Here is a 121896-nt window from a genome sequence, read left to right on the forward strand (position 1 = left end):
GGCTCCTCACTGGGCAGGTGAGTCAGTAGGATACAACAACACTGACAACACAGAAATGTGTGTGGGGAGGAATTAATTGGCATAATGACTAAATTGGGGAGGAAAAAAAAGGGGTAAAAAGAAAGAAAAGAAGAAAAAATATCGGCTATTGTCGACACAGGACACATAAATTAGGCTATACATTTCTGAAGCATTAAAAAAAAACAAGAAAAAGATTGCCTACTAATCTTTGGATTTGCTGTACAAGAGAATTTTTTTCCATAGATAAAAAAAAAGAAATGCATTCGTTTTGCGATGAAAAGTGTCATTAGTGTTTATCTCAGAGAAAAAAACAAATACAGTAAAAGTCTTGGCTAGTACATTTTACAGTGTATTCAAGGAAGGAACATCAGCAAAACAGCTATTCAAATTCAGGCAATAATCACATACAGTGTTATATATAAATAATATACTGTATTATAAACGTGCCGCTGTACATCGCGGCACATGTCAAATGAACGTAAAATCCCGTCCTCAATTGGACAGTCATCCAACTGTTTACATATTAAAATGTACAGTATTGCACATTGTTAATTTAAAAAACTGACATTTCAGAACTCAGGTTGTCCAGTACCTGCTTACATCCACCATCAAAATAAAGGCCTCATTCATCTGCACTGTAAAACCCGCAGTGTCAATGTAACTCTGAGAGCGTACAGACGGAACCTTGGTTCCATTTGTATGCTTTACGTTACAGACCTGTTAAGGGGTCCATTAGGCGGACCCCCTTGACCCCTCACGTTGAGAACCAGTGCGTTAACAGTACACTGGGACGGGGAGAGAGCGACAACCTGGACAGAGTAAGTAGACAACCACAGTATTATTCAATAACTTAACGTCAACGATAGTCAATATCGACCGAGTCTCGTGTAGCCAGATAACTTATTCCGCAATCTCCGAATGCTACATATACACACCTGTATAGAGTGTGGAACTACACATCCCGAAATCCGGCGAAGGAAGTTAGTTATCTGTTTTTAATTTTCCGTTCATGAAAATATATTCTAAATAATCTTTAACACATATTTTTTTAATTCCCATTTCTGCTTAGCATCAAGCTCAAATTTACGCAACTGCAAAGACGACGTGGAAGTGGGGGGACTGAGGCGGGACATCCGCTTTACCCCCGGAATTGTTTTTGCTCCAGACTGTATGACGGAAGCATTTGGAAATTGTGGAGAGGCAAGAGTTTGGCTCGCGAGACTAATAATCGACCAAATAATGAATGAACATCGGTATTAAAAGATAATACAAATCTTGACGATAATGATTGGCCACAAAACTGAATTATTACTTCTGAATTATTATTCCTTTGAATTGGACAGACAACATTCATGAAATATGTAATCGTTAACAATTACATTCTTAATAATCTCATATTCTAACAATGTTAATGGTTTCTAGAAGTCCTGTTTGATAGCACCACTTTTCTCAAATAGGACTCCTGAAAAAAGAAAGTAAAAAAAGAATGAATTGGCCATGGCTTTTGGCTCTTTTTCAACAATGAAGGGTAAAGCGCAATACAGACTCCTTCCTACGCCCTAAAGTTTCTTCGGAAAGGGAGGTGATACAAATTTACATCCATTTCGAGCTTCGGAAGAGCGGCCCCAGAACTTTCTCTCGGAACCTCCTTTCCGAACCATCAGATGGTATTGGCCTTAACTCAGAACCATGACATGAAACTTTCCAGAACCAGTGAAGTTCTGTGATAGTTTGTTTTGTTTACCACCCCTGAAGGGGAAGGTATAATAAGTCATAAAGAAACATTTGTATGTCCACAATCAGTTCTACAGAGTATTTTAAGTTTGATTCCTCTGTTTAGTATTTCCCAAAATTGTGAAAATAGCCAATCTACATAATTACCTATTTTCACTTTTTTAGTACTACGTACCAGAGTAGGTTCAGAAACCAAGACGTAGCGTATGGAAACAAATCCAGAACCTGTGAAACGCATTACACGCCATCTCGCTTTAGTCCTTGCAGTCGAAAATAGCCATTTGACCATAGATAATAAACAAAGTGACCTTTGTGCATCCGTTTTATCTCACCCCCTTGGCCTCCACTGTTGACCTCTGTTGGCAAAGGTCAGGGATAGGCATCTATCTATCCAGGAAAGGTAGAATCTAAATAAACGCTCCTGATCCCATGGCAAGGAGCCTTGTCTATGAGCTTTGGGAGGCTAATGTTGACAGCGTCTAGAGAGAGTCCATTGCCACCAGTAGAGATGCATTACAAGTAACAAGCCTGGGACGAATGGGATCAGGATAATTCCATCATGACCTACTGGAATAGGACAGGCTGCAGGATAAGCTGCAACCTGGGCGCTCTGGTCTGCACTGGAGCTGACCCAGCACTGGAAAACAGCCTTCCTGTTCATCTCTAGTATCTGGGGTGCAGGAGTTTATCGAACTAATCAATTTAATCGATAATTAAAGATAATCGTTTTTTATAAAAAAAATAAAGTGGGGGGGGGTAAAAAAAGGTGAAATGTAGCTTTTTTTTCTCACAAAATGTTTTGAATATAGCAGAATTAACAGATAAACAAGCTCACAACGCATCACAATGCAACGCATTGTGAGGCATTTTCGCTCACGAGACTGTTGTGCAACAAAGTCATTGAATTAGTCCATTACAATAGAAATTGGATTCATTGATGTATAAAAACATATATTCGTTCTCGATTATTCAAATCGCTAAGATGATAATCAATAGTTGGAGCCCGACTCTCTAGACAAGGGTGTCAGATCTGATGGCAAAACAGAAGCATCCTATTGCATATCTTCAGTAATAATCTCATACTGGACCTAAAGAATATATCAGTGCCAACACTTGGTGCTTCCACACTAAACTGTAACAGAATACCACTTCACAAGACTGTTCTTTATGGCTAAATATCACGGTATAGTTAGCTGGAATGACTCCGATGCGAGCTAACACTCAACAACAAATATAATCATCACAGTACAATTAGTCCAGGGGCCAACACTGATATTTTCACAAATTGGTACCACCTAAGGTGACCGTAAAGTTTTTGTATTTTTGTCTTCCTACATGTCTCTAGTTTATATTTTGGTATGATAACCCTTCCAATCTTGTAGCTTAATGGCAGTTATCACTACCTACCGGCTAATGTATCCGGTAGGAGACACAAAGTAGAATCTTTGTGTCTCCTACCCAGGGCATCAAATTATTGCGACAAAAAACAAATATATCCATGTATTCAAGGCTTCATGGGGTGTGCAATTGATAGAAAATAAATATTTTTTTGGGTGAACTCCTCCTTTAAGTTTTTCAGGGGGACTCTCTACCCATTCAGCTATGACCACCCTAGACCGAAGGAGGGTCAACTTTTACAAGCTTATGGAAAGCAGTCTTTTTGCAAACACCAAAAATCTGAGAAGTTATCAATTGCACACCTCATGAAGCCTTGAATACATGGATATATTTTGTTTTTTTGTCGCAATAATTTGATGCCCGGGGTAGGAGACACAAAGATTCTACTTTGTGTCTCCTACCGGATACATTAGCCGGTAGGTAGTGATAACTGCCATTAAGCTACAAGATTGGAAGGGTTATCATACCAAAATATAAACTAGAGACATGTAGGAAGACAAAAATACAAAAACTTTACGGTCACCTTAGGTGGTACCAAAATATGGCTTGGCCCCTGGACTAAATATCGTTTATGTCGGGTGGAAACCTCATATGTCCAAAAACTGTTACTTTTCAGGATTCAAATTCAAAAGTAGCAGATCAACAAGTTGAAAATGCGGCGGATGTGCCGCTTTTGTGTACTTTTGATGCTTTTTTTGTGTGCTGTAGTATGATCAAGTAGGGCGATAATTTACGAAAAAGTGAAAATATGGAGACTATAGAGGTTTTCTGCCCGACAACAACGATATAGAACTTAACCACGTGAACCCTAGCATCCCATTTCTGGGGGCGACGAACATAGCAGAAATAGCAGATCTACAAGCTCACAACAAGTCCTATTGTGAGCATTGTGATCGGCTGTTTTTTTTTTGTTTTGTTTTTTGTACATTTTTTAAAAATCTTCCAAAAATAGGGACACCAGGGTTTAATGTTGATTTAAAAAAAATAAGTGTTTGGAGATCCCGTGCATACTACAGTATGCACAGCACCTAACATGTTGAACTGCACACGTGGACAGCATAGAAATGACTAGAAATCGAATGAAGAATCCAATCCAGCAGATGGCAAACAGATGTGAAAGGCACATACAAGTACACACACACACACACACAAAGATGTGCTTTGATAAGTGTACTCCAATGAGCAAAACATCAAAAGCTCTGCAGGCCTACAAACGAACGCAGATTGTGGTGTTGTGTATAAAAATAAAAACGGTTACTCATCTGAGCCATCTAATATCAGCGGAGCGGAGAAGTAGTTCTAAAAAAGGAAACCCGCTCGTTTGGTTTCCTCAGCACCGCTTCTGTTATGGATGGACAACACTTTACATTGTAAACAATTAGCAGAAGATGATTCATTAGGAATGTACTGCATTCATTTCTCCACACAAGCTCGAAGCTCTGCCATAAAACACACACACACACACATTTTCTATTACTATACTTGCAAGGACATTATGAATGGCACTTTTAAAATGTCTTTTTTCTTTTACCCTAAAGCCCCAAATCTACAAGCTCACAACGCATTGCGCTGCGACGCATTGTGAGCTTGTAGATTGGCTTTGTTCTGTACATTACAGCGGCAGGCAACTAAGTATAAATCTGGTATGACTCTAACTAGCCTGGGATCCAGACTGATTGCTACGCTCTGCGTTTGTTTTGCTTCACAGTCTGGAAAGCCTCCTATCTCCGTGCACAAACGGGAGAAAGCGCGGCTTCTGATTGGTCTGTGTGTGTGTGTGGTGGGGGAGGGGGGGGGGGCAGTGTTGTCCAATGTAAAACTCGAGTCACTTCCTGACTTGCCTACGTAATAGAAATACGAGTCAAATAGGACCCTGGCCAGACAGAGTAGTGGAGTGAGAAAAAGATGAACGTAAATCAGTCTGGACTCCAGGCCAGACTCTAACCCCTAAACCTAACCTCAAATGTCTGATCTTAACCCCAACCAGAATAATACAACCTGAATCATTTCCTGATTGTAAGCCCGACTCCCCTTCTCAAAGTCTACTATAGGCTACTTCTAGGGGCATTTGGCCCTCACAAGTATAGTAATACACACGCACGCACGCGCACACACACACCAAGGAAGAGTCATCACGATAACGCGTTTCAAGTGCTATTTCCTTGCTCCTGTTCGAACAGCAGCATGGCGAGCTGCGAGCGGGCGCCCAGGCCCTCCAGGTTGCTCTGCACACAGCGGTGGTAGAGCTCCTCGCTGAGGCGCGGGTTGCACGCCTGGTGGCGGTACTGCTGGTGCAGCGCCGGCTCCACCGCCCGGAACACGTGCAGCGCCGAATACTTGACGAACATGTCGTAGACGTCCAGCGACTCCAGCAGCTCCTCGTTCTCCTGCACGTCGGCCGTCATGCGCGTGCGCGTCGACATGTAGTCCGAGTTGTAGAAGCACGCCTCCTCGAAGGCGTGGCGGTCGAAGTGGCCGGCGTCCCGGAGCAGGTCGATGGCGGCCGGCGGCTGCTGGTTGTGGTAGGCCACGTCGGGGTTGTAGTCCTGCAAGCACAGTATAGGCCCCTCACAGTTAGTACATGACGTTGCTGTTGGGCATAAACCTCCTATAAAACATTTAGAGGTTAGGTTTAGGGGTTAGAGTCATGCTAGATTTATACTTAGTTGCCTGCCGGTGGCATGTACAGTTCGAGTCCCCATCCCGACAACCTTTCCTGTGTCTCACTCCTCATCTATCTCTGCCCATATCCTGTCAACCTACTGTTTTATCAATAATAAAAATACAAATGTTGCAAGTTTGCTAAAAATTAGAAAAATATCCAGTTAAAAAAAAGGAAAAAAAGAAAGGAATACATGGGCAACACATTCTCCCATACTGCACCCGAGACCAAGTTTAAAATAAGAATTTTATGCATTAAAAATCAATACAAGGCAATCAAAACATTTAATTGGTAGTGGATGGACCAAGAGAGGTAAAATGTCATGATGGTGACAACCCTACCTGGAAGTGAACAGGGAAGAACACCTGCCAGTTGTTGATGGAGTTCATTCTGCAACGGTTCAGGAACTCCGTGTTGACGTTGGTGTTGACGTTGGCCAGGAAGAACAGCGTGTCCACCGGGTGCTTCTTCGAGATGATGTCCATGAACTTGATCTGCGACGGCGTCTCCGTCTTCACGCTGATCCACGGGATCTTCACGGCGGGGTACTTGCGCTCGTACACGGTGATCTGCGCCTTGACGGCGGCGAAGATGTCGTTGTGGTTGACCTGCTGCGCCTCCACGGGGTCGTAGATGAACAGCAGCGTCAGCACGGCGTTCTCGCTCGTCTCGAAGGCGTTGGAGGCGAACACCTCCATGAAGCGGTCGGCGTAGCTCCGGTCCTGCAGCGTCAGGGGGATGATGACGTGGATGCGGGTGGCCTCCGTGACGTAGGGCATGGGGATGATCTCGATGCGGCTCAGCGGGCGCACCAGGTGGACGCGCTTGGTGACCGAGCGGCTGTGGCCCTTCTGGTTGACCACCTCCAGCTGCAGGTCCAGCGTGTATTCCATGCCGCGCGTGGGGTCGAAGCGCCGGTACCCGTTGATGAGCTGCTGCTTCTTCAGACGGAGCACGGGCTCGTACTTCCTGTTGAGCTCGCCCATGGCCACGTCGATGATGTCGGCCACGTCCAGTTTGTCGACCCCTTGCAGCTCACACTTGGGCGAGCTGTCGGCGCACGCGTAGATCTGCTCCTCCGTGAAGTACTCCCACCGCAGGACCTCGAAGCGGGACTTGGGCTCGAAGGGCGGGTTGACGCCCACGGGCCACTGGGAGGTCCGGTTGCCGTCGAAAGCCACCACGCTCACGTTCTTTATTTCCTCCTGTGGGAAATGTGAGAAGAATGTGTGAAAGGAGCACTTTAACACTATTTCAACCTATCTTTATATAATTGGTCCTCACCAAGATAGATAGATAGATATCTTTATTAAAGCTGTCACTCCGCAACACGCATATTAAAATCAAAGCACGTACCAGAATAAAAGTGGTGGACCACTCACAAGGAGTTGTGAGACACTTATCAAAAACAAATAAAACATAAATTATAGAACTATTAAAACAAAATACACCAATGCTCATTATAAGATTGCACCATTTCTGTCTACTCACTCTGCATCTCAGAGGAGTCAGTTAAAAATATGTCTACCAGTGACATCATCGATTGGCAGGTTAATTTCAAACAAGATTTTACCAATGCAAACTTTTATTAATGCAAGAACAATGGCTTCCGTTTCAACACGCAAACTTTCCAGGACGAGAAAGGCTGTAGTTTCTATTATCTTGGAATCCCCATCGATGATGCCATTGGTAGGCAGGTTTCTGAACTGTCCACAGCCCACTAATGAGACGCAGAGTGAGTAGACAGAAATTATGCCATCTTAGAATGAGGATTATTAGTGAGGACCAATTATATGAAGATAAGGATGACAATTTAAGTGAATACAATTACCTATTCAAGCATGTGACCTTCATACTAGGACGAATTAGTACATTTTGGACACGAGCAGAAGGGATCTAGAACAGTGATCCTCAACCTTAATTTCAAGGACCCTTATTTTGATATGCATTGGTTCGTACACTCTCAAGAGTTACAGACCTGTAAAAGGTCCACTTAGAACCCCCTCAAGGAACCCTGAGGGTCCCTGGACGATTGATTGAACAACTGCTTTTACGGGTCTGTAACGCAGAGTGGATAAATGGAACCGGGTCCATTTGGTAACCAGAACGATGGTAGCGGCAAGGAACTGATCTCAGGTTGTTGAACCCCTGTGGCTCTTGTGTCTGGTGGCTCTCGTCGGTTTAACATGAAAAAGCCATATGAGGACATGCATCCATTTGTGCACTCTCAGAGTTACAGACCCGTGAGGGGCCATTTGAGAACCCCCTCAAGGACACATGGAGGTCCCCAGACCCTCACGTTGAGAACCAGTGATCTAGAGTGTTTTTTCAGGAAAATGTATGACGCAGACCTATTTGTTTTTTTGTTACCTGCAGCTTAGCAATCTCTTCGTAGGTTCGCTGCAGTTCGACCTCACTGAAGTGTCTGTGCAGTCGATACATCTGCTCCGGGTCGACCACAGGGTGGACGGTCAGGGCGTTCTCAAACTGCACACTCTCCTCTTTGCTTGGATCAGCGTCCTTCTCCAGCTTGTGATGATAATACTGAAGCCCCTGGAACACAAAGAAGAGAGAAACATCTTATTCTCTTAAAAAGGAGCAATTGTTTGCCCATTTTCAACCTCATCTTGATACAATTAGAGTACACAATGTTAGTGTGTTCCACAATGATGTTAAATGTGGGAGTAGTTAGCTATGACTTTATAGCCCCGTTCAGATATAAAAAAACGAATTTTGAGTGACGGTCTCTTGTTACGGCATTTATGCCTGCTTGGGACCTATTTCCGCTATTAATGTGTTTATGAAAGTATACAATTATCAAATGTCAGTCATTTCTTCATATATATTCAGTTATTTGGCATGTCTGCCCTGTGCAATTTTTGTTTACGAAGCCTAAAGGGCAAACAGAAAAAATACATGTATTCATATGTTCCAATGTTCAATGGCAAAAACACAATTCAATCGTTAATCACAATTACTTGTCTGACAATTAATCGTCAACTTTATTTTTTTAATCGGAACAGACCGAGCCCTAGGTTGTGAATCACTGCCCTAAACAGAACAACGGCCCAAGAAGCTTGAGCAGAGAAAAAAAAGAGAAAATCCACTCTGATCAAGCTATTAAAAGTACAAAATCATCTAATGGATGATGGAGCCGGAAGGTCAGTCTGTCTTATTAACGTTTGCCAACAGCTTGTCATCTTTACTGTTAGCACTTTGTGAAGCTTAATTTATGACTTGTTGCATGTTTGTTTTTAGACCTTATTAATCACTCTCATTAATCACTCCTCTATTCTTAGTAAAAAACTAACCCGAGATAAAACTGTTGCTTTATTTCCATCTACAGCAGACTAACCCATTTAGATTTTTTTTTTATGTTGATTCGTTAAAAAATGATAATAATTTTAACCTGCTTCTCGATTATTCCATAAACCTACATGGGATTAAGGTTATTGGTTCTAAATGTCGGTTTCGATATATTTTATATATCGTCTCTGCTATTCAAAAATAGCAAAAGTATCAGATCTACAAGCTCAAATTGCGTCGCTTCGCGCCACATTTCGAGCTTGTACATCTGCTACTTTTGATACTTTAGTGTGACACTGTGGTATGATCAAGTAGGGCATACATGGGCAACTGGCGGGCCGGGGGCCACATGCGGCCCCCACCTTCACTTAATGCGGCCCGCAGGTTAATATCGGAATACTGACGTATTATTGATTTCAGCTGTTACAATTCCAAACATGCAAACATGACCCACTTTAATTACTTCAGTCTATATTAGTAGCTTAATGACTAGTATTAGTAGCTTAATGTATAGTATTTTCTGTATTTTTTATGTTAAATGTATTACTTTTCAGGATTCCGATTCAAAAAGCAAAACAAATATTCAGGACTCCAATTTAAAAAATTGCAAAAACAGCAGGTTCTACAAGCTCAAAACGCATCGCACTGCAACTGGTTTTGAGCTTGTAGATCGGCTATTTTTGCTACTTTTGTGTGACATAGAATGACGAAGTAGGCCATTAATTAGGAAAAAAAAGAATAAATAAAAATACGGAGACAAGAGGTTTTTGTACGGTATATGCAATGTGGCCCTCTGGAGTGAGTGTGGAAATATAGTGGCCCTCTCCATCACTAAAGTTGCCCACCCCTGAGCCACAGCCTCTCTACCCTCTCAGCTACAGCCTCTCTACCCTCTCAGCTACAGCCAGCCGGCCCCTTACGTTGGTGAGCAACATGTTGATGTTTTCTCACCGAAAATAACCGATCTTCAGGCTTCCAAATTGCAGCGCACACCGCGCATTTAAAAAAACAGCTATTTTCAGCGTGCGACGCTGTCGTGCGTCTAAATATAAACCGACGTTCCTCGAGTGAGTCGAGTCACATTATAATCAGTAGATACTGTACATGCCTGTCATTGCTGGGCTTTTGCAGCTAAATAGATGCTTCTGTGTTCTCTCTGCGAGCACAGCCAGGAGTGGAAGAAGTACTCAGATTCTTTTTTTACTTAACTTTACTTACTTACTTTTCTCTTCTACTTGAACCCGGTTTCCTGCAATAGTGCAGATTTATTTTCTTTTTTTTATATATACCATTGAGCTAATAGAGCCTGTCTGCTTGCTCAGGGGGTAAATTGAATCTTGACTATCGGGTCAACATTCGTGTCTAGGTAGAAGACACGAATGTTGCAATAGAAGAGCTGGGAGACAAAATACAATCAACCTAATCGTATTAACATACTCTACCACAGTGTTTCCCAAACATTGGGTCGGGACCCATTTGTGGGTTTCTTCATTTCCAAAAAAAATGTTTAAATCATTTCAAAACATTCAAAACTTGTAGATCTGCTATTTTCACTAGTTTGGGTCTCGGGAAGAGATCTGATTTCTCTTTTGGGTCTCGAGCTACAAAGTTTGGGAACCACTGCTCTACCATACAGATTGGACAACATTACAAGTTAAAAAATAAGTTACATAGTGCCGCTTTAAGGAAAATTTAACAATACCACATTATAAAAACAAATGTATTCAAAATGTGTTCAAACTTTTTTTGGGGGGGAAATCAAAATGATCGAAGTAACTTACTAGTAACTAAAGTTGTGAAATAATTGTAGCGGAGTTAAAATAGTATAATATTTGCCTCCGAGATGTAATGGAGTAGAAGTATAACAATGAACATACATACTCAAGTAAAGTAAAAGCACCTCTGAGTTTTTTAAGTACAGTACTTGAGTAAATGCACTTTCCACCACCACAGTGAAGTGGCAACTGTTTTCATCCGCTCTCCCAGGGTTTTTCTTTTGACTTTTCCCCTACTTTCTTTCTGAGTGTGAGTGTGAGTGTGAGTGTGAGTGTCTCTCTCTCTCTCTCTCTCTCTCTCTCTCTCTCTCTCTCTCTCTCTCTCTCTCTCTCTCTCTCTCTCTCTCTCTCTCTCTCTCTCTCTCTCTCTCTCTCTCTCTCTCTCTCTCTCTCTCTCTCTCTCTCTCTCTCTCTCTCTCTCTCTCTCTCTCTCTCTCTCTCTCTCTCTCTCTCTCTCTCTCTCTCTCTCTCTCTCTCTCTCTCTCTCTCTCTCTCTCTCTCTCTGCGGGAGTCTTCGTCGCCTGAGGCGCTCTGATGACCACCAAACTCTCTCCTCTCCTCTTTGTTTTCCCACTTTTTAACAAGATGGTTTCCAGCGGTCTAACGCAACTAGTACATTTACTCAAGTACTGTACTTAAGTAAAAGTTACAGCTATATTACAAAACATATCGTTAAAATCCAGGGTAGAAGAGGAAAGTTACATAGTGCAGCTTTTAGTAAAAAATAAATAAATACAAATATTTTTCCACCACTGATGGTTTCCTGCTGTGCCCGGTGCCCACAGGAGAGAAAATGGCAGCGTGGCACGTGCACTGCAGACATTGTGGGCACTCATACGCTGTATAATCATGGGTTACTTTTAATTTCACTCAAGAGTGTCCAAATGTAACCAAATGGAGTTAGAAATGGGTAAAAACTGAGCATTTTGATGGATACTTGTATGAATAACAAATGGACTTTTAACCCAAGACCTGAGGCGATTCTACAACAATTCTAAATTCTAAAAACAGTTTTCTGTTGCTATATCAGTGGTTCTCAGACTATTTAATATCAAGGACCACCTGAAATGATATGTATTTGTCCTGACTGACCCCCATCTCAAAATATGTTGCTAAATAATGGTTAAAGTGGTTACACACAGATGCCTTCCCAGTTTGAATGGGTTAAGATAGTCGTGTTTCTTTGAGCAGCTTGCCAAGCTCTTTAGATTTGCATGCATGTGTGCGTTTGCGTGTGCGCGTTGAGTGGGGAGCTCTAAAGTCAAGCGGATCCTAAATTGCTGTTTTTGTCACTGTATATTTGCACATAAGTGAAATTAGCCCTCTGCATTTACCCATTGTAATCATTAGGAGTAGCGGGCACAATTAGTACAGAGCTCGGGAGCAGTTAGGGGTTTTGCTCAGGGGCATTTCAACACATAGGTCCGGGGCGCGAACCAGCGACCTACTGTTTCCCACTCAGTCCATTGATAGATACAGGTATGGGTGCAGAATAATCATTAAAAAAACAATATAATAGACCGAACATGTGCTGGTTAGGTTTGCATAATGTATGAACCATTCATGGATATTAATAGAGGCACAAGTATCATGTGCATTCTATCACCAGTAAAAAAAAGGCCTATAAATCTATCTGCATGTGGACTGACAGGGTTAGCATAGGTTATGAACCTTTCATATAATATAGATAGAACCCCAGCTATATCTATACTATAGATCAGGGGTCTTCAATGTTTTCAGGCCAGGGACCCCCTAGCTGAGAGAGAGATGAAGCAGGGACCCCCTCTAAATTGTATACAATTGTGTTGCAGATTAAACTTTTTTTGTTTACTTGGTATGCTCTTTTTCCCCTCTACACCAAACACCTCTTAGCCAAAAATAGACGATCTACAAGCTCACAACGCCTCGCAGCGCGAGGCGTTGTGAGCTTGTAGATCTGCTATTTTTGGCTAAAGTTCTCCTCAGATAATGGATGCTAAGGTTCAAGTGGTTACGGTAAAAAAAAAATCATATCACACAAAGATTTGGCGGACCCCCTGTAGTAACTCTGAGGACCCCCTAGGGGTCCCGGACCCCCTGTTGAAGACCCCTGATCTATACTATAGATTATTGGTTTACTCATGTATTACTATTTTTATGCATTTCATGTATTATGATGTACTATCTTGTGTCCTTGCGAACTGTAAATCGCTCTGGATTAAGAGCGTCTGCTAAATGCCTAAATTGTAAACTGTAACTGGAGGATAAATCAAATGACACCGACTGAAGGCATCCTGCACCTTACTGCTTTTACCTAACAGTGGTAATAGTCTCTCCTCAGAGCTTCTTGACCCCCTACGTGCTAATGCCATTACAGCAGTAGGGCATGTTGAGTCCACAAGGGATTTATTTTCACACCCTGACCCTACCTGAACTCACCTGGACAGATTATCCATTTATAACAGCTGCTTTTACAGTGCGTGACAGGATGCACGTCTGCTCTATAATCACTGGTGGAAGTAGCTACTCAGATGTGTTACTTAAGTAAAAGTAGCACTACCACAATGTTTGTCTGCATTCCTGCATTAAAAAATGTGACTTGACTAAAAGTACAAAAGTATTGGCATCAAAACATACTTTAAGTACCAAAAGTAAAAGTACTCACTATGAAGAATGTCCCATTTATCTTTTTTTTTCTTTTTCTCCAAGATGTGTCAACTGTTTGAAAATAATCAAATCGGCTATTTTCGAAAAGTGGTTAATATATCGTCTCTGTCGGGTGGAAACCACATTATGTCCAAAACTGTTACTTTTCAGGATTAAAAAATATATATATAGCAAAAGTAGCAGATCTACAAGCTCAAAGGTTTCGAGCTTGCAGATCTGCTACTTTTGTGTGACACTGTAGTATGATAAAGTAGGGCATTAATTAACGAAAAAACACAAAAAGTTAGAGGTTTCTGCCTGACCGCGATGATTTTTTGTAATAATTCATATCTGCAAATCAACTAACTAAAGTTGTCAAATAATCGTACTAGAGTAAAAAAAAAAATACAACATTTGTGTCTGGAATAGAAACACTCAATTAAAGTAAAAGTATCTCAAAACTGTACAGTAAATGTACTTAGTTACTCATTTCCACCACTGTCTATAATACAGATGTCTTCGCTCTGTCACTACAGTGTTAACACAGATGTCTGTTTCATGTCAGTACATTCCCACAGGCAGGGAATCATTTCTGCTGTCATGCCACTGTACTGACTGATACTGGGCCAAGGGGCCAATCATTATATTTGTTTACAAAGCACTTAATAACTTGGCACCTTCATGTATCAAGGATTCTATAGAGTTTTATGTTCCAACCAGAACACTCAGCCAGGTCCTCCTCCACTCTCCTACTAGAGGTTTCCAATGCTTCTCATAAGAATACAGGTGAGGCTGCTTTCTGGGTCTATGGCCCTAAGTTGTGGAACACACTACCACTGGAACTTAAAAAGGCGAGCTCTCTAAGTGTTTTTAAGAGTAAACTGAAATCCTATTTTTTCAATATGACATTTATCTAAATTAATCTTGTGTTCACGTCTTATGCTTTTTACATATATATATATTTTTTTGGTTATTATTGCTATTTCTACTTTGATTAATTTGTATAATGTTGCCCTATGTTGACTTGCTCTGCACTACACTGTTTAGTTATGTTTCTGTTTGCCAATTCAGTTTTTTCTGGCATTCTACCATTTATTGTCTTAATGCAGGGGTCTTCAACAGGGGGTCCGGGACCCCTAGGGGGTCCTCAGAGGTACTACAGGGGGTCCGCCAAATCATTCTGTGATAGGAACTTAGCTTTTTACATTTGAACTTGAACCCTAGCATCCCTATTCTAAGGACAACTTTAGCCGAAAATAGCCGATCTACAAGCTCACAACGCCTCGCGCTGCGAGGCGTTGTGAACTTGTAGATCTGCTATTTTCAGCAAAGAGAGGGGGGAAAAGTGCAGACTAAGTACAGAGTGAAAGTTTACCAAGTATTGACGGTTTAAGTGGTTAAATGTCTGAAAATACACATTAACATGAATACAACATCCATGAAAAGCTTTAATCTGCAACACAGTTTTATGCAATATATAGTGGGGGTCCCTGCCTCATCTGTCTTTCGGACAGGGGGTCCTTGGGCTGAAAACGTTGAAGACCCCTGTCTTAATGTGAAGCACTTTTTTTGTATGAAAAGATGCTATACAAATAAAGTTATTATCATTATTATTATCTGCAGTGGTTGGAGGACAGGTGGTCTCCCTACTCTTTCATTGAGAAACACAGATCTCTGCGGGGTCCGCGTGCCAAACGCATCATCAATTCGGGGCTCCTTGACATGAAAACGTTTAGAGCAGGGTTCTTCAACAGGGGGTCCGGGACCCCTAGGGGGTCCTCAGAGCTACTATAGGGGGTCCGCCAAATCTTTGTGTGATAGGATTTCGTTTTTTTTTACATTGACCAGTGCCACTTGAACCCTAGAATTCCTTTTCTGAGGGGAACATTAGCCGAAAATAGCAGATCTACAAGCTCTCAACGCCTCGCGCTGCGAGGCGTTGAGAGCTTGTAGATCTGCTATTTTTGGCAAAGATGCTATAGGTGTAGAGGGGGAAAAGAGCAGACTAAGTAAAAAAAAACTTTAATCTGAAACACAATTTTATACAATATAGAGTAGGGGGTCCCTGCTTCATCTCTCTCTCAGCTAGGGGGTCCTTGGCCTGAAAACGTTGAAGACCCCTGGTTTAGAGAGAACCATCGCTTTTAAAAAAAACTCACCTCGTGCTCTTCGACGCAGTTGGTGTTGGCGTAGTCGATGATGCACCTCCCCAGCCACTCGTCCGGCCGGGCGCTCAGGATGTCGTTCCTGCAGTTCTCCAGGAAGGGCTGCAGGCGCAGCAGCAGCGCCCGCGACAGCAGGTAGCCAAACCCGCCGTGGCAGTACCTCCTCCCCTCCATCTCCCCGCCGATGAACTCCTCGGGGCTGCCCATGTACAGCTCGTTCTCCATGCTCAGGTGGCCCACCAGGGCCTTGATGCGGTCCGCCTCGGTGTACGTGTCGTCCTGGACGAAGTAGAACCAGTCGTACTCGTTGACGTAGTGCTCCAGCACGTATTTCACGGTCTGGAACATGTTCCAGATGAGCCTCTCGTCGCCGTGCGTGACCACGAACATGCCGTGGGGCACCTTGCGGTTGCGCGTCCCCGTGAAGAACACCACGGTGTCCAGGTGGTGGCTGATGGTGCGGTTGACGGCCACGCCCAGCGTGTTGATGGTGGCCTTGGACGTCAGGACGCCGGCGAAGAGGCGCTCTCGGATGCCCAGCTCCGTGCTGATGTACTTTGCCCTGTGGAAAACACGGTGGTGTAAAAATGATTAAGTACATGTACTCAAGGATAGTATTTAAGTACATTTTTTAGGTGTTTTTTATTTTACTTGAGTATTTCCAATTTTCAGTACTTTTACTTCTACTCCACTAACAGGCAAATATTGTACTTTTACAACTACACTACAATTATTTGAAAACTTTAGTTAATGGTCACTTTGTAGGTTTTGATTATTATTACAAAACATATATTAACCACTTCAGCCCTATATATATATATATATATATATATATATATATATATATATATATATATATACATATACATACACTTTGGCTATTTGAAAATAGCTGATCTACAAGCTCACAACACGTCGCATTGCGACACGCTGTGAGCTTGTAGATCTGATATTTTCAAATAGCCAAAGTGTATGTATAAGATTTTATACATCTGAAAACTAGGACGGTCTGCATAATGAGTACTTTTACTTTTGGTACTTTTTATTTTGATGCCAACACTTTCATACTCTTACTCAAGTAAAATTTGAATATAATACTTTTATGTAACGAGGCATTTCTATATTGCGGTATTGATACTTTTACTTAAGTAAAGTAACAGATGTGAGTACTTCACCTATCACAGGTTTAAAAACCACCAGACAGGTTTTTGGTGTGTCATCACTACCAGTAAAAAGTGGCACTTCCAACGGCATGCAACAGCTTGTGTTGATGCATCACCACAGGGCTGTCACCATCATGACATTTTTACGCCTTCCAAAGGCGTAATGGGTTTAATTGTCCCACAAATAATTGCGATTGATGATTTAATTGTGTGTTTGGCATTGAACATTGGATCAGCCCATTTAGGGCGGGAATCCCTATTTGTAACAATACCTTTCAGGACGGGAACCCCTTTTGGGGTTCTTGTTGCTATGTACAGTATATAGCAACATACATTTTTGGTAATTTCTGAATAAATATTTGAAGTTTTTCAAAGGTCAGGATTTAGAAGGCGTTTTTAGAATCGGCCTCAGGTCTAAATGGGTTCAAAATGACCTTTCTGTTTGCTTTTGTAAACAAATATTCCACAGGGCAGATATGACAAATAACTTGAATACTATTTAACACAAATGACTGACATATTTAATAATTGAATACTTTCAACATATTTGTTTAACCCATTAAGACCGGAAGAAGCATCTGTGTCAAACAACGTGAAAATGTGTGCAAATCTTTGAATATATATTGTTTAAAGCGAACATTTTTAACTCTATTCTTTGCTTCTGGGGGTCCCTGGAACAAAATATTTTGAGATGTGGGTTGGCGGCCAAATACATATAATTTTGGGGGTCCTTGACATGAAAAAGTTTGAGCACCACTGATATAGAAACATACGTTTTTTTCCAGAATACTGTTGGGATTTAGAAGACATTTTGTCGAATCAGCCTCAGGTCTTAATGGGTTAAAATAGCAATAGTCGATCTACAAAGCTAACAAGAGAGTATGCAATAATTGTGACAGGCCCAAGAACTACCGGTAAAAGTGACACTTCCAAAAGACATGCATTACGGCTTGCGTGATTCATCCCTGCCATCACAGATACGGTGGAGAAGCCAGACCTCAAAGTATATTTTTTGCTGCTGTGGCATGCATGGCATGGCTGTTCTGAAGCCTAGTAATATAGAAAGTATGTTAAGGGAAAAGGGGTAATGTTTGGAAGTCGGTTGTTGACGTTGGACAGACTCCAAACCTAACCATATAGAATGACCGTACTGGAGCACAAAGCTCCATCTTGTGTCAAAAGAGCAGCGTGGGCCTGGGTGGAAAAGTAAACACGCAAATATACGGTGGTGATCTAATAAAACCCTTAGAGGATTAATCACTCATGTAATATTGTTTTACTCGCCGTTAAAAGCTTATAATTAATGACATTACGTTGAGGGTTTTTAGGCCACATATCACTGATGTCCACAATGACAAAGAGGCTGGAACGACTACTAGCGTTGATGCAAGGCTGTCGCAAATAAGGACCAGGGTTCAATTCCTCAAATTATGAGTCAACTCACAACTGTTTTTAAACACTTGAACCCACTAGAGTCTAGACTTAGTCTAAACTGGAGCAGTTGTCGTTGTAGTTTGACTGCTTTTTTCCCCGTGTCTACACCAAATCTCATCGCTAAAGATTTCCGATCTACGAGCTCAAAACGTGTTGCGTTGCGCCACCTTTTTCAGCTTGCAGATCAGATATGTTTTGGCTAATGGTCCCCCCAGTATATACAGAGGCTGGTGTTCAAGTGGTTAAAGGGATAGTTCACGCAACAGATTACTTGAATTCATGGATATGAATGGAATTCATGGATATTTTTTTTGTTTTTGTCGCATTCCTAAGCCAACAATTTGATGACCAGCGGACCGGTAGGCAGCGGTCATCATCAAATTATTGCTGTAGGAATGCGACAAAAACAAAACAATATCCATGAATTTAAGTCTCCATGGGGTGACTAGATAAAACTCTACAATTGTTAATGGTCAAAATTGGTTGAAAAGTTCTCCAAAAAGGAAAATACTTGGCCATGGCCCAACGCACATTCCATGCTGTTCTGCATGTCTGAAACCTGGCTTCTGATTGTTGGTATAATCTGCATTGGCCCACCACGACCATTCAAGATTTCTCTGTAAGATCAGTGTTGACCCTAAACAGCAGTAATTTACCAGGCCATAAAAACAAAATAACCCATAAAAAAGACACTTTGAAAATGCTCGTTTGACCCCTGGTTTAGACATATAAATATGTGCTGAAAACACAGTGAAAATCACATTGTCTACTCTGTGTTGATGATAACATAAGATTGAGGATCACAAGTGTAGTCTTGTTACTACAATGTCATGGAGCCAAAACCAACACATTTTACTGTGCTTGATATGACATAACAAATTAAATCTCTTGAATCTTAAAGGAGTAGTTCACCCAAAACATGTCTTATTTTCTATCAATTACACACCTCGTGAAGCCTTGAATTCATGGAGATTTGTTTTTGACGCATTCCTGAGCCAATGATTTGATGACCGGGTGTATTTCTTCTTGTAGGAGCTCAAAGTGTCAACTTTGAGTCTCCTACCGGATACATTAGCATCTTTCCGCCAGTCATCAAATTATTGGCTTAGGAATGCGACACAAACAAAAAGATCTCCATGAAATCAAGGTTTAATGGGGTGTGTAATTGATAGAAAATAAGTCATTTTTTGGGTGAACTACTCCTTTCCTTTAAGCAGATGCTTTATTGAATACATGCTGAACAACAGAACACAGCAAAATCCTCACCGTTAATTTATCCAACGTGTTGTGTGCTTGTAGATCTACTATAAAATCTTGAAAAACTTGAAGATATTGGGGTCCCTGGCAGCCAAATACATGTTAATTTGGGGGTCCTTTGAGAACCAGTGGTTTAGTGTATAATATTAGGTAGAATTTTGATTCCAGGGGTAAACAGAACCTGTGGGGTTTCTAGACAGGAATGTGGAGTAATCGAGCTAATTGGTAGGCCGTCGTCATGGCAACACAATGCTCTCCAGTTATTTTCAACCAGCCAACCGACACATGAAGTGAAATCATCTGAACAGAACAGAGTGACGTTTAGTGATGTGTTCTGTGCAGTGGTTCTAAAAAACTTTTCATTCCAAGGACACAAGTCTGAAAGAGTAGAGCCTCGGATCAAGACGTATTTTATCGATTTTGACATTTGCATATCTATGATACAAAAGTAAAAGTCAGACTCGATGAAATACATCCATGATAGTCTTAATCCAAGGCTAGAGAATGGACCAACCAAATGGACCATGGATCCATTTGTACACTCTCAGAGGTACAGACCTGTAAAGGGTCCATTTAGAACCCCTGAGGGTCCCTGGAGGACCCCACTTTGAGAACCACTGCTAAAGTGGGATTTGTTGTCATTTTTTCAAGTTGCCATAACCACATTGTAGCCCACGAACCTTGGACGGATTGATATTCAACAACAAAACTAAGATTCATAACTATAAATAATAGCCCAATGTTTGACTTGGGATGAGATTGTTAAATTATGGGCTATTTTACCAATATAAAACCACATTAAGACTAAACACTAAAGTCCCCTTTACAAGTGTGAACTGGCCAAGAGGCACATATATAGATATTACACACCTTTTCCAGAATGACAAATACGGGCAATGCAAATCAAATGGTGCAGATCTACAAGCTCGCTACAAGGTCTGAGCTTGTAGATCTGCTATTTTATTTATAACACTTTATAACACTTGTGAAATAGGACATTCTGCATAATGAGTACTTTTACTTTTGGTACTTTAAGTACATTTTGATGCCAATACTTTTTTTTACTTTGACTTAAAAGTCATGTTTTTAATACCAGACTTTTACTTGTAACAGAGTATTTCTGCATTGCAGTATTGACACTTTTACTTGGGTAAAACATTTGAGTACTTTTTCCACCACTGCATATAGACTGTCTATTGTGACATGTTAACCAACCAGACATTATCACATATTGGGGCACAAATCGTGCCAAGATATACATATACATAGATATACATAGCTCATAGCGCGGCACCGAGTGCCGCGCTATGAGCTTGTAGATCTGCTATTTTTGAAAAATCCCTGGCACAAAAACATTTTTGAGATGGGGGGGTCCGCAGCCAAATACATGTCATTTTGGGGGTCCTTCACATGAAAAAGTTTGAGAACCACTGATATAAAATAGCAGATATACAAACTCATAGCGCGGCACTTATGAGCTTGTAGATCTGCTATTTCTGAAAAATCCCTGGCACAAAATATTTTTGAGATGGGGGGGGGGGGTCCGCAGCCAAATACATGTCATTGTGGGGGTCCTTGACATGGAAAGGTTTGCACTGATATAAGTGATGAAAGTATTGATCCATGTTGTCTTACCGGAAAAGTTTCTTGGGACTCTGCTGGACTTGCTTATAGGGGACGACCCTCGGCTGGAAGTCCTCCTGGGAGTCCGTGGTGGTGCTCGCTATGGAGTTGGGTCTTCTGGCCCCCTTCAGCCCAGCGCCCTCCTCCTCCTGCTGGGACAGAGGAGTCAGAGGAGTCTGGTGGTCGTCGTGGAGGAGGCACTGGGTCTCCTCCACCCAGTTCACACTGAGCAGGCTGAGGGTGAAGCCCAGGGAAATGCCGACGATCACCGGGCCGACGGGCCTCAGCAGAGAGATCAGCCATGAGAACCTCATTCTGAGAGGAGAAGGAGGAGAAGGAGAAGGAGAGGGAGGAGGTGGAGGAGGAGGAGAAGAAGAGGGAGGAGAAGGAGAAGGAGCCGTCGGTGTGAACAACAGCAGCCTTGTCTCTGCCTCAGTGAGCATCAAAGAGCATTAAAGCGCATCAAAGAGCAGCAGACTGAGCAGAACTGGATACAAAGTAACGATAATGTTGTAGCCGCTGCTTTCTTTCTTTCTGACTACATTAAAATGTAACCGATCGTTACGTGTCAGTAAGAGTCCCAGTCTGGCCCCTCCCCCTCGGCCGCCTCCTCGGGGTTGCCAGGTTTTGCGCGAGAAATAAGCAACCAGGTATATGAGAACAAGCACCAAAAGAAGCAACTATTAGGCCACATGAACACTTTAAAGGGATAGTTCAGTTTTCTATTGATTGGCCACCCCATGGAGACTTCATGGATATTTTTTTGTTTTTGTCGTATTCCTAAGCCAATAATTTGATGACCAGCGGACCGGTAGGCCGCGGTTCCGGTAGTACACACAAAGGAGACTGTGTTTGTGTCTCCTACCGGAACCACTGCCGGTCATCAAATTATTGCCTTATAGGAATGCGACAAAAACTAAAAAATATCCATGTATTCACCATGGGGTGACTAAGCGATAGAAGAAAGGCATTTTTTTTGGGTGAACTATCCCTTTAAGGGCCCTATCTTGGGCAAAGCCTTACCCGCTACCCATGAATTACTCACAAGGCACAAGGCACAAGGCAGCTGGCACTGTCCCTAAACGGCATCTTACGGCCGCACTACCCGCTATACATTATGCCCAGCAGCGCAGGGGTGCATTGGTCGCTTCGCGGCCGACACCACGGCATGGGGCCCCCCATCGATTCATGAGCCACAGCCACAGCCAAGTACCCAAATGGCTACTTTGCATAACAGGTTTACAAGTGAGTGTGCAAATGCATCCTCATCCGCAACAATGCCACAGCCACCGTCGAAGAGAAAGACACTCGTTCAAAGCAAACTTTTAGTTTCAGCTCCTATAATTCAAGGCATTCCTTGAATTATTTGTATTAGTTTAAAAAGACTTAAACTAAGCTACAAACTAAGCTACAAACAAAATTTCCTATACAAACATGTTTCCTACAGTACTTAGCAGTGGCGGAACAACTGAAAGCCGGGCCGGGAGGCAGAGCACAGTGATCAGGCCCCCCCCCCGTGCCACCACGCACGCGCGCGCAGCGCGCATGCGTGGGTGCACATCCCGCGCGCGAAGCGCGCGAAAAATTTTGCGGGTTTGGGTCGGGTCGGGTCACCTTTTGGGGGGCTTTTTGTCACTTTATTTCGGTTTTAGGGTTAGGATAGGGTTAGGTTAGGGTTATGTTGTTGCTTTAATTAAATGAGAGGCGGAGAGGCGCCGCGGAGAGGTCGCGGCCGCGGCCCGGTCGCGGCGACCGGGTCGGGGCCGCGACCCTGGAGGGCCCGGCGGCCGGGCCCTCCAGGGTCGCGGGCCGGGAGGCGGCCGCCTCCCTTGCCTCCCCGGACGCTCCGCCACTGGTACTTAGCGTGATGCGCGTGTGATGTCATTCAAATAGCGTTCGGCCAAAAAACACCATTACACTTGATTATGCGACTCGTTATATATACGTTATTTGCGCCTGGATCCATGCCTGTGGGCGTGTTGTTGCGCTTTCCCTAAAATTGCTATCTTGCCCACACACGTTTGGGAAAGCGCATAGCGGATTCTAAAACCACCCGCGATGCCAAATTTGTTTGGTAGAGCATGCCTGCAAGTGCAAAGGACATGTCAGGAGTCGGCCGGGCGCACAACGGCGCAACATTCAGAGGCTCCCTCTCTCAGCTCAGGTGTTTTAGGGATAAGGCTGGTGTCCGAAGATAACAACTTTTGCAAGGGAACGCCCCTTGAGCGGCAGTGCGGCAGTGGCAGCGGTGGCCTAGTGGTTAGAGGGGCGGCCTTGATACCGGAAGGTCCCTAGTTCGATTCCCCAATTCATCACATCAATCATGAATCACCGCTGAATAGCCCTTGAGCAAGGCTTCCATGCAGGGTCCGGCTGGAAACAAGCTTCGTGCTTAGTCCGACACCCTGGGTAAACAACAAACTTTGCTTTGCTTTAGCCATGCTAAATCCCCAAATAGTGGGTTTAGCTGCTCTTGGCCAAAATAGGGCCCTAAGCCAATATGCATCAGATATATGAAAATACCTGAGCTTGTAGATCTGCTATTTAAAGATGATTGGAAACATTTTAACAAAACAAATCTTGTATGAGGGGGTCCCCCTGGCACAAAATATCTGTAGATGGAGGGCCCGTGGACAAATAAGTATTAATTTGGGGGTCCATTTTTGAGAGCCACTGGTTTAAACAATATTCAGGAAGCAAGCCCAAATAAGCAACTACACTAGAAAGAAGCCCAAAGAAAAGAAAAGAAAGAAACTTCACAGGAAAAAAAGCCCAAAGACGCTTATAATAAGCGGACATGGCAACACTGTCTCCTCCTCCTCCAGAAACATGAGCGTCACACGCGCAACGCGGTGGGGGGTGTTCCAGGGCGAACCCTTTTTCTACCCCTTGTTTTTCAGTAGCGGGGGGCGGGGGGCGGGGAGCGGGGGGCGCCCTAGTCCCTACGTCACATCCTAGACGGATAGCTCCGCCCACACTGGGCGAGCGCTGTCAGTGCAGCGGAAGTCGATGCGCAGACGGCTTTGTTGTTGAAGCCCGACTGACGCACGCTCATGAGAAACAGCAGAAATGAAATCTGGCGAAAACAGTTGCGTGCATTAAACTTTAAAGGAAACATGCAGTCTAAATATATAATAAATATCCATTTGCCTAATTCACCACTACTTTTGCGACTGTGTCTCAACATGTTTTTACTGGTTAAATAAAGGTTAAGTAAAAAATAAAATTTGCGTTTGAAACTTAGTATTTCTCTAAATATTACACTTTCACGACAGCCTAAGTATAAACTGTTATATTAGATGAGTGAAACAGCTGTCTCACCACTACTTTTGCGACTGTGTCTCAACGTGGTTTTACTGGTTAAATTAAAAATAAAATTTGCGTTTGAAACTTAGAATTTCTCTAAATATTACACTTTCACGACAGCCTAAGTATAAACTGTTATATTAGATGAGTGAAACAGCTGTCGATACAGTCAATATAAGTAAATCATTATATGATGATAGCCTTATGAGTAACTTTTTTAGAATTTCGGGACATTTTGTTATTTTGCACAACACCTTTGTACAACGAAGTATAAAATAGGGTTGATTAAAGTGTTTAATCAATGTATTTGATAGTAAAAAATCTATAAACATTCTTTTTTAAAGAATGCGGTTCTATGAAACGCAAATTTTATCTTTTACTTAACCTTTATTTAACCAGTAAAAACACGTTGAGACACAGTCGCAAAAGTAGTGGTGAATTAGGCAAATGGATATTTATTATATATTTAGACTGCATGTTTCCTTTAAAGTTTAATGCACGCAACTGTTTTCGCCAGATTTCATTTCTGCTGTTTCTCATGAGCGTGCGTCAGTCGGGCTTCAACAACAAAGCCGTCTGCGCATCGACTTCCGCTGCACTGACAGCGCTCGCCCAGTGTGGGCGGAGCTATCCGTCTAGGATGTGACGTAGGGACTAGGGCGCCCCCCGCTCCCCGCCCCCCGCTACTGAAAAACAAGGGGTAGAAAAAGGGTTCGCTGTTCCAGGACGTCTGTTTTCAATTCGAGCTGCGCTTCAACTCGCTGGCGCTCTACGGGAGGCTGCACTCCCTGTTGAACAAGTGCACCGGAACGTGGCCAAAGAAGGAGAAGAAGCCCCGCCCCCACTGGGTTTGTTGTTTTACCAGCCAGGTGAGCTGCTGTCTGTCTGTTATTAAGAGGTTATTACAGGACACTATTAAATCACTATTATTGATCTGATAATAATAATTATGACGAAGGTTATGATTGCAACCATCTTTTTTTTTAAATGATAATAATAATAAGTTTATTATTATTATTATTATTATTATTATTATTATTATTATTATTATTATTATTATTACCCTTATTATTACTCTCCGCCAGGAGAGTATTGTTATCACTGCGTTTTCACTTTCTAAACATGACACACCGATTGGTCAAGCCTCACGTGACACGTGAAATACTGTGATCTGATTGGCTAGTGACGCCACCGGGCCTATATATACATGGCATCACTCTGACAGTGTCTCCGCCACTGTCAGAGTGAGGTAAGACGGGAACCATGAAATGGCTGATACATAATTGGCAGATAGGACAGATAGGACATTTATATAGACAGGAGGGATATGACATAGGACACTTATACAGACAGGAGGGATAGGACACTCACACAGACAGAACGGAAGAGGACACTTACCCAGACAGGTTGGATAGGACACTTACATATACAAGAGGGATAGCGACCTATAAATACATGTGTCACTGTGATAAGCCAGATTCCAATACCGAAAATCCGGCCACTAGCTCACTCCCAGACCTTCGAACCGGAAGTAGTCAAGTAGTCGCGGTCCAATTGTTCCTATCTGTCTTATTGGACAGATAGGACAGATAGGACACTTATATAGACAGGAGGGATATGACACTTACATAGACAGGACGGATAGGACAGGAGGGATAGGACACTTACACAGAATGAATGGAAGAGGACACTTACCCAGACAGGATGGATAGGACACTTACATATACAAGAGGGATAGCGACCTTCGCGACCTTCGAACCAACACAAGTCTTCTGGCGGAGAGTTGTGCTCCGAGGAGCACTTTTTCTAGTTATTATTATTACCCTTATTACTCTCCGCCAGGAGAGTATTGTTATCACTGCGTTTTCACTTTCTAAACATGACACACCGATTGGTCAAGCCTCACGTGACACGTGAAATACTGTGATCTGATTGGCTAGTGACGCCACCGGGCCTATATATACATGGCATCACTCTGACAGTGTCTCCGCCACTGTCAGAGTGAGGTAAGACGGGAACCATGAAATGGCTGCATGGCTGATACATAATTGGCAGATGGGACAGATAGGACATTTATATAGACAGGAGGGATATGACATAGGACACTTATACAGACAGGAGGGATAGGACACTCACACAGACAGAACGGAAGAGGACACTTACCCAGACAGGTTGGATAGGACACTTACATATACAAGAGGGATAGCGACCTATAAATACATGTGTCACTGTGATAAGCCAGATTCCAATACCGAAAATCCGGCCACTAGCTCACTCCCAGACCTTCGAACCGGAAGTAGTCAAGTAGTCGCGGTCCAATTGTTCCTATCTGTCTTATTGGACAGATAGGACAGATAGGACACTTATATAGACAGGAGGGATATGACACTTACATAGACAGGACGGATAGGACAGGAGGGATAGGACACTTACACAGAATGAACGGAAGAGGACACTTACCCAGACAGGATGGATAGGACACTTACATACAAGAGGGATAGCGACCTTCGCGACCTTCGAACCAACACAAGTCTTCTGGCGGAGAGTTGTGCTCCGAGGAGCACTTTTTCTAGTTATTATTATTATTATTATTATTATTACTCTCCGCAGGAGAGTTTTGTTTTCACTTTCTAAATATGACACACCGATTGGTCAAGCCTCACATGACACGTGACAATACGGTGAAATATTGTATAAATACATGGCGTCACTTTGGCAGTGTCTTTGCCACTGCCAAAGTGAGGTAAGACAGGAACCAGGAACCATCACGAAATGGCTGCATGGCTGATACATAATTGGCAAATAGGACAGATAGGACACTTATATAGACAGGAGGGATATGACACTTACACAGACGGATAGGACACTTATAGTACACAGACAGGACGGATAGGACACTTATACAGACAGGACGGATAGGACACTTATACAGACAGGACGGATAGGACACTTATACAGACAGGACGGATAGAACACTTACAGTATACAGACAGGACGGATAGGACACTTATACAGACAGGACGGATAGGACACTTACATAGACAGGAGGGATATGACACTTACACAGACAGGACGGATAGGACACTTACTGTATACAGACAGGACGGATAGGACACCACTATCTGTCTATCTGTCCTGTTTATACTGTAAGAGTCCTATCTGTCCTATCTGTCCAATTATGTATCCCGTCCTACAGACAGGACGGACTTATACAGACAGGACGGATACAGGACGGCATAAGAAGTAGAATATTCCTAGAAGTAGAACACTCCCAACATTCCCAACACAAGTCTGCCGGCGGAGAGTTGTGCTCCGAGGAGCACTTTTTCTAGTTATTATTATTATTATTATAGTGCTGACTGCCTTACAGGTATAGCTGTTTTCTGTATTTCATGTACAATGTGCTGATCTAATGTGTTGATTACGGTATATGTTATGGATATTCAATGTTCTTCTTATGTAGGCTATGTATGTTTTCTGGCAAACACAATTCCATTGAGGGACATCATTGTGGAATGCCCTACCAGCAGCCATCAGAAAGTGTGACTTCCAACCCTCCTTCCAAAGGTGGGTCATGGCCTGAGTATAGTAGTAGTCAGATCAGTCTGTTTTGGGAGGTCTGAAGCTTAGTTTTTAGCACTGGAGGGAAAAGTACTACATTTTTTTTACGTAAGTATCAATACTGCAATACTTTTTTACTAGTATAAGTCTGGAATTCTAAATGTAGGCCCTACTTAAGTATAGAAAGTATTCATTATGCAGAATGTCCCGTTTCACAAGTTATCAAAATGTATAAAAAATCTTTTGAAAATAGCAGATCTACAAGCTTACAACGCATCGCATCGCGATGCGTTGAGAGCTTGTAGATCTGCTATTTTCAAATAGCCAAAATGTAAATAGGGCTAAAGTGGTTGGTGTATGTTTTGTAATAATAATCTACAAAGTACTAAAGTTTTCAAATAATTGTAGTGGAGTAAAAGTACTATATTTGTCTCTGAGATGCACTGTAGAAGTATAAAGTATTGAAAATTGGACATACTTTAGTACTTAAAAATAAGGAAATTCTAGTTATTTCGTTATAACCCTTTTTACCACTCATGAGTAAGTACAGTAACATGTCAACATGTTTTCCCTCTGCCTCTTTCTGTAAAGAACAGGTTCCAACCTGTTGATGTTAAGTATTAACATAACAATTAAACTAACGCCCAACTTGATCACACAGCACAGCATCACACAAAAGCATCAAAATCAGCAGATCTGCCAGCTCGAAATGCGGTGCGAAGCGACGCGGTTTGAGCTTGTAGATCTGCTATTTTTTAATTTGAATCCTGAAAAGTAACAGTTTTGGACATAATTATGAGGTTTCCACCCGACAGAGACGATTTACTTGAACTGTAGTTAAGTAATTTTTTTGAGTATCTATACTTTACTTTTGTATTTGTATTTTTGATACCTGTGACTCACTCACGTCACTTACATTTCTAATTGTACGTTTCACTTTATAGATCTTCTATTTTCACTATTGATATTTTTTTTGACATTTCTGGAAAATCTTAGAATTTTGGGGGAAATGTCTCAAAAAGAGCAACATGGTGAATCTTGGCCACGCCCCCCAAATCACTCCCCCACACAAGCGAACTTTGCAAGCCCTATTACAAAAAAATAAAATGTACTCTTTAATTTGCAATATTTAAGTTTTTTTAAAAGCACATATTTTTGAATGCCTATACTTATTTTCAAAAGCAAGTATACTCCAGTAGTTTAACTAAATTTGACTGAGCAACTTGGAGTAACGTGGAGTAATATTTGACCAGAAGTATCCAGCTTTGACTCGAGTACTGTACTGGGGTTGAGAGTACTTTGTCCACCACTTTTACTGTAGTGGCATGGACTCCTGTGACCCTTAACACACTTTTAACCCTCACTTACACAAACCCTCCGCTAGGAGGCAGTAATGGTCCATTAAGAACGAGAGCACCCAACAGTATGACTGCCTTTGTCCAACTAAGTATTATTTATTGTTTCCCAGCACATTGTTTGCTGTACTCAGAAGTACTCAGATTTGTTTTACCTAAGTAAAAGTAGCAATACCAAAATATAAAAAGGGGGGGGGGGGGGAGCCAACATTCTACTTGAGTAAAAGTTTAAAATTACTGGCATGAAAATATATAAAATATATATATTTTTTCCAAAGTAAAAGTATTCATTATGAAAGGCCTTTTCAAAACGAGACGTATTGTGAGTTTGTAGATCGGCTATTTGTGGTGAAAAGATTTGGCGTAGAGCAGTAGAGGGAAAAGATTACCACACCTATAGAGCCATGGGGAACGCCGGTCAATTATAGGATTTAGGGTAAAATAGGGGTTACTTTAAACTTTAAGTGGTTATCCCTATCCCTCATGGTCTGGACACATAAAATACATGATATCATAACACATGAACCGCATTCCATTGGTAAACAACAACTTAATGACAATAAAACAATAACCAAAAAAACGTGTGTGTGTGTGTGTGTGTGTTCTAGTTGTTCTAGTTCTCCCCCGTGTCAGTAAGAGGCCAGTAATGTGTCAGCCCATCCCATTCGAGGACCACCTTGCGGCCCGCTTCCAGCTGCAACAGGTAGCTGCCCTATACTGTAGACTATGAGGTTCCCATACTTTTCATCTCAAGACTCCAATTTGGTGTCTCACCGCGACCGAAGCTTACAAAAATACATTAAGGATGAACCACTTAAGCCCTATAAATAAAGTGAAGATAGCCAATCTACAAGCTCATAACGTGTCTCGATGAGATGCGCTGAGAGCTTGTATATCTGCTATTTTCACCATTTCTTAAAAGTTTAAAAAATGTACAGAATTTAACATTTCTGAAAATGTTTCACTACTCTTTTGTTTTGTAGCTATGTTTTTTTAATTATCTTTTAAAATCATTTTCAAACATTTTGTATAGGAAACGTCAAAAAACAGATCATTACTCAAGTCACAACCAATAAAAATGGGTCCGTGACCCCAAGATAGCTCCACACCCATTTGTTTTGTAAACACTGCTGCAGAGTGCAGTAGACCACATCCAACAGCCCCCCCCCCCCTATTACAGTATGGTCCAGTCCAATTACTACAAGCTTCGGTGACACCCCTGCTTTCTCTAAGTAGTTTTTTACTTGAGTAAAAATGTGAGTACTTTTTCCACGACTATCTTCTGAGAGGGGTCAAACTAGCACCCACACCCAGGCCCCTAAGGCAAAGTCCACTCTCACACATCAGGAATAATAGCACCGGCCTCAAGTGCTTTCTGGGTCAAAGTGTGTGTGTGTGTGTGTGTGTGTGTGTTTCACGCAGCCTCTCTCACAGCTGCGTGAAGTAATCCAACCCCACCTCCACCCAGCTGCCCAACCATTACATGGATATCAACCATGGCCGGGGGCTATGGACGAGAGCATTGACACCATGATGGGGCTGACCCTTCTCTTCACGGTCAGGCCAACAGACCGCTTTAAATACCTCAAAGCGGATAATCATGCCCCGTAATTCTGGGGCTTCTCCATTGCTGCTTGTTGAAGTGTCCTTGAGCAAGACACTGAACCCTTCACTGCTCCCGGTGAGCCCATTGGTGCCTTACATTGGTTTTCTCTGCCGTCGGTGCATGAATGGATGAACGTTGTAAAGCGTTTTGGAGAAAGGCGCTATGCAGTATATATCGTCGCTGTCAGGCAAAAACCTCTTATCTCTCTTATCTCTATTTACCTTTTTGTGTTTTTTTTCCCGTAAATTAACACCCTACTTGATCATACTACAGTACAGCGTCACACAAAAGCATCAAAAATAGCATATCGACAAGCTGAAAAAGCTTGACGATCTGCTGTTTTTTTTGCTTTTGTTTGCTATTTGAATCCTGAAAAGTAACAGTTTTGGACATATGAGGTTTACACCTCACAGAGGCAATATCAATTGCAGACCATTTTACCATTCATCCTTACTTGTCAAACTACTACCAGATCAATCAATTACACACCCCATGAAACCTTGAATTCATGGAGATGTTTTTGTTTTTCTCGCATTCCTAAGCCAATCGTTTGATGACTGGCGGAGTCTCCATTCAAATAGTCTCCATCGAGTCTCTTACTGTGCAGCCACCCGGTCATCAAATTATTGGCTCAGGAATGCAACAAAAACATCTTCATGAATTCAAGGCTCCATGGCGTGTGTAATTGATAGAAAACAAGTAATTTTTTGGCTGAACTACTCCTTTAAGGGTAAAAAGAAAATGCCTTCTACTACGCAGCCACAACACAGTGGAACGCTCTACCAACAACCCTGGCATGTTTAACTTCCCCATTAAAGTTTAAAGCTGACTTAAAAAGCATGGCTCCATGAACATTCAAATTGGACTTCCGTGTAGCTAAATTTGTTCCCCGGTTGGCCTTCCCCCAGGGTTGTAAACGGCTCACTCCTTGAGAGCAGTGGTGGAAAAAGTACTCATATTCTTTACTTAAATAAAAGTATCAATACTGCAATGTAGAAATACTCTGTTACAAGTAAAGGTCCGTAATTCAAAATGTACTTGAAGTACAAAAGTATTAGTATAAAAATGGACTTAAAGTACCAAAGGTAAAAGTACTCATTATGCAGAATGTCCCCATTTCACAAGTTTTCAAATGTATAAAATGTATACAAATCTTTTGAAAATAGCAGATCTACAAGCTCACAATGCGACGCATTGCCCCCCACCTCCTTTTATGTTATTATCATGAATGTAAACAGCATATTTTGATTTACAATTTTTTTTGTGTAGTTGTTTGTGTTGCACTGTTGTTTTGTCCGGATGTTTGAGTGTTGCATGTTTAGTAGACCACAATGGAAACAATAGCTTTTGGCTTTTTTTGTGTCATCCATTTGACGTGTTTCTAACCCGCTGTGCTCCCTGTACTTTTAAAAGTCGTCAATAAAAATGTTCAAACAATCAATCAAAGTTCAGGCTCAGATGGTGGTCCAAACATGAGGTCCACTGGGGTCTATAGCTCTCCTCCGAACATAAAAGGCCCCCCGTGTCGACTTTGTGGCACCAACACAACATGTGTCTCCGAACTACTCACTCAAATGCTAAGCACACAATGGAAGGGGGTGCTCCCCACAATTAACCCTATCCCACAGGCTGACACATGTTAAATAAACAATAACACATCACAATGCAACACATAAATCCCCCTCCCGTCCCTACACATCACCATGGCAAACTTAATTAAATGGCAATAAAACAATAAGCTAACCAAAAAATGTGTGTGCCCCCCCCCCAGTCATGCTGGGAAGTCCCTCATCCCCCTGTCTAATGCACATGCTACACTACAATAAATAATTCAGATTCAGCCTCTGGAATTTTGTGCTCCATAATGCCTAGCACTTATGTCTGCACTCAAATGTTCATTCTTTAAACAAGAAAATTCGAATTCATTAATTGAAAATTAATCAATTACTTGGTTGAGCCATATGTCACTATAATGCTAAATGCTCTCTCTCTCTCTATCTCTCTCTCTCTCTCTCTCTCTCTCTCTCGCTCTCTCTTTCAAACGCAGTCACACAGCACGCACAAGCACACACACACGTTGGTGTGATTATAATTTCCATTCTACTATGAGTGTCCACATAGAGGTGCTGTTGTGACAGAGAAGACTGTGTAGCATGCTATGTGTGTGTGTGTGTGTGTGTGTGTGTGTGTGTGTGTGTGTGTGTGTGTGTGTGTGTGTGTGTGTGTGTGTGTGTGTGTGTGTGTGTGTGTGTGTGTGTGTGTGTGTGTGTGTGTGTGTGTGTGTGTGTGTGTGTGTGTGTGTGTGTGCGTGGTGTAGATGATGATTTAGTGTTGATTTGAGAGCAAACTGGGGATCAGGTTGAACATCCGGTCGGAAAACGGAAACAGCACGTCTCATGTATGTGTTTGTAGCCCCCACAGTCAAATTAGCCAGAACCGGTGTGCAACAGACCTGCCCATCGGGCTCAGCCCTATTGGCATGACTGGTAACATGTCGGACTGGCGAGTGGGAGCTCACTGAGTTCCACTACAATCTGGCGTAGTCGGCAGGACGAGGAGCGTAATATCCTCGTGTGAGGGACATGAGGGACGTCGTGTACGGTGGTCCGCAGCATGAAGCGCGAGGACGCGCTCCAAAGATCGGGTGGGGGGGGGGGGGGTGATTGTAGCCCCCACAGTCAAATTAGCCAGAACCGGCGTGCAACAGACCTGCCAATCGGGCCCAGCCCTATTGGCATGACTGGTAACACGTTGGACTGGCGAGTGGGAGCCTCGGGTTCAATCCCAGCTCACTGCGTTCCACTGCATGTTCATAAAGTGTTCAACAGATCGGATCGTCATTTCTGAGTAAAGCGTCAGTCCACATCACATTTGACCATACCACCAGTATGTGATGACGTGACAAATGACGTGAAATGATTATCGACATGACGCAAATCAAATGACGTGAAATGATAAGCGACATGACGAATCAAACGACGTGAAGTGATAAGAGACAACGCAAATCAAATGGCGCAACGTAAATGACATGAAATGATAAGCAAGACATACTGTAGATCACATAAATCCACATCACATATACTTGTCGTATGGTGGTATGTGATGTAGACTGACGTGAATGATGAAACTTTACCTACAACCGCTGTGAAATGATAAGAGACATAAATCACATAAATCCACATCACATACAGGGCAGGAGAGATGATAAAGCTGTAGTGTGACAAAAACAGACACTTGGTCTGAAGGATAGACTGATGTAACATTTAAGAATTGACATTTGGAAATACAGTATTGCAGTCATGTCCACTTTTGGGTGAAAAAAGAAAGATGAGTTTTGAATGAGTTTGTTTTGTGTCAAACTAGCAGGTACGCATTTATAAACATCATGTGCATGATAGAGGTGTTAGTAATGTCCTAAAAACACTTCCCACCTCTCACACCCAACCACATATTATGTCTCACAGACCCTGAGAATCTGCTGCTGTGTATTGTTAATAGTGTAAGTGTTACATACATACATACATACATACATAAGTCTGAATACTTTTGAGTGTTCACTTGTTTCTTGCTAAAACCAGACTTTATGATGATGATGATAATGATTATTATTATTAATAACAACACAACCGCATAATGCACACTCTTTTCCCAATAGAGAGGCAAATTCTATTATTATTTCTAAAACAAAAATAATAATAAAAATGTTTATGTATTTTTATTTGAATTTCCTTTTCACACATTTTGGAAAATAGAGAAAATAGCATATCTACAAGTTCACAACATGAGTGGCATGTCTCATGTGAGAAAAAACACTACATCTCTCATAATAACATCTTTGAGCTTTAATTGAATGTTATTCCTGTGATTATATCTAAGTGTCAAAAGGTCAAAAACAGTTAATTTGCAGGACAGCAGAGACACTTTTGCAGGACAGTACTGTGTACATTGACAGTATACTGTACACTGCACTTTAACCATACAATGCATTTACTGCACACTCTTTACTAGTTAATCTAACTTATAGTACTCAATATATACAATACTGTAACAATAACATTCTCTGTGTGGACCACCTAGTGTGCTAGCTTCCCTCCTAGGGGTCAGTCGTTTTAATTGTACCTATCCACCCTACAGTAAACTGTTCAGACTGCTACCATGCTTTCAAACACGTCCACTCTGGCTCTGGGCTTCTCCCCCTTCTCGCCTTCTATCCCCAACACCACCATAACAGAAAAGCTAATCGCGAAGCTTCGCGACCGGCTTTGGAATGACTCCAGGCTTTGGAATGACTCCAGGCACAATGTCCTAGAATCTGAAAGTGTTGCGTAAATTTGTACTTAATGGAATGATGATTAATGATTTATTTTCTGTGTGCTGTAGCAAAACTTGACGAAAAGCAGAAACGATAGTTGCATCTCCCCTCATGATCTAATTTCAATGTCCTGTAGCCTACGTGTCTTCTACACCGCAGCTATAGCCTACAAACAAATTAGTTTGCATAAAACATAGGGCATTTATAGGTATATATACTGTAGACCTAGCCGTGATAGACTGTCATCTTGATCCAAGGCTAATATTGTGTGTGTGTGTGTGTGTGTGTGTGTGTGTGTGTGTGTGTGTGTGTGTGTGTGTGTGTGTGTGTGTGTGTGTGTGTGTGTGTGTGTGTGTGTGTGTGTGCGCGCTCATACGTGCGTGCGTGTGTGTGTGTGTGTGTGTGTGTGTGTGTGTGTGTGTGTGTGTGTGTGTGTGTGTGTGTGTGTGTGTGTGTGTGTGTGTGTGTGTGTGTGTGTGTGTGTGTGTGTGTGTGTGTGTGTGTGTATGTGAGATGTTTGCACTTCCTCTTTCTCTCACACTACCATCTCTACTCTCTCGGGCCAGTATGGGTAACTGTGTTAACCTCTTTCAACACCGTTTTTTTCCTATTTGTTCTGCTATTTAGAAAACAAGCAAGCTGATCTTGCATTTCAGTGTCCACTGAACGCTGTACTGTTCTTTACACGTTGCTTTCCTCTTCTGCAACCCTGGTGTTGTGATCAGCAGAGGAGATGAAGCCTCGTCTACGACAGACACTCCCACTGATGTTCACATAATCTGGACTGTCCTCCTGAAAGTCATATTCACAATCATCAATACATCATAATGTATATAATTCATCATCAGTCTGAGATAAGTGCAATCAATTTAAAACAAATGTAGCTCTCCTCACTTCTTTGTCCATGTCAGAATCTTGTTTCCTTTAAAAGCAAGAAATATTATTTTAAAACAACTGTTTCCAGTTGTAATGTGTTGCAATACTTTCATTGTAGCGTCATGGTGACAGGAAACTCACCAGGCCCAGCACATAACCAAAGGAAGCAGCAGCACTGCCAACACCTTGATTCCAATACCAACACGAAGAATGACAAGATGAACTGCAGCAAAATTACACCATATTTAATGTTAATTACCACCAGAGAATGAAATCAATCAACATTATTTAAAGTGCTTTTTCTGGTTCTTTATATATTTTAAATCTAAAACTACATCTAAAACTCCATTATACACTTTAGATTTAGTTGTCAGGTTACAGACTGTAAAGTACACGTTATTACCAGTGGTGGAAAGTAACTAAGTACACGTACTTAAGTACAATTTTGTGGTATTTGTACTTTACTTGAGTGTTTACAATTTCCAATACTTTTACCTACTCCACTACATCTCGGATCCAAATATCGTACTTTTACTCCACTACATTTATTTGAAAACTTTTAGTTACTACTTACTTAGTAGATTTAGATTATTATTACAAAATATATATTAACCACTTCAGCCCTATATACATTTCAGCCATTTGAAAATAGCTAATCTACAAGCTCACAATGCGTCGCAATGTGACGCATTGTGAGCTTGTATCTGCTATTTTAAAAATATGTTATACATTTGAAAACTTGAAGTGGGACATTCTGCAAAATGAGTACTTTTACTTTTGGTTCTTTAAGTACATTTTGATGCCAATACCTTTGTACTTTTACTGAAGTACATTTTGAATTCTGGACTTTTACTTGTAACAGAGTATTTCTACATTGCAGTATTGGTACTTTTACTTAAGTAACACATTTGACTTTTTCCACTTTTTATTACAATCATTCCTTCCAACAGCTTCTTCTGTCTACTCACTGTCTATTGTGTCCACGTGCAGCAGAACCTCAGTAGAGTTGTTTTCTCCCAGTGAGTTCCTGGCGTGACAGACGTACAGTCCAGACTGGGAGGGCTGCAGAGAGGCCAGAACCAGCACCTGTCCTCCTGACTCTACCTGGACCAGGGAGCTGGAACCAGGGGTCCTCTTGTACCAGGTGTAGTTGTGTACCGGTGGGTTAGCATCACTGCTGCAGGTCAAGTTCACACTGCCGCCCTCTGCTGGACTGTCTGGGGGACTGACCTCCACCACCACATTCACTGGGGCATCTTTGATATAAACATTAAAAAAAGACAAATAATATTAGGTCATACACTATGTATGAGTAAAAATAAATGACACATTTCAGACACTAATATTAGATGAACTTTTGGCATTTCTAACTATGATTCCTCTTTGAATAGAATAGACAGATAGATACCTAATGTATATTCTATTAATACATAATATATTAATATGAGTATAATGTATGTACCACCAGTGAATATATGAATATACATATATCGCCTGTGAAGGACACAGGCTGTCAACAGTGGAAATAAGACTGATATATATATATGTACAGTGTCAGCCAGCCTTGAACAGTGGGTAGCTGGATGTGCAGTCTATGAATAGTGAATATAATGAGTAAATATACAGTGCTGTTGTATTAATGGAATGCACGGCAGAATAAAATAGAGAAAAAAACATGACCTCACATGAACCCATATAAACTCACACTGCACATCCAACATCACAGCTTCAGACTTCCATGTCGCTTGTCCGCCTTCAATAGCACACTGGTAACTCCCAGCATCCTCTATTCTGGCCTGGAATTCTGGGCTGTCTGCCCAGGATGTTGATTGTCCATTTTTAAACCAGACAATGTTGGGACTTGATTTACAAGATGTTTCACAGGTGAGTATCACCCATGTCCCCTCTGACACAGTGGAAGGGGTCACGCGTGCAGACGGTTCTGATCAGAAGAATATAAACAAGATGGATGTCAGTTGATGAGATCGTCAGCGAAGATTTGACTTTGATTTTACACGAAAGGTTAAAAAAATACTCTTGTTTACCTGTTACAGACAAAGACACTATTTGACTTTTTTGACTTGAATCACCCGTTGTCCAAAACTTGAAGTAATAATTTGTCGCATCGCTGTTTTCTGTGTTGTTGATCCTCAGGGTACAATCATGGTGTTTATTACCAATGTATTCAATACGACCTTGATTTGAAAGTCGTTTGGATACATTAATTTCCCTGGAGAACCAGGATGCATCAATGACAGTGCGACCCACTGGGTATTCATATGAACAACCAATATCTACTGATTCGCCTCTCATGACACATGGAGATGGATTGGTGAGGTTCACTCTCCACTTATTACCACTCCAAACACCTGTAAAAGACAAAACAAATAAACAGCTGTCAACAAAAATGGTCAATCTTCAGATTATTATTATTTTACTATGTGAAATAATAATGCTCTTCTACTGGCCACGTTGTACTTATTAAGCTGATTGTGATAACATGATATGTCAAATAGTTGAATGTAAGTATGTTCCTCAATATGATTAAATAATAGAATAGAATAGAACATATTTTTACATTTTATTTTCAAATTTACTGTAACTACATCTTTGTACATTAATCAACATTCAGCTAGCTGTTTGACATGGTATTTGACTTGTACTTTGCAGTTTGGAAGCACTTTTGTAAACATAAGAGGGTTGAACACACTGTGAATATGAAATCATTTTAACGTCTCCTTACCAGGCACCAAGATCAGAATGTCCAGGATCACACTGATTGTCTTTAGAAACCTCATGGTATCTTGATATTGAAAACTGACCCCCAGCATCAAGTAACTGCAATGAAAGACACACTTCACAACCAACAAATGTACTGTACTCTCTGTTCTGCAATAAGCTGTCAATAAATCTATGGCAATACCGTAACATTTATTTGGACATCCTCAGGGGATCTTTGCAAGATCTGCGTCATTACTTTTGAAAACGAAAGCTCCCTGGTGCTCTTCCTTTAACCCTGTCTTCTACCCTGAGCCATCCCATCCCAAACTTGCAAAGTGTGTTGGAATTAGGTGAGTCATGGGCTTAAGGCAGAGAAACTAGTCGTATCAGTTTGTTATGGGAGGTCTGAGGTGCAAACATGATCAAAATGCCCTCTAGATTCTTGAGAACACATTTGTAGAAGCAAGAATATAGCCCAAATAGACAACCTCTTCTTTGCTTGATATTACTATATTGTCAACTCTGACCTTGAAATCATTTGCATTACTAAGAGTAGGTTTGGACCCAAAAATAATGGATTCTTAGTTTTACCAAGGTGTAATGTAAGTTTGTTCAGAAAGTACGATTTTTGCTGAGTTCGGAACAGATTGAGGGCTTCCTCAACTTGCATTTTGTCCTCACCCAAGACTGAGTCATCAGCGAACAAAAATCAGTATAAGATACAATCCTGTCAATGAATATATAAAGTATCATTGCTACTAAGTTACAGTGAGGTAATTCAGACATACTCACTTGTCTCCAGAGCTTGTCTGTCCAGTATGTCTACATTAACAGTCATCTAGACATACTGTAATGACCAGCATTACAACACCCACCCAAAACTAAAAAGAGAAGTCAAAGTGAAAACCACTAAATTGTGTTGTTCCTTCCTTTCTTTCACATGTTACTTGGATATATTTAGGATACAAAACATAACATGTGTTAACTACTATCGACTTTTAGTTCACTGTTAAAGGAGTAGTTCACCCAATAAATTACTTATTTTCTATCAATTACACACCCCATGAAGCCTTGAATCATGGAGTTGTTTTGTTTTTTGTTGCATTCCTAAGACTCAAAAAAGACTCTTTGAGTCTTTTACTGGAAACACAGCCAGTAATCAAATGTTTGGCTTAGGAATGCATCAAAAACAAAACAAATCTGTGAATTCAAGGCTTCATGGGGTGTGTGTAATTGATAGAAAATAAGTAATTTTTTGGGTGAACTACTCCTTTAACTGTCATGACAGTGCATCAAAAACAGCATGCATTACCGTAAAAATTGTAACATTTTAACTTTTTCATTATATTGAAATTGAAAGATAAAAATAAAAACAATGTTAATTTCTTTGGATTGGCCGTGACATAATTAATAAATATATCTACTTCTGCTGGTAAAAAGGAATCAGAAAAGGGTATCGCTGCGGCTTGGGTAGCACAGGGGTAAAGTATATAGGCTACCTGTCCTCCATGGTGGAATCTAGGGGTTCAAATCCACTGCAGTGCATCCAGCCAGGCAGGGACTGCATCTTCTCTATGGCATAGGTTCTCAAAGTGGGGTCTGGGGACCCCCAGGGGTCATTGGGTGGGTACCAGGGGGTCACCAGCAAAATGATGGATAGGAACAAAATGGACCCTTATGGGTCTGTAACTCTGAGAGTACTCTAACGGGTCCATTTGGTTCCATTTGTACACTCTCAGAGTTAAATTAACATTGATTTTACAATATAAATTGGGGTCCCAGAGATAGAAATGCCATTACATGGGGGTCCGTAGCCCTAATGCATGTTAAACTGGGGGTCCTTGAAATTAAAATGGTTGAGAATCACTGCTAGAGAGCCGTAAAAATCTTCTCTTATGGGGGTCCCTGGCATATCTTTTCAAATGGGGGTCCGCGGGCTAATAAGTGTCAATTTGGGGGTCCTTGACATGAAGAAGTTTGAGAACCACTGCTTTAGTAGGCCTACATGTACTTACTTTACCACTGGTAATCATTGTAACACTAAGTAACAAACACATTGCAACACAGTTACTTTGTTAGTTTGATTTTTTTTTTGGTCGGTTGTTGGTCAATTAAAAATACAATAACAATATATTTAAACATGTTAAATAATATTGTTAAAATAATAGATAAATAAGTCAGGTGGGTTGGTTGTCCCGGCAACTCGAGGTGTCCGTGTAGCTGCCTGACTGAAACGTCTGCGAGAAGTCTTCAGGGAAACCGGCTGTAGATCCCATTGCCCGGAGGGACGTTCGCGTTGTGATTGGCTAGTTGGGTGTCAGGAAATTGCTGACCAGTGTGTCGTTGGTTTAACGGCAGGAATTAATGTTTCAAAACAAAACTAAAAAACTATTTAAATAGCATAAATAATAATATTATAAGACATTTGTAGCCAGGTGACAACCTATAGCCCAATGGTGACGATTAACCAACCTCCAAATTTGTAATACATGTCCTCTGTGCAGTGGTCAGTGCATGGTGTAAAGTAACTAAGTACATTTACTCAAGTACTGTAAGTAAAATGTTGAGGTCTTTTTTTTTTTTAACTTAACTGGAGTATTTCCAATTTTCTGTACTTTTACTTCTGCACCTCAGAGGAAAATATTGTACTTTTACTCCACAACAATTATTTGAAAACTTTAGTTACTAGTTCATTTGTATAGATTTAGATTATTATTACAAAACATGCAGTAACCACTTCAGCCACTACATTTCGGCCATTTGAAAATTGCAGATCTACAAGCTTAGCTCACTATAGGCGTAGCGATGCAAGTGGGACTTGAATCTTCTATTTTCAGAGGGTTTTGAAAATCAATGGGACATTCTGAATAGCTAAAGTACTTTTACTTTTGGTACTTTAAGTATATTTAGATGGCAATATTGTCGTACTTTTACTCAAGTAAAATGTGTCCGGTGTCCGTTATTTTTTGGCACGCGACACCGTCGTGCGACGAAGTATAAGTCGGACATAATAGGAAATCATGCACATCACGCTGGACATAATCAGCAGTGTTGCCATGCCTTGTTATTATAAGTGACCGTCCGTTGGCTTGTTTTTCTGTAAAGTTTCTTAAAATATTGGTTGTTGCAGTTTTTTGGTCTTGTTTCTAAGGGGTAGTTGTTTATTTGGGCTTGTTTCTAAAGTGTAGTTGTTTATTTGGGCTTGTTTCTAAAGTGTAGTTGTTTATTTGGGCTTGTTTCTAAAGTGTAGTTGTTTATTTGGGCTTGTTTCCTAAATAATGTTTAAACCAGTCTACCAGTGGTTCTCAAACAGTTTTCATGTCAAGGACACCCCACGGACCCCCCAAAATAGCAGATCTACAAGCTCACAACGCGTTGTGAGCTTAATGTAGATCATCTGATCAAACAGCCCATGTAGCAGGGTGTGGAGTGTATTTGGCCTTATTTATTTTCATAGACCTGGTTTCTTATTTCTCTCGCAAAGATCTGGCAACATTGATAATCAGCCTGTAAACCGGTTGCTCGGCAACCAACGAACCAATCACAGCGTGGTTTCCCCTCCCCTGGGCTATGGGATGTAAGTAAACTCCAGTTGCTTGTGGAAATGTCAGTGCGGCTCCTTCTCTCTCGAGTTCTGCTCCTCCGTCCTAGAATATTAACAACCTACAAGTTCTACCGCTGCTTCACTGTCGCTTTGTGCTTATTTTAAACGTATTTAAGCTACAATAACAACAACATTTGCTTTTATTGGTCGATATTATGGAGGAGTGCCGTGTGTTGTCCATTCAGAGTCATGTTGTCAGGGGATACGTGGGGAACAAGGCTGCAACCTTCCCACTGCAGGTAAGAAGAAGAAGAGTGGCATCAGAGGAACATGAGTTAAATATGAGTTATAGTCAGGGGATATTAGCAGAAAGATTTCCAATCTTGCAATAAATTCCTTACCAAAAAAAATCTTCACCAATGTGGTTGTAAAAGTGTCTAGTAACACATCTCACAAAGACTGAAATGCAGTTTCCCTAGGAGAATTTTTGACAGCTGCTGAAAGTTGGGGTACCCACCATAACCTTATGTGGGGAAAAAAATCAACATTTAATTCTGTTTTAAGTAGCATGTAGCATGTGTCAAACTAGGGTGTTTTTATGATTCTGAATCCATTGCAAGCATTTTTTTGCACCAAAACCACTCCTTGGGCTAAAAACGGCCCAATCTCAATGGCTTTTTACACAAAAAGTATACCTGGAAAAGGATGGCTATGGCCGTTGTTATTGATTTTTTCCCCCCCACATAAGGTCATGGTAGGTACCCCAACTTTCAGCAGCTGTCAAAAATTCTCCTAGGGAAACTGCATTTCAGTCTTTGTGAGATGTGTTACTAGACACTTTTACAAACACATTGGTGAAGATTTTTTTTGGTAAGGAATTTATTCCAAGATGTTTTTAATATCCCCTGACTATTAGAGGGTTATGATGAGAAAAATGAAAGGCAGGTAAGAAGAGGTTAGAGTGGCATGAGAGGGAAATGAGTTGAGTTAGAGTGGCATGATGATGGTACTGTAGTAGCCTATATGAGCTGCAGTGGTGGAAGTACTGAGACGTGTTCCTTATTTAAAAGTAGAATATACCAAAATGTAGAAGAAATATACTCTGTTACAAATAAAAGGCCTGTGTTCAAGATGTAACTTGAGTAAAAGTACAACAGTTATTGGCATCAAAATATACTGAAAGTACCAAAAGTACAAGTACTAAAATGTTTGAAAATAGCAGCTCTACACGCGTTGACAGCTTGTCAGCTTGCAGATCAGGCTTTTTTTCAAGCATCCTTTGTATAAAATAAGGCTAAAGTGGTTAATGTATGTTTTATCATCATATAATAATGTTTATCTGCAAAGTAACTCGTTTTCTAAGAACTAAAGTTTTCAAGATGTAGTGGAGTAGAAGTAAAAGTATTGAACATTGGAAATGCTTCAGTAAAGTGAAAGTACCTCAAAATTGTACTTGAGTACATTACTTGAGTAAATATACTTTGTTACTTTACACCACTGATGAGCTGTGATTCTCAAAATGAGGTCTCCTCAGCTGGGTCTCTGTGTCTACAGTAACTGTCTGTAATTGTCTTTAACTCTGACTATTATGGGGTCATTGCATGGAAGAAAACAACGTTTTTTTTTACGAGTAAAGACTCTTTTAAGTGTAGATGATGACAGTCAGATGATGGTAAAGAAGTAGCTTGAACTGGCTTCCCCACATTGACTCATTGATTGAGACACATTGTAACCGTTACTAACCGATTAATGCCCTGCCCTTTTGATAGTAGCTGAATAAGGCTTTTTGGGGGTGTAAGCTTTTTGCAAAGCTGTGGTTCATGACGTCTACAACTACTGTCACGATAGCTGGTCCATTTGATTCCCACAGCAGAGCAGAGGCCATCATTTATTTATTCAAACAGAATGTGACAGACCCCACTAGACAAACACAGACTGCATTGAAGAGTGAAGCAGCCACACTGCGCTCTTGTTTTAACACCTGTCTCTCCGTTCTTTGACCTCCTGGTGTTCCTGTGCAGGTGCTGGGCTTTGAAGTGGACTCCATCAACTCGGTGCAGTTCTCCAATCACACAGGTTTGCTGAGCTCTCTTATACCCATTAAAGAACTTTAACCTTATGAATCGGTAGTTCTCAACCTTTTTATGCCAAGGACCCCGAATTGATATGTATTTGGCTGCGGACCCCCCCACCCCCCCCACCCCCAGAAAATTATATATATATATATATATATATATATATATATATATATATATATATATATATATATATATAAAAATGTTCTGGGGGTGGGGGTGGATGCTGTGTGTATCTATCTATCTATCTATCTATCTATCTATCTATCTATCTATATATCTCTCTTAGCTAAGATACATACAAAAGACACATACATACTGTATGTGTATACAGATATTGTACACATATTGTACAGCTATTATACACTGCGTACACAGCGTACAAATGGAACAACATGGACCATTAAGGGTCCATTTGGTTCCATTTGTACGCTCTCACAGCTACAGACCCGCAAGGGTCAATTTGGACCCCTGGTGGTCCCTCGACCAGACGTTGAGGAACAGTGTCTCAAATGACCCACTGTGAAGCTCTTCAGTTGAGTGGTTTTTATTAGGCAGTCCAAGTAGAATTGGTGGTCTTTAATCTCTCACCCATCCCAAACCACTCAACCCTATTATTTTACTGCCTACCCACTAAGCTACTTTCATTTGTTGTTATTACAGTGGTGACGAATACCTTAACCCATTACAACTGGGAAAGTGTCTGTGCCATATTACATAATTTAGTAATCACAATCTTTTAACCACTTTAACCATATTTTTATACTTGGCGATTCAAAAATAGCAGATATACAAGCTCATATAATCTTGTAGATCTTCTATATTAGAGAAATCGTGAACATTAAGTGCAAATATTTGAATATACATAAATATTCTTTACTCAAATCTTTGCTTCTGGGGGTCCCTTGAACCGCATATTTTGAGATGGGGTCCGCGACCAAATACATAATCAATTTGGGGGTCTTTGACATGAAAAGGTTTGAGCACCAGTGATACAGACAGAATACCACAGAATAAATGTTATACTCTGTGCTGTTTTCTTTTCTATGGACCCATGGGTCTGAAATAAAGATTATTATTATTATTCTAGTAACATACGTTTTTTCAGAAGACATTTGAAGAAATCGGCCTCAGGTATTAATGTATTAAACACATATGGATCATCGTAATAAAGCGAGTTTCATCTGAATTTGGCATAATTACTATTAGTGCAGCAGGATCTTGTCGTGTAACACACATGCATACATACACACCCCCTTCCACCTCACAACCCCTTTACGTAGCTCATCTTCAAACTGGGGGGGGTGGCCCTGGCCCCCTCCCTCCGTCCGTGGGAATCTGTTCCCACATGTGCCCCACTTTCTCCCCGAGAAGAATCCCCTCTTTGTGCTGCCCTATTCTGGTTACTGCCGGGCTTAAATGACAAATTCTTCCTGCCTGGCACACTAGCACATGTAAGGATCAGATGACCCTCCTCTTTAACATGGTTAGATGTATGTAACAGTGCATGCCTCACACAGTAGGGGTGTGTGGACTTTGACTAGCATGCATAGAATCACTGGAGCACTATTATCGGTCACAGTCGGGCAGAAAAACCTTGTATGTCCAACAGTGGCGTGCACAGACATTTTGAGGGGCAGGTGCTCAAGTAAATTATACTTTTTTTTGTTTTATTTGATCTGCTCTTTTTTCCCTCTACACCTATACCTCTTTGCCAACAATAGCCGATCTACAAGCCCACAACGCCTCGCAGCGCGAGGCGTTGTGGGCTTGTAGATCTGCTATTTTTGGCTAAAGTTCTCCTCAGAAAAGGGATTCTAGGTTTCGAGTGGTTAAGGTAAAAAGAAAAATCAAATCACATAAAGATTTGGCGGACCCCCTGTAGTAACTCTGAGGACCCCCTAGGGGTCCCGGACCCCCTGTTGAAGACCCCTGCTGTAAACTGAAAAAAAGGGCACTTCTGGTCAAGAGGGCAAAGGGCAGGTACTCTAGCACCACCTAGAGTCTATCTGTGCACGTCCCTGATGTCCAAAACCGAAACCCCCCAAAAAGAGAGGGCCTGTGTTATAGTGGATCCAATGTAGTTTTATTTCGTTACCCAAGCTCTTGCTTTTTTTCATTGGTTCAATACTTACTGTATTAAACATACAGACACACTTTCAGTATCAACTTCAGCATTCTTTCAAAAGTAGTGAAAATACTAGCAAATCTGCAAGGTCAACGCGTCACATTGCAACACGTTGTGAGCTTTGTACAGTAAATTGGCTATTTTCGCTACTTTCGTGCAAGTGAGGCATTCGTTTACAAAAAAGTTCAAACATGGAGATACAAGGTTTCTGCCTGACAGCGACAATATGCTAGGCATGCTTTTATTTTACTCAGTCTATAAATAGAATGGTCATACTGTAGTCTGGAGGAGGGGGGTCCACAAGGCCATACTTGCACTTTGTACCTTAACTAATTAACTAGCGACACAAGTTCAATGAAACACAGACATACTGTGGTGGTTTTTTTTTGTAGTGTACAGAGGAGAATGTGTGCACATCTTGTACCTGTATTTAGGCCAGGTGCTGGACATCAAGGCAAGAATCAAGGAGAAGATAACAAACTATCATTACACCTATAGGCAAAACTGAATCCATTCTTTTTGGGTCCAGAATAAATCTCTGGAAGGCCAAAGACTTCACGGTCAAAGTGGGTGACAATGTTATCACAAGGAATTACCTACATGGGTTGTACATTAGAGGACAATGTTTCAAGTGAAAAAACGGCAACAAAAGTAATCAGAAAAGTCAACCAAAGAACAAGATTTCTATTCAGGAATCAGGATCTCCTCGGTGGTCAGTAGTAACACACTTGAAGACGCTAGCTGGAGCACTCATCCAATGTCTCTGCGTGCACCTTGTGGTACTTAAGCACAACAAAAGCATTAAAAACAAAGCTGCAGAGCAGACCTCTCAGGTTGTTACTTGGCCTCACACCCAGAACTCACCTAACCCCTGCTTTATTATGCTAGGGTGGGATGGCTCAGGGTAAAGGACAGAGTAAAGCGAAATGGGCCTGGTCTATAAGATACGCAAGAAAACATGGATACCCATGTGTTGGTGACGGGTATTATAGACAGCATAATGGGTTGTTATGGTTTTTAATTGATTCATTGTTCACGCCATTCACAAAGTGGTCACGCGGTGTCGGGTCAGTCAGTCAGTAGTAAATTCAGCTGAACGCTAAACGCTATACGAAACGCAACAATTCACTTTGTTATCAACTGTTTTTAACTTAAATAAAATAAACAAAACGCAGTATCCTGGAACTGGGATTTCTTGACAAGCAGATAAACGTTTCCCCGATTTAGCCTCTCGGTGACTGAATACGTTTGTTTCGATAGTCGCCATGTACCTGTCAGACTACTTCAATAGTGTAAAAGACACACATACACAGGCACAACACCAGAGGGAGCTCCACTCACTGATCCCACTCACACCCAGATTCGGCACAAAAATGTAGTCAAATTCATTCTACTGCTATGCCACCAAAAAGTGGAATGCCCTCCCAACAAACCTCAAAAAGTGTGACTCCTTACCCTCCTTCAAAACCGCCATAAAAGAGCACCAGTCTGCATTTTGTGAAGAGTCCTAGAAAAGCCCTCTAAGCTTAACATCAAAAAGGAGGAGGATTATTTTGGGGGGTCGTCGTGGCCTGAAAAGGTTGAGAACCACTTGACTACAGTAGTACACACCCGGGGCTCCTTCTAAAAAATGCTAGATTTTTACACTCTCAGAGTTAAATGAGCACTGAGGGTTTTTTCTTATCTGGACTTTCTCATTAGCTGCTCTCTCTTGCAGTTCTGAACCCCACTTATCTCTCTGCTCTCGGGCACCAGGCCAAAGGGGCCTCTCTCTCTCCCTCCCAGAAACTGGTGACTGTGCCTGGGTTGTAAATTCTCTCCTTGCTCCTTTCTCGTTTCTTTCCTGTCCCCCATTTAACCTGAAATAAACCCCCTCCTGGCTTTTATTGACTCACACAGAAGACTGGATACAGGCTGGAGATGCACACACGCAAGAATACACACACACACACACACACACACACACACACACGCACACACGCACGTTTGAATTTGTTGTCCATACTGGTGCACAGAGTTCACGTTGAACCCAGAGTGTGACCCCATGTCAGTGTGAGCAGGCATCCTGCAGCGAAGTCTTAACAGAACACTGATGGGAAAGTAGAGCGGGGTGATGTTGTTACTGGAGCAGAAAGACTGTAGTTGATGTTTTCACACAAGAGGGTGAAGTCTAGTCACACATTTCTGATGAAACCATGCTGTTGGGAATGATGATTTGGGCTAGTAGGGGGATTATATCGCACACGTTTATTTTGTTGGCGTGTTCTGCTTTATTGAAGATGGGTCAGTGTAGAGAGACAGGAAACCAAGGAGAGAATCAGACAATCCCAATCAAATTGGATTGACAGACCTTCATTGGGCCTGCTGTGCGGGAAATTCCCCCGTTTTCACATAGCCAAAGTGCAGGAAGTATATGTAAGTTATAAAGCTCTGTTTATAGGGAGAAGGGGGTGAGAGAGAGAAAGGCAGGCACACTGAATGAAGGGGTTGCGTCGTGACACACTGCAGCACACACACAGCCATCTTGAATGATTGATTGTGACCGGGAAAAAAAAGAAAAAAGATAGATGTTGACATTTCAAGATATTTCGTCTTGGACATGAGATTTTAGGCTAGAAACAGAACTAACTGCCAACTCCACCTGTTAACCCCCGTGCTAATGAATGATTGAGAGAGAGAAAAAAGAATGAGAGAACCGCTCGCTTATCCTTTGTCCTTTCGATGGATTAAAGTTGCAAAATCTCACGTGCTTACAGTCACCTCTCGCACGAGTATAAAGTACTATACCGTTAGAAAATGAACACAAAAACTGTCGCTTATCAGGCAATACAAGTACCGTAATTTCCGGACTATAAGCTGCTACTTTTTTCCCATGCTTTGAACCCTGCGGCCTATACAACGGTACGGCTAATCTATGGATTTCTACAGCTAACGGCCACTAGGGGACCTTCTAAATCTATGGATTTTACACCTGCGGCTTATAGTCCAGTGCGACTTGTATATGTACACATTTGTTTTTTTCCCTAAATTTGGCTGGTGCGGCTTATATTCAGGTGCGCTTTATAGTCCGGAAATTACAGTACTTTTGTTGCCAAGGAGGGTGTAAGAGCCATATGATTGCTGTTGTTATTTTGCTCTTTGATAACGTCACTGCAGGGCATGGTCAAGGCCAGGGTATTAAATAAGGATAGGGTCCTTATTTAATCAAGCAGCAGGTGTTGCTGATTGGCAGAGGCAAACAGTTTTTCGACTGACCATCTGTTTAAGTTTTACCTGTATATATTTTGCCCTCATATTTTGTGTATGCTGAAGTGACGGACAATAGGAACAGAGAATAAATATAATTTGTTATCAACTCAACGGACACGTTTGGACATCAGTTTTTTTTCTTTCTAAACTTCATTCCTGGCCGTCGGCAACCAGTAGTGCCTAAAGTATAGGACTTTGACACTACAGAGGGCATGTGAAAACCTTCTCTCCCATTGCCATTCCAGCAAGTTATGCTAATTTCTTTGCTACTAACTACCCAGAAGGAGCATAATGGTCTGGTGTATGCTCCAACTGAAGGCTGAAGCCATTAGGCAGGCACCTCACAACTGTTGTAATCCTATGCCACAGTACTGTATGTGTGAAGAAGAGTTTTATCTAAGAGAGCCTATGCTCATGACTTGAGAGACTTTTTATGCAAATGTATCAAGCTAATCACATAATCACACAGTCTTGAACTTACTCAAAATTATATTTGAGACCATTCTTTGTCATGGAACGCATGTAAAAAGGCCCTACTACAGACGAGGCTAGTGATGTTAATTCTGTTGTTCAGTTTAGTGTGATGGAACAATGGCTCCGAAACGTGTCGGTTTCATGGTCTGAAATCAGATTTGTCCTCCTCACTTTGAATCTTCTGTGTGTTTCTTTTAGGTTATGCCCACTGGAAGGGCCAAGTGCTGACGGCAGACGAGCTGAACGTGTTGTATGAGGGCATTAAACTCAATAACGTCAACCACTATGACTATGTCCTTACAGGTAAGAGGTATACTCTACCACAGTGGGTCTCAACCATAGACATAAATGAGTATAAATGAGATGGACAAAGCCTGCTTTCTACAGACCGAAAATGAAGCCGATTGTTCCAAGACTGTAGGTCCGCCATCTTTCAATATCGCGTCATATCGCGTCATATCCTGCAGAATGAGACCAGACCATTATTGGTTGGGTAGCTTGTCAATCAAGAGCGGGGGCGGGGAATGAATACTATTGGTTGTGTAGCTTGTCAATCAAATCATCCCGCCCCTCCTAGAGAATAGCCTACTTTATCGTAAATTTTAAAATAAATGGGACCATAATTTAGCAAACGCATATCCTGATGATTGAAAGGAGACTTTAAACTAGCGACTGGAAGCATATAGAATTTATGACAATTTTTATTACGGTAAGAAAATCTTGTCTAAAGTTTGTCAAAAAACCCATTCACTTGCATTAAAATGAATTCTTTCTGACACCGCAGGTTGGCGCAGGGTAAAACAGCGCCACTCAGGCCATTTATAAGCTTCCGTGTCGGCCTCATCGTAAATATCCAAGACTTGCCCCTTGGTCTCAACCTTTTCAGGCTGCGACACCTCAAAATAATCATATTTGATCTGGGGACCCCCCAAACTAATCATATTTGATCTGGGACACCCGGGACAACAGAGCTTCGTGGGCCATGTGAGAGTGCAGTGCAATGGGACAGAGGAAATCTGTAATCTGAATGAATACAAAAAACAAAACATTAGCTATCAATGAATCAATTATTTCATATAGACTGACTGCGTCGTCCAAAAATAGTAAAGATAGCCACTCTAGATTTGATTAAAATAGTGAAGATTGGCTATCTTTTTTGCCTATAATGGCATGCCCAAAATAAGGATAGATTATTAATACATTAATGTTTTTAATTAAAGTATTGATTATCGATTAGAATTTCTTTCATCGATTAAATCAATTAGTTTGATTTATCCATAACCTTTATTTCAACTCGTAATACAGTTGAGGGGCAGGCCCTCATTTTCAATGTAGCCAAGATACAGAACACAATAATCAACAGGAATATACATTTATATCAATATAAAATATATGAATCAGAAGACAGAAAATACTCAAAAAACTAAAAATAATCAAAGTGCTAAAAAAGATATACCAGAAATGAATTAAAGCAGTTACAATCTTGAACAAAAGTGTTGGAAACCATTTCCCTGTCTTGACCCAAGGAAGGCAGTGATCTGATTTTTTATTTTGATTAACTGTTGCAACTATAGTGTCAGTCAGAAGTAAAAATCCCTTTATTTTCTCCATAGACAATATTTCAAAGTGGGCCCGATCCAGAAAAGGTTGGGAACCGCTGTTTTATGGAGAAAATGAAGGGATGCTTTTTAACCTCCAAATCCAAACTGTTACGCTCTATATTCATCCCTTTTTGCAGTCGAGTATACAGTACGGCATTTTCATATGTCTGGGTTGGTTGATTAAAGCGGCACTATGTAACTTTTTAACAACTGTATAGCATATTATGTCCCACAAAATTAAATGTTTAAACAATAACAAGCATTTATCCTTCCATAAATGTATTGACCCCTTCTAGGGGCTTGACAGTATTACTATGTATAGGGGAGAGCATGAGTTTCATCCTGGCATTTACCAAGGCACCAAGGCAGAACAATGAAGTCAAAGATGTTGGCTGCCATGTTATTTGTGGCCACTGATACCCCAAACTACATAGTGCTGCTTTAAGTGTAAAGGAGGATTTATGTGTTGAGGTGTACTAAATAACATGTTCAGACGTGTGATTGGTGCAGATGACAAAGCTACAGTACCAACCATGCAAACAGCAATACAGTTGAACTTGATCTGCCAGTTTATGATAAAAAAGTCTCACTATTCCTTTCCTTTATTTATCCCTTTATGTTGGTGTGCGAGCGTTCCTTTTGTCTTCTTGGTATTTTTGTTTGGCTTATGCACCTGGCCAGAGAAAAATAAACCTTTTTGGACGATTCAACAAGAGCACAAACGTTTCTCTCATCTTTGCCGTGACTTCATTTATCAATTTGAAATGTGACTCTGCAATGCTGCGCCCAGTACCCAGTTTACAAGGTCTTTGTCACAGATGCACGGGCAGTCGAGCATTTGTCGTTAAATTCTGTGCTCAAGCCTCAAGGGCATGGCAGTGGTAAATTGAGGTTCAACGTTCAAGATGCTTTATTGTCACATGCACATACAACCAGGCCTGTCACAATTATTACATAATTGCCTAAACGCAATTATTTTAGATACTCGCAATAATTTCTTTCATAATCGTCATGATCTACAGGTTGTGAGCTTGTAGATCTGCTGTTTTCACAAATTTTGGGTCCCGGGGAGACATCAAATTTCTCTTTCGGGTCTCGAGCTAAAAAGTTTGGGAACAACATGATATGTCTTACTGTGCATGCAAGTAGTTCACTTTACTCATTTTTCTGGTTCAGTTACTGTACATACATTACCATACTTTTGTTTTGGAACATGGTTGCCATAGGTGGCTAATATTTGACCAACTATAGCGTCAAGATGAAGCCACTGACCTTCATGAAATGAAGTTAATTGATATAACACCCTTGGAAAGGCTACAACACAATGCTTCTGTTTCAAAATCAAAGAAAATGTAATAATGAGACCACTTGAATACATTTATAAATGATTATCCAAGGTGCAAGAAAGCTCGCTCACTTGTGTGCTCTGTCTGTCTGTCTGTCTGTCTCGCACTCGCACTCGCACTCTCTCTCGCACTCTCTCGCACTCTCTCTCACACACATTTTGGGGGTCCATGACATGGAAAAGTTGGAGCACCACTGATTCAGCAACATAAGTTTTTTCAAAAAACTGTTAGGATTTGGAAGACATTTAAAGAAAATATATTCAAAGATTTGCACACATTTTCACGCTTTAAAAAAAAAATCAAAAGCAGATCTGCTATTTTTGAATAGCCAAAGAAATCTAAAGTGACACAGATTCGTTCCCGGATAGAATGGGATAACCCGCCTCCTATGATGGTTACAGAACATGACACAGCTGACACACTGTACCTGACTCGCATATAATCAGTTACAAAGTGTCTTACAGCATGAGGCGTCAATCTTCTGTTGTTGCTCTTTAACCTTTTTAATTGCCTCTGTAGTTAAACTGTTAGAGCAAAATGTGTCTTGAAATGTGTTGGGATAGGAGTAGATTTTAGTTTGGCCCCCTCCGTTTTTCAATTGGCTACACAAATCTCTTTACCAAAAATAACCGATCTGCAAGCTTATAGATCTGCTATTTTGACTGAATGTTCGCCTATTGTGACATGCCCAGAAGAATATGGATTCTGGGGGTTAAACCAAATTGCAAAGGACTTATTTCTGACCTACATCTTTTTAAAACTGTCTTCCCCCAAGGATACAGTAGAGATGCATCCTTCTTGGAGATGGTGGTGGACATGGTTCAGGAGCTGAAGAAGGCCAATCCCAGCTTGGTGTATGGTGAGTGTTAAGAAGATCATTTACAGCGACACTGTAAAATCCTTTTTATCTGTGTCAATTTAAAGGGATATTTCACTTTCAAACATGTTTGGGGTCATTTCGACGTCTACTCAGGCTTTTGTGAGCGTCCCAGACAGTTCTTAAGTTGCTTGATTCACTATTTAGATATTTGATACTCCCCAAACAGGTTTGAAAGTGAAATATCCTCTTCAACTCTGAAAGTGTCCAAATGGAGCCGTGAATACCGTTTACATACAGATGTCCTCTCTCTTGTTATGTCTTCTTCTCAGTTTGTGATCCAGTTATGGGAGATCACGGTGCCATGGTGAGTGTCCTACAGTCATTTATCTGTTTAGCGGTGCAAAAATTAATCAAACTAATCCATTTAATCAATTTGATAAAAAATAACTGACAATCGAGAATTTAAGCCATATATACTCTGTAACATTCATTTCAGTAGTCTTTTTTTGGTGACATCTACTGGTAGCTCCGTGACATGTCAATAGGGAAGGAAAAAAAGTGACAGGGTCCTTGCGCTTGACGACAAAAAATTAATAAAGTTACATGTTTAAGCAATACCTTCCATAAATGTATAAACTCAGGGGGGTCCCTGCTAGGGGCTTGTCTGTATTACTATAGGGGAGACAATTAGTTTCATCCTTGCATTCTGCCAGTCAAAGCAAAGACTGGCCAATCACAGCGCGTCCTCGCTGGACATGCTTGCAGAGACTCTTGGGTAATGAAGTCAAAGACGTTGGCTGCCATGTTATTTGTGTCCAAAGTGGCCACTGATACCCCGAACTACATAGTGCTGCTTTAACGCTAAAACTTTTTGTGTTTTTTTGTAAATTAATGCCCTTCTTGATCAGTCAATAAAACATCAACTGATGCACTTGGACACATCATCAGTGTTGTTAGCTGGAGTCTCTGGGTGTTTCGGGTCTTGCAACAGACACCCTCCTCCAGGCGACCAGACCGAGGCTGATCAGACCCCGGCTTCTGTCCAAGTGGCATGGTACTGCCCCCACTGTCTCTTGGGGGTAGTTAGAGACGGTGCTTATTAGGGGGTTAGGGTTAGCCTGGCACTAGCCAGACCGACTACGCGGATCCACCCACACGTACTATATGTGAGTGAGTCCACGCCATCGGTCCGGCCAATGCCAGGCCAGGAAAGTTGAGATGTTGCATCATACTACAGCGTCACACAAAAGCATCAAAAGTAGTAGATCCACAAGCTTGAAACGTGGCGCGAAGCGATGCGTTTTGAGTTTATAGATCTGCTACTTTCGCTGCTTTTGGTTTACGTGATTTTTTTTATTTGCAATCAATTGGAGGACCTTCTCTTTTGGTAACTTGTATGATTTCTTTGTGAACTACTCGGATTGGGGATTGTTTTATTTTTGATTAATATACCTTGTGAATTGATAATTAAAAGCGGTTCAGGAAAATTATCATTGACACTAGACATTGATGTAGTTGGCATCTATTGATGCTGCTTTTTTTTTTTGCTTTAATATACCGACTATATTGTATGCCTTAGAGGTACTGGACAGGTTATGAAGTAAACCCCTATTATTATTATTATAATTTTTAATGAGCGAGAGCTGTAATTTCACTTGTGATTGATTGATGAACTTTCCTTTTGTTTCCAGAAAAATGAGCGCGCTAAGCTGGTGATCCTTCTTTTGTTTGATTTTTTTTCAAGCGTGTGATTCAATTTGCATCGTGATGATGAAACTTTCATCTTTGTTTGACTAACAATAAGCTTGTGCTTGTAAAACAAGTGTGCAAAAAGTACCATGAACCCTTTTTCAGTTAAAAAATATGAAGATTATTAGCTCACAATAAAAAATAAAGTGTGTGTGTGTGTGTGTGTGTGTGTGTGTGTGTGTGTGTGTGTGTGTGTGTGTGTGTGTGTGTGTGTGTGTGTGTGTGTGTGTGTGTGTGTGTGTGTGTACATGTGTGTGTACAGCAGTGGTTCTCAAAGTGGGTCCTTGAAGGGGTTCTGGGGGTCCCCAGCTAAATTAGTTAATATAGCGTCACAATCATTTTAACCTCTTTAATCCAGATTTTATACGTCGGCTATTCAAAAATAGCAGATGTACAAGCTCACATCGCGTCACTTTGTGTCGAACATTTTTTTAACACTTTTTTTATCTTGAAAGTTTTCAGGGGTCTCTGGCACAAAACACTTTCAAATATGGTGTCCGCGGACAAATGCATATCATTATGGGGGTGACCTGAAAAGGTTTGAGAAGCACTGGTGCACAGTATATGTGTGTGTACAGTATGTGTGTGCACTGTATGTGTGTGTACAGTATGTGTGTTTGTACTGTATGTGTGTGTACTGTACTGTAGTGGATGGTTAATAATTGTCATATAATTACAAACCTGTCCATGTGTTGTTGTGTTGTGTGTTCCAGTACGTGCCAGAGAACCTGCTCCCGGTGTACCGGGACAAAGTGGTACCGACGGCAGACATCCTCACCCCAAACCAGTTTGAGGCAGAGTGAGTGCTGCGGCAGGCTGCAGCCATATGAATAATCACAAATGTAACATTAAAAAAATAAAAAATAAAAAAAACATAAAGTGAGATAATGTAAGATGATTAAGAAATAGTTCATGTAATTACGGACTGTGTGCGGGTGTCCTCCTGGTAGTGCAACCACTTAAACTTGTACTTGAAAAATACAAAAGCGGCAGATCTACAAGCTCAAAACGCAATCCTTTTGTGTGATGCTGTTGTATGATGAAGTAGGGCAGTGGTTTTCAACCAGTGGTCCGGGCACCCACCAGTGGTCCTTGAGGGAGTACCAGGGGGTCCCCAGCGAAATTAGTTAACATAGTGTCATAATCGTTTTAACCACTTAGCTTTGACTATTCAAAAATAGCAGATCTACAAGCTCATAGCGCGGCACTCGGTGCCGCGCTATGAGCTTGTAGATCTGCTATTTTTGCAAAACCTTGAAAAAGTCAGCATATCTTTGAATATTTATATTTTTTAAAGCGAAAATTAACTGATATCTTTGCTTCTGGGGGTCCCTGGCACAAAACATTTCAAATGGTGGTCCGCGGCCAAATTTATATCAATGTAGGGGTCCTTGGCATAAAAAAGGTTGAAAACCACTGAAGTAGGGCATTCATTTACGAGAAAACACAAAAAGTTAGAATATTGAGTAAGAGGTTTCTGCTTGACGATATGGATATTTCCCAGCCCTACCCTATACACACGACCACCTCATCACTTGAATGTGTTCTTTGTATAATGACACATGCATGATGGTTGTGACAGAAAAGGTACTTTTGTCTTTCTCTTCAGTGTTTTTTTTTTGTGGCATCATCATGTGTAACCTCTCTAATTGTCTCTTGCAGACTGTTAACTGGGAGGAAGATCAGCACGGAGAAAGATGCTATTGAGGTGGGTGTCATAGATCAGTGGTTCTCAGACATTTTGGGACCCTCGGTGTACAAATGGAACCCGTTTTGCCTAACTTTGGTCGATTGATTGAACACTTTATTAACAGTTAGCAAAAGGTACAGCATTTTTGTACAATTATACAATAATGCTAAAAGGATAACACAAACTAGGAGAAGTAAAAGTATATTTACAGAAAAACTGTGGGGGGGGTCATTTCTTTTGGCATGCTAGAACAGTGGTTCTCAACCTTTTTAGGCCGTGACCCCCCAAAATAATCATATTTGAACTGGGGACCCCCCCAAAAATAATCATATTTGAACTGGGGACCCCCCAGAATAATCATATTTGAACTGGGGACCCCCCAAAAAATAATCATATTTGAGTTTTTAGGTAATGAAAAGGTCTTAAAAGTCCTTAAATTGTCACTTCACTGTCATCTGAATGGGACCCCCCAAAAAGAATTCTTGTGGGGACCCCCCTTGGGGTCCCGACCCACAGGTTGAGAACCACTGTGCTAGAAGACTTGTCTAGGTCCAGTTTCAAATTGCAACTGGACATAGATGCACCTAAAGGTGCTTTTGTATGGCTTTTTTGGAGGAGGGTAGGGAGTCACACGTTTTGATGGCTGGTGGTATAGGGCAGTGGTTCTCAAACTTTTTCATGTCAAGGACCCCCAAATTGACACTTATTAGCCTGCGGACCCCCATTTCAAAAGATATGCCAGGGACCATAAAGAGAAGATTTTTTACGGCTCTAGCAGTGATTCTCAACCATTTTAATATCAAGGACCCCCAGTTTAACATGCATTAGGGCTACAGACCCCCATTTTATCGCATTTCTATCACTTGGACCACAATTCATATTGTAAAATCAATGTCAATTTAACTCTGAGAGTGTACAAATTGAACCAAATGGACCCGTTAGGGTCCATTTGGTGCCTAATCAATCATTTAGCTGGGGACCCCCTGGAACTCCCTCAAGGACCCCTGGGGGTCCCCGGACCCCACTTTGAGAACCAATGGTATAGGGCATTCTACATTTTGGTGGCATAATGGTAGAATTAATTCATCCCCACTAACTCCCAATACTTTAGCTGGAGACCTGGAGAGGTTTAGGTACTATAACGTCAGCATTATATGCAGCTCACCGTGTTTTTAAACTGCTGACCAGAAATGGAAAACAAATGACAAAAAAAACAAACATCCTAGAGTTTCACCCTTTTAAATGAAAGAAAGAAATAAAATAAATAATGTCATGGCAGTACATTGTCAACAATCTACATGAGTCGCCCTGAATGCCCTTTGCTTTGGACCCAAATGATATGTTCTCCATGATTTCATGAACCAGTGTACTGTAGCCTTTCATTATTATTATAATGAAAGGCTATGTTATAAGGCTACGTTTGTTCTAGCCTTGTGGACCTTGCAGCCTTATGCAAAGGCTAAAATGTAATTTGGCATGTTATTTAGACGAACGCTAGGCTCATCTTCTTGGTTTACCTATGATCCTAGATTACTATCTCTATGCATTTGATGTATTATCTTGTGTTTACCTTGCTTACTGTTAGTCGCTCTAGATTAAAGGGATAGTTCACCCCCAAAATTACCTTTTTTCTATTAATTAGTCACCCCATGGAGACTTGAATTCATGGATATTTTTTGGGATAGCCAATAATTTGATGACCGGCAGCGGTTCCGGTCATCAAATTGTCAGTGTCTCCTTTGTGTCTCCTACCGGTCCGCTGGTCAACATGAATAACAGGAATTCAAGTGTCCATGGGGTGACTAATCGATAGAAAAACAAAAATATTTTTGAGTGAACTATCCCTTTAAGAGTGTCTGTAAATTGAAATGGTTCTCGGTCCACCCCCGCTCAGAATGGTCCAAGGTTATGAGCCAAGATCCACCAGATGAGAAACCATCAGTCATCGTGGCTGTAAAACAAAGTCCAGTAGTAATTCTGTCCTGTCGTTCCCCAGGTGATGGACTTACTGCACAAGATGGGACCAGAGACGGTGGTACTTACGAGCACAAACCTGCCCTCTGAAAATGGGGACCAGTTCCTGGTGGCCCTCGGGAGCCAAAAGATAGGTAAATATATATAGGATAGGTAAAATATAGATTGTTTAACCCATTAAGGAACCTGGAACTGTGTCATTTTTAGATTTGAGCTAAACAGCATTATTTTACACCTTGGGCTATTCAAAAATAGCAGATCTACAAGCTCATAGCACGGCACCGAGTGCCGCGCTACGAGCTTGTAGATCTGCTATTTTTGAAAAATCGTGAAAATGTGTGCAAATCTTTGAATATATATATTTTTAAAGCGAACATTTTTAACTCAAATCTTTGCTTCTGGGGGGTCCCTGGAACAAAGTATTTTGATGGGGGTCCGCGGCCAAATACATATAATTTTGGGGATCCTTGACATGAAAAAGATTGAGCACCACTGATATAGAAACATACGTTTTTGAGAAAACTGTTGAGGTTTAGGAGACATGTAGAATCGGCCTCAGGTCTTAAACAAACTGCATACCGAAACAGATCTGCCTTACCAATTTACTTGCAGATCCACAAGCTCGAAACAAAAGATCTGCTACTATAGAAATTTTTGAATTTGAATCCTGAAAAGTAACAGTTTTGGACTTACTGTATGAGGTTTCCACCCGACAGACGATATATAGATAGCATGTTTTGCACATCATCCAAGTTCATTACTATCTATCACAAACTGTAGTGTTTAACCTGCTGCAACCCAGGCCAACCCAACATTTTAAATTAATATTTTTTAGGTTAATAAAGACCTGGAACGCATCTGTGTCCCTTCTTAGATTTGAGCTAAAAAAGCATTATTTTACACTTTGGCTATTTAAAAATAGCAGATATACAAGTTCATAGCGCGGCACCGAGTGCCGCGCTATGAACTTGTAGATCTGCTATTTTTGAAAAATCTTGAAAATGTGTGCAAATCTTTGAATATATACTTTTTTTAAAGCGAACATTTGTAACTCAAATCTTTGCTTCTGGGACCCCCTGGAACAACATATTTCGAGATGGGGGTCCGCGGCCAAATACATATCATTTTGGGGGTCCTTGACATGAAAAAGATTGAGAACCACTGACATAGAAACATACGTTTTTCAGAATACTGTTGGGATTTAGGAGACATTTGTAGAATCGGCTTCAGGTCTTAATGGGTTAATAAGGTAACAGTAGTTACCATTTGTAACTTTGAGATTGTACAAATGTAACCAAATGGACGGATCCACTCGCACAGTAAATAATACAGGAAATAATTATTTACTCAACTTATACTTATATTCATGTGATATGTGAGATGCATCAAAATGGAATAAAATAAACCAGTAGATGTCTTACAAGGGTTTAAAGCAGTGGTAGGCAACAGGCTAAATTATTTTGTAAATAATTTACTATAACCGACTGACAGTGCCACATAGGTAGGATATGGGCAGCAAAAAAACACAAAGTGAACATATGGAGATGAGACGTTTTTGCCCGACAACAACAATATAATTAATTGTATTGTTGGCTTTGACCCCTACACTGTGATGTTTGCTCCCTGCCCCACAGTGAGAGCGGATGGGACCAACGGCAGGCAGAAGATACGGATGGAGATACCCAAAGTAGATGCTTCGTTTGTGGGGACCGGAGACCTCTTTGCTGCCCTGCTGCTGGCCTGGACTCACCACCACCCCAATGACCTGAAGGTGAACAGAGCAATCTGGGAACCCATTTTGCCACTGTTGGGTGGAAACCTCATATTATGTCCAAACCCCTTCAGGATTCAAATTCAAAAACCGCAAAAGTAGCAGATCTACAAGTTCAAAACGCGTCGCTTCGCGCCACGTTTTGAACTTGTGGATCTGCTACTTTTGATGCTTTGTGTGACGCTGTAGTGTGATCAAGTAGGACGTTCATTTACGAAAAAACACAAAAAGTATATGGAGATAGGCGGTTTCTGCCTGACAACAGCGATTTGTTAACTATTTATTTCTCCCTCTCTTTCCTTTAGGCTGCCTGTGAAAAGACGTTGTCGGTGATGCATCACGTCATCAAGAGGACCATGACCTATGCACACGGTATTATACATATAAATAGATAAAGTGGTTAAAATGATTGTGATGCTAAATTAACTACTTTAGCTGGGGACCCCCTGGGGACCCCCTGGAACCAATGTGCTTTGAGAACCAATGTGCTAGAGATGCATAGATGGGGCTCTGGCGGGCGTGTGCCCTGAATCCACGTGTACAAATAAATCATCCGTTCACCATCCGGCCAAATTAATTATTTCTCAGAGATATAAATCCTGAACTCGCAAGTACATAATTTATTTACCACTTAAACCCACTCTAGGCTAGTAAATTGGACCTGGACTGCTCTTCCCCTCTACACCAAATCTTTTCACCCAAAAATAGACGATCATGTACAAATACTTGTAGATCTACTATTTTTGGCTAATGTTCTCCCCCACGATATGGATGCTGGGGTTCAAGTGGTTTAATCCATTGGTTCTCAAAGTGGGGTCCGGGGACCCCTAGGGGTCCTTGAGGGAGTTCCCGGGGGTCCCCAGCTAAATGATAGATTAGGCACCAAATGGACCCTTATGGGTCTGTAACTCTGAGAGTGTACAAATGGAACCAAATGGACCCTTTAGGGTCCATTATAAATTGCGGTCCAAGTGATAGAAATGCCATTAAATGGGGGTCTGTAGCCCTAATGTATATCAAACTGGGGGTCCTTGAAATTAAAATGGTTGAGAATCACTGCTAGAGCCGTAAAAACCTTCTCTTATTGGGGTCCCTGGCTTATCTTTTCAAGTGGGGGTCCGTGGGGTAATAAGTGTCAATTAGGGGGTCCTTGACATGAAAAAGTTTGAGAACCACTGCTCTATATCTCTCTCTCTCAGAGATGGCCGGTCCCGGGAAGAGACCCAACCCCGCTCAGCTGGAACTGAGGATGGTCCAGAGCAAAGCCGACATCGAGAATCCTGCCGTCGTCGTAGAAGCTACAGTTTTATAGAAAGCCTGTTTTTTTTGTTGACACAGAGGACGATGATGACAATGATTCTGTAATAATGCACATTCACGTCACGTCCGTTTGTGAAACGGCTCGGACAGCAGACGGTCGGACCGACGCAGACATGTAGGTTTTATTTTTATAATTATGTCATGGACTGCTGCGTGTCTCTCTGCCTTATAGATACTCTTAGGGAGCAGTACCACATTTTCATGAGAGGTCAGTAGGTTTTACCATTATGTATATTTCACACGGTAACAGGAAGAGTGGGCACTAGTAAGGAAGAGTGGGCACCTCGATGTAAAATTGACTATTTTCCCCAAAATGCTAGCACATGTAATATTTGGAAAATGGTCTTCAGTGATGTAAAGAATACATGATTAGAACATGTTGAACAACAAGTTGAAGAACAAATTTAGGTCTGATAATGATGTACCGTGCATGTTCAAATCATGTATACTTTACATTAATTCAGACCATGTTTTTCTAATATTAAACATCTTGGACAAAATAGCCTATTTTAGATCAAGGTGCCCACTCTTCCTTAGTGCCCACTCTTCTTGTAACCTCACACACACACACACACACACACACACACACACACACACACACACACACACACACACACACACACACACACACACACACACACACACACACACACACACACAAACACACACTTGCTCCAATCACTGCCATATCCGTGTCTGTGGTATGACCTGGGTTAACGTCCTTTTTGACCGTAGTAATCAAATGGGCATAGGTTGTCTTATGTTTAGGCATAAAGGTAGTTTAGCGGTCTAATATGTACTTGAATCGTCATTCACCCAATGACAGCAAATTATACTAAACCAGTGGCTCTCAAAGTGCGGTCCAGGGACCTTCAGGGGTCCTTGAGGAGGAGGTTCCAAATGGACCCTTACAGGTCTGTTCAGGGCCGCTTCTCCCTACACGCACACTACGCAGGTTGCGTGGGGCCCCGCCTACCCGCCGATCAAAGAGGTCCCCTCTCCGCCCCCTCCCTTCAGCAGAAAATAACGTGCATTACTGCGTTCACATCAGCGCAGGCTGCGCAGCTCAATTGTCACCCTAAAATCGAAATAAAGTAACAAAAAAAGTAACTTTATCCGCGGGAAACCCGAAAAAAAATCGTGTGCGGGAGGGACACATGCACGCGCGCTGCGCGCGCGTGCATGTGTCCCGTATCATGCATAGAGCCCCTGCGGAGTCTAAAGCGGCACTGGGTCTGTTACTCTGAGAGTCAGCATCACTGTAAATCTAAGCACGACATTAGTGCAAAATAGTCACAGCATGATATAATTAGTTTTAGAATTTGCACAGTGTGCAACAGCTCCGGAAGTGTGAAAACCTTCCGGGGATAACTCTCTCTAATAACTCCGTCGTATCAGTCGTATAAGATTCATAATGTTGTGTTATAATGCGTTATTATTATCTGATGTAAATTAAATGATTGTGCATGTAAGCATTATTGTATGCCTATATTGCACTTATGATGCCTCACGATGCACTTCAAGTACAGTTTTCGCATTTAAATGGGAGAGCAATGAGTCGAGGCCTCTGTGAGCTACCATTCTTATGACCTAATTCTAATATGTGCTCCCTGATTCAGTTAGATTTCACTTTGTCTCAGACAAGAAATGTGATTGTTTCTTTTACATAACATTTAATTGTTTTACAATCTTTTTTAATTAATTGATTTCCGTCTCTCCTTGTAAATTATGCAATGACCTTAGCAATGTATGCGGTTCTCTTTACGTGTTAGATGAATGTCTTAAGCATCTCAAATTGAGACGTGGCTATTTGCACTGATGATCACATAATTATATTTACTCATGCTAATGTCCTCATTTCACTCTCCATCAGGGTCATTTCTCAATCCCCTCGGTCAAGGGTTCCCAAACTTTTCAGGTTGCGATCCCCCAAAGTAATCATATTTGAACTGGGGACCCCCCAAAATAATCACATTTGAACTGGGGACCCCCCCCAAATAATCACCTTTGAAGTGGGGACCCCCCCAAAATAATCATATTTGAACTGGGGACCCCCCAAAATAATCATATTTGAACTGGGCACCCCCCAAAATAATTACATAACTGTGGACCCCCAAAATAATCATATTTCAACTGGGGACCCCGACCCTGACAAGCACTTGGAACTGTTGGAGTTGAGACATTACATTTAGTTCGACTCGGTTCTAGATAAATATTGTGAAAATAGCCGAACTACAGCTCACAACTTTTTTTTAGGTATTAAATAGGTCTTAAAAGTCCTTAAATTGTCACTTCACTGTCATCTAGGGACCCCCCAACATCATGTGGGGACCCCCCTGAGGGTTCCAACCCACAGGCTGAGAACTACTGCCCTAGGTCAGTGATTCTCAGTAGATCCCCAGGGGTCCTTGTGGGGGGGGGGTTCCAGGGGGTCCCCAGCAAAATGAGTTAATATATTATCAAAATGTAAACTCTACAAGTTCAGATCTGCACTTTTCCAAAGAATCATTTTTTGGGAAACATTTTAACAACACAAATCTTGTATGGGGTTCCCTGGAACAAAATATTTTCAGATGGGGGATCCGCGGACAAATACACATTAATTTCTTCTTGGCACGAAAACGTTTGAGATCCAATGTCCTAGGTGTCAGTGTAGGAGACCTTGCTGTTAAATGGCCTTAAGGGTTTTGTAAGATGAACAGTGCAAGTGAATGTCTTTTTTTATTACCAATGTCAATCCTCACAAACTGTTGGAGAGAAGTGCCAAACCAGAAGCTGCTGTTCTGATTGAGAAATGTTTGAAGAAGAGTAATAATTAAAGATTAATCTTTTCATTAAACTGTCTCATTTCTGTGTACAAGTGTCTGTAGTGCCACAGAGCTGAATCTTTCTCTAGGGCGGCCTTTAGTGAAAAGCAAAAGGTCCCAGGTTTGATTCCCGGCCCTGGAAATGTGTCGAGGAGCAAGATAGTGTGGAATTGTCAGTAGGACTAACATTTCAATCTTCACTTCAGTCATACTGTTGAAAATGACAAAAACCCTCTATTCACTGTGGGGATAAGAATATGTTTTAATAAGCCATTTGGTCAACTGAGTCCTTTTCTGAACATGACACTACTTTCTGAATTTATCACCATGAACCAGCGATGAATACGAGGGTAAATAAAGGAAAAAGAAACATGACAATACCATATACAATTTAGGCATTTAGCCGACGCTCTTAATCCAGAGCGATTTACATTTAAGCAAGGACAACACAAGGTAATGCATCAGATGCATAGAGATGGTAATCTAGGATCATAGGTAAACCAAGAACCTATCATCAGTCTAACATTAGAATATTCAAAAATATCAATAATCTGTACATTGAAACTATACACACTATAGGATGCCAGGTTAACAATCACCTGGCATCTGTCTACATAACATGCTATCTAAATTGCATTTTGGCCTTCGCATAAGCGTCGAGGGGCAAGAGCTACGGGCTACGGGCTACGGTGTAGTCTGAAGAGGTGAGTCTTCAGATTACGGCAGAAGGTTGGGAGTGAGTCTGCAGTTCTAATTGCAATTGGGAGTTCATTCCTCAGTTTGGTAACCAGAAAGGAGGGGGCGTGTGGAACGTTGTCCCGGTCGTGCTGATCTGAGTGAGCAGGAGGCGTTTTAGGATTGGATCAGGCTTTGAATATAATGGGGGTGCCGTACCTTTGGTTGCTTTGTAGCTTTACAATAATTATCCCACTTGCGTTGCGTGGCTGTTGTGTTGTGTTGTGTGAATGGGAGAAAGTGACACTGCTTCAGTGTGCTGTCACTAATCCACAATAAGGATAGCCTGCATTAACCCAAATAACCAGGTAGGCCAATATGTTGACCTGACAGCAACCCCACCCCCACAGAGAAAATGAGTCATGCTTGCATGGTGCAAGACAGCCTTACCTGTGAGGTGTTCAGAGTGAAGTGTTTTTGATTAGGCATGCAACAGTCAAACAAAATAATCAATTATAAAATAATATATTGATAATCTATCATTTAATTAAATAATTTTGATCCCTATTTAGGGCATGTCATTATAGACCAATTAATTGTTTACTAACATTGAGACTGGATGCGCAGGTGATTGTTTCACGCAATCAATTTCCAACCTGTTGTTTCGGGGTGCGCTAGTTTCAGCACACCCCAACCCCCTCTTGTGTGTTGGCTAGTGTGGCACGTCCTGGCGAGACCTGATAGAATGGGTTTCATTTAGCGCATACTGGTTGCACGCATACTGGTTCTTATCAGTGTGACGTCGTCTGTTAAGGGGTCTATAGATGAAAATCTTCCCCAAAAAATGTAAAAACTTTCCAAAATAGTGGAAATAGCATGTAGATCGCCCATTTTCATTATTTGTGCGCAACAACGTTGGTGCACAGAGGTATAAAATATGGCTTAAGTGATTAATCGATATATATATATATATATATATATATATATATATATATATATATATATATATATATATATATATAAAAATATATTAAAAACTGCATTTCTCGATTATTAGATTCATTAAAACAGTAATTGATAGAATAATCGCTACAGCCCTATTTCTTATTATATATGCAAATAAAGCAGAATTGACAATACATCTTATTTCTTACTCAATGGTCTCACTGCAGGTCAAAATTCAATGCTGAACGAATTTTATTTATTTATTTATTTCAGCATTGAAGTTGAACCCAATGCTCTTTGAACTATCCTTGGGGCCTTGAGAGACCTCAATCTGAATGCAGTGTTACAAACTCACCAGCAGAGGTCTAAAGTAGTTTGAAGAATGCTTGAAGATAATCGGGCATTAAGAGATGTGTGGTGGCCTCTCAATTCATTAATGGACACTTGTACTTGTTAAATCTACATTCAATAGCCTATTAAAAAAAAAGTTGTTTAGAATTAAGCCTGGGTCCCATCACACTTGCTATAAAAAACATTTTCTGATCTGATAGATGGGTAAAACAACTGTTATTAGAACATTATATATTAGGTGTATTATTTATAATCGACTATGGCCATCTGAAATGTTGCTGAATAAATACTGTAACTTGTGGTAGGCTATAATGCTCTCTGGGAGAGGTTACAGGATAGGTGGGCACTACACAGACATCTGGGCACCTCGATGTAAAATTGGCTATTTTGTCCAAAACAGGTAATTATATATATATATATATATATATATATATATATATATATATATATATATATATATATATATATATATATATATATATATATATATATGAAAATATGTATATTTGTAAAATGGTCTTAAATAATGTAAAGTATACATGATGTGAACATGCAGTTACATCATTATCAGATGTAATTTTATCCTTCAACTTAAGATTGTTTATGCCGCAAAATGACTGGATATACAGGTTTGTAGCAATTTGTAGCAGTTGTAGAACAATCTGACCTTAATTGTAGAATGTTTAAGCATGTTCTAATCATGTATACTTCAACTTTGGTTAAAAACATTTTCCAAATATATATATATTTTTTACATTTTGGACAACATAGCCACCTATCCTGTTACCCTGGGGGAATGCCATCCAAAATAAAATTTAAAAAAAAGTTATTGAATTTACTTCTCTAGTTTGTGTGGATAAAAAATTAGGGGCCGGACCGGATGTGGCAACCCTCTGATTTGCTGCTTTAAGGGGGAGACAGAGACGTGGGGCTTTAACCGTCAAACAACAGCTCTCTGGGTTCTGCAGCACATCTAAAGTCATTGTGCTAAGGCTTTATTACCTTTATATGGTTATAGTTCTATGTTTAATCCTCCATATGACCACGTTTTATCTGCACAACCTGCACAAACATCCAGCTTTTGGCGTCCTGTCCTCCTGGGGGTGGAATATATCAGGTAAGGTGCAGTATATGTATGTTATGTATTTACACAATGCTGTACCCCCTCCCAACTCTACGTACTTTCCCCATTTTCAGCTGTTTTTATCCTGTTTTGACACTTGGCATTGGCAATGGAAACGTTTGTTTGTCTCATGCCCATAAAGCTCCATTGAAGTGAATTGTATGGCCGCTTACTGAGTCAGTGCTGTCTGTCAGCAGCTAGACAGCGCGAGGCAGCCGGCTAGCTGACTGCTGTTACGCCGACATTGGCGACCCGTTGAAGTTGGTGACTCCGGGGGGTTAGTTCGTTGTGGTGTCTAGTCTCGATTTGAGTTAGTTAGTTTTGTCCTTTTTACAGCAGTGATTTTTCAACCCCTTAAATATAAAGGTCCATTATTATTTATTCGGCATTTGAGCCACTGATCACTATTTGATGAGCTTCTCAGACCCAAGATTTAGATTATTTTGTTATCGTTGGATACGGTTTTGTCCACAATTCCATGCTGTATTGATGTTTGTACTTTGTACCATAGGAGAGTTAGCAGGCAAAGGTTGATCAAGATAACAACTCTTCAAGTAATGCAGATGTTTAACAATAAATTAATCTAATAATCTCATAAATTATAAAGATCTATCAGGGTCCATTTGGTCATCAACTCTCCATCATTTAGCTGGGGACCCCCTGGAACCCCCCTCAAGGACCACTGGTTGAGAACCACTGCTTTACAGGTTTTATGAGGGAAATATAGGGGTGCGTTGTTGTGGTGGTGTCTAGATTTGAGTTCGTTTATTTGTCTTTTTACAGGATTAATGAGGGAAATCTAGTGACCCCCCCCCCATTTAGGTAAGATTGAGAATGATTATTACAAAAGGCTCTAAATTGTACCTGCCACAAAACTTAAGTGAAGATGCAGCACACACAGTGACATCTAGAGTCACAACAGTTGATGGGCCACCAATTTCTGTGTGACGTATTGCTAACTAGCATAGTGTTAGCAACACAAAAAAAAGCGACACGGGCCGGTTTGCACGTTAATTCAGCGTTCAGTCACACTCTGTATGAAACGAGGTGTAACTGTTACAGAAAGCTTTGTCTGTGACAAACAAACTGAACGTGTTATACAAAAAAACACAATGTTCTAAGTGCCTGAAGTTAGCCTAAAGTGTTTACCCGTATACTTCGTCGTATTAATAAGTCTTCCAACCATGAACCATGTCACTATGACTAAAATTAAACTACGTATATATTGTGTCGTACGTACACTTTTATCGAAAGCTATTGTCAGCTCTATGTGACACTTTGACAGGCGTGTCTGTTCATTGTATTCCGTGTTATTATGCGGTAACTGCGGGGTGTTATCTGTTATTGTATTAGCCTTCCTAAAAAAACGTTGGCCAAAGTCAATCAGTTAATGTGTGTGTGTCAGACATTGACTTGAACCCTAACCCGATTATGTGTCATTGATTGTGTGACATGGTCACATCCTAACGTTATTGCACTCAGATCTCTCTAGACCATGGGGTCTTCAACGTTTTCAGGCCAGGGACCCCCTAGTCGAGAGAGAGATGATGCAGGGACCCCCTCTATATTGTATAAAACTGTGTTTCAGATTTTTTTAAAAATCGTTTACTTGGTCTGCTCTTTTTTCCCTCTACACGCACCTATACCTCTTTGCCAAAAATAGCCGATCTACAAGCTCTCAGCGCTGCGAGGCGTTGAGAGCTTGTAGATCTGCTATTTTCGTCTAATGTTCCCCTCAGAAAAGGAATTCTAGGGTTCAAGTGGTTAATGTAAAAAAAATAAAAAATCCTATCACACAACGATTTGGCGGACCCCCTATAGTAGCTCTGAGGACCCCCTAGGGGTCCCGGACCCCCTGTTGAAGACCCCTGCTCTAGACCAAGTGGTTCTGAAACATTTTAAATTCCAAGGAGGACCCTTCCCTTAACTCTGACAGTGTACACATTATTTGTACACTGCCAGAGTTACAGACTTGTATGGGTAAATTTAGAACCCTCCTCAAGGAACCTTGACAGTCCCTGGACCCCCACTGCTCACATAGACCTTTATTCTAGGAAGGTGTGTGTCTGACTGCATGCATGTCACATCATGTGCGCCTTGTGTCGCTGTGAGTGTGTGACGTGCGGTGCTGTAACGATGTCGTACCACCCACCACACACACACACAGGGTTACTGGAGTTCAGTTCCCTCAAGTCGAGGATAACTTTAAAAAAATGCAGTTTGTGTAGCTATAACGGCTCTGTCATCCCCTATAAAAATATATATATGTTTTAGCCGTGGTATTCTTGATATACCTTCCTTTCTCAGCAGCCCCCTTCCCTCTATTCCACCCCTCCGAGTCCTCACCCTAAATATTTTTCCTTTTAGTTCTTGTGTGTTTTATCAGTTGCCATTTGGCGCCAGGTCTCACTCGATAAAAGAGATATTTGTTCTATAACTATCTGGCAAAAATAAAGGTTATATAAATAAGATATTGTGCAGCTATAGACTTATTTTTTTCATGTGCATGCAAAAAAAAAAAACATTTTGTTCTTTTTAGACTTGACTCCTGTGATCCATTTCACATAACCGTGTAGTCCCTGGTACATACTGTCTTTGGCATGTAGCCCAGGCTCTTCTAAATTGGCTCGTAGCTGTACGCAAAACTGCAGGGTAGAACAAATTGTAAAGAAATGCTTTAGATTCACTTCAGTATTGTATTGGGTGTTTCTTTTGTGACATTTTATGTATGTAATGCAGCAGAGCATTAGAGGAGGAGATTTCGGACCACTATGCAGAGAGAATTGTAATGTGTGGACGTTGCAAGGGGTTGTTCACTGTGTTGACATTTTTTGCGAGATAAATGAGCAACCGAAACAAGCCCAAATTTGCTTATAATAAGCAGACATGGCAACACTGAAGGGGTTCTCAGAACAGGGTCTAGTAGTTTCTAGTAGTAACTAGCCTTAGTAATCTCATTAATCCATAGAGGTGTGTGTGTGTGTGTGTGTGTGTGTGTGTGTGTGTGTGTGTGGCGGTGGGGGGGGGGGGCTTGGACAATGAAGGACCATGCTGTCCTTGGGAGAGATTAGAATGCTGGGACATATCTTTATTCTCTGGTCTCGTGTCGGCTGTTTAAGACCATTTATAGCCTGGAGTCGACCTGTTGTCAACGTTTTAATTACACATTTTCATTGCACAGTTAAAGGTTTGTCTGGGAATAAAAGGATGATGTTGATGCAGTTTTGACAGATTAATGTGTTTGCTCCTATGAACCATTAGCAGACTAATGAGCATGAGCATTAACAGAATACTGTTTAGAATACATTTCCATCTCTTGACTTTTGGTAAAGGACAGTCTGGCCTTCCACCTTAATCGTCCCCGGTCATAAATGAGCCACATGGAATGAAAGATTCACATGATTTATTTCTTAAAGTAATCCATTGCATGTCCAAGCACATCATGTTAAATTATAAACTTTTTTCTAAGTCTCTTTTGAAATTGACTGCTTCAAAGATAAAGCCATTATGTAAATTAAGGCTACAACTATCGATTTATGTACCTGGTGATTAGTCTATAGATTATATTTCCAATTAATATATGTTTTAATAATCGAGATTTGAGAAGTGTGTTTTTAAATGTAAAATCAACAAATCGATTAACTACTTATTTCTATGGATGGGTCAAAAATATCAAATATTTGAATACTTTTTAAAAAAAATATATAACGCTATATTATCTTTGTGGTCGAATAATCGAATATCCGTTATTAATATCAGTAGAATAATCGACTTTAATTTTGGTCAGTCATGCACATCGCTAGTTATTTCATACTTTGTTCCAGAATGGTGTCATGCTAAAATAGTGAAAATGGCAGATCGACCAGCTCACAATGCGTCGCGACGCATTGTGAGCTGGTCGATCGGCTATTTTCTAAATGTTTTACATCTTTGGAAACGTTTTGCCTATGACATGCCCAAAATAGCGATTTTATTCAATTCTTTATTTTCTTTTATAGGCGATTAGTTCGATTAACTGTTGTACCCATAGTTATTAACTGTTGCACCCATAGTTTAATCATAAACTTTTCTGTAGCACTGAAAGAGACTGCTACAAAGATGAGGCTATATAAACGACCAGGATGAATGACCCATGAACTATAATTCCATGCTTTTCTTGCAGCGCGTGATGCTGCTGCTTCATCAAAAACATACACGGTCATGTTGTATATTAGTGGCACCCATTACGTAAACTGCAAGGTACTTAACCCATTAAGACCGGGAAAGCATGTGTAATTTTACATTTTAACCGTTATCTTATACTTTGGCTATTCAAAAATAGCAGATATACAAGCTCATAGCGCAGCATCGAGTGCAGCGCTATGAGCTTGTAGATCTATTTTTTTTTAACCAAGACAATTCGTGCAAGTCTTTGAACATATAAAAACATTTAAAGCGAACATTTGTAACTCAAATATTTGCTTCTGGGGATTCTACAAATGTCTTCTAAATGTGCTTCTAAACAGTTTTCTGAAAAAAACGTATGTTGCAGTGGTTCTCAAACCTTTTCATGTCAAGGGCCCCCAAAATTATATGTATTTGGCCGAGCACCCCCATCTCAAAATATGTTGTTCCAGCACAGGGACCCCCCCCCCCCCCCCCAAGAAGCAAAGATTTGAGTTAAAAATGTTCGCTTTAAAAAATATATATATTCAAAGATTAACACAAATTTTCTCGATTCTTGGATCTACAAGCTTATAGCGCTATGAGCTTGTATATCTGCTATTTTTGAATAGCCAAAGAATAAAATAATGGTTAAAGTGGTTATGTAGATGCGTTCCCGGTTTTAATGGGTTAACAGCAAGTGTGACCTCTGTTCATCCATTCATGGCTTTCAACTGCCTAGATGCTTTTTGCCGTTCTGCTGACTACAGTAAGAGTCATCTCTGAGAATCTTCAGTTCTTACCAGTCATCTCTGCCTTCAGCTTAGAATTAGGCCTGTCACAACAACCATTAAATAATCGCCATTATTTTTGACATAATCGTCATAATTTACAAGTTGTAAATGTTTTCATATATTTTTCCAACGTAGTTGGAAATGGCAGATCTACAAGCTCAAAACGCGTTGTAGCTCAGATATTTCCACTATGCATGTTTTTTTTTTAAGTATAAAATGATGTAAGTGATTTGTCATATCTGCCCTGTGCACCTTTTTTGTTTACGAAGCCAAACGGAAATGTAATTTTTATTCATAATATTCCAATTCATAATGTTCAACGACAATTTAATTGCAATAATTTGAGCAACAATTAATCGTCAAGTAAAATGTCATAATCATAACGGCCCTAATCATCTCTCTGCCTTCAGCTTAGAAACTTGCGTAGGGCTAAGAGCCTATAGGGAATGATGATGATGATGGAGGCGAGTAGGAGAACTGGAAATGCTACATAGCAAATTGAGGCCTCCTTCACAAGCCCTTTTACTAGGCTCATTAACCACTCACGTTAACGGGGGGGGGGGGGGGGGGGGGGCGATGTTGGCCATAGCTGATTGGGAGTCCGTCTAATAGCTGAATGGGAGTCGGCCTGGGAAACAGAAGGTCCCAGGTTCGAGCCCCGGCAATGTGTCCAGGTATCCCTGAGCAAGACACTTAACCCCTAACTTCTACCCCCCCCCCCCCCTTGCACTCAAGGCTGACCACTTAGGCAGCCATCAGCGAGGTAAAGCTGAAAACAGGATTTCAAATGGGTCTAATTTACACAGTCCTACTAAGTTTGTTGTAGGACTGTGTCGTGCGGAAGTAGTAAATAGCCGACCTACAATCTTATTATGACGCATCGCATTTGCGTTGTGAGCTTGTAGATCTAAATGTTCTGCTATTTTAGAATGACTAGACAGTGGGCACCAGCTTAATCGGGAACAATGCAAGTTGGGAACGATGCAAATAGGGAATGCCATGCCCACCCTGTTATGAAATACCCGTTGTCAGAGTACCCGTTGTAAACGTCTCTGTCTGTCTCCCTTTTGTGACCATATATGGAGATATCTGTCTGTCTGCCTGTGTTGTCTGTATATGGAGATTTCTATATCTCTCTGTCCTTGTCCCTTTTTGGCCCATTTATGGAGATCCCTGATGTTATCAGTGGTAAACGGCTGTGGAGAATGTGTGAAGAGTGCAAACTGACTGTGGAAAGTGGACTGACTAAGTAATCAAATGACAGGTGTGGGGAATTTGCCAAATCAAGCTTATGCCCAAAACGTGGACACCAGCTTAAAAAGTGGTTAAATGTATGTCTTCCTTCTGAGATATACAGTAGAAACATAACAGCATTTACTGAAAAAAAAGGAAACAGGACACCAGCTAGTGTGCATGTAGTCCATGTACATTAGTGCTATACTGTTTAGAATGCACTGTGCTTTGGAATCTGAATGACCTTCATTGTCCAGCTTATCACAATGTATTTTCATCTCCATTTATAATCCACTTTTAGGCCCAGTGGTGGAGGCCCAAGGCCTGTACTCGGGCACAGAATGCTTGATTCGGTTTTCTTCAATGTTGGCTTGACAGTTTATTTCTGTCCCTCAGCCTGCCTGTACACTCACTGTATGAACCATGTCTGACACTAGCCCCGTCACCAACCCTAAGGCTTTTGTTAGCCTGCCCACAGTCATACATGTCCTTTGCTTTGATGGGCAAAAGCCATTAACACAGTTTGTTGGACATGTTTTTTCTTTAGCTTGTGTGTTGTTGAGAGGCGGAATGAAACCAGCTTTTGGCCCCTGGGTTTATTTTGCCCTCAACAGACTTGGTCCGGAGAGACTCGAAAGCACAACAAACAGCTGGCAAACCACTTCTCCCACACACAGTATGCAGGTGAACTCTTTGACCTGTACATTTGAGGTCTCTGCTCCGATCAGGTGGCATCGGCATCAACAGGTGGCCAATGGTAAGGCTAGGAATGACAAAAAAAGTAAAGTAGAGTCTGGCAGTCACTGTATCTTGCTCCACTAGTAATCTTTTTTTGAGGCCAGATAATACATCTTATTAGTCTTTTTTAGCATAGCAGGTGGCATTGTGTTAACCACTGAAGCCCTATTTTATTTATACTTGGTTGTACAATGGTATTGCACATCAAGCTCAAGCTACAGTACAAGCTCACAATGCATAGCCAAGATGCGACAAGTTATGATTTGTTTTGTTGATATTTTTTATTTAACCCTTTAAGACCGGGAACGCATCTGTGTCATTTTAAGATTTCTTTGGTTATTCAAAAATAGCAGATATACAAGCTCATAGCGTGGCACCGAGTGCCGCGCTATGAGCTTGTAGATCTGCTATTTTTTTGGAAAAATCGTGAAAATGTGTGCAAATCTTTAGTTTGAAGGTTTTTAACTCAAATCTTTGCTCCTGGGGATTTTACAAATGTCTTCTAAATCCTAAAGTACTTTTTTCCGAAAGTTAGATTTCTTTACTTTTTTTTTTCACTTATGTTGCAGTGGTTTTCAAACTTGTCAAGGACCCCCAAAATAATATGTATTTGACCGTGGACACCCTCCCATCTAAAAATATTTTGTTCCAGGGACCCCCAGAAGCAAAGATTTGAGTTATTGGTGCTGCGCTATGAGCTTGTATATATGCTATTTTTGAATAGCCAAACAAATCTTAAAATGACACACATGCGTTCCCTTCCCGGCCTTAAAGCCAATTGAAACATGTTTGCCTACAATAACATGCCCAAAATAGGGACGCCAGGTTGAAAGTGCTTGCCTCATCCTTGCTCCAGGAGCACCCATCCTTCCTTTTGTTGTTTGATGATAATTAGATGAGACGTTTCCAGGGTAGCTGTAGCTTGCTAATCAGCCCTAATCTGATCCATTGGATTAGAAGGGGTGGTGGATGCACATAACCGCTTGCATGCGTCTTCCTTCAAGTCGGCCATCTTCCAATCTGCCTCGTATTCAATAGCGTATGCTTGAGAATCGACTGTGGGCTCGGGGGGGATTTTATTTTTTTACAGGCTTTCTTGCGTTCTCCATCAGGAACTCTCTTATTTTGGCACTTTTTGAAGTGCCAGGGACTCGCAGGGGCCCGATCCACCCTTATGCTGATTGAGCAGTTCCACCTAGCGGGATCTGTGTCTGCGTTCTTGCTGTGATCATCATAATCTCCCCTATCTCTTTCTATGGGATTATTACCACGACCATGAAACACAACAGGCTGTGAGTGTTTTCTTACAGGCCTGCTGCTCTCCTTTTTTTTTATTTTTTATTGAGGATTTAATTTTGATTCCGGTTTTATTGTGGTGGAATAATAACCAAAAGCCAACATGTTGAACCAGAGTGCTGTGATGATGTTCACTGGGATCTGTGGGGCGTTGGTGGTCATGGCCATGGCCTACTACGTCTACTGGTAAGTGGGCCCCTGGACAGTTCTAGGACAAAATGTGTCACGGAGGTTTGTGTTGTGTTGTCAAATGTCAAGTGAGTTCAGTGGATAGTGGAATCGCCAGCCGTTCAGTTTTTTAGAACTGTGATTATAACAACTAAGAAGTCTCCGCACAACCAGTCATGCTCTCATATTTTAATAAATGATTGCCTGCCTTCATCAGGGGCGAGCTAGGGTTATTGGGTTGAACGCACCAAAAACATTGACTTCTTAATTTTTTTTTGTTAATCTTACATTTCAGTTTTCTGCATTTGTCATGTTTTTTTATTGGCTGTGTGTCTCCGATACCAGCATTAAACAAGAACTTTGTTTTAGGCTACTCTTCAAAAGCTGCACTGTTTAATCATGGTCCTTCTTATTTGATTCTTCACTACCTACTGTATATGAGAGACTGCTGGCAACTTCTGGTAATTTAGTGTGTTGCTTGGGAAGATGTATCCAGGTGAGGGAGAGCAGAAGCAGCTCTGTCCCTTTCTGTAAGCAGCTTTAACCCGGTCAGCGGGTCTAATCTTCCCTCTAACCCGTGAGTTCGATAACAGGTGGACCCACGCTCATTCAGCTTGGCCCTTAGGGACATGGAGTAGGTTACACCTGCGGGGGTGTTCCACATGCTTGTGTTGGCTCCCTCCAGATCTGGTTTCCTCTGTGAAGTTAATAAAGACTGTTGCATGAGGCCTAAATCTCAACAGTTTTCTGAAAAACTTGTTTCTATATCAGTGGTGCTCAATCTCTTTCATGACAAGGACCCCCAAAATTATACGTATTTGGCTGTGGACCCCCATCTCAGAATATGTTGTTCCAGGGACCCCCAGAAGCAAAGATTTGAGTTAAAAATGTTCGCTTTAAAAATATATATATTCAAAGATTTGCACACATTTTCACGATTTAAAAAAAAAAAAGGCAGATCTACAAGCTCGTAGTGCGGCACTCGGTGCCGCACTATGAGCTTGTATATCTGTTATTTTTGAATAGCCCAAAGTGTAAAATAATGCTTTTTAGCTCAAATCTAAAAATGACACTGTTCCAGGTCTTAAAGGGTTAAGAACCCTAGCATCCCTTGCTGAAAACATTTGCTGAGAATAGCAGGTCTTTGATGTTCATATACCTGGTGGACAACCACGACAAGAAGATGGCATGATGTTACTTCTCCGAAAAATATAGGCGAACATTCACTGAAAATAGCAGATATTCAAGCTCGCAACGTCCAACGTGTCACAAACTCAAAAAACATGACTGGTTGTGAGCTTGTAGATCGGCTATTTTATCCCTCAGAGACTTGGTCTAGAGGGATAAAAGGAGCGAGCGAAGTATAGACCCATGGGTGACCCCACCCAGTCAACTTAAGTGTGTAGGGTTCAAGTGGATAAGGTTGAAAGGGTTCAAGTGGATAAGGTTGGAGTTTAGACCTAGTGTAATTGTACTTGGTAGTCAATTTCCATTAATGACATAATAAACACTGCCAGCAGAGGCAATTCAAAGCACTTTGTTCTTTGATATACCCGCCCGCACACCTTTATATTATTGCTCTACCAAAGCATAATTGAACCCATTTTACTCTGCTGCTCCCCTGTTATTTGCGACTGTATGTTAACAGTTTCCAACGAGAACAAATTGAGCCATAGTACATTAACTGGCTCCTAAGTTATTGGCCTCTCCAGACCACAACAACAAAGCCATCACATGCACACAGCTCTCAACTATATAGTAGTAGCCCGTGACCCCGGGGGCAGCCCCCCTCAACCCATTCGTCACCCTGCTATCCATCTGGATGCAGATACCTGCTCCATAAACTGGGAAAGGGCCTTGCTTTGACAGTTAGCTTTGTCCCCCTCAGCCGTAGCAACGCTGAACAAATTGCCCCGCTGAATGCCATACAGTACGTGTTTGTGTACTGAAGGCTTGCTTGTATCTGTGTAGTGTGTGTGTACCCATGTGTGAAATCATGGATGTATGTAAATATGTAATCATGTCTTAAAGGCTATTTCACAACTGCAAATACATGAAGTGACGCTAGTCTGGCAATAAGGAAGTGTCTCTACTTTATCCCTATGTACCCTAGCATCACTAAATGGACATGTCATTATAGGCAAACGTTCTGCAAAAAATAGTTGACCTTTCGCTGAAAATGGCATATCCACAACGCGTTGTGGGCTTGCCTTGTATATAGGCCATTTTCAGCGAAGAGGTTAAGTTTAAGTGGTTAATGCACTGTGATAATTGTCTTACATTTTAGTGTGTTATTGTTTCATATGATTGTATGTAACCACATTTTGACAATTATTACATCTGCAAAACCAAAATGAGGAAAAAAACTTTAGCTGTGTCCTTTTTATTATTGAACATGTAGATTGCACAGACACTGGAGATGATATGTCAACCAGATTATAGGACTATAGGAATCAGATCTTTATACAGAACTCAAGACGTTTTCATTATAGGATCTCTTATTCTTGTAGCTACATGGGGATGCACCACCATGGACACAGGCAGAGTGGTCATGTACATCAGTGGTTCTCAAACTTTTTCATGTCAAGGACCCCCAAATTGACACTTATTAGCCCGCGGACCCCCATTTGAAAAGATAAGCCAGGGACCCCCATTAGAGAAGATGGTTCCGGCTCTAGCAGTGATTCTCGACCATTTTAATTGCAAGGACCCCCAGTCTGTCATGCATTTGGCTACGGACCCCATTTAATGGCATCTCTATCTCTGAGACCCCAATTCATATTGTAAAATCAATGTTAATTTAACTCTGAGAGTGTACAAATGGAACCAAATGGACCCGTGTACTAGTGATGCGCGGGTTGACCCGTAACCCGTGGGACCCGCGGGTGAACCCGCGGCGCGGGTGGGTCAAGTCAGAATTTCGGAGGCAATTATGCGGGCTGCGGGTGAGCGGGTCAGCCGCTCACACACGAAAAAAAAATATTCCTAATAAGAATAATAACAATAAAACAGTTTGAATACACTTGGGGATTATTTTCTAACCATGATTTTACAGAATAAAAAAAAAATCGCGGGTCGCGGGGCGGGTTGAGCCATAGATTTATATATGGGTTCGCGGGGCGGGTTGAGGCGGGTTGGGTTCCGTCGCGGGGCGGGGCGGGTCATGAAAAAACCCGACCCGCGCATCACTACCGTGTACACTCTCAGAGTTACAGACCCATAAGGGTCCGTTTGGTTCCTAACTATCCATCATTTAGCTGGGGACCCCCTGGAACCTGCTCAAGTACCCCTGGGGGTCCCCGGACCCCACTTTGAGAACCAATGATGTACATAATGGTAGCTAGTAGATGTCAAATGGTTCATCTCTTTCAGAATCTCAGGTGATTCACTCAATTCAGTATGTGTTGTGTTTGATTTCACTCACACGTGACTCACACCTGGTGTTGCAGTGCAAAAATGTTTATCGACAAAATGCCTGACTACTAATGTCTGACTACTACTACAGAGTAGACAAAATTGAAACCTATAATAATGAGCATTAGTGAGGATGGGTTGAAAATGGGTGAAGTGGTCCTTTAGTAACCATGCCAGCCCCTGTATAGCTCTTATCCCTCGTCCCTTGTCACACAGTTCTTGACAATAGGGAGCCCATTTTCATTATGAATTGGCACATTTGTACCGCATGCAAGCTCTCCAAAGGTCAGTGGATGTAAGTACCACAAATTGAGTTTTAACAGCAATAGAGCATGATCAAAAGCTACATTCTTTGTTGTGTAACTTGCAATTTCTGAGCACATGAATTGGAGCACTTGATCTGTGAATAAATTAGAACAAGTGCACTGCTGTCTTGCAAGTGAAGCATTATTCTTGCATAATTATAGTAATAAAAGCAAAAGATCAAATGTGTGTCCGTCCGGTCGAACACTCGCCTTTGGACCACAAGGTCATGGGTTCGATCCCGGGCACCGCCAACTCAGCATATGAGTAGCAAGGCTGTGGTGCGGCAAGTCGTGCGCCCATTAAGACCTGGAACGCATCTGTGTCACTTTAGATTTCTTTGGCTATTCAAAAATAGCAGATATACAAGCTCATAGCGCGGCACCGAGTGCCGCGCTATGAGCTTGTAGATCTGCTATTTTAGAAAAATCGTGAAAAATATATTTTTATATTTTTTTCCGAAAAACTGTTAGGATTTAGAAAATGTTTAGAAGCGGCCTCAGGTCTTAAAGGGTTAAGTACTTGAAGCTGATGCTAGGTGTGGTGTACTCTACCTCGATAATCCCTATTCCCTGCGGTTTGGCGCATTGAAATGGGGATAGATAGACTCCTGCGTTCTCGGCTGATACTGATAATAAGCCACTCACGAAAGGGAACAAAGATGAACAACATCTTTCAAATAGCCGAAGCACATCTGTGCACAACATTGTAGTGCGGTGCTCTCTAGTGGATGTGTTACGAAATCCTGTCTCTTTGTTGTTCACTTCTCATTATCTTATGGGAGCACTATTATAATACTGGCAACCTTTTCACATTTTTCTTTTTTTTAAGATGTATTTTTGGCTAGGACAGTAGGCTGACAGGAAATGGGGAGAGAGAGAGATGGGGAGTGACACGCAGTGAAGGCCGTCGTGATCGGGACTCGAACCCGCAATATGCTGTCACATGGCTACATCGTATCCTAGATGCCCGGCCCACTACGCCAGCGGTCCGGGCCAACATTTTCACATTTTTGAAGGGGTTATGGCTTTTCAGATGAGGTTGCATGTAGGCCAACCTTTTTAGGAATGCATTTCTTTGGCATCTTCCTTGATACTGGCTGGTAGACAAGATCCCCCCAAAAAAAGCACAATACAAAATGGTGGTTAAAATTATTCTGATGCTACATAATCTACTTTTCGTGGGGACCCCCTGGCACCCCCTCAAGGAGGACCCCTGGGGGTCCTCGGACCCCACTTTGAGAACCAATGCTGTAGGATAGCATTGTCTCAGCCACATGAGTGAGTGTGCCGTAACAGGACCTCTCTACGTGCTGGTTCCCCCTCTGTGGGGGCCGTGGCGCGGGTCATGCCTGTAACAGAATGCACGCTATGCACCGTCAGGAGGCTAGAAGCTTATCATCGGACCCAGCTGCTGGTGGCACATTGCCCATCTTCCTTCTCCTACACATACTGTACTGCCCTCCCTGATAGTATTTCAACACTTCACTATGTCTCCGCTCTGAAGATTGAGAAATAGCCTCTATTCATCGGAGTAGGAGGTTTAAATGATGAAATATGAAATGAGGTTTTGCGTGTATGTGCACGTTCTTTTTTTTTCATTCGGATAATGAAGACAGACACAGGCCGTGTGTGTGTGTGTGTGTGTGTGTGTGTGTGTGTGTGTGTATTATTGTGTTGCAGTGTTGTCCTATACCCAACCACGGGATGCACATTTCTCAATAGAAGAATAGACCAACTAAAACTACCCCAGTTGTGTATATGTCCCAGTATGATTGGAAAACCAGTCGGATTGAAAAAGGTGCACTCGTTTTCACCGACGGAGGAGCGCCGTCTGAAGAAGACTTGAGCCATGAGCGACACCGCCGAGCGAGCTTAGGCGAGCAAGTCGCTGTGCCGAGCGTTGCAAAGTCACCTTCAGCTGACTCGGCGCCGTCCGAGTTATGTCCTGATCCTGATGCGGACAGAATTATAAATCATTGTCCCCCCTAGTCTCGGTACCTCTGAGATGTCATTTCTCAGAAAACGAGCACTCCTTTTTCAGTCTGAATTTGACTGTAACATATATATTTTAACATACTCTGCCATACAGATTGGTCAAAACATATTTTTATTAAACACAGAAGTTCTGGATTGCACCTTAAGCCTTGTTTAATATTTCAAAAAATGTTCAATAAAAGCCGGTCTACAATCTCAGAGTGAGTCGCGTCGTGACCCTGTTTTTTTTTACGAATATATATTTTACAACGCAATTCTTCTAACATTTAAAAAATAATATACATGACAACAAGGGGTGTGCCGATACACTAAGCAAATGCAAACAAATATTTCTGTTTTGCATTATTCAGACATGCAAACTTGTAGCTTTTCAGCTACAATAGCCGTTTTGAATCCAAATAGGGCAATAGCGTGACACCTGACCCGAAAAAAACAAACATGTTGTCACCTTTTTTTTTTTTTCCAAAACGATATTTCTTTTTTCCAAAACGATACATATCGTCACACAAACGTATCGCGATATATCGCGGGACGATATATCGGCACATCCCTAATGACAACCAGGTTGAAAGTGTGGTTATAACGTTGGTAGATCTTGAACTTTGGTAGATCACTGGGTTGTATCCACATGGGCGTGATATAGAGTTTATAGACTAAATCAAATATTATATTTTTAAAGATTTTTTTTTTTCTTTCTGCCTTTTTTATTGATAGGAACAGTAGACTGACAGGAAATGGGGAGAGAGATGAGGGGGTGACACGCAGCAAAGGTCGTCGCGTCGGGATTACCAGCCTAGGTGCCCAGATGGTTACGCCAACCGTCCATGCCATCAAAAATATTTTTTTATCTGTTGCTTCTGGGCTCCACAGGCTTTGGGGCGAGAAACCTGATACCTCAAACTACATGGCTCTTCTTCCACTCAAAATCCCAAATCCCTTCGGCAAAAATAGCCGATCTACAGTGCAAGCTCACAATGTGTCTAGATCAGCTATTTTTGCCGAATGTCCGTCCCTTGCTGAATACTATTGATGCTGGTGTTAACTGTGCTGAGCTTCCGGCTGAGATTTAAACAATGTGATCTGACCACAACTGAGAGATATGCATAGAGAGAGAAATTCTAAGCACTTTAGTGTGATGATTGACGCTGTTTGTTAACTACTAGATGTGGGCATCTGGGACTATTATGTTTTGTGACACACACACAGTGTTTCTGGGTGTTCATCTGTCAGAGTCTGTCCTACACATGGCTGTTTTGCTGTCCCTCCTTCGTTCATTCGTCAACGCAAATTATTCGGTGCATGTGAAGAGTGGAGCTGCCAGCAGTGTTGCCAGGTCTGCTTATTATAGCCGACTTTGGGCTTGTTTTTTTGCGGCACCGTTGGCTTGATCGCAGCGAAACTGTGCATACACCCCCTGGATGCCAGAGCAGAACCTCTGCCCCACATATTTCACATGGGCCTGTTATAGCGCCACCAGGAGTTTTGCAAAACACATTTGACAGTACTCCTACAGATGTTGTCCAAACATCACGCAAATTGGTACACAGTATCTCTATAGTCAATAAACAAAACTTTTCATATTCCATCCTGATTGGCTTCCAAAGTTTGCAGGAGTGCTCCTATTTGAACAAAATGCTTCAAATCATGAACACAGCGTGCAATTTCCATAACATTTTGCACACACGTTTCCACTAAGCCAAGGAAGAAATGCCAGTTGAAAATGTTCAAATCAGCTTCATGGTGGCACTGTAACAGGCAGATTTGTGTTTTTACTTAGAACTGCACCGATCTGTGTAAAACTTTGTATTGTCATCCATCACGCACATCGGTACATATAGTCAAGTGATCAAGACAGATCCGTCTGGTATTTCATATTCCATCCCGATTGGCGTATTCCAAACATTGCTGGCCCACAATAACCTACCTGACTGACGTGGCGGCAACCTGTGCTTCGAGGAGCATTTTTTTCCATAGTTTTGTCTGTAAAGTTGCTTGTAAATATTGGTGGTTGCGAGAATCTGGCAACACTGGGCAGTTACAGTTGCAGTAAGCGTTGCACAGGACAGCAGACGGAACGGGATGAAACGGAGCTCGAAATGCGGTGCAAAGCGACGCGTTTTGACCTTGTAGATCTGCTACTTTTTGTTATTTTTGAATTTGAATCCTGAAAAGTAACAGTTGTGGACATGAGGTTTCCAACCGACAGAGACGATTTATTAGTATTATTACTAGACCGGCCAACTACATGCCCCACCCAGTTATGCAATACCCATTGTCAAGAGTACCCATTCTACCGGCCTGTCTGTCTGTGTCCTTTTTATGACCATGGAGATCTCTGTATCCGTTTGTGTCCCTTTTATGCCCATAATCCATAGTATGGAGTCCCATTCGGCACTCCATACCCACTTGGGTATGGATCAAGCCCTTGGGTCCTTGCCGATGCACATGTCCGAGTTTGAAGTCGGTTGCTCCCATACAGGCCTATGGGTATAGTGGTCTGGTCGGGTCAGCAGTTCTGGACAAGGTTGGAGATTTCACGCATTTATAGTAGGATTATTATTATTATTATATTTGATTGATTGAATACTTTATTAGTCAGAAATGTAAACGGCACGTGATACAGCAAGACATTAAGGCTACAAGGATAACACAAAAAATTGTCCTGGTCCACAATAATACATTTCATCAACAAATACAAACACTATATGTACAAAATGGGAACTTTATGTTTACCTCCCCTTGTGGTCTCCTAATGTTTTTTCAGGCCAGTTTCGAAAGAAACCAGTGTTACACATCCTTTAATGGATGGTGTCAGGGCATTCCACATTTTGGTGGCAGAGCAGTAGAATGACAATTTCCCTATGTTTGTTCTAAATGTGGGTGGTACCAGATTATGGTCGCTCCCTCTAGTGTTGTGGGTGTCACTCACTTTGGAGAAGTACTTAAACACGTATGAGGGTTTTGAGGGCACTATGTCTTTGACTATCTTAAAGAGCATTATTTATTGAGATAAGCGGGATCTGATGAATGTTGTAGGGTTGGTAAGATGAGTTTGGTCTCAGCAGGGTGCATATTGGTGACGTAGTGTTACCCCCAGAATATGGATGCTGGGATTTAATTGGTTAGAGCCAAACCAATGCCAAATCTGTTTGTTCTGATCCCGAGTCCTTATCTACCAAATTACCAATATTTTGGCACAGAGTTTGATATTGATATTTTTATCCAAAACTGCAAAAATATTGAATCTATTGAACGTATTTTATTAAAGTTTCTATTTGAAAACATTTGCACAAAAGTAGCAGATCTACAAGCTCAAAACGTGTTGCTTCGAGCTTGGGGATCTGCTACTTTTGATGCTTTTGTGTGACGCTGTACAGTAGGTAGGATGTTCAAGTAGGGCGTTCATTTACAAAGAAACACACAAAGTTGGAATAAAGGCAGCTCCGATATCGGCCCGACTCAGCCGCGGAAAGAGTTTGAAAGCGTCTCCTGCCGACAATCTGTTGTAGATAGCGCTGTGTCGTCGGGTCGGGACTTCTAGATTGCCGTCGATCAACGACCGAGCAGGTTCGGTCCTGTAGGGGAGAGGGGGGGTAAAGTTTTGGTCCGAGCTGCAGTCCGAGCAGGCTCCAGTGTTGCCAGATTCTGTGAGTGAAACAGTGACCAGGCCTATGAAAACAAGCCCAAAAGAAGCGACCAGTTTCACCACTTGAGCCAGCACTTGCCAGCTTTGTGCTGAACTAAATGGCAACTTTTGCCAACAGACTCCCAGTCTGTTTTTGTCTGAAATAGTGCGTTTGGTGGAGAGTCACGTTAATGGAGATGAGAGGTTTCTGCCCTGACAGCAACGATATGGGTCTGGCTCTACTGCAGAGTTTGGTCTCAGCCAGGGTGCTGATGGTATGGTGGACTAGCAGCATCATTCACTGTGAAGGAGCATGATGCATGAATCACTGGTAATTGACAAAATAAATTAAATGTCACCATAAAGTCTGGCTTACAAAATAGATGCAGTGCAGCGTCCGTCTGTGGCTCCTCTCCTCTTCCGTTTAACTTTCATTTTGTTTCCTATCAAGGGTTAAGTTCCCTCTTCAACCACTTTGAAAAGGAAGGGTGCAATAAAATGGCAATAAAAGCAAGTCTATTCTGATAATAGCAACCATTATACTGATGCCTGCAGGATAACAATAAGTCCATCCACAGCCTCCTAGGGCACTTAGCTGTTACTGTTAAAGGAGTAGTTCACCCAAAGAAATTACACATTTTCTATCAATTTACACACCCCATGAGATTTTTTTTGTTATGATTGTGAAGAAATATATCTGATGTGAGAAGATGATAATGATATAGTCTCAAAGAAAACCCTATATCTTCTGTCTGTGCATTTCTCTGTGAAATGTTGACATTGCGAACCAATGTCAAACGTGTCATTGGGTGGAATGGACGCCCTATGGCGCCATGTAACGACAGGTTTTCCTTTAGTTGTGCTTTGACAAAGTTACTTTTTTTATGAGGCTTATAGTTTATTTTTTCCCTCCTGCTTTGATGTTGTTGACCTGTCTTGTTTTGTCTCTCTCTCTCTCTCTCTCTCTCAGGTCCGTAATATTGGCTGAAGGGCCGTGCAAGCGAGGCTTGTAAAGGATCCCACCGTGGTAAGAAAACACGTTATTTACTCAGTCGTGACCTAAAACCTCAGGCTATAACGGAGCATGTGCTTTTGTTTACCCTCTTGAAATCTACCTCCATTAGTTTTTTTTAATTATCTCTGCCTGTTTTTATTTTACTTTTATTTTACTCATTTATTTATTTTTCTTCTCCGATCCCTTGACAGACACTCCCCTCTCTCATCCTTCGTTTCCACTGTTGCCTCACCTCCACACCTCTCTCTCTGTGTCTCTACCGCTTTCTCTCTGTCTAGGGCTGCAACTATCCATTCTTTTCTTAGCGATTATTTCACCGATAACTAGATTTTCTTTTACATTATCAATGAATCGATTTTGTCATTTAAGCCAGGGGTCTTCAACAGGGGGTCCGGGACCCCTAGGGGGTCCTCAGAGCTACTATAGGGGGTCCGCCAAATCTTTGTGATAGGAGCTAGTTTTTTTTTACATTAACCACTTGAACCCTAGAATTCTTTTTCTGAGGGAACATTAGCCGAAAATAGCAGATCTACAAGCTCTCAACGCCTCGCCCTGCGAGGCGTTGAGAGCTTGTAGATCGGCTATTTTTGGCAAAGAGGCTATAGGTGTAGAGGGAGAAAAGAGCAGACTAAGTAAAAAATCTGAAAAAATAATTTTATACAATATAGAGTAGGGGGTCCCTGCTTCATCTCTCTCTCAGCTAGGGGGTCCTTGACCTGAAAACGTTGAAGACCCCTGATTTAAGCCATATTTTATACTTTGTCGCACAGTGGTGTCATTAAAAAATTGTGAAAAGGGGGTCCCCAGTAACATCTGTTAACACATAATAATAATTTTAACGACTTTATCCATATTTTATACGTTGACTATTCAAAAATAGCAGATATACAAGCTCACAGCGTGTCACTCAGTACCGTGCTGCGAGCTTGTACATCTGCTATTTTTTAACATTTATTGTTTTTTATCTTGAAAGTATTGGAAAATGTTGAATAATTTTGACATTTTTGTGTGTCTCTTTCAGGTTGGTCGTAGTGTGCGCGGAGACCAGGCTCCTCAGCCATGGCGCTGCTAGCCTACCTGAAGAGCCTGTTCGTCCTGCAGCTGTTGATGGGCTTCGTGTTCGTGGTGAGCGGCCTCATCATCAACTTCATCCAGCTGTGCACCTGCGTCCTGTGGCCCGTCAACAAGCAGCTCTACCGCAGGATCAACTGCCGGCTCTCCTACTCTCTCTGGAGCCGTGAGTACAGCCCTGCTTTCTCTCAACAAATGCCTTCTAAATAATATTATGACCCCCCCCCAAATATTTTGTGGGCCGTGGACCCTCATCTGAAAACGTTTTGTGCCAGGGACCCCGGAAGAAGATTTGTGTTAAAAAAAATATATATATATATATTATTCAAAACACTTTTCAAACGATTAAAAAAATAGCAGATGTACAAGCTTGTAGATCTGCTATTTTTGAATAGCCAACGCTAACATATTATGAAATAATAATAATAATAATAATAAACTTTATTTGTATAGCACCTTTCATGACATGAAATGCAGCGCAAAGTGCTTTACAGAGCAAGAATACAGTTACAGTTACAACCAATTTAACAATAAAGCAAACAAAAAATAAAATAAAATAAAAGCAAAAGCATAAAACATTAAAATAGGCAATACAGTGAGGACTTAAAAATCAACCAAAGAGTCAGCTAAAAGCAAGAGTGAAGAAATAGGTCTTGAGCTGTGCTTTAAAGCTATCGACAGAGGCTGCCTGTTTTAGGTGTAATGGGAGTTTATTCCACACTGTTGGTCCGTAAAAGCAGAATGCTGCTTCACCGTATTTTTTATATGTCATTTTAGGCACCTCGAGTAGGTCAGCACTTGAAGACCTGAGGGTCCGGTTTGGATCATGTCTCTCTAGGCAGTCATAGAGGTAGGAAGGTGCCAGACCATTTAGAGCTTTATAAACTATTAAAAGAATTTTAAAATCAATCCTAAAAACAACCGGGAGCCAGTGTAGTGAAGCTAGTACTGGAGTGATATGTTCTCTCATTCTAGTTTTAGTTAAAATTCTGGCTGCCGCATTTTGAACAAGTTGTAATCTGTCAGTTGTTTTCTTAGGCAGGCCAGAGTAGAGTGCATTGCAGTAATCAAGCCGAGAGAAAACAAAAGCGTGGATCAGCGTTTTTGCGTCGTCTAGCGACAGATAGTCTCTAATTCGCGCAATATTTCTAAGATGAAAGAAAGCAATCTTGGTGACATGATTAATGTGTGCATTAAAATTCAATTCAGAGTCGATAGTAACCCCCAGGTTCTTTACTGTGGTGTTACTTTCTACAGCCAGGTTACCAAGTCTACTTATTATTAATTCTCTCTGCTCACTGGAGCCAATTATGAGAATTTCTGTTTTATCCTCATTTAGCTTAAGAAAGTTCTCACTCATCCAGCATTTTATACTGGACAGACAGGTCAACAATGGGTCTAGAGCGCAGGGGTCGTCTGGAGCTACCGAAAGATACAGCTGGGTATCATCAGCATAGAAATGGAAGTTCACTCCGTGATCGGCGATGAGTTCTCCCAGTGGTAGTATATACAGGGAGAACAATAAGGGACCCAGAATTGAGCCCTGTGGAATACCAGAACAGATGTCATGTTTGTCTGAGTCAAAATTAGCTAGGCTGACAAAATAGCTTCTGCCTGTTAGGTAAGAGTAAAACCAAGACAAGGCTGTGCCTGACAAACCAATCCAGTACTCCATGCGTTGTAGAAGAATTTTGTGATCAATCGTGTCAAAAGCAGCGGTTAAGTCAAGGAGTAGGAGAACAGATATATTTTTGTTGTCAGCGGACACCCTAAGATCATTAATTACTTTTAGTAATTAATGATGACACGGATGCTTTCCCGGTTTTATTGGGTTAAAGCAGGGGTCTTCAACAGGGGGTCTGGGACCCCTAGGGGGTCCTCAGAGTTACTATAGGGGGTCCGCCAAATCTTTGTGTGATGTGATTTTTTTTTTACCTTAACCACTTGAACCCTAGCATCTCTTTTCTGAGGAGAACTTTAGCCAAAAAATAGCAGATCTACAAGCTCACAACGCCTCGCGCTGCGAGGCGTTGTGAGCTTGTAGATCGGCAATTTTTTGGCAAAGAGGTGTTTGGTGTAGAGGGAAAAAAGAGCAGACCAAGTACCGGTAAACAAAAACAGTTAAATCTGAAACACAATTTTTATACAATATAGAGGGGGTCCCTGCTTCATCTCTCTCTCAGCTAGGGGGTCCCCTAGCTGAGAGGTCCCCTGAAAACTTTGAAGACCCCTGGGTTAAAGCATATCCGTGATCGTAATTTTTGTGTTTTTTTTTAAATATCAAAAGTCCCTAAAAGGCCAATCTTAATTTGCTTCCTGTGAACGCAAACGTGCTGCGTGAATACATGGATAGACTCTTATGAATATAAATGAAGTCTTGATTTCATTCACCTGTGTGACTCCCATAGCTGCACGTTCCTCCACTCGCACCTGATTTCAATTACAGGACTACGCCGTTTTGAATATCATTCAAGATGACGTCCAGACGGTGTATTACTCGTTTTAAACTTAATCAGCACACTAGAATATGTATCTGAAAACATTTTAGATTAGAAATAAGCAATGTAGTAACAAACATGCTTCTCACTGGCCGCCTCTCTCTGACTTAGGCAGCATGAGCGAGCACAAATGAACACAAACACTAGCCTTCTGCTGCGCTGCCTGCAGCAGAGAGTTCCCATAGTCCGGGGGAACGGGACCTTCTGATTGGTTGGAACAGCGTTTCAGACTGAAACTTTAACATAAAATGACAGAAAAGGCCATTTCACCAGGACTTTAAAACTTGACGCCGCAATATGCTGTACATCTCGATAGCGTCAGATTATCCCTAAACTTATTCAACAAAGTAGATATACGTGTTTCTATGTGTTTCACTCACATCAAACATCCGAACAAAAAACATGTTGTTTGCCGTTACAAAAAAATGATATTGTCTTTATCTTTTTGTGGGAAATTATTTTAAGTATTAAGTTCTGAGTTCCCGGAAATCGCATTACTACAACCTTCTGAGCAGTGCAGCACTAAATTAGGTTCTGAGAAGAACCTTATCTGAAAAGGAGCTGTAGTGTATGGAAATAAGTCCACAGTATGTCACTAGACTCACTACACAATAAATAGGACAGAAGTGTGGTTGTGAGTGATGGCCCTGATATCGTGGGCTAGGTACAGTGGCCCTCATTTATCAACGCAGCGTATAAACCGCCATATATTCGGTCGTACACCAACGTCGAAGTCACATTTATCAACGCATCCTACACAGCTGATCCGAGCGTACACTTGGTCCCAGCATTGATAAATGTCATGGCTGAAACCGAGCGTCATTTAAATAACACGCCCTTAAATATTCTCAAAACGCCCCGATTTTATACTTGGGTGTGTGCCGTGTCGCGCACTGAAAATGTCTCATAATGCGTTGCAGCGTAACACGTTGTGCACTTTTAGATCTGCTATTTTTGTAGTGTATAAATCATGCTCAAGATTAGACAAGGAAATATGACAATCTGCTCATAGATTCGTATTCTCTAAGAAATATAATATATATTCTGTTATATTAATGTTTACTTTATTGACTTGCCTGAACTGGCAAATGCAAAATAATTACAGCATAAACTATTGGGTCAAATATGTTATAGCGGCACCGCCCCACAACCCTTGCTGTGACCAATGTCAGGATCCATTTCTGGCTTTCACAGCTGTGTATTACTGGTTCGGGACTCGATAATATCTGTTGCTATTTGGGAACTTTGCAGAGTTACACATATAGACTTCTGTGATGCAGCCGTGTGTGTGTGCAACTGCTCAGCATCTGTTCAAAGGCATGAGAGCAGCGTTGCCAGATTTTGCGAGAGAAACAAGCGATCGGGTCTACGAAAACAAGTCCAAAAGGGGCGTCTAGGCCACATGAGCATCGCGTATTTGAAAATGGCCGATCTACAAGCTCACAACACGTTACGATGTGACACGTTGTGAGTGTTGAATCTTAAAAAAAAACATTTTAACAGCACATGTCTGGTACAGGGGTCACAAAATACTTTTAAATGGGTGGGGTCCATGGACAAATGGCTCTTAATTTAGGGGTCCTTGACATGAAAATGAAAATGTTTGACAACCACTGGTTTAAACAACATTTAGGAAGCAAGCCCAAAATAAGCAACTATACTTTAGAAACAAGCCCAAAAAAAAACGCAACTACCAATATTTTCAAGCGACTTTACAGAAAAACAAGCTTATAATAAGCAGAGATGGCAACTCTGCATGAGAGAGAGCCTGTTGAGATAGATTGTAGGAATCCTGTCATGCTAGTGGAGCATAAAACAGCTGAGCCAGAAGCGGTGAAGAAGTGGTCCACAACCTCTTCAGCCACGCCGGAACATCTGCAGGGAACGAGGGAGTGTTTAAGGACAGTGGTTCCCAAACGTTTTCAAGTCAAGGACCCCCAAATTGTGTAATGTATTTGGCCACGGACCCCCATCTGAAAATGTTTTGTGCCAGGGACCCCCAGAAGAGAAGATTTATGTAAAAGAAATTCAGAATTATTCAAGTGTCCAAAGATCTTCGATTTGTATTTTTTTTAAATAATGAAAAAAATAGCAGATGTACAATCTCGCAGTGCGGCACGAAGTGACACGCTGTAAGCTCGTAGATCTGCTATTTCGATGCCATTTTTTCATAGCCAACGTTAACTACTTTTTCTGGCTTAAACAGCCAGAAACTTCTACAAAACCGGCCATGGCTGACAGCTGTTACTGAGTGAAAATCTCCCAGCCCAAACCAGGGAACCTTGTACCCTGCAATAAACTATATCCCCTGTTTATAGCTGACTTTTGCAATGAAGCCACTATATCCCCTGTTTATAGCTGTCTTATGCAATGAAGCCGCTAAATCCTTAGCCTGGGATCCAGCCTGATTCACTACGTTCGGCAGATTTTCTTTTTTCTCACTTCGCTTATCAGTCGGGCCAGCCTCCTATTTGACTCGTATTTCAATTACGTACTGTAGGCAAGTCAGGAAGTGACTCGAGTTTTACATTGGACCACAGTGGTCCCCCCCCCCGCCCTACAGACCAATCAGAAGCCGCGAGTTGTTTTCTCCCATTTGTGCACGGAGATAGGAGGTTTTCCAGACAGTGTAGAGTGAGAAAAAGAATCCGACGAATGTAGCGAAGCGGTCTGGATCCCAGGCTACTATATCCCTTGTTTATAGCTGTCTTCTGCAATGAAGCCGGCAGGAATCAAGAGGGTTTTATTTGCCTCTCACAAAGCAGTATATCATTTTGGTGTTACACGATACACAAGACTGTGTTAACAGGCTAGTAACAGCAATACGGTATACAACAAGATAATAAAACAGTGAATTGTAATGAAATAAAATACAGAAATAAGAACATTTAAGATGAGATTAAAAACAAAGGTTAAAAAAACTCCTGGCAGCAACAGGTAATCGGGCAGTTGTGTGAGGAAAAACGAGCATGGTTATTTACAGATTAATCAAGGCGGTACTACTCTATATGGCCTTTGTCGGGTGGAAACCTCATTATGTCCCAAACTGTTACTTTTTCAGGATAAAAAAAAAAAAAAAAAAAGAGTTTACAGATCTGCTACTTTTGATGCTTTTGTGTGACGTTGTAGTATGATCAAGAAGGGCGTTAATTCATGAAAAAACACAATAAGTTACAATATGGAGATAAGGGGTTTCCCGCCCGACAGCAACGATATACTGTGCCATACCTGCTGTGGCTGGAAGCAAAGATCTGCAAGCTCACAATGCGCCCCAAAGCGCCGCGTTGTGAGCTTGTAGATCTGCTATTTTCAAATAAAGTATACATAGGGCTGAAGTGGTTAATGTCAATCAAAATCTACAAAGTAACTAAAGTTTACAAATAATTATTGAAAGTATTGAAAATTGGAAATACTCCAGTAAAGTAAAAATTCATGAAAAGTGTACTTAAGTACAGTACTTGAGTAAATGTACTTAGTTACTTTTCACCACTGCACTTTTGTAGTTTTATTCAAGTATAATTCTGAATTGAAAGTGTGTCTACAGCATGGTATTGCTACTTTTACATAAGTAAAAAAATATATATCTATATACATATATATATATATATATATATATATATATATATATATATATATATATAGAGTAATTCTTTCACTACTGTTCCCCTCTCACACAAACTTATGAAAATTCACACCAAACACTTAAAAAAAAAAAGTGAACTCACTTCACACCAGTACAATGGTTAAATGCTACAGTAGATTGGCTTTGCATAGTCAGGCTATTTTCCATGTGGTTGCTTTATCGTTTTCCCCATTGGATAGGTTTTGCTGAGCAGAACACTGTTATCGGTGAATAATACTGGGCTCAGCCTGGGAGAGAGGACTAACCATTTAATCATGTCCGCCCCAAAATAAAAGGACATTAAATCTTTTTAATGCAGACAAATCGATTTATATCTGTCGTCTGATCAAATCCTGTGTCGTAAAGTTAGAAATGAGTTTTGAAGGTACGCCTGTATCTGCTGATATTTAATAGTTTTTTAGCACTGCGAAGAAAGACGGATAGGGTAGAGATTATTTTGAATTATTTCCCCCCATTACACTGCTGAAAGGTACAATGAAAATTATATTATTTTCAATATTTCTAGATAATATAAATATTCATATCTTTCGTTAAAATGTACGTGGAAAATTGGATAATGTACTGGGCTATCGCCCAGCCCCAGTTTGAATAGGCATTTATTGGCAGGTTGGGTCCAGTGTGTCCTTAATGCTTAACCCATTAAGACCTGGAACTGTCATTTTTAGACTTGAGCTAAAAAGCATTATTTTACACTTTGGGCTATTCAAAAATAGCAGATATACAAGCTCATAGCGCGGCACCGAGTGCCGCGCTATGAGCTTGTAGATCTGCTATTTTTGAAAATTTGTGAAAATGTGTGCAAATCTTTGAATATATATATTTTTAAAGCGAACATTTTTAACTCAAATCTTTGCTTCTGGGGGTCCCTGGAACACTATATTTTGATGGGGGTCAGCGGCCAAATGCATATAATTTTGGGGGTCCTTGACATGAAAAAGATTGAGCACCACTGATATAGAAACATACGTTTTTCAGAAAACTGTTGAGATTTAGGAGACATGTAGAATCGGCTTCAGGTCTCAATGGGTTAAATGTATACCCCGTCCTACGACGGAATAACGTGTTGAAAATTGCAGACAAGCGTTGTGAGCTTGTAGGTCTGCTATTTTCACTACTTTTGTTCTATTTTCACTACCTTTGTGCGCCACTGTCAGATGGAAGCCTTATGTCCAAAACTGTTACTTTTCCAGGATTAAAATTCAAAAATGCCAAAAGTAGCAGATCTACAAGCTCAAAACGCCTTGCGCTGTGTTTCTTGTGGATCTACTACTTTTGATGCTTTTGTGTGACGCTGTAATATGATCTAGTAGGGGTTAGTTTATGAAAAAACACAAAAAGTTAGAATATGGAGACAAGCGTTTTTTGACCGACAGTGAAGATCTGATGAAGTAGTGTTTTAATTCATGAAAAACATAAATGTGGAGATACTGCCCAACAGCAACAATATAATATTGCAAGTGGAACTGGGGAAACGCATGTGTGTGTTCTCTTTGTCAGCCAAGAACATACACGTACGTGGGTTGGTTGTAAGGGTAACCGTCTTCCATGCCGACATCTCGCCACTCCGACTAGTGGCTTCCGCGTGCGGTTAGGGTGAGGGTTAGGTATAGGGTTCGTTAACGTCGGAAAGGCGACATGTCGGAAAGCCGCCATGTAACCGTTGTAAGAGGCTTCTAACAACTTAAACGGCTTGCTGTGCAATGTCCTCTATCATGGGTAGCCGCTGCCAAATATGGGCGATACGCCGATACAAGCTCACGGTGCGTCACTTCGTGCCACGCTGCAAGCTTGTATATCTGCTATATTTGAACAATTTTGAAAAATATCGAAAATGTTTGGAAGATTTTGAATTATTGGTTTTAACCAATTAAGACCTGGAAATGTCTCATTTTTAGATTTGAGCTAAAAAGCATTATTTTACACTTTGTGCTATTCAAAAATAGCAGATATACAAGCTGCAGATATACAGCTACGAGCTTGTATATCTGCTATTTTTGAAAAATCGTGAAAATGTGTGCAAATCTTTGAATATATATATTTTTAAAGCGAACATTTTTAACTCAAATCTTTGCTTCTGGGGGTCCCTGGAACAAGATATTTTGATGGGGTTGCGCGGCCAAATACATATCATTTTGGGGGTCCTTGACATGAAAAAGATTGAGCACCACTGATATAGAAACATACGTTTTTCAGAAAACTGTTGGGATTTAGGAGACATGTAGAATCGGCTTCAGGTCTAAAAGGGTTAACATTAATCTCCCTGTCCCTGGCACAAAAACATTTTCAGATGGGGGTTTGCGGCCAGATACATTATCATTTAGGGGGTCCTTGACACGAAAAAGTTTGAGAACCCCTGTTTTACAGCACCGTGTAAATATCTGTGTCCTTATGTGTCCATAAATAAATTATTACTGTGTGTTTGTGTGTGCGTGCAGAGCTGGTGATGCTGCTGGAATGGTGGTCGGGCACAGACTGCATACTCTACACCGACCAAGCCACGGTGGACAAATTCGGCAAGGAGCACGTCATCGTCATCCTCAATCACAACTTTGAGATCGACTTCCTCTGCGGCTGGACCATGTGTGAAAGATACGGGATCCTGGGGGTCAGTAGCAGTAGCACCCACACAAAATGTAAACGCATGACTAGGCCTGTCACAATTATTACATAATCGACTAATCACAATTATTTGAGATAATCGCAATAATTATTTTACGTAATCGTCATAATTTCCATGTTAAAAACGTTCATATATTTTCAAAATAATTCTAAAATGGTGGGAATAGCAGATATACAAGCTCAAAACGTGTCACAACGCATTTTGAGCTTGTAGATTTGTCATATCTGCCCTGTACAATCTTTCTTTCCGAAGGCTAAACGCCAAACTGAAATGTAATTTTTATTCTTAATATTTCAATAATGTTCAACGACAGAAACACAATTAAATCGTTAATGGTAAAATTATTTGAGTGACAATTAATCGTCAAGTAAATTTCATAATCGTGACAGCCCTATGCATGACTCATCAATGTTTTTGTATATATTTGTTTTGGGGAAACAAAGTAGGGCTGCATGGCATTTCCTTGAATATTGCAGTGCCAATATTGTCACATTTGCAAGTCATTGCTGTTGGGTGGAAACCTCAAATGTCCAAAACTTTTCAGGATTAAAAAGAATAAATAAATAGTAGATCTACAAGCTCAAAACGCATCGGATCGTGACGTGTCTTGAGCTCAAAGATCGGCTACTTTTGTGTGAAACTGTAGTACTGTATGACGAAGTAGGCAATTCATTTACGGAATTTTCCAAAAATATTTAAGTTTAAAATATGGAGATACTGTAACAGGTTTCTGCCTGACAGCAACATTCAAAATGGTCAAAACTGAAGGTGAAATTATGATGATTTAGGAAAAGATTAACATTTTTATTTTGACTTTACTGTAATACCTAGTGTCAATGTTTTTTTTTGGGAACACATTTCTTAAATGAATCCCTTTCCAGCAGCAGTTTACTCAAGTCTAATAGCAAAGGTGCATTCTGTGACGATGTATTGTGGTGATGATGGTATAGAATACATTGCCTAGGAGAAAAATAAACACAGTTCAGTGGCTTCCGTCATCAATGACAACAATAAGAGCTACAGTACTACCCCAGCTCATTAGATTGTTGTATGCTCACAAATCCACTTATCGTGAGCAAGAATTGAATTAAGGCTTTGTTCCCATTTGACCTGTCTGGGGTTGATTCCCAGGAGCATGAATAAGATGATGTGATTATTTGCTGCGACTTGTCTCCCCCCCCCCCCCAGAGTTCAAAGGTGTTGGCCAAACACGAGCTACTGAAGGTGCCTCTGATTGGCTGGACCTGGTATTTCCTGGAGATCGTCTTCTGCAAGAGGAAGTGGGAGGAAGACAGAGAGACTGTCTTCAAAGGCCTGAGCCAGCTCAAAGACTACCCCGAGTTTATGTGGGTATGTATCTGTATCTGTAGACCACCCTGAGTTTATGTGGGTATGTATCTGTAGACCACCCTGAGTTTATGTGGGTACGTATCTGTAGACTACCCCCCAGGGACGTCACAGGCTCTCAGAAGTTGGGGGGGATGGACTTTGGGATGGACCTCTTACTTTATGCTTTGGCTATTCAAAAATAGCAGATATACAAGCTCATAGCACGGCACCAATTGCCGCGCTATGAGCTTGTAGATCTGCTATTTTAGAAAAAATAGATCTGCTATTTTTTGCAAATCTTTTGCATATCATTTTTTTCAAGCGAACATTTGTAACTGTCAAATGTGAACAAATTTTGTATTTAAAAATATTTTTTTTGGCGGATTTTGTTATTTTTTTCCCGGTGTTTTGGTTACTTTATTTCGGGGTTAGGTTATTTAATTCTTATTTTTGCCTGATTTTACCGATTTATTATTTTAAAAAAATAAGATACATTTTATTTTATTTTTTTCAAAAAGTGGGGGGTATGAAATCACGGATCTGTGAGAGTGAGGGTGTCGCGTCGTATGCACAGTGAATGGCCGTGACGCCCCTACTACGCCCACCGGCCATTCATTTGTATGGCCAGTGGGGATATGTTTTATCTTGCTGCTTCTGGTCAGACTGAATTAAATAAAAAAAATTTAAAAACAGCCTTTCCTTTTCGGAAATGTTGACGATTTATATCTGATAATATCACAACATTTAACAATTTAATTAAAATGTATGTTGACCACATGAACAGCTGGCATTCCTATTTTGGGCAGATTTTCAAAATGTTTCAAAGTTTGTCCAGATGTTTTCACAAGTAGCCCAAATAGCAGCCCTACAAGCTCAAACAGCGTAGCATTGCGACCTTATATAAGTATATATGACATTACCCCCCCCCCCACCCTCTTGTTATATTTTCTATTTTAACCAAATGGAACCCTGAATGTATAAGTGTGGTCAAGCAGGAACCCTGAGTGTGTACAGTACAGTTAAGAGTGTACATCAAGCAGTTCACCAGTCATTTGCTGAGGGTTTTGTCAAGCTGCTGTGACTACACAATTGTCTTATCTTTTTTTATCTTGAAATCTTTTCTGAAGACTTTTCATTCAACCTTTATTTAAGATCCTCGGAGAGATCATTGAGGGAGACCCTCATTTACAATGATGCCGAGATTACACACATATAAATAACATAAGAGTTACAAGAAAAAACAATAAAGTTGACACAAACAATTGCATGTTAACATCAATCCGTTAAAACAGTTGCATACAGGTAATACACAGTTATTATATAGATTCCTAAAATGGCCAATAGATACTAGGGTATTCATTTTAAGCTCTTGTTGCAAGAGGTTCCAAGACTCAGGTGCACCAAAGCTGAAAGCAGCATTTCCCTGTTCCGAATTGGCAAAAGGAACCAGCAGGATTAGCCAATCGCTGGAGCGGGTTAGTATGTGATTAGGTTTCAGACGTAGCATGGATGAGATATAAGGTGGTAATTTTCCAACCAGGGCTTTATAAATAAAAAGATGCCAATGACTATTGCGTCTCTCTCAGTCAGAGAAGACCAGCCCACCTTTATCATACAAGGCACAATGATGGCTGTTGTAGCTATCAGCAGTAATAAATCTCAGAGCTGAGTGGTAAACTGAGTCCAAAGGCTTGAGTGTGGAGGCGGCTGCCTGACCTTTGTCTGTACAAAGGTTTGTACAGGGGGGGGGGGGGGGTGGGGTGTAATTTGCAAGCAAAGGCATAGGATGGAATTGGTATTAACTGGGGAATATTCAAATGCAGCCTGTAGGTTAGCAGTGACAACATACAGAAATGTGTGGGTGGAGGAAATAATTGTCAGAACGACAGAAAAAGAACAGTTGTACTACAGTACAATACTTGAGTAATTTTGCTTAGTTACTGTCCACCATGCTGACTTGGGAGTGAGTGTGTCCTTTCTCCGTTTCTCCATTGATCTCCACAGTAATGACATGTAGGACAGAACCAGTGTTGCCATGTCTGCTTATTATTATAAGTGACTTTGGGCTTGTTTTTCTGTAAAGTCACTTAAATATTGGTTAGTTGCGGTTGGGCTTGTTTCTAAAGTGTAGTTGCTTATTTGGGCTTGCTTGCTAAATGTTGTTTAAACCAGTGGTTCTGAAACATTTTTATGCCAAGGACCCCCAGATTAATATATAATTGTCTGAGTATCCCCATCTGAAAACATTTTGTGCCACAGGGACCCCCATACCAGATTTGTGTTGTTAAAATGTTACAACAACATTTCAGATTTTTCACTTTTTCCACAAGTTCTTTTTTTTTTTTAATGGCAGATCAACAAGCTCGCGTTGTGAGCTTGTAGATCGGCTATTTTCAAATGGCCGATGCATATACTAGGTTTAAAGTGATCATGAGTTAGTCGCTTCTATTGGGCTTGTTTTCATAGACCCTGGTTGCTTATTTCTCTCGCAAAACCTGGCAACACTGGCCAGAAACTGTGTCAAAGTGCACCAGCTGTACTTTAAAACATCCCTGCATGTGGCGGTCGAAGGTTTGTTGATTCGGTGAGGCCTCAGGAGGAACTGGCCTTTTTTGAAAGTGTTTCACACTGGCTTTGTAGTATTCTAAAGACACAGTCCGCCCCTGCTGTCCCTTCTGCAATGCATAATGCATGGATTAAAGTTCTCAGTCGCCACAACTGATTTCAGTCATTTGGATTCCAATAGAGGCCAGCATGGCTTCTATGAAAGCGTGACACCCACCGAAAATAGCAGATCTAGCTTATAGATCTGCAAGTAGAACGGGAAAAACGTGTGTGTGTGTGTGTGTGTGTATGTGTGTGTTCTCTTTGGCAGCCTAGAACATACACGTACGTGGGTTGGTTGTAAGAGGCTTCTAACAACTAAAACGGCTTGCTGTGCAATGTCCTCTATCATGGGTAGCCGCCAAATATGGGCGATACAAGCTCACAGTGCGTCACTTCGTGCCACGCTGCGAGCTTGTATATCTGCTATTTTTGAACAATTTAGAAAAATATCGAAAATGTTTGGAAGATTTTGAATGATTTAGAATTGGTTTTAACATTAATCTTCTCTTCTGGAGGTCCCTGGCACAAAAACATTTTCAGATGGGGGTTTGCGGCCAGATACATTATCATTTTGAGGGTCTTTGACACGAAAAAGTTTGAGAACCTCTGTTTTACAGCACCGTGTAAATATCTGTGTCCTTATGTGTCCATAAATATATTATTAATGTGTGTTTGTGTGTGCGTGCAGAGCTGGTGATGCTGCTGGAATGGTGGTCATTATGTTATTTTGAGATTATAGTATTAGAAGTGGTCAAACTAGCAATAGAATACATGTTTAGAAGCAGCTTCCATAAACATGAATGGTCTGAGAAATGTCATGAAAGCAAAGGCTTAAAGCCTCAATCAGCGATTTCTTCAACTGGTTGGCTGTATGTAGAACAGCAGCAACATAGGTTTAGAACGATAATAACTAAACAAACATCATAATGACATTTTCAGTCACAAGATTTTATTTAGCTTTATTCCATGATAATGTCTCCTTGCCTTTTTTATTGAAATAAGGGTCTTATTTTCCCGGCATCTTCGCTTGGCTTTTCGATGCAGCTTAACCCATTTAGACCGGGGACGCATCCATGTCATTTTAAGATTTCTTTGCCTATTCAAAAATAGCAGATCTACAAGCTCATAGCGCGGCACTATGAGCTTGTGAATCTGCCATTTTTGAAAAAACGTGAAAATGTGTGCAAATCATTGAATTTTTCTTTACATTTTTAACTCAAATCTTTGCTTCTGGGGGGTCCCTGGAACAACCTATTTTGAGATGGGGGTCTGCAGCCAAATACATATAATTTTGGGGAACCACTGATAAAGTTTGGGAACCACTGATTATAGCAACATAAGATTTTGGATTTTAGGATTTAGAAGACATTTGTAGAATCCCCAGAAGCAAAGATTTGAGTTACAAATGTTCGCTTTAAAAATATATATACATTCAAAGATTTGCACAAATTTTCATGATTAAAAAAAAAAGAAAAATAGCAGATATACAAGCTCATAGCGCGGCACTCGGTGCCGCGCTATGAGCTTTTATATCTGCTATTTTTGAATAGCCTAAAGAAATCTAAAAATGACACACATTCTTTCCCGGTCTAAATGGGTTAACGCACCACTTGTTCCACATGCAGGGATGTAGGGCAGTGTGACTCCAGGCTCTTTTCCTTTCCTGGTTGTTACATCAAGACCCAACGTTTCAACTGTGACTTTCTAACCCGCTTGTCAAGCTAGCAAGATTAGGCAAATCGGTAGTTGATCTAATTAACCCCGTACACCCCGTACACATCAGCCCACAGCTAATAACGAGGCGATGGGCGTGTTCAGATAAACAACATACTGTGGGTTTAGGAGACGTGGGAGGGAACGGGCGCAGCACGGCACGCCCACATCGAAACAAAGACATCGAGAGGAGATGCCGGCTTAATTTTAGCCTAGTGTTCCAGTGAAGGCGCACTTGATCTGTAATTCAACCTAGAAAAACTGGGGTAGCGGATAGGATGAAGATAAAGCAGGTCACCTAATTATGAGGAAGCCTTCAGAATCACACACACACACACACACACCGGTATGTGTGTGTGTGGTTTTGTGTTACTATAAATGTCCTCACAACTATAATAGAATTTGAGAAATGGACATTGTGAGGGCATTTTCCCTGGTCCTCACAAGAAACAATAGCAGTTTATAGTTCAAATATATTTGTTAGGCTAAGAAAAGATCCAGGTTAGGATTAGGCATTTGGAGGTTAAGTTTGGGGTTATTGTTATACCAAAATGTATACTTAGGCACCACAAATGGCAGTACTACAAGCTCACCATGCGTCGCAGCACGAGGGTTAGGAATAGGATTTAAAAATGGCACACCAAAAAGGGGTAATGGTAAAACTTTGTTAAAAAAATTTATTTTGAAAAAAAAATATAAAAAAATAAAAATAAATGATGGGCTCACGACGTGTGTGTTTAATTAATTACTGTCTTGTTTCCCCTCCACATAGTTCCTTCTGTATTGCGAAGGCACTCGCTTCACCGAGAAGAAGCACCAAATTAGCATGCAGGTGGCAGAGAGTAAAGGTCTGCCCAAGCTCAAATACCACCTCCTACCCCGCACCAAAGGCTTCACCACAACACTACAGTGTCTCAAGGGCACAGGTGAGACTGACCACCACCACAACACACACTCTCCCAGCTATAGGGCATTGCAGTGGCGGACATTTTCTGGTTCCACTTCAAAATAGTCAATGCATTTTTCCCATTGACATTTCCAAAAATATTTATATCAATTAATTTAAGCCTAGAATCAAGCCATCCAGGGTCCTGGTGAATCATGACCATAAAACATTTGGTTCTGTGAAAAAACTTTTTTGAAAACGGCAAACAACAAAGGGTATTTATTAAATATAGTATATCATATAATAAAATAAAATAAAATAAAATCACAGAAAAAAATGTTTTATGGTCATGATTCACCAGGACCCTGGATGGCTTGATTCTAGGCTTAAATTAATTGATATCAATATTGTTGGAAATGTCAATGGGAAAAATACATTGACTATTTTGAAGTGGAACCTGAAAATGGCCTCCACTGCTATGCCCTATAGCACTCGTGCTTGGTGACGGGTCTCCCACCATCTTCACAAAACCCTAGGATTCTTTGTTTGTTGTCCGTTTTTTTTGTTCAACACCACTGCTATTGTCCCTCTTCCTCGTTCACAGTAAGCGCCGTCTACGACGTGACGCTCAACTTCAAAGACAAGCAAACTCCCACACTGCTGGGCATCGTCAACGGAAAGAAATACAAAGCCGACTTGAGCGTAAGGTGGGTGGCGGTAACTAAGAACATTTTGTTGTTGTTGTTGTTGTTGTTGTCGGGCAGAAACCTCCTATGAGAACCTTCAATGTAATGTTTTGCATAATGAGTACTTTGTTTTGCGTAATGAGTACTTTTACGTTTGGTACTTTAACCCATTAAGACCTGGAACTGTGTAATTTTTATGTTTGAGCTAAAAAGCATTATTTTACACTTTGGGCTATTCAAAAATAGCAGATATACAAGCTCATAGCGCGGCACCGAGTACCGCGCTACGAGCTTGTAGATCTGCTATTTTTGAAAAGTCGTGAAAATGTGTGCAAATCTTTGAATATCTATATTTTTAAAGCAAACATTTTTAACTCAAATCTTTGCTTCTGGGCGGTCCCTGGAACAAAATATTTTGATGGGGGTCCACGGCCAAATACATATCATTTTGGGGGTCCTTGACAAGATTGAGCACCACTGATATAGAAACATATATTTTTCAGAATACTGTTGAGATTTAGGAGACATGTAGAATCGCCTCAGGTCTCAATAGGTTAAGTGTTAGTCAAATTTTGAAAAGAGGACTTAAACTTGTATTGCTTGTGGTATTTGGTACTTATTCCAGTACTGGGTAGTGGTGGCCCCACGCCACATCCACAGACTTGGTCATCAAAGGTTTATTATAATGATGATGCATTGGGGCAGTCAGTGACCCCAGGTTTTGTTCAATTGGAATCTCATGAGGTGTATTTCACCTCCTGCCGTCTTCCTGAGGTTGATCTCTGTGCTCTCTTACGTTGAAGAGCCGTAAAAGCTGTTGGATTCTTGCCTAGCAGCACTTTTATGGTTCCAGAGGACAAGACGAGGGTGCAGAGACGGGCACACAGTCGGGCTAGGAAAAGCATGTAGTTTGTCCTATTTGAAACAATTATGTATTATGTAATAACTCTTTCCAGCTTTCAGTCAAATTAAACAAGAGGAGGAGAGTACAGTTGTTGGTAGCATTAAGTCAAGAAGTCCTGTTTTAGTGCAATGAAATTGAAAGGATCGAAGCAGTTTAACCACTTGAACCCAATGTCCAGTTTACTAGCGTGGTTAATAAATACGCCCCTGAAGTTTATTGTGTGAGCAGCGATGCATACCTTTGTACATGGAGGGTAGAGGTCAAAATCACTCACTTTGCAAAACACAAATAGACAGTAGCTGGTCTTTGGTGCAGAACGGGTATCCTATCCTATCCTGTATGTGGGGGTAGCCCTCTGGTGGTCGCACAATGCAATAGCAGACTGCTCATCTTCCTGGCTGTGCTGTGTTATTGTGATGGATCATCTTCTCTCTCCTCTCCTCCCATTTCAGGCGGTTCCCTGTGGAGGAGATCCCAGACGATGAGAAAGAGTGTGCCAACTGGCTCCATAAACTCTATCAGGAAAAAGTAAGAATATGGAAACCTGCACACTAGATCAGTGTGGTTTTGCCACTCCAGGTGTGCCTTGGAATTTTGTGACAATTGCATATTATTTATTATTGCGTTATATCGTCGAAACCTCTCAGCTCTATTTTAACATTTTGCGTTTTTTTTAATTAATGACCTACTTGATCATACTACGTACAGCAGTCCATTCCCATAACAAGGCAGTTCATTTAAATATCCTGCTATCATTGCAATAGTGGTACTGTAGATATATACACACCGTAGCATACTAGACACTATTATGTGTGTGTGTGTGTGTGTGTGTGTGTGTGTGTGTGTTCTGATATTATCACTTCATCATATTGTGGCTGGTATAAACGCACCACGCTATGAGGCTGTTGATTATTGTATTACATTTGTAGGCATCTTCCTGAGTCTGACCGGTTCAACATGGTTCAAGAGCCAAGCAGCAGGGAAGCTGCTCTAAACCCTTCTCATGTGACCAGACTGACTCTTTATTTCTGTCAACTGCGTGCTTTTATTTTATCTCTGGAGCAGAACACCTCCAGAACAACTAAAGGACACAAGTCACATATAGTTGGTCATTAAAATGCATCACAGCTGTTGTGATGTGAAAAACAAGGGGGAAAAAAAGCACTCGGGTACATTGTAAAAACGTAGCTGTCGGGCTGAAACCTCTTGTAAATGAATGCCCTACGTGATCATACTAGATCGTCACACAGGAGTATCAAAAGTAGCAGATCCTACAAGCTTAAGCTTGTGGATCTACTACTTTTGATATTTGTTTTAATCCTGAAAAGTAACAGTTTTGCACATTTGAGGTTTCCACCCGACCGAGACGAAAAAGAACAAGCTGTGCATCTAATAACAGCTTGGCTTGCATTGTGGATCTCAGACTTCCATGTGGGCCATCTGTGAGATCAGTCATCTATGACGTTTGACTCCAAATATTTGGGCACAGGTTCAGCCCGATCTGACCGCCTTTGACTTCCATTCAAATTTCAGTTAAATATTTCCCAAAAATATATATAAAACATAAGTGTGAAAAAATACAGTAGCAATACTATTTGCTACAATATAGTAGCAAATGACTGGAAACATTTTTTTTTAATCAATTCTCTTACAAAGATCCTGTATTTTCTTCTTTTTTTTTAACGTGCCCTCTGCTGTTTGCATCGCGAGAATTTTATTATTAAATCGATTTAAATTGTCACAAGTTTGAATTGATTTACGATAAATTGTTACATGCCTAACACACCAGAGATGATCCCTCCTGTCCTGAGATTAGAGAAAGAGTCGACTCATCCCATTATTCCCACATTTCCAGGATGCACTACAAGAGCACTATCAGCAGGAGGGCTCCTTCCCAGGACCCACCATTATCCCGCCGCGCCGGCCATGGACCTTCCTCAACTTCCTGTTCTGGGCCACCCTGCTGCTGTCGCCGCTCATCAACTTTGCGTGCGGCGTGGCCGTCAGCGGCTCGCCCCTCCTCATCATCGGTTTCATCCTCTTCCTCATCGTAGGTAAGGACAATCTGCCCCTTCCTCCAGGGACGTGCACAGATAGACTCTAGGTGCTGCTAGAGCACCTGCCCTTTGCCCTCTTGACCAGAAGTGCCCTTTTGAAAAAAAGAAAAAAAAAGTTTTGTTTTTTTTCAGTTTACAGCAGGGGTCTTCAACAGGGGGTCCGGGACCCCTAGGGGGTCCTCAGAGTTACTACAGGGGGTCCGCCAAATCTTTATGTGATATGATTTTTCTTTTTACCATAACCACTTGAAACCTAGCATCCCTTTTCTGAGGAGAACTTTAGCCAAACATAGCAGATCTATAAGCCCACAACGCCTCGCGCTGCGAGGCGTTGTGGGCTTGTAAATCGGCTATTTTTGGCAAAGCGGTATAGGTGTAGAGGGAAAAAAGAGCAGACCAAGTAAACGTATAATTTACTTGAGCGCCTGCCCCTCAAAATGTCTGTGCACGCCACTGCCTTCCTCATCGCAGGTAAGGCAATCTGCCCCTTCCTCATTGTACAGTAGGTAAGGCCAATATACCTCTTCCTCATCGTAGGTAAGGCAATCTGCCCTCTTTTGCGCTGACTGCTGACAGAGAGAGAGAGGGAGCAAATGATGCAGCTAAATTGCTTCAGGGAGTTGGCCCTGTCGGCTGACGGCAGCAGGTTTTGCTTTAAGTAGAAAAAATGTGCTTTTTTAATGAATTGGTCCCTGTCCTGCCGTAATAAAGCCAAAGAGACGCTGAAAGCTCTTGAGATGTCAGTGGCGTTATTTATTCCCTAATAATCTGTGTGTCTTTGTTTTTGTGTCATTGGGCTTGATTCACTGAGCTATGGTCTTAAATAAAGTGACTAAAGATGTGCGTGATTTCTCTTAAGCAAAAAACTGACGTGCAATTCACTAAAGGATGTGTAAATCCCTGAAATGTGCGGATCACAGGTGTATGTCATGATGAATCCGGACGGATGTGATCGTAAATCACAAGCGTGTTCCCGAGGAGTTCATTTGCATTGTTCCACGCCCCATTTGATTGATTGATTGATTGATGTACTTTATTTAGTAAGACATGAGAACAGTACATGGCAGTACATAACAGTACATGGAAGTACAAATTCGCAATACAAGGTCTACTAAACTGGATAGCTCAGTTAAGCACGTAGCTTGTTTAAGATGAGATCCCCATGCACACAAATCATGTTGACATATAAGAGACAGACAGATATACACACTACTATACAGAATGTCATACAATCAGTTTACAGGTTACTGGTATGAAGTATGAAGGGTGAAAAATATGTACAAAAAAGAAAGAGAGGGGGGGGGGGGTAGGTTAGGTTAGGACATGGGGTAGGTTAGGACTTGGACAGGGGCCATTTTTGAATTGCAGCCTCCTGAAGGTGTATCTTTAGGGCATTTTTGAAAGTAAGTAGGGTTTTACACTCCTTTACTCCTTTTGGTAGGGCATTCCACATTTTAGATGAATAGCATGAGAAAGAGTTCATTCCCTTTGTTGTGCCAAATCTGGGTTGAACATGGTTTGTGGAGCTGCCTCTGGTGTTATGATCATGGACTTGATTAACATTTTGGAAGTATTTTGACAAATACAGGGGGATCCCAATGTTGTGGTGTATCTTAAAGACCAGGCCCATAGCAAGTTGCTGTACTCTGTCCTCAACCCTAAGCCATCCAAGCCTAGCAAAATGGGCATGGGTTAGATGGGCTTTGTAATTGAGGCCAAGAAGTAGCCTTACGAGTTTGTTTTGGGATGTTTGGAGCCTTGTTTTGAGCCTTGTTTTTCACACCATAAAAGGCGAACGGGAAATATCCAACTTCAAACTGACTAAACCTAGCGCGAAACCAACTTCACCGTGCTGCACCTGTCTCGTCAAAACAAATACGGATCTCGTCGGCATCAGCCAACTTGTACATCTGTTCTGTCTGGAAGCGAGTCCCTCGATTGCACCATGGATCAGCTGAACGCAATGCTCTGATGTGCAAATGAGAATAAGACGTCTACAAAGGTTAACCTCACGGCCAAAGGCTAATAAAACTTTAAATGCCTCCATCGCTATCCTAATAATCTTGTGTTTTTGTGTCATTGTGTCTTCCGTAGCCTCCATCGCTATCCGCCGCCTGATAGCCACCACCGAGGTGAAGAAAACCGGCTCCAGCTACGGTGTCCCGGAGGAGGCCAAGAAACAAAACTAGAAGCAAACCCTGCTCCACCTCCCCCTCCCTCCCCCCCACACACACACACACACACAATGCGTGGTGGTCTCTATACTGATCCCAGTGTGGTCAGTCGCACCCCGCTGCCCCCCCTCTCTCCCCCCTCCCTTCTCCATTCACTCCATTTCTCCGCCCGCTGCAGAGTCAGCCAGCCAGCGGGACAAGAGGAAGGGGACTGGGTTCTAAACCCCATTAAACCTTTAGAGACGTGAGTTAGAGATATTATTAATAAAACCCCAGTTAGACAGAGAGAGAGAGATGGCCACAAAAATGAAAGCGAGAGAGAATGAATGTAGACCGTCTGTTGTGGACCTATAGCTCTGGAGTGACACAAGGACTTAAGACTGTGAGAAGGGCAGGTGTGCATTGCTGTACGGTACGACCATGCATTATTACCCCCCCCCCCCCCCTTAAGTCCATGTAAAGTCCCCCTCGAAACGAACCCTGACCTTTCCCTGAGTTTACACGGACACTAGCCAATCAGCAGAATTAGCCCATTTCCTGTTCTGGGCCACACCACCACCACCACCTCCTCCTCCACCTCAGTGAATGCCAGCTGTCATTGTTCAAACCAGGGCGGAGAGATGAAGCGCTCATCCCATTGGCCTTGGAACCCGAGCCACTCAGCAGCTTATCTGATCTCTGCCGCATGCTCAACGTGGTTCGATGCCACAAGCGTGCAAGCAATTCTGATTGGACTAGAGCAGTGGTTCTCAACACGTTTTTAATTTCAACGATCCCGAGTTTGGTATGCATTGCCCCCCCCCCTCCATAACTCTGATAGTTTACAAATGGAACCGAATCCAATTCTGGCTCCATATGTACACTCTTGGAGTTACAGACCCCGGTAAGGGTTCATTTGGTATCCTAACGATCAATAATTCTGCTGGGGGGATCCCCTGGAACCCCCCCCCCCCCCCCTCAAGGACCCCTGGGGAAGTCCCCGGACCCCCACCTTGAGAACCTCAACCTCTCTTGATGGGGTTAGAGCCCAACGTCCAAGTTTTGTATGAAAACCTGATGTCAGCCAAGCTGTGTTCAGCAGCAGAGACGAGCACTACATGGCTTTTAGAGGGTTGAAAGTGAGGGGACTGGTGTCTTATCTGTTTTAACCCACAGTAAGGGCTCTGAATTTAACGGACTTGTCCTCAAAAAGGATGCCAACATCTAGTATCCCATACAGGTAGTATTACTTAACAACCCTCAAGTCATCAATACCAAATTTCAGTTTATTTCGTTTTTTCATTCGTCAGCATGCACACATCCATGACTTGTTTTTTTTATTTTCATCCAGTCATCTTTAACCATATCTGATCCCTAAATGTGAGCGTATTTTGACCAGCAGCATTGATCGGTCCATACACTGGAAGATTTCCCAACATGCTATGTTCCCTCTCTACTACGCCTGTCTTTACTACAGTTGAAATGCAGTACACAGTGAGTTCACGTTTCATGTCGTCAAGTTTCTCCTGCCTTCTGTTGAATGCTTCCTTTTACAGAAGAAAAGTCGCCCACCCGCTCTCATGTAATCTTGCAAGCTTGTTGAGATTAATTTGTCCTTTCTTACTGTCCACATTTAGAGTGCAACAGTAGTAAATAATGTTTAACCTTCGCCTTAAATCAAGCTTGCTTGCTTGGCAAGGGATCGCTCATTTGCCTCCCCTTTAAAACCTCCACCCTCTCTCACCCTGCCCCCTATGCTCAATATTTCATGTTGTTTTGAACATTCTCCCTCTTCTTGCCTACTCTGTCACCTGTGCGCTGCGGGAGGGCAAATATAATCAGTTTGTTGGGTAAAGGGCTAAACTCTAGCAGACCTATTCTGGGCATGTCATAATAGGCAAACATTTGCCGAAAATAGCCGCTCTGTACACAACGCATTGTGAGCTTGTAGGTCAGCTATTTTGGGTGGAGAGATTTGGTGTAGAGGGGGGGGGACAAAAAGGAGGGGGCCATGGATAGATCCCGGCCAATTAAGTATATAGGGTTTAAGTGGTTAAGCTGTTTATATCGGCCTCCTCGTGGATGCACATTCTCGTTTAGTGAAGCTGCTTCCAAGCACTACACTCCATCTCAGTTAATGCTTGTGCTGTAAATCAGTGCATTGACACCCACACTTAAGCCTAATTTCTGCTTTGCCGTGTGAGTATATAACACACGCCGGAATACTTGAAAAGTAATTATTTTCGGTCAAATGATAAATTGGGTTTTTGACTGTTTACTTGCACTTACTGTCAAGGGAGGGTGGGTTCCACCCGTTTTTTAGAGTTAATCTCAATTGACTCCATGTATGCACTAGCTGCTACCCGAGTGCACTTTCTCCAAGTGGCAGCATTGCCTGAATCTAAAATGCAAAACGATATATATAATACAAAATTATTGTGCCAGTTTAACCTGGCATCCCTATGTTGGGCATGTCACTATTGTCAAATTTCTCCAAGCTTTTTCACAAAACTTCGAAAATAGATCTGCAAACAAAGCGCAGATCAGCCGTTTTTTTTTTTTTTTTTAAAGATAAGGGGACTACAGCCACAGACACTGGCTGTTGTTGGGGTTCCTTGACATGGAAACGTTGCTTAACCCCCTGTCCCATAATCTGCTCTCTCCCCTCCTCTGCCACACCTAATACTAATCATATAATTCAGTGGTTCTCAAAGTGGGGTCCACGGACCCTCAGGGTTCATTGATGGGGTTCCAAATGGACCCTTACAGGTCTGGAACTTCATCCATGTACACCCTCATTTTGGGGTCCTTGAAATGTAAATGTTTGGTTGTTAATTTTGTCCCCTAGCACAACTTTATTTTCTAGTTTAGCCCACAACTTCAACCCCTACAGTTTCATGCAAGCCTTAATAGAGTGCTGCTTAGACGCACCCCTTCCTCCCGCCAAAATGTTGTGAGGAGTCCAACAGCAAACTTAAGTGCAATACATGCTCCTTTTATGACGTCCCAACTTTTCTTGGGTGAGGTGATAACTACGAATGAACGTCATTCAGAACTCCTGATATGCGGTCTCAGAGTTTTTTCCCCAAGAACCTGTGCACCTCCCTCAGATGTCCTGACTCTTCGTCTGAGCTGGACGTTTTTGTTTTTGTTTTTTCAGACGTCGGAAGGAACATGTATTGGCCTTTTACCTAACCCTTCCAACTGAACCAACCTGGCAACCCATTTGATATAGGGATTACCTGACTCAGCAGTAGCAAGGTTGAAGACCTCAACCACTTTCAACCTGGCATCCCTATAGGCAAAAAGCTTCAATATAAAAAATAAATAAAACTGTGGACATTTTGTTTTTGTGCAACACTGTTGTACGACAGTGTAAAATAGGGCTCAAGTGGTTAAGGATTAAAGGTGTGAGAAACTCTTCTCATAGTTTGTAGAGCTTAGAGCCTTTGCTCCTGATCGATCCATAATTCTTTACTCTGCAATGCTTTGAGCTGCATTGCTTCAAATGTCCGTTACAAGTTAAAAGCTTGAGTATCTTACACTACCTAGACGATTATTCAGACCTTTCTGTTCTGCCGTTTGACCCCAGGATAGTGCAGCTCCCAGCCCCATACTTCAGGTAGCCTAGTCATTGGTTATAAGATGTGTATTCCTGAGCAAAATGGACATGCAGAAATTCAACCTTTTTATTGAAACATTTCTTACATGGTGTTTTTTTTTTCTTTTCTTTTTTTTTTTAACGGAAGAAATAGAAGTCCCACTGTAATTAATCAACATTAGAAAATTGACACTGCAATTTGATCTTTTTGACTAAGTAATTCACTTAGGAAGCCTCGAGTCAGCTTTTATTTATTTGTCTTTTTTCTAAGTCTATTTGTAACTGTTTTCTCCAATTAAAACAACTTAAGAATATTAAAGGATTTGATCACAGACTGATTTGGTATTTCAATTTATTTGGATTGCTAGTTAGTTTCTGGCTGCCACACTGCAGCATTTGGAACGGGACTATCGGAGGAGGTTTAGCAGGGACGTGCACAGATAGACTCTAGGTGCTGCTAGAGCACCTGCCCTTTGCCCTCTTGACCAGAAGTGCCCTTTTGAAAAAAAAAGAAAAAAATATTATTATTTTTTTCAGTTTACAGCAGGGGTCTTCAACAGGGGGTCCGGGGCCCCTAGGGGGTCCTCAGAGTTACTGCAGGGGGTCCGCCAATTCTTTATGTGATATGATTTTTCTTTTTACCATAACCACTCGAAACCTAGCATCCCTTTTCTGAGGAGAACTTTAGCCCAAAATAGCAGATCTATAAGCCCACAACGCCTCGCGGCGCGAGGCGTTGTGGGCTTGTAGATCGGCTATTTTTGGCAAAGGAGGTATAGGTGTAGAGGGAAAAAAGAGCAGACCAAGTAAACAAAAAAAGTATAATCTACTTGAGCACCTGCCCCTCAAAATGTCTGTGCACGCCACTGTTTAGCAGCCATCTTCACGCATATCATTCCTCATCTTCATCTCTGCAAAGGCACAGATGAAGTCATCCCCATTTGCACCCAAACACCGGCCCGCTTTTGATGTCAATAGATCCCCACGCACCACCTTTTTGACTCTTCATGTCAATAGATCCCACACACGACCTTTGGCTCTTGATGTTAAGGCACATAATCGCTGTGCCAGTGGCCCCCCCCAAGACTGTATAAACTGAAAATATTGTATATAATGTAAATGATGAATGTCACATAACTCTTTTAGAAATGACCTACCTAGCTGTTCCGTTACTATAGTTATTTTGTTCCCCATGGCAGGCCATGCATCGAGGCTAGTACCAAATGACTCATTGAACCATTATGTTCCGCTCTTAAAAAAAAAAAAAAAAAAAAAAAGCTATGTCAGAAGATGAACTAAACGGGCCACCCTGGTATGCTTTACAAAAGTATCTACAAAAGATATTAACAACAAAGCCTAACTCTGTGCATAACTCTGGTTCTCTTTTTTTTTTTACAGAAGGTTGCATAAACCTTTCCTTTTCCGGATCAGTTTCCCATACAGTAGCTTAATTTTGATTGGCTCGGCAGCAGATTTGAACTGGAAAAACATCAGTTTCAAATCTGCTGCTGAGCCAATCAAATTAAGCTATAGGAAAATGAACTGGAACAGGAAACGGGTATGCCTTTTTTTTCTGGAAAAGGGAACTACTGTACCAAGCCCCCAGAACCGAGAGGGAGCAGTGAAGCGCGTTGGACATGCTGGCCGTTCATAGGTACTGCAGCTTATTACGGCTGGGGGCCAGACACATGAAAGAGCGAAAGCGGTTTCGACCAATGGGCTCGACTCACGAGCATGCGCACAAGCTTGTGCACGGGGTTGCGCACGGAGGTGACACTACTGCGCATGCTAGGCGAGTGACGCAAAACGAGTCACATAGGCCGCAAATAGGGCCCGCCTGTCACATTTCCCAACCCGGGAGAAGGGGTGAAAAGGGAGTATGCGCTGGGTGAGCAACTCCATACAAGTTTTTTTTTTTTTATTTCCAGTGCCCTCTCTTATTTTTAACCCTTTTAGGCCGGGAAGGGAACGCATGTGTGTCATTTTAAGATTTATTTGGCTATTCAAAAATAGCAGATACACAAGCTCATACATGAGCTTGTAGATCTGCTATTTTTAGAAAAATCTTGAAAATGTACTGTTAGGATTTAGAAGACATTTGTAAAATCCCTAGAAGCAAAGATTTGAGGTAAAAACTTTCGCTTTAAAAAAGTATATATATATTCAAACTAAAGATTTGCACACATTTTCACGATAAAAAATAAATAAATAGCAGATCTATATCTGCTATTTTTGAATAGCCAAAGAAATCAAAAAATGACACCTTCCTGGTCTCTTAAAGGGTTAACTCAATGCTTTTTCTGGATAAGGGAACTACAGTTAAGTACAGAGCCTATTTATGCTCCGTCGCATGCCGGCGCCGCACACTGAAAATAGCAGACCTACCTATACGCGTTATGAGCTGGTAGGTCTGCTATTTCTGGCGCAGTATGAATCAGCGTAACTCTTGTCTTTTATTTGAGCTGTAAATATCTTCAGCAACTCCTGTCATGTCAACACCCTGCTGCAAGGGGGCACTCTGGTCATAAACCGTGCTGCTTATGAAGAATTTTCTTTTTCCAACAATGACTTTGTAATTGATCATGGTTTTCTTACGGAATTAACACCTGTAGACCCTTTTATTGTTTTTTTTGCATGCTGTGCATTGTTGTACAGACACCAAAAATGAGTTGATTCAAACTCGATGATTCTTTTACAGACTTGGCGATGGAACAGCCGTTTCATTCAATATGAATATGAATCCGAATAAAAAGTCTTTTTGATGAAGGTGAATGAGGTTTTTGTAATGTCTTTACCTGGTATACATGCTTGGTCATTCATCAACCATCACTTTACGTGTGTGTGTGTGTGTGTGTGTGTGTGTGTGTGTGCGCGTGCGTGCGTGTGCACTGGTGTAAAGTAACTAAGACCTTTTAACTCTTTCATTACCAAGGACGGGAATTCCCGTCCGATTCTGCTAAGGATAACATTACATTTTAATTGTTTTATAAAAGATCACGCTGTTCTCTGTCAGTCCAGTGATCAGGTTCACTTTCCACTCACCCGGATCGGGAAATAACGTCACCCGAAGATTTCCGCTTCCGTCCACCTACTGTTTATTTGTTTCATGGAAACACTCTATTTTGAGTTAACTGGTTTTGCCCTGGATTAGGCTAAAATACCACTAAAATAACATGCTCTGGTGGGGGGTACTGTTTCAACTCTGTGCAGGTGGGCTCCAATGTGATCATTAGAGATGGAGAATTTACTCCGACAGAGTCGTCCATGATTGCATAATAAAGTAAGTACTAACTAGCAGCACACTCTAACATAATTGGCTTGAGAGACTTATTATAATATGATTAATTATTATCAAAGCATTGTCTAGACCAGTGGTTCTCAACCTGTGGGTCGGGGTCCCCACGTGACGTTTGGGGGATCCCCAGATGACAGTAAAGTGACCATTTACATTTTTTATACCGAAATAAATTAAATGAAAAAAGACCATTACTGCATCAAAGTAATCAACAAACTGGTCAAACATTAAAAAAAAGAATAGCTCACCAGTCTGATTTTGATGCAGACTGATGAGTCACGCCTCATCGTTCTAATTAATGAACATGCTAATGTGCCTCATCATCATCTTGGGTCATCTTTCTGCTATTGCAGCTATTGTTATTTAAGTGCATCAAATGACATGTGATGTGAGGTGAGTCACTATAACGCCTCATCATTGTCATCTTTTCAATTCATTAGCATGCTAAGGTGCAGCTATTGTTTTTGAAGTTAATCAAATGGATAGAGGCACTATGTTAAAACAAACACAAAATCAATCATCAAAATCAAGACCTTGAAACTGCTTGAATTAAAGAGGCCCATAATCTCAGAGTTTGAACCATGTGCTCTGAACAAAACAAAGACACACACTTTATTTTTTTTGATATTATTGTTCTCTTCTAATCTTGTTACAGTATCACTGAGAAGAAATATGATGTTGAGCAAAGGTGCTTTTCATTATGTTAAGAGTTACTGATTCATGCTGATGTGTCAGCATGACTGGAAGAAATAAATTGCACTAAAGGAAAAGGCTGCTATATGTTCTTAAAAGGCGTTTTTGTATTCATTGACATTTTATCATTTTATATTTTTTCTTTGTTACAATTGTTTTAATTTCTACTCGTGCTGGTCAATTATTAACACTATATAAAATAACAGGAAACTGTTTTTTAAATTGCAAAAATAATTGGGTGGAGAGGCTGCCTCAATAATGGCAGAATAAGACTGAATAATGACATCCGACAGTCTAATCCTAATGTAGACTTGGAGAATAATATTTATAGCAGAAATTGTTAATATTTCTCGCATGTTCACTATTCAGAGTAAAGCAGAGAGAGAGAGAGAGAGAGAGAGAGCACGAGGAGGCCGACAGTGCACGGGGAGCAGCTGGCAGGGGGGTGAAGACATCACAACAGTCTTAATGTTAATTTAAATTGAGATATTCCTCTAAATCGACGTTAAAAAGGCAAAAAAAAACATCTTGCAGACGAATATGCATCCCCTCCCTAAAGTCTCACTCCTATAAGTCTTCCTGAAACTTGGCAGCCCTGTTAAGGGGGTTCCAGGAGGTCCCCAGCTAAATTACTTGATATAGCATCAAAATCAGTTTAACCATTTAAAACATGCATCAACTAGTTGAATGTGACATGTAAGCTTGTAGATCGGCTATTTTCAAATGGCCTATGTATACAGGGTTAAAGCAGTTACACAGATTTTGATGCTGTTTCAAGTTTTTTTTTCCATTTTTGCTGGAGACCCCCTCGATTCCCCTCAAGGACCCCTGGACTTTGAGAACCACTGGTTAATTCATCAGAATGATTTGTCTTTATGCTACAAGTTTATAAACATTTCAAACTCATTTAATTTTTTTTTACTATTTGAGTTTGAAATACCTTCATCACTCCTATAATGTCATAACACCCCTCAGAGCCACCCCATTCACAAACAATGCTTATATTTTCCCAACAATGGCATTATTACTGATAGTAGTTTTTTACACCTAGAACTTTTATGTTTTTACTTGATATGCATTGTCGCACACAGCAACCAAACCGACTTAACTCAACTCCCATGATTTATTTTACAGGCTGGCAATGGAACAGCCGTTGCATTCAATATGAAATTGAATATGAATAAAAAGGCTTTCTGAAGAAGCTGAATGAGTTTTTTAGTTTTTTATATATGTACACCATAGACTCATTGTATTTTACTGTAAGCTTTTTTGACAATAAAATGTGAATATTTTAAACTTGATGAGCAATAAGAGCAATTAACCACAGATTTCACTGATACTGTCACACATTAAGCTACTTCATCAACACCATTTCTAAAGATTTGTGTGATTAAATCTATGATTAACGTTCGTCGTTAAGGTAATCCATAGTAGTCACATGGGGGAGGGGAGGGGAGGGAGGGTGGAATTTGACCCTCAGTCACAAGCAGATACAGATAAAATAAAAAGCAAGCACAGATTAAAACTGAAGAGCGTGAAGGTGGATTCACTTTAAGTCCTTCACTTTAATTAACCAAAAAATAAATAGTTGTCAATGAATACTTGAAGACAACATTAAGAGGCAGTATAGGTTCAGGTGTGCTGCAGAGGAGATACAATGAGAGGTATGTATGTCACTCACTTATGTATCTAACAACATTGTTTGTGAATGCATTTATTTATTTAACTTTGAGTTTAAAGGTCCTTACAACCTAGGAGCATGATGAATAAAGTTGGTGAATAGTTCATGTTTCAACACATTACAGCTACCAGTACTGTAGAGACCAAGCCATCTAGATGGAAGAGTACTGTCTGTGTCTGTCAATTTGTTTTGATTTGATCTGTGTGTCTGTCAATTTGTCTGTCTGTCTGTAACACAAGATAGTTTTGTCAATTTTTCAGTAGCTCAAACTAATCCTTGTAGCTTTGTCTTCTAAAGTATAATTGTTTTTGTGCATAAGTTCCTTTGCTATTACTTAACCAGATGATCATGATACTTATTTTTACAACGTCAGACAGTGATAAGAACATGACCAATCATGTACTTTGACCCTTCACAGGAAGCCAGCATGGTGCTCATCAGGAACGGAGGATAGTGCTGCTGGGGCGTGACTGGCTGGAGAAGAGTCTGACAGGTAGAACCAGCGTTGCCAGATGTTTGCGAGAGAAATGAGCAACCGTCGGAATCGTTTATCATACATCTGTTTAATTAATGTGTTGGATATCCCCTATATCTGCAACTATAGACATTTTCCAAAAGTACAGAATTATTACATGCTTTTGGTTGTTTTGACCATAGTACATTATTTATTTCAACGATCTTCAAAATCTTCAGTCCTTTCTTTGCATATTCAAGTTATTTGTCATATCTGCGCAATCTTTGTTTACGAAGCATGAAAGGCTAACAGAAATGTAACGCCAAAAACAATTAAATCATTCATCACAATCATTTGTCATATGAATTGAACCATCAACTAAAATGTCGTGGTCATGAGGATAACCCTATATTTATTGACAGGAAACACCATCCTGGGCAGACAGCTGTTCGACACCAAGCGAGATGTGGACATGTGCGTGAGGAGACAGGGCGTCCACGAGGACACGGGACGCCGGCTGACCGTGGTCAACACGCCTGAGAGGTGGATCCGCTACTCTGTGGCAGACCCCGACCTGGTTGACCGCAACATGGCGGAATGCGTGGCCATGTGCCAACCGGGGCCTCACGCCTTCCTCATGGTCATCCCTGTGGTCGCTCACAAAGGCAGGGAATGGAGGGTAGAGGGACTGCTGGACCTGCTCAACAACTCCGGCGTCTGGAGGAACACGCTCGTGGTGTTCACCCGATGCGAGCGACTGAGGGGTTCGCCCATCGAGGGGTACATCGCCGAACACAGGTTTCTCAAGGCCGTCTTGGAGAGGTGCGGTTACAGATACCACGTCCTGGACACCAGCGCTTGGGGGGAAGACGACGTCACTCAGGTAACAGAGATTTTGGGGAAAATCAATGCGATGGTTGCGAGAAACACGGAGGAAAAAGGTGGAGAGGGTTGTGTGCTGTTGAATGACGGGTGGAACAGGACGATATTCAGGAAGAGGACGGAGGTGGACGAGAGGGCGACGCTGAGGCGGGTGAGGATGCAGCGGACGAGGAACACATTGACGTCTCTAATGGGTATGGTTCTCCTGTTGCAAATGTCATCAAAAAGTGGAATTGTTACATGCACTTTTTTTACTGACATGAAAATTCAATTCAACTCATTTAGGAAAGTCACATCGCATTTCTGCACTGAGGATTCTGCTGGTGGGACCGAAGCAAGCTGGGAAGAGCTCCGCTGGAGACACCATCCTGGGCCAGCGGGTCTTTGGCTCCGGGCGTCCAACGTCCCAGTGTGCAAAGAGACGGGGCGACGTCTCCGGCAGACAGGTCACAGTGGTCGACACGCCCGGCTGGCACGGGAGATACTGCTCCGGCGACACACCGCAGGACGTGCGCCGGCAGATTGCGCACGGTGCGTCTCTGTGTGCCCCCTTTGCACACGCCTTCCTCGTGGTGGTACGCTGCGATGAAACCTTCACTGAAACCGACGGCCTCGAAGTGGACGAACTCTTGAGTTTGTTTGGACACTGGGCATGGTCGCGAGCCGTCGTGCTGTTTACCTGGGGGGACAAGCTCGGAGTCACGGCCATCGAGCAGCACATCGAGACGTGGCCCGCACTTCGGGGGTTGGTTGATAAATGTGGGAACAGGTACCATGTTTTGGACAACGCAAAGGCGGTCGGAGACGCTCAAGTTACAGAACTATTGGACAAGATTGCCGAGACTGCGGCTGGGAATGACACTGAACACTTTCTCAGCGTGTTCTGGAAGCTCCAGGAATGCAATGAGAAGCTGGCGTGCAGCTCCAAAGAGATTACAGACAGACTCAAGAAAGCTGAGATGGAGAATGAGCACTTGATGCAAATACTCCCAGAGAAGGACAGGATAGTGGAGGACATAAGGAGGACATCGGCAGAGAAAGATGTAGAAATGGAGGCTCTGATTCAGAGAGGAACAGTGGTGGAGAGTCAACTGGAGGAGAGGACCAGAGACTATGAGCAAGAGATTGGCACGCGATCGCTGCAGTTTGAGAGGGAGAGCGACGGGCTAAAACGCATCATTTCGGAGAAGGACATTATGGTGACCCAGCTACACAGAAGATGTGCAGAGAGAGATGAACAGATACATGAGACAAAGCAGAGAAATGAGGCCAGAGAGAAAGAACTGGAGGAGGAGAGGATCAAACGTGAACGTGAAATCAACGCCCTCAAGGAAACGTGCGAGAGGAAAGCCGAGGAAGTGGAGCGCTTGAAGACGGCCCACCGAAGAGAAACAGAGGAACTCAGAGAAAATAAAGAGAGGGTGCTGAAAGCCTCCGCAGAGGGAGTGCAGGATTACTTCCAGCAATTTAAGTGTGACGAAGAAGACAACACAAAGGCGAGAACAACAACCCAGCTCAAGACAAACGTGCTCAAGGGTAACGTCTGCAGTGAAGTGAGGTTTAATGTCATCTTTGCGAAGTTTGCCAGAAAGCAGATGTGGCCTTCGAATGGCCAGGCGGACATCACAGATCTCAGTAAGACAGAGAGACAAAATCAGCAAGCAGAACGCCTGCAGAATGATGTACTTGTTTTGTCACATGAAGAGGTCGATGGAGGGATGCAGAGAGAAACAGGAGGAGGAATAAGAAGTGTGCAGCGAGTGGGTTTTGAGTGGAAAGAGCCGTGGACGTGGACTGGAGCGGCTGTGCTGGGAGCAGCCTTTGGGGCCATGGCTGGCTCCATCAGAGCCCCGCT

At 41.5% G+C, this 121896-nt stretch overlaps 4 protein-coding genes and 1 long non-coding RNA gene across 5 annotated transcripts; 2 read left to right on the plus strand and 3 right to left on the minus strand.

Moving 5' to 3' along the window:
• Positions 1-3505: 3505 nt before the first annotated feature.
• Positions 3506-21660, minus strand: LOC311064535 (chondroitin sulfate synthase 2-like). The gene is made up of 5 exons (XM_084084394.1): positions 21176-21660; positions 15681-16248; positions 8186-8368; positions 6157-7020; positions 3506-5699 (listed from the first exon to the last, which is right to left on the minus strand). Exons 1-5 carry the CDS (start codon positions 21604-21606, stop codon positions 5301-5303), a joined length of 2445 nt encoding a protein of 814 aa, XP_083940520.1. The 5' UTR covers positions 21607-21660; the 3' UTR covers positions 3506-5300.
• Positions 21661-35836: 14176 nt separating this feature from the next.
• Positions 35837-36402, minus strand: LOC311064888. The gene is made up of 3 exons (XR_014602763.1): positions 36321-36402; positions 36198-36225; positions 35837-36095 (listed from the first exon to the last, which is right to left on the minus strand). It is a non-coding gene; the product is annotated as an uncharacterized lncRNA (long non-coding RNA).
• Positions 36403-37139: 737 nt separating this feature from the next.
• LOC311064456 (B-cell receptor CD22-like) lies at positions 37140-39740 on the minus strand (the record flags this gene model as incomplete). Its single annotated transcript, XM_084084286.1, has 5 exons — positions 39693-39740; positions 38923-39017; positions 38225-38548; positions 37885-38121; positions 37140-37435 (listed from the first exon to the last, which is right to left on the minus strand). Exons 2-5 carry the CDS (start codon positions 39008-39010, stop codon positions 37140-37142), a joined length of 945 nt encoding a protein of 314 aa, XP_083940412.1. The 5' UTR covers positions 39011-39017; positions 39693-39740.
• A 2772-nt stretch (positions 39741-42512) lies between these two features.
• Positions 42513-63556, plus strand: LOC311064887 (pyridoxal kinase-like). Its single transcript, XM_084084912.1, has 11 exons — positions 42513-42743; positions 44466-44520; positions 50569-50673; positions 54093-54176; positions 54467-54501; positions 56600-56685; positions 57549-57594; positions 59573-59684; positions 61185-61321; positions 61627-61693; positions 62521-63556. Exons 1-11 carry the CDS (start codon positions 42660-42662, stop codon positions 62631-62633), a joined length of 924 nt encoding a protein of 307 aa, XP_083941038.1. The 5' UTR covers positions 42513-42659; the 3' UTR covers positions 62634-63556.
• Positions 63557-68335: 4779 nt separating this feature from the next.
• LOC311064908 (1-acyl-sn-glycerol-3-phosphate acyltransferase gamma-like) lies at positions 68336-113368 on the plus strand. Its single transcript, XM_084084959.1, has 10 exons — positions 68336-68536; positions 87224-87280; positions 88290-88505; positions 96916-97085; positions 98289-98450; positions 103522-103675; positions 104240-104342; positions 105678-105753; positions 107081-107279; positions 109377-113368. Exons 3-10 carry the CDS (start codon positions 88328-88330, stop codon positions 109469-109471), a joined length of 1137 nt encoding a protein of 378 aa, XP_083941085.1. The 5' UTR covers positions 68336-68536; positions 87224-87280; positions 88290-88327; the 3' UTR covers positions 109472-113368.
• The last annotated feature ends 8528 nt before the right edge of the window (positions 113369-121896 follow it).

The sequence above is a fragment of the Gymnoscopelus microlampas genome, assembly GCF_963454915.1.
Source record: "Gymnoscopelus microlampas genome assembly, chromosome: 17".
NCBI classification, from domain to species: Eukaryota; Metazoa; Chordata; class Actinopteri; order Myctophiformes; family Myctophidae; genus Gymnoscopelus; species Gymnoscopelus microlampas.

Coding starts and splice junctions, on each gene's coding strand:
- LOC311064535 (XM_084084394.1), bottom strand. CDS start 21,606: ATGCTCACTGAGGCAGAGACAAGGCTGCTGTTGTTCACACCGACGGCT. Junction 8,369..15,680: donor ACTGCGTCGAAGAGCACGAG/GTGAGTTTTTTT, acceptor TTTGTGTTCCAG/GGGCTTCAGTATTATCATCA. Junction 7,021..8,185: donor AAGAGATTGCTAAGCTGCAG/GTAACAAAAAAA, acceptor CATTTCCCACAG/GAGGAAATAAAGAACGTGAG.
- LOC311064887 (XM_084084912.1), top strand. CDS start 42,660: ATGGAGGAGTGCCGTGTGTTGTCCATTCAGAGTCATGTTGTCAGGGGA. Junction 54,502..56,599: donor TGGGAGATCACGGTGCCATG/GTGAGTGTCCTA, acceptor TGTGTGTTCCAG/TACGTGCCAGAGAACCTGCT. Junction 57,595..59,572: donor CGGAGAAAGATGCTATTGAG/GTGGGTGTCATA, acceptor GTCGTTCCCCAG/GTGATGGACTTACTGCACAA.
- LOC311064908 (XM_084084959.1), top strand. CDS start 88,328: ATGGCGCTGCTAGCCTACCTGAAGAGCCTGTTCGTCCTGCAGCTGTTG. Junction 98,451..103,521: donor ACTACCCCGAGTTTATGTGG/GTATGTATCTGT, acceptor CCCTCCACATAG/TTCCTTCTGTATTGCGAAGG. Junction 104,343..105,677: donor AAAGCCGACTTGAGCGTAAG/GTGGGTGGCGGT, acceptor CTCCCATTTCAG/GCGGTTCCCTGTGGAGGAGA.